Source organism: Chenopodium quinoa, unplaced genomic scaffold (genome assembly GCF_001683475.1).
Source record: "Chenopodium quinoa cultivar QQ74 unplaced genomic scaffold, ASM168347v1, whole genome shotgun sequence".
NCBI lineage: Eukaryota > Viridiplantae > Streptophyta > Magnoliopsida > Caryophyllales > Amaranthaceae > Chenopodium > Chenopodium quinoa.
In genome coordinates this window covers 4337073-4481035 of record NW_018744092.1, presented here as the reverse complement: position 1 = coordinate 4481035, position 143963 = coordinate 4337073, and the positions used below count along the sequence as shown (strand labels likewise).

The 143963-nt window shown below is 37.8% G+C and overlaps 9 protein-coding genes and 2 long non-coding RNA genes across 15 annotated transcripts; 6 read left to right on the top strand and 5 right to left on the bottom strand.

Moving 5' to 3' along the window:
* Positions 1–28262: 28262 nt before the first annotated feature.
* Positions 28263–36556, top strand: LOC110691963. The gene is made up of 3 exons (XR_002505364.1): positions 28263–28607; positions 31499–31702; positions 35339–36556. It is a non-coding gene; the product is annotated as an uncharacterized LOC110691963 (long non-coding RNA).
* A 12623-nt stretch (positions 36557–49179) lies between these two features.
* LOC110691961 lies at positions 49180–58950 on the top strand. Its single transcript, XM_021868945.1, has 9 exons — positions 49180–50576; positions 51973–52434; positions 52579–52753; positions 54536–54833; positions 55687–55759; positions 56202–56292; positions 56379–56458; positions 56555–56900; positions 58214–58950. Exons 1-8 carry the CDS (start codon positions 50520–50522, stop codon positions 56840–56842), a joined length of 1524 nt encoding a protein of 507 aa, XP_021724637.1. The 5' UTR covers positions 49180–50519; the 3' UTR covers positions 56843–56900; positions 58214–58950.
* A 705-nt stretch (positions 58951–59655) lies between these two features.
* LOC110691962 (endoplasmic reticulum-Golgi intermediate compartment protein 3-like) lies at positions 59656–75980 on the bottom strand. The gene is made up of 12 exons (XM_021868946.1): positions 75694–75980; positions 75373–75509; positions 67634–67716; positions 67474–67549; positions 67260–67327; positions 64915–65032; positions 63863–64044; positions 63674–63757; positions 62796–62942; positions 61581–61689; positions 61360–61479; positions 59656–60130 (listed from the first exon to the last, which is right to left on the bottom strand). Exons 2-12 carry the CDS (start codon positions 75458–75460, stop codon positions 60060–60062), a joined length of 1146 nt encoding a protein of 381 aa, XP_021724638.1. The 5' UTR covers positions 75461–75509; positions 75694–75980; the 3' UTR covers positions 59656–60059.
* A 2070-nt stretch (positions 75981–78050) lies between these two features.
* On the top strand, positions 78051–84306 carry LOC110691960 (membrane-associated progesterone-binding protein 4-like). Its single transcript, XM_021868944.1, has 8 exons — positions 78051–78369; positions 78470–78546; positions 79278–79349; positions 79974–80011; positions 80782–80825; positions 81401–81447; positions 82979–83153; positions 83842–84306. Exons 1-8 carry the CDS (start codon positions 78271–78273, stop codon positions 84007–84009), a joined length of 720 nt encoding a protein of 239 aa, XP_021724636.1. The 5' UTR covers positions 78051–78270; the 3' UTR covers positions 84010–84306.
* Positions 84307–94090: 9784 nt separating this feature from the next.
* On the bottom strand, positions 94091–108194 carry LOC110692039 (protein ACCELERATED CELL DEATH 6-like). Its single transcript, XM_021869032.1, has 3 exons — positions 108095–108194; positions 106811–107271; positions 94091–94678 (listed from the first exon to the last, which is right to left on the bottom strand). The coding sequence occupies exons 1-3, from the start codon at positions 108192–108194 to the stop codon at positions 94091–94093; spliced, it is 1149 nt and encodes a 382-aa protein (XP_021724724.1).
* A 113-nt stretch (positions 108195–108307) lies between these two features.
* Positions 108308–113034, bottom strand: LOC110692038 (protein ACCELERATED CELL DEATH 6-like). Its single transcript, XM_021869031.1, has 4 exons — positions 112982–113034; positions 111408–111808; positions 108811–109391; positions 108308–108670 (listed from the first exon to the last, which is right to left on the bottom strand). The coding sequence occupies exons 1-4, from the start codon at positions 113032–113034 to the stop codon at positions 108308–108310; spliced, it is 1398 nt and encodes a 465-aa protein (XP_021724723.1).
* Positions 113035–113110: 76 nt separating this feature from the next.
* On the top strand, positions 113111–117676 carry LOC110691958 (cytochrome P450 97B2, chloroplastic-like). 3 transcript variants are annotated; one of them, XM_021868942.1, is made up of 9 exons: positions 113111–113303; positions 115349–115396; positions 115525–115576; positions 115873–115959; positions 116077–116165; positions 116321–116412; positions 116750–116811; positions 117255–117402; positions 117488–117676. In XM_021868942.1, the coding sequence occupies exons 1-8, from the start codon at positions 113299–113301 to the stop codon at positions 117336–117338; spliced, it is 519 nt and encodes a 172-aa protein (XP_021724634.1). In that variant the 5' UTR covers positions 113111–113298; the 3' UTR covers positions 117339–117402; positions 117488–117676. The 3 variants fall into 3 exon arrangements, with proteins under 3 accessions (XP_021724634.1, XP_021724633.1, XP_021724635.1); XM_021868941.1 differs by lacking the exon at positions 113111–113303 and having other exon boundaries at positions 115062–115396; XM_021868943.1 differs by lacking the exon at positions 113111–113303 and having other exon boundaries at positions 115064–115396; positions 115517–115576.
* On the top strand, positions 113435–115434 carry LOC110691957 (pentatricopeptide repeat-containing protein At4g26680, mitochondrial-like). Its single transcript, XM_021868940.1, has 2 exons — positions 113435–115043; positions 115336–115434. The coding sequence occupies exon 1, from the start codon at positions 113450–113452 to the stop codon at positions 114950–114952; it is 1503 nt and encodes a 500-aa protein (XP_021724632.1). The 5' UTR covers positions 113435–113449; the 3' UTR covers positions 114953–115043; positions 115336–115434.
* A 167-nt stretch (positions 117677–117843) lies between the features above and the next one.
* On the bottom strand, positions 117844–119144 carry LOC110691959. Its single transcript, XR_002505363.1, has 3 exons — positions 118933–119144; positions 118741–118824; positions 117844–118159 (listed from the first exon to the last, which is right to left on the bottom strand). It is a non-coding gene; the product is annotated as an uncharacterized LOC110691959 (long non-coding RNA).
* Positions 119145–123448: 4304 nt separating this feature from the next.
* Positions 123449–129044, top strand: LOC110691955 (DNA-directed RNA polymerases IV and V subunit 4-like). Of its 3 annotated transcripts, none has more exons than XM_021868939.1 (10): positions 123449–123677; positions 123959–124012; positions 124979–125050; positions 125463–125573; positions 127871–127982; positions 128119–128196; positions 128281–128314; positions 128387–128455; positions 128534–128630; positions 128789–129044. In XM_021868939.1, exons 2-9 carry the CDS (start codon positions 123967–123969, stop codon positions 128612–128614), a joined length of 603 nt encoding a protein of 200 aa, XP_021724631.1. In that variant the 5' UTR covers positions 123449–123677; positions 123959–123966; the 3' UTR covers positions 128615–128630; positions 128789–129044. The 3 variants fall into 3 exon arrangements, with proteins under 3 accessions (XP_021724631.1, XP_021724630.1, XP_021724629.1); XM_021868938.1 differs by having other exon boundaries at positions 123943–124012; XM_021868937.1 differs by having other exon boundaries at positions 123450–123677; positions 123897–124012.
* A 570-nt stretch (positions 129045–129614) lies between these two features.
* On the bottom strand, positions 129615–132980 carry LOC110692075 (DNA-binding protein HEXBP-like). The gene is made up of 4 exons (XM_021869064.1): positions 132387–132980; positions 131217–131283; positions 131071–131135; positions 129615–130291 (listed from the first exon to the last, which is right to left on the bottom strand). The coding sequence occupies exons 1-4, from the start codon at positions 132921–132923 to the stop codon at positions 129845–129847; spliced, it is 1116 nt and encodes a 371-aa protein (XP_021724756.1). The 5' UTR covers positions 132924–132980; the 3' UTR covers positions 129615–129844.
* Positions 132981–143963: the final 10983 nt, after the last annotated feature.

Below are 143963 nucleotides of genomic sequence, written 5' to 3'. Positions count from 1 at the left end.
GGCCATCCTGTGAAACCCGCCAAAACCCACAAAATCGATGTAATGTAGCACACGCGGGTCGACGACCCAATCTTCCACGACCCTTCCAACGTGGTGCCTGCAAAGCAAGCACCGAGCTGGATCAACCTGTACAACAACAAAAAATACATTGTTGGATCAGTCAACATAAAAATCGCCGAAAACATTAAAGATTTGGTAAATGAAAACTTACTAACTGCTCCCATATGTCACGGCTCCGATGGGTGCTCTGAAGTGTCAGGAGAGAAGGGTCAGCTGGTCTTGGGTCAGCTCGTGGTGGTCCCTGAGCGTGTCCCTCCATGATCTCTGTTCATTGCACAAGATTTGTTTTTGTACCACGTAACGACCAACCACACTCCCTCTTGCATTTAAGACGAAGGACATTCTCATTCGACATCACCGTGGTGTAGAACTGATTCCGTTCTATGGAATACAATTTTACCATTTCCTGGAGCACTTTCTTAATGTCGAAAATCATGCGCTTCTCAAATTCTCCCCTGACAACAAACAAAGTTTGACTCCCCGAATCAGCCCAATACATGTCCACCTCATAGTTCTCGTTTATTTGAGTGAACCAAGGCAATGGAGTTCTAGCCACAACATCATCACAGACAATTCGTTGTTTATAACATCTTCCTCATATCCGCCTTCACCTTCGTTGTTTGTATCATCATACATATCAAGATTAGACAATTCGTTGTTTACAATAGGCTCGGCATTCACCAAAGTTTGAGACGGTGTTGCTTGAACATGTTCTTGCGTAGGAGAGTAACTGTGCAATTGCATCGGTGATGAAATGTCATTGTTTGAGGTAGATGGACCAGGTTGCTGCAACATTGACACCAACGCGCCTTCATGTACAGGTGCAGTAAAATGTGAACTGAATGGAATGTCAAATTGATCGTCGTGTAACATTCTACTGAAAGATCCCATTCCATATTCAAATGACGGAATGTTGTATGAGGGCATTTGTAACGATCTTGTAGCGTATGAGGGAAGATATATAGGTTGTTTCTCTGTCAAGCAAATAGTCTGTTGAGTACATATAGGCACCATTTCCACATACAAATCAGTGGGAAGAGACCTCATTGCAACGACACCCTCAAAACCTCCAAATGGTCGTCATTCAAAATAGGTAAGATTTGAACCCTATTGACACTCTCAAACCTCATTTTAATGTTCAGTTCAACATTCGTTGGGTTTGAAGCAGTTATAGTATGAACCTTCTTCAACAAATCATTGTAAGTCATCCAAAGTTTCAATGCCAGCGGTTTCATTTTTCCTCCTCTATACTTGACGTTCGATTTGACACACAAAATTTCACCCTCCCCCAACGGCACAACAAAACAATCAATTGCGAAGCCATGTTCTACATAACAATCGGAACACATATTAGATGACACAAATACACAACACAACTAAAACCACAATGATTTCATTAAATCCTTAAGCTAAGCGTATATACAACTTAGTGTTCAACAATGTACTTATTTACCTAGTTAATCAACAATGTAGTATATATTTAAATGTACCTAATTCAACAATGTAGTTTGTAAACATACTTGAAATTTACACACTAATTTAAGTATGAAGAATAATGTATGCTTCATATACATGGTTTGCAATTAAACAACATACATATAAATATACTTAATTTCAATAATTAAACAGCAATGTATTATGTAGTTATACTTATTTCGCATACTTGAACAACAATATAGTACATACATTGTAAATTACAAACATCAATTCCCAAAAAACATCATAAACAAGTAAAATAGTTCAATTCAATACATACCTCAAGTTCGATCAATGTACTGCGTAAAAGTGTTGAACAAAGAAGGAGGAATAATTTTTAGCGAGTATGATGAAGATCTAAGCAATGGGATGTGATGAATTTGCTGTAAATATGGAGGATTGGGTGAGCAATGTGGCTCGGGTTAGGGCTTGCAAATTGGGAGTTTTCGTTTTTTTTGAAGAACAATGGAAATAATAACTCTGCTTTGCCTGAAATACTCGATACAAAAACGCCAGCCTGGTTGGCGTTTTTGGTACAACGGTAAAACGCCAACCTGGCTGGCGTTTTTACCTTGCCCAATTTTTTTTAGAAATTTCGGTCAGGGTAAAAACGCCACCCTGGATGGCGCTTTTGCCTTGACTGAAATTTTTAAAAAATAAATGCCCAGGATAAAAACGCCAGCCTGGTTGACGTTTTACCCTGGAAGCTCAGTTTGGTAAATAGTTTTGCCACACGTCTACTTTAGGAAATTGTTTCTATTAAAAGCTCACTTTGGCAATTTTTCCTTAATTGGCACTACACTAAAACTCAATAGATAGTCAAATAGTCAATACTCAATACACCTAAAGTTGTCAATACAAGTGGGGGTGAGCATACCAGGGTACCCTGTTAAATTTATTGGAACCGGAACCTGTTGCAATAAGTTCCTAAAAATGAGAACCGGATCCTGTTGAACAGGTTCCTGAAAATTGGGAATCGGAACCGGAACCTACAGGTTCCGGTTTCGATTCAGGGTACCCTATCTTTTACTATATTTTGTAATTTTTCTTAAAAAAATTGTAAGGTCATAAATCTACTTTGCAAATATAACAAACCAAAAATAGTTGTTTACTAAATTTAATACATATAGTTATAATAATTATTTTATATATGTTAAGTTAAAATTGGGCTTAAATTGATATGTGATTTGGGGTTAAGTAACACTTTTATTAGGTTACAGGGTACCCTACAGGTTCTAGTTCCAAAAAATCGAGAACCTAAATCGGAACCTGTTGCAACAGGTTCTCAATTTTACTACCCGGAACCGGAACCTCCTGTATAGGTTCCGGTTCTGGAACCTGCGGTTCCTAACAGGTTCCGGTTCCGATTCAGGGTATCCTGAATTTTTGCTCACCCCTAAATACAGGTATTCAGGTCCGGGGTCATGTCAAGCTTTGACCTTTGGGTCTTCTTCGGATAGAGCAACGTGAAAGGAGGAGAAGGGAGCTTTGGCCTTTGGGTCTTATTCGGATTGAGTCTTGTTGTAGGTTGGGTAGTCATGTCAAGTCTTGTTTCTTAGGCGGGTTAGGTCTTAGTTGGATTGAGTTTTGCCGTGCTAATATAACAACTTAGGCCTTATTTAGTTCACCTTATTTTTACTTAAAAAATAAGTTCGGATTAGATCATATCAGAAAAAATAAGTTCATATCATATCATCGTTTTATGTGCAGTTTTTTATCGCTAAATATCTTTAATTTCGTGATGAAAAAAATTATGAAAATCACATATTAATAAAATAAACATTATTACGAATTTAACAAGACCCCACTTGGTATATTTTTTCCGTATAGATTATCGTATATATAAGGTCAAAGTTTGGTCAAATCTGACATTTAGACCAGATCAGATCAAACCAGACCAGATCAGATAAGTTCAGATAAGCAAAAATAAGATGAACTAAGTAAGCCCTTAGTTTGAGTTCAATTCAAGTCAAGTAATTAAATAGATAAAGTTTGATTCTGATTAGATTCTGATTATAATGAGTCTGGTTGTCCTTTTAAGTGCAACTCAGTTGGGTCATTTACCCTTATAAATTGGGTCATTTACCCTTATAAGTGTAAGTTGGGTTTGTTTTAAGTCATATGTAAATTGGGATTAACCCCCATCGCATAGCTCCCATGGGTTTAGAAAAATATAGGATGGCAAACTTGTGAATAAGTGGAACTTGGTAAGTGAAAGTGGGGCCAGAAGTTGCTAAGGTGGATAATGAAGTAGGGTATGCATAACGGGAAGTGAAATTGTGAGCGGGAAAAAGAGAAAGTAAGTGCACAGTATACTTTCCTGATTTTACCCCAAAATCGATAATACAACCCAAAAAAAAAAAGAAAAAAAAAAAGCTAAAACCTGATTTTTGAGAGGGGAGGAAGGAGGTTACTGTACGAAGATGGTGAACTCAAGAAATTGAGAAACGCCATATTCGTAAATGGTAAAGGTGGAGTGAGAATTGAAGAAGTGTAGCTGAAAAAATTTGGTACAATTCATAAGATGCGAAATCGATTAGTCCACATATTAAGGGTGGATTTAGCTGAAGCAGTGGTTGAAGATGGGGAAGTTGGTCATGGTTGCGCTAGGGAGATGAGGTTCGATAGTGAGAATGTAAGTGTTCACACTTGATTTTAATAAAAATTCGAATTATTGTTGGTTAATTTTGAATAGATTGTAGAGTAATTTGGGTTAGGGTTTGTAGAATGTTGATAATAGTATATGTTTGTTGTTGAATGTATTATGAAGTGGTTATTGTTGCATTGTGCGTCACTGGGCAGCTTATTATTGGAAATTTTGGTTTATGATGGTGTAGCAGTATGTTTATGTAATTGGGCTCTAAATGTAATATAAAAATGGGTTATCCTCAGAAGTTGAATTGGTTAATTCACAATAGTATATGTTTTTTGTTGAATGTATTTGAAATTAGCATTGTTATTGTTGGTTGTGAATGATTTACTTGGTTTACAAATTATTACAGTTGTATGCAATGCTATGGGTTGTTGATATTATTAAGTAGATGTATTTTTATGAATAAATGTAGTTGAATGTATTGTAAAAGGTTATGTTGTTTATATTATGATTTATGATATATGGTAGGGTGGTAGTGTTGGTCTTGATTCTGAAGAAAATGATAATGAATATGATGATGGAAATGGAGAAGAGGATGAGTTGAGTAGTAGTGAAGAGGGAGGTGGTGTAGGTGGTGGATATGGTGAAGGAGAATTTGAAAATGTAGCAGAAGATGAGGTAGAAATAGAGGGAGAAAATGAGGGTGGAGAATCTGAGGAATTAGAAGAAGAGGATGGGGCTGGAGGTGTAGGGGCAGGGGGGACATCTTTTACTACCCCTAAGAAGAACAGGGTGATGGTTGAGACTGTGTTTGGGGAGGAGGAGGAAGTACCACCCCCTGCGGTGGGTATGGTTTTTGCAACTTAGGAAGAAGTCGACACATATTTTGGAGTTATGGTAGACAGAGGGGTTTTGGTATTGTCAGGGCAATGCTGGGTGGAGGAAGGTGAAGAAGGAATTGGGGGAAGGAAGGTGTTGTAGGCAGAAAAAGAATGCAAAGTGGACATGTGAGTGCTACGGAAAACCTACTAGGAAGCGTAAAGCAAATCCTTTAAAGGAAGGTTTGGTGGAAGAGGATGACACAGTTATGAAGCGGAATTCAAAAAAGTGTGGTTATCCAGTAGAGATGTATGCTAGTGTGAATGAGGAAGGGAACTGGGTAATTCGGAAGCTGACCTTGAAGCGTGATGGACACATTGTGACACCAAGAAAGTCGAAGGATGTATCGATGTTCCGAAAACATGAGTTTCTAGTAAACAACAACCACTTGGTGAAGCAGATGCGTAATGCGAAGAAGTCAAGGGTGAAGGTGTCACAGATGTATAGTTGCTTTGCACGTGAGCGCAATGGAGTTGATGAGATGGAATTTACGCAGAAGGACTTAGAGAATGCAGTGGCCGAGAAGAAGAAACTTGACCTTACAGAGGGTGATGCAAATGGGATGATTGAGTACTTTAACAAAATGAGTGCGGACAATCAAAACTTTTTTCATCTTTATAGGTTTAGGAAGGATGGTGCGTTACAGGATGTTGTTTGGGTAGATGCGCGTAGTAGAGCAGCGTATGAGGAGTTTAGTGATGTAGTGTGTTTTGATAGTACTAACTTGACAAAACAAATTTCACCTTCCTTTTGCGATATTCATCGAGGTGAACCACCATGGCCAAAGTATATTGTTTGGTTGTGCGTTAGTCTCTCGGGAGATTACGGAGACATATGAGTGGGTAATGAGGACATGGTTGCACTGCATGGGGGGTAAAGCTCCTATCTCAATCCTTATTGATCAAGATCCTGCTATTCGGAAAGCTGTAAACCTGATAATGACTGAAACGTGCCACAGGTGGTGCATATGACACATTCTTCAGAAGTGTGGGAAGTACCTTGGTAAGCTTGAGAATTATTACGAGGCAGTAAAGGATGAGTTGGAAAATATCATATATGGTAGTTTAGATGTAGATGAATTTGTTGATCGTTGAGAGGAAGCTATTGAGCATTACGAGTTGCAAGACAATAGTTGGCTTGAAGGTTCGTGTTTATCACTTTATTGTTTGGTTGCTATTATGTTATATATGAATTAATTAATTGTTATATATGATGTTTTTAGCTCAACATTACCACCTAGTTCAGTGTATGACAGTTAATTTTGGAGAACTTGAAGAATCATTGTATGTTAATTGTTTTGGTATGCTGTTTTGAGAGAGTGCAGGTGGCCTCCCCTCTCCCCCCCTGTTCCCTTATACAGAAACATCCATACAAAAAAAATACAGGTTTCTTCCCTGAACCCCCCTCCTCCCCTTAAATAGACATAGAATGGATGTACTGGTTTGATACTCTATTGGTTCCCCTATACTAGAGGACAGAGTAAGAGGTTTTATGTGTTGGTTTTATGAATTAGGGCAGTGTGCATATGTGTGTTAAATCTGGTGCACATAAAGGAACTGTAAATTATTGCTAGCTTTGTTGTAATTGATTTGTCATTTGCATTTACAAGTTGTTGCTTTTAAATGACACATGAAGAATTTGTTACGTTGTTAAATAAGGTTGTTCTAGGAAAGACACATGTTGATCCCTGCGTATTTGAAGCATTTTTTTTGGGCCGGAATGAAAACAACGCAACGTTCGAAGAGTTTCAACCATTTCTTCAAAGGATATGTGGACAAGAACACCACATTGTCTGAGTTTGTTGTGCGTTACTGTGATGCTATGCAGATAAGAGAAGAATCTAAAAGAATAGCGGATTCTAACACACTTCGGTATGTGAGGGGCTTAGCCACTGATTTTCCAGCAGAGGCATTGTTCCATTGTTCCAGAAGTGCTATACAAATGCTAAATTCAAAGAAGTTCGGCGTGAGTGCAAAAAGTTGTTATATTTGCGATGCCTAGATCAATTCGAAGTAGGTAAAAATGTGATTGAGTTTGTCATTGAATACCGTGTTTGGATCAAGCCTAAATATGCAAAGAAAGAGTCCGTGACTAAGGTTCGGAGATGCTACAGGGTGTGGTATGACATAAATACATATGAAGCCACGTGTGATTGTAAACACTTTGAGTGTCATGGGATCATATGTCGACATATGATCCTCGTCTATGACCTTAGAGGTGTTAGAATTGCTCCAGAGAAATATGTTCTTCGTCGGTGGTGGAAGGACATTCAATGGAAGCATACATGAGTTAAAGTAGCTTACCATGATCCAGTCAAGACTGATGAAGTGAGGCAGTATCACAAACTTATGGGCGCATATGAACCAATTTGCTGTAAGGCGTACGTCCTCTTGTAAGGAGGGTACGTGTGGATGCTGTGACAGAGTTGTTGTAGCTCATGGACATCTGAGTTGATGAAGTTTTAGCAATGGTAGCCAAAGCGCGTGAAGAGGCTGCGAAGGCGGTTGAAAAAACAAGAGATGACGAGGACGTTGAGGTTGTTGGCGGTGTTGCTCGGACACCTTCTTCAGTGGCACGGAACAAGGATCCTGATAGAAATACACCTGTGACAGATGCTTCAAAGTTGCCTTAGAAACCACACCAATAAGTGGTTGCCAAGCCAGTTGTGAAGGTTCTGCCCCCGGGAGGATTAAAGATCCCCCATTATCCAAGAAGAAGGCGCATCGCACTACAAATGAACGGTATCCATCTTGCATAGAAAAAAATGGTAAAGAAAAAGTTGATACAAGGGTTAAGAATGCTTCTAGGGCTAGGGCCAAGAACTTCATACCAACATACCAATTATGTAAGTGGAAAAAAATTACTTACATCAAAGCTCGCATCCAACATAATACGCTTGCTACGGTTCTCAAACTCCGTGGTTGTCCAAAGCTTTGTGTAAAGCTTACTGGCCATCCTTACATACTGATCTCCAACCCTGGCTCTTGGGTGAACAACAGTAAAACAATCCATCTGATTTGTTGTGTTATCTCCACAAGATATTAAAACGTTTCAGGACTGCACAATATATCAAATAAACTTAATAAAAAAACGGTATTTACAATAAAAATGAAATTCCTAAAAATAATTACCTCAAACCTACTTCAAGTCTCACACAAATGGTAAAAGCACATATCATATTCATAAAATTAATAAATACTGAGGAAGAAATGTACCACAAAGGGTCATTAAGCTCCTTCCACCGACGCACATACTGCAGCATACGACTCTCAAATGTAGTATGCCTTCGGGTGTCAGAAGCCTTCATGTACAACTCGGAGCAAGCAGCTTTAGTAGGTTTAACAACCCGCTTCTCTGTAGTACCAACCCCATCTCCAGCTGCCTGCATGCCTCTCGTTCACCGTCAGAAGAAGACTCATTTGTCTCCCTATCCACGAAAACGGTCGTGCCCCTTATACCTAACAACCCAAGCACATAATCCTTACCCCCTTCAGTTTCCTCCTCTTCCTCCAAATCATCACCACTCCAACTACCTCTCTCATCCACTTCATCATCCAACAGACCAAAATCTTTCCCAACATTCACATCTACCATCACTTTGTCAGACCCCAAATCTCCCAATCCCTCTACTTCACCACCTACATCCAAACCAATAACATTTCCAGTATATTTAACTATGTCCAACATGGGTTGCTTACCTAATTCATCATTAACTGCACCTTCCTGCAAACCATCAACTGCATTCAACACAACCGGCTATCAACGGTGTTCCCGGACACAACCCTGATTCTCACACTCACACTCACTTTCACTTGCAACAGTCACAGCTACATTCTGCTCAGAAGTCCAACCGGTTCTCTATTTTTTTTTCGCTGAAGCGATGGTCTGTGACAACAAATCAGTCACTGATATAAATAGACAAGACACTTTCATGTCCATAGCAGACATTAACTGCGGAGTCAGCCGACCCATCACGTTACCCACCACCTACAAACAACAATATTAAATATATATCACAAATGCCTTGATAAGAAACACAACATTAAACAATTCATGAGAAAACTATAACACATAAGGTTACTACCTTATTCATCATTCCTTTAACATCCACCACAGGTTCATACCTCAACTGCGGAGTCACCCGATCCATCACCTTCTCCACTACCTACAACCAACAATATTGAAATAAAGCACATAACCCTTGACAAACTTACACAAGATTAACCAATTAATAAGAATACTTTAACACATAAGGTTACTACCTTATCCGTAATTCCTTCCACATCCACTACAGGTTTAGACCTTGAAACAACCACTTCTGATACACCACTATCTGAAACAGCACATCTTGAAACACCAGTTTTGGAACGATCATGAGGTCCCAACGAATGCTCCTCACCATAAGCAATATTTAGCGACTAACAAAGATAGACAAAAATATCAGAACAAGCAACCGAAAAATATAAATACATTTAACCCTCCTCAAAATGTCAACTAAACTCACCGGAATACGCCTATAGTCACACGTATCAAATTTGTCATCGACAACAACTTTGTTAATTTCTTCCTGGGACCATGCCCTCAGCCTTGGTGACATACCCCATGACATAGGCACGCAATTAAGATGATCAAGATAAAAGATCTAAAAAAAAAATATTACACGTCACAAACAAATTCAAACAAGCCTCCCAAAACTACAACACATACTTAGCACAAGCACTTACCAAAACAAACATAATACAACCACCAAATCCCTTCTCCGCAAACTTCTTTTGGAACCTCCTTGCTGCAGTGCACAACCACTTATGCACCAATGTGCACCAGTCATAGTTGGCCGCATCATCGTACACCAATAGAGCAGGTGCCAAAGCTACTGCCAGATTACATGCGTTCGTTGTTGCACACAATAAGTACCCCAAAGCAACAACCAAAAACCCTACCTTGAAGTCAGACTTCTCCATCTCTGTCGATAGAGGCAACACTTTGCCTCTTGAATCAGCACGGACCAAGGCAGCAGCTGCATTTGCCAAATTTATGCTATCACCCTTTGCAAACAATGCTTTATTCTTCTAGACTCAGCTTGCTTCTCCTCATCGTCTTCTTGAATTGATGATGACACTGCTTTGACCCCCTTGGTATACCGAGAACATAATCCACCTAGACAACAGTCAATGGTAGCACAGTACATACCGATCACTAAACACCATGGACCCATCTGCTTCAACCCTTGATAGAAGCCAGTAAGCAAATTTGCGGGGTAAATAAGACAGTGGTATACTCAGTAGCCCTCCAAACCCCATTTCTTCAACCAAATTTTTCCTTCCGTCATCAAACTTATTAACCAAACTACTAAACGCCTTCACACCATTCAAGTTTGGTGCCTACACAAAACATTACCAAAAGAAAACAACATTAAACATCTCCTACACATAAGCAACCTCATAAATACCAACAAGCAATTCAAATACCAACAAGCAACACATCTATTCCATTCATGCATCATTCCTCATTCAAATACCAACAAGCAACACATCGCAAATATCGTATTTCCAGGCCAGTTCATAAGTCCAAATTAGGCCTATATTTGTTAATCAGAAATTTCACAAATCAAAACATACACATGCAACTCTCAGCATACTTTTGTGGACTGTGTCAAGGGCCCAATTTAACCACCCGTGGTGGTCTATACGAGGCGCAAAAGGGGGACCAAGCAAGATCAGCAACTAGGAGCAACAACAGTAGGAACAACAAAGAACAACAATGGGCAATAGGACAAATTTCATTAAGAAGAAGAGAAGGAAAGAAGACAACCAAGCTTTTATTATGTTATTTATTGTTTTTCCATATTATCTAAGTGTCACATGTATTAGCCTTAAGGTCTTCTTTGACCATTAGCAATCTTAGTATAAGTAAGTAGTAGTAGTAACAAGTTAAGGCATCCAGAAATTTGAGAGTAAACTTGTGAGATTGGTGACCTCAAGTCACTAGGGTGATAGCCTAAAGTTCTTGAATTATCCTTCAACCATTCACAATTAATCAATACAAGTACTCAGCTTTGCCTTCCATTCTATTTATTGTTTTTCATTCAAACCCGTAGTACATAACACATAACAAATTTAGGTGTATTTCTTTTTTGATTTTCAAGACATCAAAACCACGGGCAAGCTGTTATATGAATTATAATAACTTATCATCAATAACATACACAACAAAAATGATAAATTTACCTTCTACGTACTTCCGGACTGGGTTTTAACAACAACTCCTCTCTCCTTAACCTTTTCACCCTGCGTCTTCTTGACATCAACCTGGGAAGTAAAAACCTTGTTAACCAGCTAATCAATAATCAATACATTAGTAACTCACAAACAACAACCATTCCAACCAATTACCTTAGCCTTTGTAGCTTTACGTTTCCCTGATTTACCTCCCTTCCTCTTTCTAGAATTAATACGATCCTGCATCAACTTCAAACACAGTTCCTTCCACCCTTCAGATTCCTCAGCACCATCATCTTCTTCCTCACCTTGTGATTCCTGCTCCTCCTCACCATCACTTGCCTCTGATGCTACATACTCTGAAAACTATTCAGCTGAACCATCAAAGGGATTACCACTCTCCTCCATAGAATCCTCCAACTCCTCTTCCTCAAACACTAGATCAGGTATGGATTTCTTCTTCCCTTTATTTTTACCCACGTCAGTCAACACATCCCTCTTTACACCACCACTGCCAGAACCTTCAAAGGACTTCCTCTTCTTCATTACTCTGTGGTGCCATTTAAAATAAATGTCTAACACTTCACAAACTAGAAATTGACACACCATTTTTAATCACTTCACTGCTCAATCCTTTTACTAACAATTAATCGAACACTGCTTTCAAATATTATTGCAGAATACTACAATTGCTTGAAACCTACTTTCCAAATATTACACAACAACAAAGCAAACTCAATTTTAACAAAGTACAGAACTACACAACAACCAAACCAGACCGCATTTTCTCAAATATACGATTTACTACCACAATAATTTTTTTTTAATTTAACCCAACAATAATAACCCCTAAAATCACGACAGCAAACCTAATTCAATTATTAGGTTTCCTAATTGCCGGCACACAAACAAACCCTAATTTACCCTTTTTAACCATTTAACAAAATTCACAACAAATAAAGCGACAACACATCAAAATCGCAAAAACAACCCATAATTCCATGCGCGAATAACCTAATTCAATTATTAGGTTTTTTAATTGCCTCCAAAGAAACAAACCCAAATTTCCCCTTTTTTAACCAATTACCAATATTCAACAAAAATAATACGACAACACATCAACAATGCAACATCAATCGAAAATTCCATACACTTAATCACAAAACACAATTCAAAAAACAAAGAATTAAAACCTTACCTTCAAAGTCAGCGAAAAACAAACCAGCAACGACGACCCACCGAGCATGACGAACCATGACTGACGCCGGCACACGAACCACTAACAACCGAGAATGAAAGACCACCAAGGAAGACGGAAGGAGAGAAACTTCTAACTAAAGAGAGAGAATCTACTGAGTCAAATGGAGAGAGAGAATGGAACAAATTTAACCTCAAAATAAATGAAATATTTTCATTTCACTCCAAAAGACTACTCCGTTACAATTCAAATTCAAACGGGGTCAATGACATGTCATTAAGTAAAAAAAAAAAATAATCAATTACCTGACTCAGCCACCCGAAATTACCTGACTGCCCTCCTATATACAAACTTTGCACATAGGAGCTATGCGCTGAGGAGGACTCGTGAATTGGATCATTAACCCTTTTGAGTATAAGGATAATGATAACATTTTTTATTTTATGGGAAATTCTACATGGTGGCCTCATGGTTTTCAGTTTTCTACGTGGAAGATGAAGTTTTTTTCAGCTCTCTTTAGTGGCACTCTGGTTTCACTAATTTAACTTCAGTGGCCTAATTATCATTAAATGAGCTAACCAACTTCAAAATGGCTCATTTTTTTTACTACATTACGCAAAAAGACTAACCTTACCCTGAATTAATTGATTCCCTCCTCTTTTCATTAATGGCCACTACAATTGTACTGTTTGCTCAACATTGATCAAGGAAAAAATCCCAAACCCTTTCCTCTTCCTTCAACCTCCACCAAATCATACACTGAAACAAATTGATTAAAAAATTTGTAAGGATCAAACACATTTGCGTGATGATTTTTTGGCAAAATTGTTGAGCAATTGTTATCGATTAACGGCTTGGAATAGTTTGATTTTTGGTGAATTTTTTTGGGACGAAATTTAGGGTTTGTTGTTGAAATTCTGACGGAATTCGCACAATCGTGGACCTTCTAGCGGTTGCTGAAGTGGCATACAGACCTTAAGCAGGTATGTCCTTTAACCCTAAGTTTGTTCATGTTGTTCTTATACTTGCAGAAGTTACATGCTCTGTTTTTGTTTGTCTGAGTACATGTTGAACAAAGATGAAATATTTATGCTTGCTAGTACGTGTTTGATGTTAAAATATACGCGTGTGGTTGTTATGTTGCAGAATGGATCAGTCTATGCTAAAGTTTGCCTATATGGGTAATGTAATTGAAGTATTTGTTGAAGATATTGACAAGGTCATGTGGATAGATTTGATCATTGAGTGTGAGGAAGGGTTTAGGAAAAAGAACTATGACTTCCCTAAATTCCCTAGCTTTCACTACTGCTATAACATGAAAGATGTTAAGATTACTTCTGATAATGATTTAATGTCAATGCTGGATAGATTGAGGGATAGGGAAGAGATTACTATATGGATTGGTTGTGTTGAAAAACCTATCGACTGTGTAATTGCTGCTAGAAAACTTGTCGAATCACTTATAAATAATCCTAGCCCACCTAAGAAAAATGCACCGGTTGATGAACAAGGTGGGAATGAAGAGTGTCCTGATGGTGAGGAGTAGTGGAATGATATTAGGATAGAGATGGAATTAGAGCACAATGCAGCAGTTGATAATATAGAGGAGTATGAACATGAGAGTCAACAAAAGAGTAAAAAAAAAAAGAGTGCACCTAAAACTGTGAAACCTAAGAAACTACCTCTCAAGAGAAAGCTTCAACTAGCAAGTGATAAAGAAACCATGGCCCTAGAACAAACTTTCTCAAATGCACCTGTATTACATCAAAAATCAGATTCTCAGGCAATACCCTCAATGTTGAAATGTAACTCTGCTCTTGCCCTTCACAAAATACCAAGGAGTACAGCTGCTAGGAAGAAGAATGTTCAGACCAATAAAACTATGGTTGAAGCCATGGTGTTGAGTGAAAGTGAGTTCAATGAAGCAGTTAGGGATAGGCAGGTTAAGGATGCTCAGGTTGTGGGAACATATGGTGATTAGGGGATTTTGCTCCCACCAATCGGAATGCGCCACGTGGGCCAATCAGGTCCTGCCAAGTGTCCCCCAGTTGGACCTCTCAGGGCTTGCCACGTGGCACACTCTTATTCGTCCACCCTGGACCTATTATGTCATGAAACGTGGCATACTCCATGCCTAATGGAGAAGTCGGCCACCTAGGCCCAACTTCCGAGGGAAGCCCAATCAGCCTAAGGTTAACCTAAACCTAGGATTGACACGTTTCCCGAGGTTATAAATACCTCCCTTAATCCTCATTAAGGGGGATTACGCAGATTACACACATAAAACACTCTCACTTAGAGAGACCCAATCACTTTAATTTCCGCATTAATTACTCCTTAATCAAGTACTAACTTGACCGTCGGAGGCGGATCTCCAATCGTCCGGAGCGTCCGTTTGTTTTGCAGGTACAGGCGTCCGGTTCCAGTCTCGGAATTGTAACTCTCCCGCAGGACATCAGAAAACCCCGAAACATTTTGGCGCCGTCTGTGGGGAGAGTAGTTCGGAGATGGCATCCACGTTTGTACCGGCTCCTGAAGAGAGACGTCCCCTAGACGACCCTCTAGTTCAGTCGGACCACGATACTGAGAATGAATTTGAAGTTGAAGCTCACACAGCTTCAGACGGGACCCTAAGGGCCCGACGTACCCTTCATACTGAAAGGAGGGAACGGGAACATCTTCAAACTGGAAGTGAGCCAGCAGGCGCACCACCTGTTCGGCAGCAGCCGACTGATGGGTCTGCTCCCATCACAAGGAACGAGCTCATGACCTTCATGAGGGACTTCAAGGGAAAAATTCAAGAGTTGATCAACAAGAAGCCGCCTGCTCTGGACAAGGAGCAGTCGGCTAAGAAACCCGCCACTTCACGGAAGAGGAAGCCAGTTCAAGGGCGAGAGGCGACCCCTCATCCTAAATCTAGGAAGTGGGAGCCGCCTGCCCTTGATTTCACAAAATACCGTTTTCCTACTCCAGGAAAGAGGAAACCTGTTCGTCATATTCAGGCGGACGGGTCAAGGAAAACATACACAAATGCTCGGCTACTGCTAGAGCAGAAGAAGAGTGACCGATTGTCAGAGTCGGCCTCTACTTCAAACTTCCAAGACAGTCTGCGCAATACCTCGATGAGGCATACTCAGTCGTATCGTATCATGAGAGTCAGTCAGGCGCACCTCCCGTCAGTCCGGCTTTCATAGCGACCAGGTGGTACCAAACTTACCGTTTGTACCGCAACAACAATATTTTTTGCAGCCACCTCCGTTTGGTGGGCATGCAACAAAAAATGTCCAACCTATGGACTGGCAGCTACGGTTGCTTAGACTTGGCGAACAGCCGTCGGCCTTCTCCAAGGAAATTATTGAAGCCGCTCAGCCGACCAAAGTGAAAAATGTATTAGTAGGCGCCTATGACGGCACTACTAACCCAGAAGACCATCTGATGGCATTCACCAACCTGATGTACCTTCAAGGGTTGGATGATCCTACTTGGTGTAAGTGTTTCCCAGCGACTCTCAAAGGAATCGCACAACAATGGTTCGGCAACCTGCCGACTGGTTGTGTAAATAACTTTAGGACGCTTTCTTACTTATTCACCTCCAACTTCGCCATGAACATCCCTGCGAAGAAGACGACCCTTGATTTAGGAACGATTCAGCAGGGCGAGAAGGAGGGGCTTCGTTCTTACATCAGGCGGTTTAACCTGATGAGAATACAGATTCAAGGGTTACCGGATGAAGTAGCCTATACTGACTTTTTCAGAGGTCTCAAAGACGGGTCGACCTTCAAATTTGATTTGGTCCGAAAGAGGGTGGCGACTCTTCAAGAGGCCTTGATTGAAGCGAAAGCCTATATACAGGCGACTGATCTTTGTAGTACGGTAAAACAGTCAGACGGGAAAAGGTCCGACAAAAGAGAAGGACGACAGAACCAGTCGTCAAACAAAGATGAGAAGAGAAAAGAGGTCTGGGCGGCTGATTCCTCTAAACAGCCGGCCTAGAAGAAGAAAAAAGAATTCAAACCATACTCCCCAAAGTATGCGTTTAACAAGGATAACCAATTTATCCTAAAGGAAATCAAGGGACGGATCTCAATTGAGAAGCCGGTCCCCATGAAGGGTTCTGCAAACAACCGGAACCAAGAAAAATTCTGTGATTATCATGAAGATGTTGGTCATCACACCAATGAATGCATCAGTCTCATGCGGTATCTGGACCACCTGGATGAGCAAGGTGATCTTGACACTTATGTCAAGAAATCTACGGGGAACACTTCCTCGAAAAAGCAGTCGGCCAAAAAGAATCAACAGGCCGACAGCTTCGATACAGATGATGCAGTCGTCTACACCATTGCAGGCGGCTTCTCAGGAGGCGGCCCCACTATTAGGGGCAACAAAGACAATATCAGACGGCTAGATGTAAATTCCGTTCACCAAGAACAACCCTCCAAATATTCATTTCCTGAGATTGTCATCACTGAAGAAGATCTAGGAGGGGTAAGAGGGCCGCATGACGACCCTATCGTTATTGAATGTAAAGTGGCCAACCAGAGAGTTGGCCGAATTCTCATAGATACCGGAAGCTCCTCAGATCTCATCAGTAGCAAATGTCTTTCGAAACTAAAATATCAGACTGATTGCATACATCCGGCATCCCACCCTTTAGTAGGGTTTGGAGGAGGAGTCGTCCACCCAGTGGGACGAGTGGATTTACCCATCCGCCTGGGTGAAAAAGGGGAAGGACGACACATGGTAGTCCGGTTCCTGGTAGTAGAAGAACTCTCGGCCTACAACATGATTCTGGGACGAACAACCCTGAATAATTCCAAGGCTGTTATAATCCCATCTCTTATGTTGCTCAAGTTTGAGAGGGATAATGGAACAGTCGGGTCCCTAAGGGGAGATCAGAGGATGGCCCGAGAGTGCTATCTCTCGGATGTCAAGCCCACTGTTATGGCCGCTGGGTCGAGTGGGGGAAAAATAGACCTTGACAATGTCAAGGAGAGTGCGCCTGTTCAAGAAGCAGGCGACAAGAAGAGAAAGGTATCCCAGACGGGGGCCGCAAGAAAAGACAGAAAATAGCAATCATTGGCAGAGGAGCGGTCGAATGAATTCCGCCCTCAGCCGGCTGGTGAGCATACGGACCTGATCTTAGAGGACTCGCGTCCTGACAGAACAGTTAAAGTTGGGACGACTGCTCTAAGGGTCCTGGGTGACGACTTTCACAAACTATTGAAAGAATACAAGGATATCTTTGCATTCGAAGTCCAGGAAATGCCAAGCATCAGTCCTGATCTGGCGGTACATAAACTGGCCGTGGATCCGAAAAAGAAGCCGGAAAGGCAGAAGAAGCGGAACCATGGCGAAGAAAGAAGTCAGGCGGCAGCCGCCGAAGTTAAAAAATTACTTGATGCAGGGTTCATCCGGCAATGTTACTTCCCAGACTGGGTTGCAAATGTGGTGCTTGTTAAAAAGCCGAATGGCACCTGGCGAATGTGTGTAGACTACACAGACTTAAACAAGGCGTGCCCCAAAGACAGTTACCCTCTGCCTAAAATTGATAACCTGGTCGACTCAACAGCCGACCATGCTTTGATGAGCTTTATGGACGCCTACTCTGGTTTCCATAAAATTCCTTTATGGAAGAAAGATCAGGAGAAGACGACCTTCGTCACTGATCAAGGGTTATACTGTTACACGGTCATGCCGTTTGGTCTTAAGAATGCCCCGGCCACTTTCCAGCGAATGATAAACACTGTGTTCTTTGATCAGATTGGGAGAAATGTCGAGGCATATATTGATGATATGATTGTCAAGTCTAAACTTCAGAAAGATCATCTGTCGGACCTCCGAGAAACTTTCGCCACACTCAGGCGGCACCATGTCATGCTCAATCCCAAGAAATGTGTCTTTGGAGTTGAGTCTAGGAAATTTCTCGGATTCCTTATCAATCAGAGAGGAATAGAGGCGAACCCTGAGAAGGTGCAGGCGGACATCGACATGCAGTCGCTCGTACCATCCGAGAGGTTCAGAAGTTAACAGGTTGTCTGGCGGCCTTGGGAAGATTTCTAAGCCGATCAGGCGACAAATGCCTATACTTTTTCCAGGCAATTAAGAAGAAGGCAAGGTTTGAATGGGGGCCGGATGCTGAGGCGGCCTTCTAGAAATTGAAAGTTCACTTACATTCCTTGCCGAGGCTAGTCAACCCTTTACCTAAAGAAGTACTTTACATGTACCTGGCCGTCTCTGATCATGCGTTAAGCGCTGTTCTTCTTTTTGAAAGAGACGGTTGTCAGCTCCCGGTCTACTTTGTCAGTCATGTATTGAAAAATGCCGAGTTGAGGTATCCCTTAGTGGAGAAATTTGGTCTTGCACTCTTCATGGCTGTTAAAAAATTGAAGCCCTACTTTTTGGCACATGCAGTCGTCGTGTATACAGATCAACCTATCAAGTGGCCACTGACCACCATGGAGTCGTCAGGCCGAATGATCAAATGGGCCATAGAAATACAGATCCTCGAAGTTACTTTCGAGCCTAGAAAAGCAGTGAAGGGGCAAGCCTTTGCTGACTTTATTGTTGAGATGACTCGTCCCCCTGATTCTCGAGATCCAGACCAAGTCTGGAAGGTATATGTGGATGGAAGCTCTACATCAAATGGTTGTGGAGCAGGCGTCATATGTCAGTCGCCAAAGGGCGACAGGTACGAGTATGCTCTACGCTTCAGTTTTCAGGCCTCAAACAATGAGGCAGAATATGAAGCTTTACTAGCTGGAATCCGCATGTGCAAGGCGGCAGGGGCACGAAAGATAGACGCCTGTTCCGATTCACAATTGATAGTGAGTCAGTATAATGGCGAATACGAAGCAACCCATCCGACCATGATCAAGTATTTACAGGCGGTACGACAGGTGGTCGGATCCCTTGAAGATTTTCGTCTGACTCAAGTGCCGAGATCAGAAAACAACCAGGCGGATGCACTTTCAAAATTAGCATCATCCGCTTCTTGTGATACTCCTCGAACTGTTTTTTGGGAAGTAATGGAGAAGAGAAGCATCGAGGAAGACCCTATTGGAATCTTAGACAGAAGCTCAACCTGGATGGATCCAATCAGGGCATATCTGACAAACGGTACCCTGCCTGATGATCATCAACTGGCGGCAGCACTGAAAAAACGAGCAACCAGTTTTGAAATGATAAAGGGAGAACTTCACAAAAGGGGGTACCTTCAACCCTTCTTGAAGTGTGTTACTCCAGAAAAGGGGCGAGAGATACTAGACGATCTTCACTCTAGTTACTGTGCTTCCCATATAGGCGGTAGGACGCTTGCTCAACGGGCAAGGCGGCAAGGCTACTTTTGGCCTACTTTAGAAACAAATGCAATGGAGATGGTGAAAAAATGTGACAAGTGCCAAAGGTTTGGCAAACTAATTCACCGTCTGGCTACTGACCTCACTACCATTCATAGCCCACTACCGTTTGCTAAGTGGGGCATGGATATTTTGGGTCCCTATACGCCTGCTACAGGCGGAAGGAGATACATACTTGTTGCAGACGACTACTTCACTAAATGGGTAGAGGCGGAGGCTGTAAAGGGAATCAAGACGAAGGATGTAATTTCATTCATTTGGAAAAATGTCATCACTCGGTTCGGGGTTCCCATGTCTATGGTCTTTGATAATGGTCCCCAATTTGAGACGTCTGTTCTCAAAAGCTGGTTGGGTGACCAAGGAATTGCACACTACTTTGCATCTGTCGGCCGTCCACAAGCAAACGGCCAGGTAGAAGCCTTTAATAAAATCATCTCAGACGGTCTCAAGAAAAAGATTGAACGAGAAGGCGGCCTATGGGCGGATGAATTACCACATGTTCTCTGGGCCATTAGGACGACTGAAAAAGGGGCGACTGGAGAAACTCCATTCCTCCTAACTTATGGTGCGGAAGCTGTTCTTCCAATAGAATACTACGAGCCGACTCTTCGAGTAATGCTATATGACGAAGAGGCAAAATGGGAAGCCATGCGCCTGGCATTAGACTCACTCCCCGAAAGGAGGGGCAACGCTGTCTTGCGCCATGAAATTTACCGCCTGAGAATGACTAGATCATACAACAAAGTACACAGGCGTCCACTTAAAGTGGGGGACTTTGTACTTAGAAAAATGGAAGCAGTTGGTAGGGCTAATGAGTCTGGCAAACTAACTCCCAACTGGGAAGGACCCTACCGAATATGTGAAGAGGTCAGGGACGGTACCTACCGTCTGGAAACACCAGACGGCCAACCGTTGCCTCGAACTTGGAATGTAGATAATGTTAAGAAATATTTCTTTTGAATGATGTAAATAGTCAAGGGCTACTTAATAAAAGTTTGCTGTTTCATTCAATTTTGTACTAAGAGGGGCACGCCTACTAACAAACAGTCGGCTACTCTCCATATTTAGTTTTTATTTTTACCTAAGAGGGGCATGCCTACTGACAAACAGTCGGCTACTCTCCATGTTTAATTTTTATTCTTACTTAAGAGGGGCACGCCGCTTGTTTCACTCAACCGGCTACTCTCCCATAATACAGTTCACCAAGAACTATCAAAGGCTCATGGCTAAAATGATCAGACCAGGCGTCAAGCCAACTGATCAAAATATAAAAATTCAATTCGACCTGTCCCAACGTTATAGCAGGCGTCCGACGGCATCCGTCCGGATGAAATTCGTCGCAGAGAGCAGCTCCCTTTTGGGTGGAACATTGTTCTATAAAATCATTACACGGCACCTATACGACTGTCTAACCAAGACAACCACGTAGCCGTTTCACGGACAAGGATACCTCTCACTTAACTGACTAATCAGGTCAAACAAGTGTTCGCAGTAACCATCCGTGTCAACCGACCGACTGAACTACTTGGGATAAAAACAGTTGGTATCTTATGAGTTAATAGCCAACAAACATTGGCGAATAAAGGGGAACAACCGGTACCCACTGCTTGATACCTCTACTACTCAGTCACTTGGCGACTAGGTAACAATTATGTTTCCATGGTCACTCTTTAAAAAAAAAAAAAAAAAAAAAAATTAGTATGAAGCTAAAAAGGTGTTCATATAGCACCTGTTCACACTAGATTAAATGTGGCGGGGAACAGTTGGCCTAGACTGCCTAAAGTCTCTAGCCTAAAAACATGACAAGTAGGAAACCACTTTCCTACTTGGTTAATTTTACAAATGACAGGACCGCCTGCCTAAAGGGGATCCAGTCTTTAAAATGGGTCGAATACCGATTGGATAAATGGCCGATTGATCGTCTAGCCTGGAAACAGACAACCAGTCGTCTAGGGGCATAGGCGGCGTGACTAACTATCCGTACCTGTCTGCAACTATCGGCCATGTAAAACAGTCGGTATAGTGTGCAATTGGATATCAGAATATTCAATACTTAAACAAATTTGAAGCAAAACAAAAATATTCATTAAAAGGAAACCGACCATTAAAGACCGGCCAAAAATTCAGAGCCCCGGCCCCCTGGCCGGGTAAATACAAACAAACGGCACGCAGGCCGTGGAAAGAAGACATAAAGCTTAAGAAGGGGGCAGATCTTCAATATTAGCAGCTGCCGCCTGGTCAACACTCTTCTTGCTGGACTCGGCTTCAGCTGCATCCTTCTTCGATGCATTACCCCCAAGCGGCACAAGCGCCACTACCGGCTGCTCCTCCTCCTCCAACGCCTCTTCCTCAGCAGCCGCCAGGATCTCTTGATTATATCTATCAGAACACTGGTGGTACGTTTTTTCCCATGAGGCAAAGTCGGCATTGGGGAAGAGGCGGCCCCAGGTCATGCGCTGGATTTGAGCAGAGTCTTCCATCATCTCCCGGACCAGCTCTTTCTTTTCTTGCTCGGCCTTTTCCGAGAGCTCCTGAGTAAGACTCTTCTCCTGGGTCACCAGGCGTTCCTTTACGTTCGCCAAGGATTTCTCCAAGGTTTCGTATGAGGACATCTTTTGGCGAAGAGGTCTCAGCTCGGCCTTGAGGTTGTTGATGGTCGCCTCCAGCTCGCTATTCCTCTTCTGGGCCGCCTCTAACTGAGCCCGGATAGCGGCGGTAGCCTGCGCCTGATAATAAAGAATATCAATCGTTAGAACTTCATTTTGGGAAATTTGAAACATTGCCTTATCACAGTCAGAGGCGGCCATAGCTTTTGCAGCCTTTACCTCTTTGTTCTTCCGGTCAAGCGGCTTGCGAAGGCCGTTCACTCGGAGCAGGGCCTAAGTAAAAAGGGAACAGGCGTCAGTTTCCAAAAAAAAAAAAAAAAAAAAACAGGTGTCTTGGAATTCAAATACTCAAAAATATGCTAAGTATACCTCAGCAAGGACCCCTGCAATCCCGTCTAGGTCAAGGGTGCTGACACCCCTGACCGCCTCCCTTTCAGCTGGAGGAATGACCTTGATCATAGACTTGGCCACCTCGACCAAGTCAGGCTCATGAGGGCCGACTGCATCAAGCATAAACAAACGGATTAGACCTAGTAAAGAAGGGAGCAAGTCTAAAATTTACAAGGACAATTTCATACTTCTAGGTGGCCCAGCTGGAGTTTTAGAAGGAGTGGCCGGCTGTTTCTCAACCGCCACATGTTTCCTGGAAGAACCATGAGAGCTCGCAACAGTCGTCCTCCGGGCCTTGGAGTCCGGCTGTTGGGAAGAAGAAGCTCTTGGAGCGCCCGTCTAAAAAAAGAAGAAAAAAGTCAGCATATGCATAAACACAACTCCAAAAGAGGGTGAAAGGTTCGAAGCCCACCAAGGGTGCCCCCTTGTTGGGGGAGTCGGTTGAAGACTGTTGCATGATGGAGGCCCGCAACATGGCCGCCGCAGTCTTGGAGGCGGTAATTTTGCTCATGGCGTCCGCTGCAAAAACAAATAGCAAAGTTAATAAAAATCATAAAAAGAAATGCACGGAACAACAGAGTATTCGACAGGCCGGCTACCTCTTGAGCACCGACTGCTGAGGCCACAGGCGGCCAAAAAGTACTCGTCGTAGAGCCATTTGAAGCTCGGGACGCAGTGCAAGGGTACTTGCTCTCGTACCCCTGAAGTAGAGTTCACCTTCTACTCTACTTTGAAGAGTCCTTTATTTAGGATCTCTTTCTTAGCCTTAGGGGGAACAGGCGGCATGCTGCGGCCGCCTGCAAGAAGGGGCGGATTCTTGTTCCACCTGTTGAAGCGCTTGTTCAGCTCTGTGTCTGAACTCTCAATGATAAGGAAGGTGCTCCGCCAGTCCTTCCATTTGTTTGCTTTACCTCTTGTCATGAGGTAGCCCCTGTGGCTCGTCAATTGATACCAGCCGGTACCGCCTGCCTTAGGGGTCCGGCTGATGTAGTTCATGTGGGCGAAAGCCTCGAAGTTCGGCTCCACCCCGTGCAGTTCTCACCCGGCCACATAGCCGAGTACGTTGACCCAGGAGTTCGGGGCTAACTGCCATAACCCCAACTCATACCCATCCAAGATCCGCTGAACAGCCGGATGTAGTGGGAAGCGCAACCCAGCCTTGATGGCCGCCTCGTAGCAGCCAAAGTAGGCGCCATCATAACTAGTACCAGCCGGCCAGACGACTGTGTCTTCTGGATCCGGCACGAACACTAAAAAGCTGGGGCCCATTGTGTGGTTGCGATAAAGCTCCCCACTTTCTCTTGCATGGCCGTGATCCGGCCCTGAGGTACCGTGCAGTAGTAGGGGGTATTTTGCTCTCGGTGAGAGGCGGATGGCTCCGCCCAATTGTCCCCCTTCTCAACTGCGTGAGAAAGCCTTGCCTCTTGGAGGCGACTGTTTTTCTCTTCTGTGTCCAGAGAAGCATGGCCAGAAGAGCTAGACTCAGATTTTTCCTCTGACGAGTCCGAAGAGGACGACTCCTCCCCTCTCCCAGAGGGGCCCGCCTCCTCTCCTTTAAAAGGAGCAGGAGAGAATGTAGAATTGTCAACTGTAAAATGGGAAGGGGTCACTTTGACTCCTCCCTCAGAACTGCCGGCTTTCAAGCCGCTTTGTTTCACTTCCACATCTGGCGCCTGGTCAGATGTTTCACTAATCGGCACCCTGTGGGAGGAGCCGTCTGAGTTTGAGATCCTGGCAGTCTTTTTTGTTCTGGCCATCATGTTCTGCATAGACACAGATACAGTCGGACTTTGTATAAAGGGCAAAGATGGGTCCAGAAAAGGGCAGGCGGCACTCCTAGTCCTAGATTCAGTCGTCCCCGGTGACCGGCTGATCACAAACCTAGGTCGTGTCGTGTGCTTCCGTGGTGCCATTTCAAAAAAGAATAAAGTAAAGAGAAAATTAAGAGTAAGAGAACCGACGGTTACCTGAACGAGTGACGATTGATGAAGTTCTGAAAATCCTTTGCAGTCGGCTTGTCAGAGCAGGCGGTAGGCAGAAAGGGTCCAAAATGTCAGAGCAAGTTCAGGGGTCCGAATGTTCTCTCACAAAGTTCTCAAGTGTGAAAATGACCGAAGACAGCACCCCCTTATATAGGCGAAGTGAGAAGGCGAAGGGTCACTTCCGGAATTCAAAATTTGGGCGGGAGAATCTCTCGGCCTTTCGCCGAGTGACACCTGTAGCAGGCCGTCGCCTGTTACAGGGCGACACCTATCACAGGTAACACGTGACCAGTCACGTGTCACCTGTGAGGGGCAAATGATTAGGGGATTTTGCTCCCACCAATCGAAATGCGCCACGTGGGCCAATCAGGTCCTGCTAAGTGTCCCCCAGTTGGACCTCTTAGGGCTTGCCACGTGGCACACTCTTATTCGTCCACCCTGGACCTATTATGTCATGAAACGTGGCATACTCCATGCCTAATGGAGAAGTCGGCCACCTAGGCCCAACTTCCGAGGGAAGCCCAATCAGCCTAAGGTTAACCTAAACCTAGGATTGGCACGTTTCCCGAGGTTATAAATACCTCCCTTAATCCTCATTAAGGGGGATTACGCAGATTACACACATAAAACACTCTCACCTAGAGAGACCCAATCACTTTAATTTCCGCATTAATTACTCCTTAATCAAGTACTAACTTGACCGTCGGAGGCGGATCTCCAATCGTCCTGAGCGTCTGTTTGTTTTGCAGGTACAGGCGTCCGGTTCCAGTCTCGGAATTGTAACTCTCCCGCAGGACATCAGAAAACCCCGAAACATATGGGATTGGTGAAAGTAGTAGAGCTAAGGCTGCACAGGTTGTGCTGGAAGATGAAATGGATGAAGGGGATGAGCTGGAAGATGAAATGGATGAGGATGCTATGCTGGAAGATGAAATGGATGAGGGTGCTAATAAGGAAGATGAAATGGATGAGGGTTCTAATAAGGAAGATGATATTGATGATGAATATGAAGAGGATAAAGAAATTGGCAGTATTACTGACACATATGACCCATACATATCAGATTGCTGGAATAGGGGTCTGTATGCAGATGACACTTATTTTAGTAGGATGTATAAAAATGGTGAATTTGTGTCTGATGTTGAGTTTGGCAGTATAGTGTTGAAACCCTGGATGATCTTCAGTGATAAAGAGCATTTCATGTCTGTCTTCAGAGATTATTGTATACAATGTGGTTTTGCAGTAGTGGTTGATATGAGCAATCCAAGGAGGTTCACTGCTGCTTGTCTTGCTTTAAATTGTGGTTGGAGAATTCATTCAAATAGGCTACCAGATGGAGTTACTTGGGCTATAAAGAGTATAAAGAACTCTGAGCACACTTGTGGAAGGCTAGATGAAAGGAATCCCCTAGTGACTGTTACATGGGCTGTAGAAAAACTAATGGAAGATATAAGGGCTAATAATGACATCTTTGGAAAGACACTGAATGATCTCTTATTCAGTAGATATGGAGTGCACATGGCAACCAGTACCCTTTACAAGATGAGAGCAATAGCATTGAAGGAGATAAATGGTGGGCATGATACTTCCTATGGACATTTGCCAAAGTATTGTGAGATGGTTAAAGAAACCAACCCAGGATCTACAGCTAACTGTGCATGGAAGCAACTTAATCCACCTGATCCATCCCTCACTTTCTCAATTATATTCATTTCATTCAAGGCTGCCATTGATGGTGTTGTCGCAGGATGTAGGAGTTTAGTGGGGTTTGATGGAGCTCACTTGAAAGGACATTTTGGTGGGGTCCTTTTGTCTGTTGTGGCTATAGATGGGAACAATGAATTGTTTCCTTTTGCATGGGCTATAGTTCCCAAGGAAGATGGTGACAATTGGAAGTATTTTTTCTGGCACTTGAAGCATATTCTGTCAGGTTCTGGGCGGGGTAATGGTTGGTGTATTATTTCACACAGACAAAAAGTAAGTTAGCTCTTTCACTCACACTTTAATTTCTAAAATTGCAAGTAACAACTAAACTCACTTTTGTGTATTTGTGTGCAGGGAATAGATGTGGCACTAACTGAGATATGGCCTGAAGTGGACAAGAGATATTGTTGTAAACACTTAGCCAAGAATTGGAAAGGATCATTTCCTGGCCCTTTGATGCATTCACTCTTCTGGTTGGCCTGTAGTGCAACATCTCCTTTCACCTTTAAAAAGGCTATGGACAGGATTAAGGCTGTGAATCCAATGGCTTGTGAATGGTTGGCTGATTTGGGGAACCAATCAAGGTGGACAAGGCACAAATTTGATCCCTAAATTTGCAGTGATGAAAACAAGACCAACTTTGTAGAGAGTTTCAATGCAACTTTGGGTGTGGACATATGCAGGCCTGTCTTAACACTTTTGGAAGGTATAAGTTTTCTTTTTCTAACATCTTTAATGGTATTTGACATCATTTCATTTTGATGCTAACCTATCCTAACATGAATACATAGGTATAAGAAGAATGTACATGGTGAGACTATCATCAAGAAGCTAGAAAAAAGTGTAACAACTGGAATGAGGATGAACCATGTCCTAATATAGTAAAGAGAATAAAGATGTTGACCTTTGATCAAGAAATTGCAAAGCTTATCAGTTAAAGGAGGGTGAATATGAAGTGAAGGACTTCCTATGTCACTAAACAAAAACACATGTCTCTGTGGGGCATGACAAATTTCAGGTTTGCCTTGCAAACATGCAATTAGAGCAATCTTGGCTGCTGGATTGAACCCATACAATTTTTGCAGCACATAGTTCTCAGTCCAAACTTATAAGAAAGCTTATGCCAACTCAATACACTCTGTACCAGATTTTGAGCACTGGCCAGAGATTAATATGCCTACAATACTACCACCACAGATGAAAAGAGGCATTGGTAGACCATCTAGACAAAGAAGGAGGGCACCTGATGAACCCGACAAAGGAAAAAGGTCTACAACAGTCCAATGTCAGAGATGTATGTGTTATGGACACAACAAACAGACATGTAAGGGTGGACTCACAGCAGCAGAGCAAAGTGCAAGGGATGGACAGAGGATTGCAAAGAAAACTTCTAAGTCCACTAAACACAATGCACTAAAGAGTACCTCCACATTAAACCCACCAAACCCACCTAGAAGATTCACAAGAAGCTCATTGCAGTCTGTTTCTCAACCACAACCCTCCATTAACACAACTCAGCATTCATATCAAGCATTTGAAGGTCCAAGCAACCAACCTGTTACTAGGTTAAAGAAGTATGGGAAAGGAAAGAACAAAGTCTAATCTGTCCTGTAGGCCGCACCCACAACCAAGAGAAAGTCCACTTCACAAGACCGGAGTTTCCACTTTAAAACCATATGGCCATGAGGGGAGTAGCCCCTTAGTCTTATATTGTGGTCTTAACTCTTAATTTCTGTCAATGTGGAACACTCAAGTGTTATTTGGTGGGATCTACTTCAACAATTTTCGTGCAAAATTTATCTGTGTCTCATTAATCTCCAAATTATGTCGATGCGCTCTCCTTCCTTTTCCCCATCTTGATCTGGAATTCACTTACCTCCTTGCATTCGTTATGACCGATTATCATCTGAATTGGTTTAATCTCGAAACCTGGAGGACCTTCTTTCATGTCTTTCCTTGGAATTTTGGGGATTGGGGTTTGTTGGCTGGTCCAGCTTGTATTGATTGTCAACTCCGCTCTTCGAATGATGCCCAAGGGGTTAATACAAACTCCGTAGAACACCACTTTGTTCCTCTGAAGGCAGATACCTTGGAGGAGATTGACAAAAATGGGAGTGCTCCGACCTGTTTTATCTCTCTAAAGGTAAGCAATCCAGTCGGTGATCCAATCGACGAATGGAATGGATCTGTCATTGTTAGTTCTAATACCCAGGCTGCTTCCAGCCCACACTCTCCTGATCGTTGGACAGTCCCTCAATAGATGAGTCGTACTTTCCTCCATAGCTGGGCCTCCCATAAGGCAAATTCCGTTGGTATTAACTCCTCGTTTCTTTAGGTTGTGCCCTGTAGGGAGGGCGTTCTTCAAAATCCTCCACAAAAATAATCGTTGATCCCTTCTTCCACTCAAACCCTCATTTCCGTATAAATTATTAAATTCTACTCAAATAAGCAAGTCTGTGAGCTACCCCATTCCCTTCCCTACCCACATGTGAGTAAGAAATACAGCAGCAGCTCCTTCAAATGTAGAATATCATCTACAATTTTTCTCAAGATGCTATTCTCACATACAACTTTTCTGCAGATGATTGCATTAAGCTTGAAACTGTCCATTTTTAGAACCACTCTTCGACATCCCCCCTTCACTTCAATCAGTAAAGCATGACACGCCGCAAGAGCCTCTGCAATATCCATGCCAACTGCCCCTCCTTAACACAAGTAGCTAAAATCACATCACCCACATGGTCACGCACGCTTCACCCCACTTAAACCAACCGAATTGTCCCCAAAAACGTCAGAATTGATTTTATAAGTATCCATGTCAGATGGCTTCCACCTTTTCAGGACAGCAAGCACCACGCAGCTCTTGTGCTTTCTCAACATCACCAACAATTCCCGCAGCTCTGCCAATAACCTCCTGCACGTATAACTTCTTTTGGTTGAAAAATCCACGCATTCCCCTTAAGCTACATGGCCCGTAAAAGACTCCAAAAAGAGCCCATCACAAAGCATCCGTTACTGAATTCTCAAGCATTATACACCAATGCTTAAAATTCATGGCTTTTGGATTAGTAACTTCAAGGTGCAACAGGGACCAGTAGTAGTTCAACTGAATTCTCACCGGGACTTCATCATGTAGTGCCTTCCACCTAAATTTTTTTTATTTTTGGTAAAGTCTTTGACTCTTTGCATTCCAGAGTTTGCTCCAAATTGTGTGTGTGTCAGCGTGTGTGTCCCGGAGCCTGAAGCTTGATCAACCCGACATGCCTACAACTCTGTATAATACGCGCTTTTAACTGAGAAGTCACCCTTCTTTGTATGAATCCATGACCAATAGTCTAAGCCAGAATACAGAGAGACAGGAATAATCACAATAGCCTCGACTTCCTAAGAAGAAATTGTAAATTAAGAAGCCCCAATTTCCAGCTCTCCCCAACCAAAAGATCTTCAACCCCTTGTGGATAGTTTCCAGGAGCATTAACTCTTGGCAGAGTTCGAAAAAATAAACTAGTCATAGAATTCACTTTAGCCTCCATAAAAGAAGACTTTAGATAATATTTATTCTTTAAAGTTTTAGCCATCAAGGAGGTTGTATTTGTCATCACACGCCAAACTTGTTTTGCAAGGAGAGCCTTATTGAAAGCTCTGAAATTCTGCAGACCCATGCCCCCTTCTTTGATAAAAACAGTTTTTCCCAAACTACCCACATAGTCCTCCTTTCACTCTTCTTTTGTCCCCAAAAGAAGCTACGACACAATCTTTGGATATCATCAAGAATACCTACCGAAATAGGGAAGCATTGCATAGCATAAATGGGAAATGCTTTTGCAATGGCTTTGATTTGTACTTCCCAACCAGCATGAGAAAGAAACCCTTCTTTTCACCCCTTCAACTTCTTAAAAATCCTTTCTTGAATTATTTGTAAAGCTGTCTTCTATAAACCACCAATAAAATTTGGTAATCCAAGACATTTATCATACTTGTGTACAACCTTAAATGACAACTTCATCTGAAGCATATCCTTCTTCTCAGGCTCTAAATTTCGGCTAAACAACACTTTCGATTTTTTTTTTATTGAATTTCTGATCTAAAGCATCTTCATAAGTGGAAAATAGTTCAAGTATCTTATCAATCTCCTCCTCATTTGCACAGGTAAATAATAAACTATCATCCACGAAGAAAAGGTAAGTAATAGGAGCAACTCTTTTACTAATTTTTACCCCATAAGCACTAAGGACAAAGAGGAATGGTGACAATGGATCTCCTTGTCGCAGCCAGCGAAGGTACAAATCTCTTGGACTGTTGGCCATGAAGCAAAATTGAAAGTGAGGCAGAGGACACATATCTCATGGCTATTTTGACAAAACCATCCAGGAAACCAACTTAGACATCATCTTCTCCGAAAACAACCATTTTACCCTGTCATATGCCTAACTGCAAGGAATCAGCCTAAACCTGATATTCGCTTTACTTATGCTAGAAGGCCCAAGAATTAGCTGGAAGAATACTGAGTTGTAAGGTTGTTAAATACAGTTTGGGGAGAAGGGTAAAATAGTAATCTCTAGATAAGTTTGTTATTTTCTGGCTGGCATGCTTAAGGTGTGGTTAAGTCTGTTTTAGGGATTAATTTTGGGGTATTAATAGGTGATTGGTGAAAGGGGAAGGTATCAAGAAATTAATTAAGAGGTTGTTCTGGGAGAGCTCTTTCCTCTCGAAAGAAGGTTTGTATTGTTGGATACTCTGTTCAATAATACTCCTATCATTCCCTTGTTTGCCATTGATTCTATCTCTCTAGCTTGCTATCTTACTGTTTCTCATACTAATCTCTAGCACTAACTCATATTGAGTTTCAAGCCAAGTTATCCATCTTTACCTTTCTTCTTTTTTCACAAGTAATGGAAACATTCATAGGCCACTTAAATATTATTAGTAATCAACTTACTTGGCATCAGAATATTATATTGTTATTGTTATTATCGTTAGCATTATTTTTCTTATTGTTGTTATTATTATAACTGATTCCGGTGATTTTTGCAGCCTGATCTTTGCGCTCCAGGGGAGCATATTGTTGCATCTTGGCCAGACGACATGCCTATAGGAGACGGGGATTCATATTTGTTCCATATAATGTCTTGTCCGGCACTTCTTTTGCAACACCCCTCGTTGCTGCTGGACTTGCTATGATCAAAGCGGAGAAAAACTTTTCTGTTTCTGCAACAATTTCTGCAGCCATAACTACTGGTAAGCTTGCATAGTAACTTTTTTTTTTGTAATGTAATAATTGCAAATGTTATATTTTCACATGATACATGCGTAGTAGTTGATCGATTGGAGACATCAGTACATGATGGGCAATAATTTAATGCCTAATTAGTTCGTGTTGCACCCACTAGTTTTTAAAACATAGTGTTATTAGGCATTCACTTCCATAGTTTCATTTAGGTGCTAACATTGTTAATTGCTTTGGTTCTTACAGTCTAAATAGTACATACAACTATGTTTTGTGCTAATGAATTTTTTGTCTAACCCACTTTAGCTCCAAAGCTTGTATACTCCAGAGACAATTTTATTTTGCACATGAACCCAATTGAGAAAGGGAAATAAATCAATCATTGAGATGAGGTCCAACCCCTACGGAGACCAGCAAGCAATCTAAGTTAACGAGAATTGATCAATGACCCGAGCATCCAGAAGTCTAGAACCGGCCAAATTATCTACATAAGGGCACCTATCTCTACCCAATTATCGTACCAAAAAGAAATTACATTCCCATCACCCAAGTCCCAAGAGACATTATGTGAGAGATGGGGCCACCCCTTTATGCCAAATAACCGAACCTTTCTTGAAGTGAATTTTTTGCCATTAAACAATCTTTTGCAAGGTTATTGGTGTTTGGACTCATTTTCCAACCTAGTTTCATCATAAAGACTTGGTTTATACTTTATAGTCTCCAAATTACGTATCCCTAACCAACACTAGTCTTTGGTTGGTATAACCTCTCTTTGCTTACTAAATGAAGTTTTTTACTCTCATTGCTCCCTCCCAAAATGAAATAAATCAAGGGCTATTTTCTCTAGTTTATGAATACTTGCTTTCAGTTTGCATATTTTTGTAAAAAAAACCACTGGAAGCATCAATTAATTAAAATGAAAAGAGAACGAGTGCAAGATGGCTCTTGCCTCGTTGAATTCAGACTACGAAACACAACATGAAAGAAAATACAAATAGCAGCATACTGCCTATACTACAAAGATATAAAAGAAACAGTGGACCGAACAAGGCAGGTTTTTCTAGCTCTGGGTAAATATCTAGTTTTCCAAGTGATTTTCCTCATTTTTTCTCCTCTCACTTCCTCCATTATTTTTTCCATTCTCTTTCTAATCTTTCTCCACATTGTACGCACCACCAAATTCTCTCTCCTCTTCTTTCCCCATAAATTGCAAAACTACCCCTTGCCCCATATGAACAACAACGATGAATCTCCCACAACCGGATAACGATGAAACACAAAAATCAATGGGGAGCATGTGTCTTTTGGGTATGTGGATTTAAGTAGTAGCTAGTTTTTTTTTTTTTTTCCTTTTCTTTTTTGAATTATGTGGATTAAGATGATTGTGTTATATCACTTAGTTTTATAAGTATTTAGAGGTAGTATTACTTTGTATTTTTGGTGTATGTGTTACTAATTTAAAATTAATTTTTATGTGAATTTTGTATTAAATTCATGTGGCCACACAATTAGTTAATGGTGTGACCAGCCTCACAGAAAATTCATTTTATTTACATTATTGTTGAGACTACATCTCTTGTTAAGGATCAGAGCACCTACGTCAAGCCTACAGAGCCACTCAAGCTCCTAGTGCATAGTAAAGTTTTGTTATTATGATAGAATTCTGTCATAACAAAATTCCACATCAGCAAGTCAACTGATGCTTTGTATGGCTTGGTTAGCCTCTTTCAGTCCTTGTATATAAGGCTGATCTGTTTAATTCTTTCCTAACACTACTAGAAAACAGGCCATTTCCGACAAAAATTTCGTCGGTACGGGTTGTCGGAAAACCTTTTGTAGGGAAAACGGCCTTTTCCGTCGGAAAACACTGTTCCGACGGAATTTCCGACGAACTTCTGTCGTCGAAAGAGGAATTCCGGTCACCAGAAAGTCCGACGGAATACAAATCCGCCGGAAACTTCCGACGGAAACTTCCGACGGAAACTTCCGACGGAAACTTCCGACGAAAATTCCGTCGGAAATAACATTAAAAAAAAAAACCTCGCACCACCCCAGCCACCACCCCTACCACCAGCCCCCACCCCCTGCCCCCCACCCACCACCACCACCCCTAGCCTAAACCCACCCACCCACCTTACCCACCAGCCCACCCCTACCCCCCTACGGCCCTACCCACCCAGACCCACCACAATCCCAGCCCACCGACACCACCCCACCACAATCCCAGCCCACCGACACCACCCCACCACAATCCCAACCCACCGCCGAACCACCCACACCCACCACCACACCCACGAACCAACAACATTGAAACAACAACCAAAAATCGAAAAAATTACCAAAATCGAATAACATTACAATTTTCTTCTAAAATTAATCAGCCAAAAACAACAAAAAATCGAAATATAAACCAAAAATCGAAAATAAAAAATGAAATCAAACAAATTAAATAAATATACAATCATCTTCTAAAATTAATCAAATAACATTACAATTATAACAAAAACTAATTATAATCTAGATCTAACATTACAACAATCAAAAGTCGGAAAAAAAAAAACCTAGATCTGAAGGAGGAACGAGAAGTCGATGTCATAGTTGCTTGGGCTCAAACCACAAGCAGACGTTGCTTGGACAGGAGGAGAAATGCCGAGAAACCGAGAAACGCAAGAGGAGGAACGAGGAACAAGAGGAGCTTGATATATGTCAATTATTGTTTTGATATATGTCAAAAATGGAGGAGTATAATGCAGCTAGAGAAGAAGAGAGGAGAGAGAAAGCTAGAGAAGAAGAGAGGAGAGAGAAAGTTAGAGAAGAAGAAGAGAGGCGGGGTGAGGAAAGAGAAATGAAAGATAATGGGGGTTTTAGGTAGTGGTCCGTGTATTTAGGTTTTAGGTTTTGTTTTTTAAAAAAAAAAATATAAATCCTTTTTTTTTAATTAGGTAAACGTTCCGACGGAATTAATTCCCTCGGAAGAATTACTTTCCTACGGAATATTCCGTCGGTAGGTAATTTCCAAGGGAATATTCCGTTAGAATGTAAGGTTTGTTTTTTTTTATTATTTAATTATGTTCCGACGGAAAATTCCGTCGGAAAAGGTAATTTCCGAGGGAATTTTCCGTCGGTAATTTCCAACGGATTTTATTTCCGTCGGAATATTAGGTTTCCGACGGAAAAGTCCCTCGGAAATTTCCGACGGATTTTATTTCCGTCGAAAAATCAAGTTTCCGACGAAATATTCCGTCGGAAAACCCATAAATTCCAACGGATTTGTGTTTCGTAGGAAATCCGTCGTAAATTTCCGACACAATTTAATTCCGTCAAAAATTTCCGACGAATTTCTAGTCCGTCGGAACTGGTCCGTCGTAAATTGGCCTATTTCTAGTAGTGTAACTTAATGAAAATAATTCCTCTTTTTCTCTCTATTTTCTGCTCTCATTTACTTTTCTTCTACAGCATTGTTTTGCTACTGAAATATTGATCACAATCTCAGTTTGATCATTAGTGCTATTCTTTTATACTTGATTACAAATTGTTTCTGATGCTTTGCTAGTTGTTAGTGGTATCTGATTGATCATTACTGCATGATTTAACAATTATATAACTTGATGCTGTTTTCAATTATGTGTCATTGTTTTATTATGCAGCTAACAAAATGCATGGAAAAGATCTTGCTTTTGAGTTTGCATATGGAGCAGGAGAGTTTAATTTGAAAAAGGCAAGACAACCCGATATTAGGGTTGGTGAGTGCACAGCGGAAACGAAGATGTGTTTGATTGAGAAGTATAAATTGAATTGATAATTGGCAAGATAATTAATATAAATGAACACACGATTTTATGTAACAACGAGCACTTTTATTCCACTATTTGAAAGTAGGAGAGTACAAGAACCCTTGAGGGTGATTATTACAAGAGAACTCTCACTATAAGAAACTCACAAGGAGTATTATGATAGTAGTGGAATATTACAAGGAGGGAGGATATTTTGTAGAAAGGCTTGTGTTTGGTATGACTTCTTGTGTTGTGTTGTTGTTTGATTGAATGCCCTTGACCTATATTTATAGGTGTAGATGGAGCTTGGAAGATTTGTGTGGAAAATTCCACATATGTAGATATTTTTGAACTCTCTACATAAATCTAGAATTTTAATTGGCATTTAATAATTCTAGATTTTTCCTCAATTCTCCATCCTTCTTGTGTCCATAATATTCTAGAAAATTCAAGTAGGATATTATTTCGAAAGCCTCTAGAATATGGATAATACTTCGACCAAAATAATGGGCTTATAAAATTTGGGCCATACCCAACACCCGGTCTGGTGTATGAGGAGAAAAATTGTATTTTTCAAAGATTCCATTTGTCTGATGGAGAAGATCCACCTTAATTTCACCTTAATCTACCTTATTTCTCAGCTACATTTCCTCCACATTGTGAAGAAAAATGGCTTATTCAATTCAGTATAAAATTAAGAAGTGTTGAGAAGGGGCGAAGTACATATACTGCTAAGATTGAAATTCATTCTTCTAAGATGCGCATGCCTACAGAGTCAATCAGCATCAGCGTTGTTCCAAAAATATTGGAATTTGATGATATGGACTGTGAACAACAATTTACTTTGAATGTGAGTTTGCCTAACACCAAATATTATGAATGGTCTATTGGTGTGATTTCTGGTTCTTTAATATGGACCAAAAATGCTGATAAAGAAGATTAGAGAACTGTAGTTGATTCTCCCATTCTACTTTCATCCAGACATGTACCGTCTAGGCCAGTTGGAGTTTATCCTTCCTCATGTTAGTACTTCATGACTTTTATGTTTGATGGTGAACTCATTCGATATGTACATATCATTTTTGTATGAAATTTTATATCATGTACTTTTACTACGATTTACAATTTTATAGTAGTGTTTCACCAAATATATTAATTTACACTAATATAATACTTATTTGCAAGGGTGAATAATTTGCATGGGTGATATTATACTATGACAATGTTATTTGACATTATATAATATTTTGTAATATTACTTGCATCAAATAATACACAACCGGTGCTAGGCCGACACAAGGTGAGCGATGCAACAGGGCCCCAAACAAAACATACTAATATTAGTTGTTGCAATAATAAATTATTTAAAATAGTTTGGATTCATGGTAAATGCTTTATAGGAGTGCACACAGGTCCGGGGACCAGACTGAGACCTGTTGGACCGGAGACAAAAATCTGTTGAAATCATGGACCGGAGACCGGACATGAAAAAACCGGTCCGATCTGGAGGGGTACGGCGCGGAATCCCAATACCTTAGGGGTATAGTGTAGAAAATCCCAACAAAATTAATGAAATTTGAATTAAATTGGTATGGGAAAATTAAGGAAATTTGTTTCTAAAATTGAAGATATTTATTGATACACATATTTATTTATTTATTTTCAAATATTTTATTTCATCTTATAAAAAAAAACATTTTTGTTTATGATAATATATAATCAATTAACAGTTTTACCCGTAAAAAAAAAAAAAATAACAATTTTAAGATCATAGCTTTCTCATTATTAGTGTAGAATAATCTTCCCTGATCCGTCGTGACCATATCTATCAGATTTTTTTGGACGAAAATTGTAATATTACAGCCTTTTTTAATGAAAATATGTAACTTTATATATATGTTAGTGTTTCTATATCAATTTAAGTGAAAAAAATGCAAAAAAAAGTTTTTTTTTTATAATTTTTTTGGGCCATTATTCGCACCGGTTCACAACAAGAACCGGTGCGAAATCTTTTGGTTTTTGGCATCCCTCAAATAACAACCGGTTCAAAACCGGTGCTAAATGGGGGTTTTGAACCGGTGCCCATTTGTATTTTTCGCCTAGTGTGGGCGGTTGGCTGCGGAGAGAAGATGGTTGATCTACTAGGGTGCTTTAGGTCTCTTAAAGGTGGAAATCCTACGGGTTGACGTAGGCATTTTCATTGCGAAACTTTGTAACAACTTGTTGTGTCTTGTCTCATTTAATTATGCTTTCTCATGCTTATTTTACTTTAGTTTAACTCGCAATATTACATTCTGTGCAAAAGTCAAAAGCATGTTTATAAGTTTTGAACTAAATCTCAAAGCCTTTGACGTTGAAAGGTGAATTAGTTTATTCTGCCTTGAAACTGATCTCAAGATCTTGAGATTTATATCTGCGAAAATTTGCCATACAACCCTATTGATCCTTCACAAGTAATTTCTACTACAAATAAAAAGGCCAATGTACTTGCTTTTTTTTTTTTCAATAACACATTTTTTTTTATTAATACAGCAAACAATTGGAATATTAATCCGAATAATATTTCGTCAATTGACAAACTGAAAATTGAGTATTCAACAAACTGAAAATAGAAATATCCAAATCCTGTAAGATTAGATTATCCAACAATAACAATTAAATAAGAAAATCGATTATTCCAGAACCCTTATTACACATTCCAAACTGAGAATTGCCTCATTGATCTTTTAGCTCAGGCATTCGGCCCCTCCTTTGCCTAGCCTTGAAGTTAACCCCATGGTAAATCACGCATCTGCATCCACACAACACACCTAGCCTTCAGATTCAGATTCAAAGTACACGGGTGAAACAACTACTTTAAGATCAAACCTCACATTATTCACTCCAGCTTGTAGGGGTCCAACACTATCCCTTGCATCCCTTGGGTGTTGTTCATCGTAAGCAACATCCAATAGCTTGAACCACACAAAGGAATATAAATGGAAAAAGGTTATTTACTCTAAACCATATTTGATTGAAGCAGAACACTATGCAATATAATAAAACAAATACAAAAGTGCTTACCCCTAGTTTCCCGTAGTCGCCGGACAGCAATTTGTCTGATTTTGCTGCCTTCCCAATCTGCTACATAGTCCACACTTTAATTCTTGGAAAAACATCCCACTGAATAGGATCCCTATCCAACCGATCCAAGTAAAATATCTGCAAAATTGTAAAAGCAAAAACAAGCAATTACTAAAACAAAACGCACAAGAAAAAACAAAACAAGCAATAATACACTAAAACACTTACTACAACAAATATTGCACACCCGCCGCATCCACTGGCAAACCCATTAGCATAGAAACGTCGAGCAAAATTTTGTACGCTCTCCATCAACTTCGACAGCACTAAAGAACATCAATCGTACTCAATTGCCTCCATAGCACAACTTATTGCAGGTAGTAGTTCAGACACAAGCCGGGGTGACTGCGTAGGACACAACACCATCTCTAAAGAAATTATCAAGAACAACATCTTGAATTCCTCTTCCTCTCCAGAATCAAAGTACCCCTCCAACCGATTCATCATATCTGAACTTAATGGTATGCCTACAGACGTGTAGACCTGACCAGATTGTCTACCAGACTTGGACTCCCACAATTTACCATACTTCAAAATAATTCTCTGAACCTTTACACGATCATGTTGGGTCATAGTCTTAGTACAAGGAACAGTCCTAGAACCCATTGGTGTCCCTAGTACCCACCGAACCTGATTCCTTGAAAACCTAAACACAAGATCATTGGAACTTCTAAACATTTTACTAATGGATCCATCCGTGTCATGACCCAATATGCCAATTGTCTTGGTAAATGCATATGTAAAGCAAGATGTAAAAGACTTTCAAATCCCATCTCACAAACCCAACGTCTTCTCCTGTCATCAAATTTTTGACATATGCGCCCAAATGACTCGATGCGGAAATTTATGTTAGGAGGCTGCCAAATGAAATTACAGTAATTAAGTTAATGTTTCCTATCCCACACTTACTAACCATTGAATCAACAAGCAAACTTACCTGACTTCTGGCCTTTGAATGTTCAGCCATCACCTCCGCTCTACCTTTGACGATCCCTCCATAACTTAATCCGTCATCCTAAGCACACATAAAACCAGTAAGTTAATTCATGCATAAACCTTAATCATGCAAAAACACCAATTTCACACACATAGAATTCCATATTGTAGTACCTTAAACAATTCTGGATACAAATGCATGGTCTTCTGCTCACATACCTTACTCTTCTTACTGAGCCCATACCCCTCTTCTTCATCTTCGGCCCCAACCTTCATAACCACAACATACTAAAACATAAAACCATAATTCAAAACATAATCACATCTCGAGCCTAAGCTAAAGAATATATTTAAAAAATGGATTTTTCACCATATACCACTGAGTTATTTCGTAATTCACCATATACCACACAAAATTTTCTAATACACCAAATACCACTGAGTTTAACATAAATGTCACAACATGCCATTTCCGTTAACTCAGTTAGTCATTAACGTTAATTATGCCACATGGCATCTTGTAATTGGTTCTAATTAATATTATTTATTTAATTAATTAAATTTAGAAAAAAAAATTTTAAAAATAAAATAAAAATTAAACACCACCAACACAAGCCACCGCCGCCCCCAGCCCAACCCCAACCCCCACCCCCGGCTAGCTGGCCGGCGACCATCCCTCTCCCACTCCGCTTCCCCGAAAACCATCCCTCACCTATAACCCCTCCCTGCTTGAAGCTTCCCCGATTCCCCAATTCCCGATTTCCCCGCCGGCGATATTCTCGACCCCTTCCCCCAACGCCGGCGACCATCCCAGTCCTACTCCCCTTCCTCGAAAACCATCCCCCACATGTAACCCCTCCCATGCCCGCTCAGGCCACTCTTCTAGTTTTCCTTCCCCGAGTTTGTTGCTGCTCTTGAGAGCATAGACAACAATCCATGGAAATAACCCCTATCCTGTCCCTTTCCGGCCATCCCCCACCCACGAACCCTTGAAATCGGCTGAAGTCCCCACCACTGCACCCCTTATTCCCTCTCTATCACCCCAAACCCTTCGCCTGTGAATTTGCGATGCTGAAGAAATTGGTTGGGAAAGGAGGGGGAGGGGGTGGTCGGAAAAGGGAGGGGAAGAGGAAGAGGGGCTGCCGGCGAAGGGATTTCGGGGTGGTGGCTGGGCTTTAGGCTAGGAGTGGGGAATTGGGCTAAGGTGGTGGTTGGGGAATTTGGCTAAGGTGATGGTTCTGCTAAGGTGGTGGCTGGGTCGGGGTTGTCGCTGACGGGGGAGGAGGATGGTCGCCAGCCTGACGGGAAGCAGACCAGGCACCAACCAGCTGAGGGTGGGGGTCGGGGCTAGGCTGGGGGCGTTGGTGGTGTATTTTTTTTAAGTTAGTTAATATTAATAAGAGCCAATAAGTGACAACCACGTGGCACAATTAACCTTAATTACTAACGGCGTTAACGGCAGTTAACAAAAAAGGCATTATGTGTTAATATACATTAACTGAATGGTATTTGGTGTATTAGAAAATTTTGTGTGGTATACCCTCACCATTGTACGTTTATGCTTACCATTCCCCGCTGACATTTTCCTAATCCTGTCAAGAACGAATATATCAAATTCGGTGTATTAACTACATTACACACATTACTCAATCTAAGCTACCCACAAAAATGAATCATAACAAATCGAAACTCGATACGATTTCACACCATAACATAATATCACATAGGTAGAACGAATAATGAGCACCAATGAATGCATAATTCACCTCATTCCATCAAATGAACATTTCAACGGCATAATTCAACTCATTCAATCAACTGAACATGAGCAGCATAATTACATGCATTACATCTAATTAATATTACCCTAACAAACATAGTCGCAATAAATCCATTATTTAATTGCATATAATCGCAATAATTCCATTATTTAATTCCAGATAATATAACCATTTATATTACGCTAATTCCATAAATTAACAATTAAAGTTGAAGTAATACCATTTTTACCTTTGGTTTTGCATCTGCAACCCTAAAAAAATTCTGATCTGGAACTGCAACCCTTAACAATCCTCGCCGAAATAATTCTGTCAATTGAAACAATCGACGTATCGAACATCTCGACCCTCAACCCTAAAACATTCGAAAAAACAAGAAGCCAGTTCGAATTGAGAAAAAACAAGGAGCCAGTTTGAATTGAAATTGATTCAGAAAGAACCTGGATACTCCAAGAATTCGAGTTGGACCTCTTCGAGTTGAGTTTTGCCCAGAATTCGAGTTGGACCTCTTCGACTTGAGATTCAAAGAATTCGAGTTTGGTTTCTTCTTCGAATTCGTGCCCAGAAAATGAAAAATCCATAAACATTGAGGTTTAGAGGTATAACGGCGTCAACTGTGAGATAAATACAACTGGCAAAGCAAGTAAAACACGTAAAAATAATGACGCCACATCACACATCCAACAAATGACTTATAATAGGTGAAATGTCGGTTCTACCCCCATGAGGAACAAAACTTGTTCCTCACAATGAGGAACTGGGGCATTAGAGGTTAATCTGTACTTTCCTATCTGAATTCCTGGTGTTTTAAGTTACAAATGTTAAATGTTTGCAGCAAATGGATTTGCTAGCATTATTGGCAGTTCAGTTTTCTATATCAGTGTGACCGTGTGAGGCTATGGAAATTTGGAACTGCCTGTACAGTTTAAGTTTTGTCTAGATATATATTCCGTATGACTGCATTTAGCAGCTTGGGGAGTAGTAGGAGTATCAGTTTTACTTTCAAGTTATTGGTGCTCATTAATCTAAAGTCTGGGTTGGTGCTCACTCTTTGGTCTGTAGTACACTAATTAATCAGAATACTGATGATTGTGGTTTGGAATAGTTGTGCGTTTCTGGAACCGTAACTGTAGCATTATACAGCTTAGTGTCAGTATTCTCACCTTCATGGCTTCCTGTATCGCCTTCATCATTTGTAGCGACTAGCAAGTTTCATATCTATCGAACCACCATACTTGCTCAGTGTAGTTGATTAAGGATTTACTTTGTGTCCTTGGAGGTAACGAGCTAATTGCACGTGCATTGGGGTGAGGAGCCTCTTACCTTGCTCTGCTAGTCCCTGGCTCTAACTGGGCCGGGAGCATCCTAGATACTGGATGGTAAGATCATGGCGATTGGCGAGGCTTGCTTGATTATCTGCCTAAGCAAGTTTTGAAAATTAGAGAGCTACAAAATACTCTGTAGTTGTAATCGACACATTTTTCTTATTCTACTAGGTTCTTTTGCAAATTGTTGGCGCTTGGTGGATAGTAAAATCATATACTTGTATATTCTCTTGTCACTTGATATATTCCGAAGTTGTACTCAAATTCTCATGTCATTTGGTTGTGTTTTATAATCGTTATACTCGTTCTCTTTTGTCATTTGGATATAATTCTGAAATCATTACAGTATTTTGAATCTGAATCAGGAACCTATCATTATTTTTATTGATGATTGATTTAGAACACTATACCATGCCTTACGTGTGCCTTAATCAAGACGGCTTCTAGTTGCTTCATAAATATGGTTGCAAATTATTTAAGATATGCATACAAATGTATGCATACAACGAAATTAGCCACCTTGAAACATTTAATAGTCACCTTATTTAATTTTATTTATTTATTTATTTATTTATTTTCACAAAGAGAACTTCATAAATAAAGAACAAATTACAACCTAAGAGAGCTACAAAAAGAATTTAAAAACAACCAAACATACCTAGCTAAACACAGAAATATCAAAAGAAAAACCTGGTAAACTGAGGCTGAGTTGATACACCCAAGCAAACCCGCATACGGTATGGGTAAATTGAATATTATAGCCTTATAGATGAAAACCAGTGTTCAATGGTCGATGGAGTATTTTTCCGACTTTAGGGGTTGAAGACCTTGAAGTGTTCGGAATGTTTTATCTTTTGAGGTAGATCTTGGTTTTCTACCAAATTAACAATAGCGTGTTTGAAATTTCTATGATTTCTTTCTTAATATCCATAAGATAGAATCCAGAAGACCACATGAGTATTTTCACTCAAACAACTAAGCATCAGTGAATTTCAAACCAAATCAGTGCTAACTCATACTATATATTGTATTGTTTCAGATGAAGTTTTTTTATTAAAACGAGTATTAATCGAATCTGCGATATATTTAGTTTTAAGATGTTATATATTTGTACTGAAATTCTTAGATTTCTTAGGTTTTATAGGTATGGTTTGCCTATATTTTATTAATGAAATTTCTTTTCTTCTTGTCAAAAAAAATAAAAAATAAAAAAAAAATAAAAAGATTTTTATAAAAACGGACATGCAAAATGGAGCATGATATTTACACATTTCTACATACTGCAAAATCTTAATTAGTGCAAAATTACATGCACAACATGGAAGGAAATAAAATAGAAAGAAAAACAAAATCTAAAAAATATATACTTCGTACTATTCCTTATGAATTGAGATTCTAATTATAAATGGAATTTAACAGCAAATATTTTGCATCCTTCAATGATCTACTTTTTGTAATGAGCCTAGCCATGTTAATGAGCCTTCTTGACGTTCTTGTAAGAGCTTTTGTGTGCGGGCTTAAATTTGGGGTCGGGTACATGAGTAGGTTCGTCGATGCATACCTTCATGCAATCTTTCTTACATTTTTCTTCATCTTCAAAAGATTAATCATGGTTAAGAAGCACCAAAAAAAAAAATTGTTAGGAAGGGAATAACCCGATTTGAGTATAAATACTTTATTTTCTCCGTTCCAAACTAGTTAACCTGATTTGACTTTTAACAAACATTATTCAACAAACTCAATTTTGACTAGCTTTTGTGATATACAGATAAGAAAAAACATAACCACATGTAGGATTTTGTCAGATGCCTTTTAATGTGCACTCCGTATTTTAAAATATCACCTTTTTATAAATTTCTTATTTAATTATAATTAGAGGTATTTTCGATTGAATTTTTATACTTGAAAAATTAGTAATATAAAGAAAAAACACATGTCAGCTAATTTGAAACAAAGAAAATAGATGTCATTATTAAATAAAGTTGGTCATAGTAAATTAAAAATAAACGTACCCTTTTTCTCGCATATTTGAGACATAGTTTGATGACAGCCATACATACAAAATAAGCTTTTATAAGCTGCTAGCATTTCATATTTGGTCTCATTCTTCTTAAATTTGCTAGCTCCATTTAATGATTTTTTGATGCATTCTACACGACATGCATCGTCTCCATTAGTTTTGCATTTGTTTGCGCATTTATCTAGCTTCTTGATTTCATGGATGGTTTCAGCCTCCAACTTCTTATCTGTTCCTAAAATTGTATCTATATTTGCTATAGCATTGTTGATGTGTGTGGCAATTACAAGAACAAAAACGAAAATCGTCGCGATTTTAAGTCCTTCCATTTATTTATACTTAGTATTAAATAAAGAACTAAAATTTTGTTGAAAAATTTAATTGTATTACTTAAATCTAAATGGTTGAGAAATGAGATTATATGTAATAGTAGTATTTCATAGTCTTATATATAGAGTTTTGCATTGTTTATTTATGGCATTTAAATTGTGAGCTAGCATAAGTTTCTCCTTCATTATGGTCTCAATTAGCACTTGCTAACAATTGGTGCAATTATTTTTTAGGCTAAATGGATGGAAGGAATAAATTGGTTTGATTTTATGTTTATTAGGTAGCATAATAAAAATCATACAAGTATATCTCACATTTCTCAACCAAGATTTTTCTCGTAATAGTTTGGATTAAGGAGAAAATTCAAGTTTATCACTTTGATAAACAAATTTATTTAAAGCTATAAATTAATCAATAATTATATATTAGATATGGGCCCCAAAGTTGAAAATATAATTAGGAAAATAAATGTTATGTTGACCGGACATTATAGTTTATTTATTCACGATTTCGCCACTTGATAAACGAATTTTGTTTATCAACATGATAAATTGGGGATCCCTATGAATTAAGTATGCATCGGCTTACAACAATGGTTTGGATTTCTGACTGACTCTTACAATTTGGTCCTGATTTAGGAAGGAAATTGATACAAACATTGATTTTGATTGAGAACATATTCAAATACTACTTTGATTAACAATACTGTATTTGAAATAGAGAGGAAGAGGAAGATGGACAATGTTTTACAATTAACTCCTATCTGATACCCGTGATTTATATTCAAATTGTTCATTTTGATTAATTATTTGTGGATTTCTGTATAATAAACGGCATACTCTAATATGGGTATCTGGCTCTCATATACGAAGTACGGTACGTAGTATATTGATAACAAGTACATTTACGAGAATACCTGAGTACCCACTAACCGTCTAACATTATGGTAAAAAAAGCACTAACATGATGAAAACAAATCTTAGGGCAAAATTAAAGTAAGATTCACAATCCTTAATCAAAAGTTTTTGTGTGCCCCAGGTGTACAGTAATATTACTGTAAATCTAAATTTCACACGTGTCATGAGCAATCAACTCATTCATGAAAGCAACAATAACAATCCCCAATATTTTTCTCTCTCATATTTCTTCAACTAAGCAAAAGAATATTGCACCCACATTCAACCTCAAAAACCACAAGAAGATTGTTATTGTGATCTATATAGAATTTCAATTCCACTGATCTAAATATTTCGACCTGCAATTGATTGACCTGTTGTTGATCAAATTACAAACCCTAAATTACTCAATCGCGATACTTGCTTTCAAATTTTACCATTAAGAATTCCAATTGATTTTTCCGGTCATATTTCCAAAGCTTCATTGCAAATCACGGTATGAAATTCAAATATTTAACTCTCAAATCATGATTAAAGCTACATGAAAACGACTACTTTGTATTGGTAATGTCAAATTAATCTTAGTTACTAGTCGTTATTGTATTATTTTTCATTTATCCCATTTCTTGCTGATATTTATATTGATTCTTCTTATTATTTTGTTGTGTTGTCTTCACTTTTAGCTTCAATGTAGTACTGGTGTATCACAATTTATCAAGGTACTATGCAATTTTATTGATACGGAGTATACCCGTATATAGCCCTCTGTAAATTGTTGTTGGTGCTTATGTATAATTAAGGTACTATGCAATTTTATTGAATATAAGAGTATATTCATAGCCCTCTGTAAATATGCCAGTAGTTAATTGGAGAGAGAAAACCTTTATATACATAAAACAATTTTTTATTGTGTTGTTTACAAGCCTATTAGTTTAATTGGACGAGTACTCTATGCTTCTACGCACAGAGAATGTAGGTTCGAATCCTACATAGGCTATTTTGTTGTATGTACGAAGTATTAACTTAACAAATAGTGATTCTAACTAGAGAAAAAAGTGACCCTAACCAAAGGCAAAAGTGATCCTAATTGAGGACAAAAGTGACCCTAATTGGGACAAAAGTAACCCTAACTGGGGGTAAAAGTGACCCTAACCGATTGAGGGCAAATAAAAGTGACCCTTGTTAAGGGCAGAAATTACCCTACCTGGCACAAAAGTGACCCTAACCGAGGGCAAAAGTGACCTTAATTGGGGACAAAAGTGATTCTAACCGAGGGTAAAAGTGACTCTAGTCGAGGGCAAAAGTGACCCTAATTTGAGACAAAAGTGACCTTAATTTGGGACAAAAGTAACCCTAAGCAAGGAGACAAAAGTAAAGTGACTCTCACCGAGGATAAAAATGACCCTAATCGAGTCAAAAATGACCCTACTCTAGTGAAAAAGTACCCCTAACCATAGACAAAAGTAATTGTATTTAAGAGTGAAAGTGACCATAACCAAGGCAAAAATAAGCCTAATCGAAAGCACTTAATTAATTAAATGATCCTAACTAAGAGTGATAAACTTGTTATATATAAAAATGGCCAAGGTAGTTACACCAACAATAGGAATACACCAATACGAAAGTGTTATATATGTATAGGCTATGCGGGGCTTGAACCCTCACCATGTACACTATAGTACATTGCTCTACCATTTGAGCTAATAGCCTTGAAAGTAGATGTACACTTTTCATTCTATTATAACCCTAGCAACATAATCACATATAGGACTAGGATGCTAAATTGCTAATGATTGTGGAATTTGCTGAAGGGATGAACACACACTAATGTTCGCCGACGTCCCTGCCATATCCATTGGTGGTGGGTTGCATCCCTGTCATTGCATTTACATTAGCAACACAGTAATTGCAGTACAAAACAAGCTCCATGATGAATCATATTTATATAGAGTTTATTGGCACGTTTATGCTAAGTTTATAGTTGTTTTTTAGGTCTTTTTGTCTCTTTTTAGGTCGCAAATGCTAAGTTTATATTTGTTTTGTACTCTATTACGCTCTTTTTTCTTAATGTTTCAGGTGATTTCATAGTCATTTGACGCTTTCAAAGTGTTTGGAGTTGATTCGGATGATATTTGGATGGAAGCCGATGAATCGAGTTTATTAATCGAAGATCCCATGCTTGTAAACGTCGATTTTGATTAGTGTGTACATGAGGAATGAAAAGCATCCACAAGGATTGTTATGCACTTTTCGGAGTTGAATTTGAGTTTAAAACGAAGTTAAACGATGATGAACGATATGTCAAAATAGACCTTTTCTCACTCTTTTTATCATAACTTGAGTTCTACATATTGGATTGCAATGATTCAAATTGTTTTGGAAACTAGACTTGAAGAGCTTTCCAAATATAGGTCACACGCCCCAATACAATCCCTACAACAGGAGTTACAGCCCCTGAAAGATGACCCTGCAACCAGCAAACCACCAGCGCCCGAAGCTCGGCAATCCCAGCCACGAGTGAGCTTCTGCTTGGCCCGCTGGATATCCAGCGGCCACTGGTTTGGGAGTCCACAGCAGCAGCTCGTGATGGGCCTAATCTCACCTTCGCAAGCTTCGTCGACTACGATTTTACATGTCGCTTTAGTCGACCAATCATAATATGACTTATGTAATTGCTATTTTTCTGATTTTATTTTATTTATTTATCTTTAGATTAGTTTTAGGATAATATAAATACTCCAAGGGAGTTTATTTTTCCCTCATGCCGTTTTATACCTTTTATTATTTTACGTTCGTTGGTTTTCTCTTGAACCCTAGTTTCTCATGGCATCTCCATGGATTCTTCCATGGAAGATTCTTGGGTTTATTATTTCAATTCATTGAAGTATTTTATTTCTAGTTGTTGCTTTTAATTATGTTTTATTCCTTAAATCTAGTTTTTAATATTTATTTCATGTTTGAGTAGTTTAATTTCTAGGGTTTGGGAATCCATGTTTATATAATGAATCTTGATTGATGTTATTAATATTTTGATTATTGATTTATCTAATTGATAGTGTTTTATTGTTAATCTTGCAACCTGATCAATTGTTTGATTAATTATTGTTAATAAGAGTTTGAATCGAAAGATCTTACTTTTAGAGGCTTATCTACAATAGCAATTCTGAGTATGTTAGCGACCGAACTACATATGTTGAATTGAGAGCGTTAAGACTCGGCCGTAGGCTTAGCAATTGCTCTAGATGATTGATTGATTGAATTGTTATTGATATTTGCTGGATTTAGAACTATAAACATGGTGAACCATACCCCTAGGTCTTTTTATTAATTGTTTTATTCTTATTTTAATTTAGACTTTATTTTTATCCAAATTTCGTGACATAATTTAGTTTTTCCGTACCTTGAAAGCTAGATTGAATATCATCTCCCTGTGGATTCGACCCTACTTACCTTACTACATTGTTAGTTGGTTTTGTTAGGAATTTATTTTTGACAGGTGTACGACAACCTATCACTCCATCAAAATTACATTACTTTGCCGCATTTCAAATGGTCAATTTCAGGTGAAATACCAAATATTTAATGAAATCAACTACGAGTATTACCCAGAAAACAATTGTATATCAAAACTGCCATGATTTGCACAAAATGAACACATAAAGCGTATATGATCCAATAATCACAAAAAAAAAAAAAAAAAAAAAATATTGTACATCAAAACTGCCATGATTTGCACAAAATGAACACATAAAGCGTATATGATCCAATAATCACAAATAAAAAACAAAAAAACACAAGCAAATAATTAGGTTACAAAATCCTAAATTATAAGAGAGAAAATTATCATGGTACCTCTATTTAGAACTATTGAAAGCACCATAATAGTTTATTCAGCAAAAACAAAACTATATCTAATTGAATGTAACATTTAAATAACGAATATCAATAAAAATGAAATAAACTGAGAGCAATCCCTTAAAACACTCGATCAACAAAGAGAAAGCAGTGAAGATAGCTAGGAAGGTAAGAGTAGAGAGAGAAACTGAAAGAAGAAAATAAAGAATGGATTTGAAAACTGTAAAAAAAAAATAAAAAAAATAAAGGCAAACAGGATTCACAGATGCAAGTCCATATTGAAGTGCTTAACTTGCTTTATATGTACCGATTTACAACATCCTTATTCCGAGTCTAAATAATACAGAAAAAAACATTCATAGTTGGAGAAATAGTGACAATTCTAGTATATTGGGTTTTTTTAAATATTTGTCATCCTTAATACTACTACAAACAAACAATGAACATTAAAATTAATTTAATTTTTGATATTGGATTGTGGGGTTCCATATACTCGAATCAATCAAACCTACTTGGCGCGTAATTTCCAATTAAAAATTAGAAAAAAATTAAAAACAAAATTATGGAAGAAATAAGTAATGAATTACCCAGATCCAAATCCTCTAAAAGATACCCTTTTCTTTTGTACTGTTCTTGTAAATTACAATCATCATCATCATTTCCCCCACTTTTTTTTTTCTTTTTGTTTTTTTTTCCTCTCCTTTGTCAGCTGCTGTGTTTTTGTCTAATTTGCTGAAGAAATTTGAGGAAAGTTTGAATCTTTTTATTTTTTTAGAATTTTTTTGAGAAGGGGTGATGGAAACTTCTGGAATTGAGCTCATAGAATCTGATGCTGTTCTTGTTAATCATCAGGTAATTTTGTTATGTTCCTTTTGTTTATTTCTGTTTAAACTATGAAAATTTGATAGTAGTAGTAATACTACGTGTGAAGTATATGTTATCTCAATTGTAGAACAAATTCATGTATAAATTTCGGGTTTTTCGTTGTTGTTTCGAGTTAGCGGTAATATGGTTCATGTGTGTGGGATTGATGATAAGTATTTATTTTTTGGGGGGATCAGCTAGTTTTGAATTTTTGATCATCTCTCAATATTGCATAAAATTACTACCTTTTCAGGCCTATGTTTTTTGGGGTTTTCAGGAAAATGCAGTAACTAAAATCTAGCTGCCAATCACTCTTTTACACGAATAGTTATAATTCGGATCATACAGTGAACCTAGTTCCAAAAGCTCAATCTTCTGGGGGTAATAGCCCACGTAATGGTTTTACAGTCTGGGTTTCAATTAAGCACAATCCATCTCCATCCTCGTGCTTGTCTGGGAGTGGTGTTTGTTAGGCATTAAAATGGCAACTTTGGACTTGTTAGGTTACCTTGCTATGCTACTTGGTGGAACTTACTGTATAGAGAGTATAAGATTGAGGATGGTATTGGAAACTTGTATAGCTACGGGGTAATCCCAAGCAACACATGTGAATGTCGCACACTGATTAAAGAAGAAAGAATTAATTACTTAGCCATATGGTTTTAAGGTGGAACCTCCTTTGACTGTATGAAGTGGATTCTCACTCTTGATGAGCCCCATACTTAACAGACGGAGGTTCTGTTGTAAAAATGCACTTGTATGGCCAGTCTGATGTGGTGATGAAGTCATGGAGATGGATGATGGAATTACTGAATGAGGTAATAGGAATGGAATATGCCAATTGATCAGGGTGACATTAATTTAAGGATAATGTTTAAGCACTCAGAACTTAACACCTTGAGGGAGTGTTCCTCATTGGTACAAATGGTCAATAGGACATCTCAAAGGACAAGAGGTTTCTGTAAGTGTAACTAATTTATTGATGAATTAAGTGATACCTGCAGGAGTTATTGGGGGAGGCTGGTTGTACTAGTCTCAATGACAATGACCTCTATGTGGCGTGATTAATCCTCATACTCCTTAATTTGGGACTTGGGAGTGGTTAGCTGCAGCTTATGATAATACCTGATGACTTGCGTGTTTAATTCTCTTCTTCTGGTAACTCTTGGCCTATCCAGCATTATATAATTAAGCATTTGGAGTCTACTGCAAAATTCTAACCTTTCAATTTCTGCCATCATCAACTAAGTTAATAGAGTTTGCTTGCTACTTCAGCATTAGCTCTGTTAACAATTTTTAGGACTACTGTATGCTCTTATAAGCTATAGCTGTCAGTTTCTGCATTGCTGAATTGTGTTACGATATGTTTCTGTCATCTGCTCAGGGTGAACACATTGATGAGAGCTCTTTAGCTCGTCAATCAAGACGTCCAAACCTATCTCGTCTGCAAATTCCAGCTAGGTCTCTAGAGAATGTGCTCTCTAATATGAAAAACACAGATATTCTTACCTTTTCAAGTCCGTCTTCCACCAGAGCGGGGTTGCCACCAAGACCTTGCTCAACCGGGATCAAATCATCTGTGAGAAACATGCTTCCACAGAGAAGCCTCTGCTCAAAGACTTGCTCTCAGGATGGTGAAAAGACATTCCTAATTTTCTCAAACATACCAAAGTCTGACACTACTATGGACAAGCCTTCTACTTCAAGGTCATTCTCTCTAAACAAGGTTTTTTCTTCTCCTTCAACCAAGAGAGCATGTTCATTACCAGTTACACCCATTGCAAATTCAGGTCCCCAGTCTGGGCAGGAAAGGGATGTGTATCCTGTCAACCATCTTATTGACTCAGTGAGTGCTATATTCTTGGTTTTTATTTACTTATTTTTAATTAATTTTAAGCTTGGACCATATTGTTTCAGTTACTGTGTTGTATTCATATGAGAACTAGTCTGTCGACCTATGTTGTTGAGTATATGATTTATTTTCATCCAGAACCAAGAAGCACAGCTGCCAATGAAACGCTCATTTTCTGTTCCAGTTAATGTAAAAAATGCAAGCTTAAAAAGAGTGGGTTCTACAGGAGGTGTAATCCGTGTTGTTCCAGTGACACCTCATCAAGTGGAAGTTGATACTTCTTTGCCAAATGATGCTGCAACTGGAGAAAGTGGTATGTGCATGGTAGTTTAAGCTTTAAAACTTTTCACTTATCATGCTACTTTGACACAATATGAGTGAAAACTATTTTTCCTTCTACCTTTCCTTGCTATGAAAATCAGAACTGTAGAAGGATTATATTGGGTTAAAAATTGTTTAATAAATGATGGATATACTGCTTATGAATCTGAACTGTAGTCTAGTTTAAAGAGGTATGTTCTGCTGTTCAATCTTTTACTGTTATTTTCGATAAACCATTACTGTTATTTTCGATAAGCCATTCTAGTTTAGTCCATACAGTTCTACCACTTTTCCAAGTAATGACTGTGACAACAGTCAAGGGTCAATTAATTGGACCTAAAATGGCTTAAAAAGTGCATTTTTCCAATTCGCTTCCATTTCCTTGTCATTTCATTCTGTTTCTTTGTTCATAATGTATATTTTATAACCAAACAATGTGATGTAGAATTTATGTGTCACAGCACTTGTCGACTCAGTGATCATGAGGCTAAAAGTTGCTATTTTGACACATAGTTCTAACACTTTTTTACTTAAGAGGCGTACAAAGAGTACAAGGACCATAAAAATAACAGTTTTAGCAATTCAATATGCTAATAATTGTTTTGCCAGACTCTTTCCTCACGTTTGACTGTGTGTCCGGGGATTTGGGTTGTGGAATTGATGCTTGCCAAGGAATTCCTGATGAAATGTCATGTTAACATTTTGTCCAGGTAACTAGTATATGAAAATGTTTTAGTTCGCCTCCTGTACAAAATTGCATTTTTAGACTTAGAACTGTGTTCGCGTTACCTATATATATACAAAATCAGTGTATGCATTGCTTTGATTAGCATTGATACACTTCTTTGGTCTCCAGTGCTTCACAAACAAAATGAACAATGCCAACTTCCCAAAGTAGTTCACTTTTGATTCTCAGTTATTTTCACTACCCAATAGTTTTTATACCTGATCTGTCCAATATCAACCGTCAGATAAATTCGCTCTGTTCTTTTATAGTTGCAAGTCTTGTTACGTATCTTTTTGCTGGTCAAACTTTGCAAACTTTGAACAAATGTTTTGTTTTTCTTACTAATGTAATAAAATCTATGTAGAACTTTGTTTGATTTGTTTCAATGTGTATTTCCAAATTATTATCTTTTGATAATTTTCAGTTTTTCACTTATTCGTAATTAAGATTTTAATGGTCTAAAGTTTGCTTTGAAGACCTTAAAAACTGTGTGTTGCAATAATAAAAGAATAATGGAAATTGTTTGGAAAAAGTAGGCACCTTTCATTCATTAGTACTCCCTCTGCCATAGAGGATTAGGTACCTTTTCAAAGAATATAAATGAACGCTTCTTCGAGTTAAAATCTAATTTACATTATCAATATATATAAATGATCGGAACTCTAACAAAATTCTTTTATTTAATGCATTTACTTTTCTATTTATATGGGGAGAAAACAAATAGGATGGTAGGTTATTAATCTTTTTATTCTGTAGGGCTTCTCTCTTCTGTGATATTAATTAGGGATATTAGTCCACTGAAACTTTGATAACAACCTACCATTTATATGAGAACGGAGGGTGTAGTAGATTATGATTAAATTTCTTAAAATACCTCCATTTGATAAAAGCAATGAAGACGTTACTTTTTTGTGTTGGGTTGAAGGTTCATTTACCTTATTAAATAGATGTATTTCTAGCCTTTATTTTGTTATTTTCAGCAGTTATGCGATGGTGAAAATAATATACATACAACTTCATCTATTGTTTGCTTATCTGGAACTATAGGTAATAAAGATGCCAGTGAAGACATCCCTGAAGAAGAAGCTGTATGTAGAATATGTTTGGTTGAGTTAGGGGAAGAAGGCGTTACATTTAAGTTGGAGTGCAGCTGCAAAGGTGAGCTTGCACTTGCTCACAAGGAATGTGCTGTAAAGTGGTTTACTATCAAAGGAAATAAAATATGTGATGTCTGCAAGCAAGATGTGAGAAATCTACCAGTGACTTTGTTGAGGCTACCAACTCCTCGTCCTGTCCAGACCAGGCCACCGATCATCAGAGAGAATACACAAGTCCCGCATACCAGGCAAGTTAATGGGGACAACTTGCTTCAATATTGTGACTTTGTTTAAGCTACCTTTAGTGTGAACTTGCTAAAGTACAGGGAAAACAAGAAAAATTCTATCTCAGAATCAATTAGAATTGGCTGATCTGTCACTGTGATCTAATCTGTGTTGTCCCAATTGAAGTGAAACTCTTGACTCTGCGTACCTCTAAAACATGTCTTTTAAGGACATGAACAAAATTCAGAAGCTGTCAGCTATTGCTTTGGTTTTCAGATCTGGCAAAATATTGATTTGGTATTATAAAATGAATTGCTAGATAATATGAAGAAAGGCTAATTTAATGGAAGTTAGAAAATTAGAAATATAATGTGAAAACAGAAGTTTATTTTATATTCTGTAAAATACTACATAATATTAATTTGGTTGTCTGAAAATGCTGGATAATTTGGAAAGTATTTCATGGAGAAAATGGAAAATCTTCAAATTTTTCCGTATGCTAGCATCCAGATTTTCTTGTAAGGGAATGATATCATCTTAATTTTCTTCTCATAGATGCTACTGCTTTGTATGCTAAGCTGCTACAGAGTAACATGGAGGTTTTTGCATAACTGTAACTTTTTACTGTCTTGTGATAATGTAACTGCCAACTGTACTGGTCGATTTAGTACATATTGAAAAAACTTAATAAGTATGATGTATGTGGAAATGTGTAGTATGCTATATAAGACTAAAAAAGTAGACAATTTATTCTTTGCTGATGATACACTGATACTGACCAGTACTTGTTTTGATGAACGATTATCTGTATAGTGCATTATAGGTGAAATTGTTTACTGAATCTGATTGATTTTTTCCCCTTCATTTTGTTTGCAGGATCTGGCATGATATTCCAGTTCTTGTGTTAGTGAGCATGCTAGCGTATTTTTGCTTTTTGGAGCAACTTCTGGTAGAAGTTCCTTCCTTTTTTATATCTGAAAAATTGATTTGATTTTGGCTGTTGTATTTGATTATTAGACTAAAACTTTTGGTTGTTTTATCTTTTATTTATCAATAAGCTTTGTTGTTTATTTGAATTGCCGAAGGCCAAATGATGCCATAAGCTTGACCTGGATTCTTAGCTTTATTGGGCAATGAAAGTACTTTGTAATTATTATTTGCACCATGCAGATGCACTCATAGGAAAAATAAATTATATTATTAACAATATTTTATTGTAGACGATTAGACTATTTTGTTCAGTAGGGAAAACTTACTATAGTTACTGTACCAATTGAAGATATTCCAATCCTTTCTTTTCATCTTAATTCCCCAGTCCTGACTGCTATTGGCCATTGCGTTCTTGTCATTGTGTTCCAAATGGAGTGATAATAAGTTCTGTACATACATAGGTGTCAGATCTTGGCGCACGTGCTCTAGCCATATCATTACCTTTTGCGTGTGTTCTTGGTCTTCTATCTGCCATGATAGCATCTACCATAGGTAAGCTTTTCTGCACAAATCTGCTGAGTTCACATCAATTTATATAGATTCTCATCTTTCAAAAGTTTTTGCTTCTATGGATGCAGTTAACAAGGGATACATTTGGGCATATGCTTCGTTCCAGTTTGCAATTGTGCTCCTTTTTGCTCATATCTTCTATACTGTAGTAAGAGAAACTCCCACATCAGACAATACAGTCTATGCGTTTTTTGATTTAATGACAAGCTCTAATATGCTTACTTTTTCATGCGTCTTAATACAGCTTAATGTTGCTCCACTTCTGTCTGTTCTTCTTTCCTCATTTACTGGATTTGGAATTGCAATAAGCACAAATGCGCTAATTGTGGAATGCCTTAGATGGAGAGCAAGTTCTTCTGAGCCATTTTTTCATCCTACAAACAGAAGCAGGCAGCCAAGGCAACACCTTCGAGATCATCATCATCATCATCATCATAATCAACATATCCACCAGCATCAACACCGCATGCATCATCAACCTGTGCATGTTCAAGAAGTCTCGTTGGGGCCCATGGATAATATAAGATCATAAGAAACTGTGATAATGCATCCACTGTCCTGAGACAGATGTGAAATGATGTTTATCGAAGGTATTATAAACTTCAAGTCCTATATTCCCTTCCAAAGTTCATTAATTGCCTTCATAAAAGTGATAAAACTATGTTCTCTTAGTTAGCTTGCTCTATTTTGGGTGTTTTAGTTTTCTTGTGTTGTTTCTTTACTTTTTTAAGTTCTCCACAGAGCTCTATTTCCTGACTACCCCTATTAAATAATTTTTGCAGAACCAACTGCAGTTTACTTCCTCTTTTCTGAAAATATCTACAATGCATAGTTCTGTTGGTCTGAACTATCCCTTGACCAAATCTATTAACTTAATGACCATTATCGTGACTGTAGTTTCATCTGTCTTTCTGTTTTGGCCTGAGATCCTTGATGAAAATATCCTCTATTTTACATGGGTTAGACAAATTCCATCTGTTGACTGTCAGCCTAATGATAACATAGTCCCAATGTTGTGCAGGAAAATGTGGAGAAGAAAAATACTGGTAAAAGCAAAGGCTTTCTGTGAAAAGTGTATGATATTAGACTATTAAGGTGTTTATTGGTCTTTAGCTAAATGGCTCTATTCACTTCCTAAATTGACACATTTACTAGCATTAGATTTAAATTTAAGAGGATCGGTTGAATAAATACTTAGTCCCAAAATGATTTGTTAGTCGACCCCAAATCATACTGGGACTAAGGCTTTGTTGTTGTTGTTGTAGATTTTAATTTAAGAAAATCAGTTGAAAGTATGGAAAAATTCACATGTATTTGAACTGTGACATGAACTACACATAACTCATTGCACTTGGTTAAAGCTAAGGACCATAGGTGATAGGCCCTAGTTCAATATTATCCTACCTCCATGCAGTCTATCCCAGAAAGAGTTAGAATTGGTTAAGTATTGTATATCGAGAAATGAATGCCGCTGCAAGCTAGACAGAACTTATTAAAGAAGAGAGTGTGGTTACAAGTACAATGACTTAAATTTGTGTTCGGGCAACCATGCATCACTTATCACCTTCAGTATCTTTTCTTTGACTTTTATCACTCCCCTAATGTGTTACCTTCAATCCAAGCATGCCTTTAAACTGTTACTTGTCTATCTAATACTCCCGCAAAAGTGTTTTCTCTGCAGGTCTTTATAATCTTGTCTCTGATTCTCTATTAGTCTTGACTAATTAGGGGCATGTTAACATGTATATGAATCTTCCGAAACTTTCAGGGCAGGACCTGGATGAGTATGTTCTTGCTATATAATTAGAAAAACGTTGTAATTTGCTAATCAACAGTAAACATTTTATCTTTTGAAGTTTGTGTTATGACTTGACAACAACATTTTATCTTTCCATGCTTACAGTGGTCTCCTATGTACCGAACATGAATACCAAAGATAGAATGACAGCTGCTCGGTTCTTATAGAGATTGTACCTTAAAGTGACGTCTGCACCATCAATGCAACACTAACTGCTTAAATTCTACAAGATGACGGAGTTCTTGAAAGAAAGACTGTTACCTACCAAGACCAGTCGTGCCTAGAGGTACAGTGTACACCAAAATTCTTGCTAGCTGCTTCGTTCTCCAATGTCCTCATTCCTCACCACGTTGTACAAAAAGGGATTTCAAAACCTTGTAATCTTGAGCTCTAGCCTATGTTTCGGGGGGAAAATGCTTCAGGATGCCTGCTGCCTTTTCCTCTCCCTTCGTCTCCCTCCAGTTTTTTTTTTTTTTTTTTTTTTTTTTTTTTTTTTTTTTCTTTTGTAATGAGGGAGATGGGGTGGGATACTCTCCAAAACCTGGACAGTCCAGTAACTAGATTTTTGTTTGACGGAGAGAAGCCTTTGATGGGAGTATTATGGATGCATACATGGAGCATTGTACAGTGTTGTGTGCTTACTTTTTAGGCCTTATAAACTCACCACTTTGTCTTCTATTGCTCTTTATAAGTTGCTTTCATCTCCGCTTTGGTCATATTGTGTAACAAGAACCACAAAGAGTATTATGTAGACGAAATTCAATCTAAGGGTATTACCCCCAAGATTTTAATATACTAAATTAGTCGGCATTCACTTTGATAAATGAAGCTTTTACAACACATGTTTGTCTTGTGATTTCAACCTTACTTTATTTATGCACAACCATAATGTTCTTACTACTAGTTGTTACAGAAGTCATTCAAAGTTCAGGGAAAATGAAAATGCAACCTATGTGTCTTTCCTCACGATTGTATGAAGATGGCATGGTTAAGGCTACACTTTAAATAAATTACACACCCTCTTATTTGGCTTCATGACCCTATGCAGCCAGTAACATAGCATTTCTGTGGGAATATAGTCAATAATTGAGGCATTGATATACGTGCCATGTTTCAGAAATATAGCTTTAGCTGCAGCTCCATCATCCACAAAACAGATTTTGGGAACGAAATTTCAGAGGCTCTGCCTCAGAGCCATCCAGGGGCTTGGAATTCTTCTCCCAGAGCTTGTACATGATCCTGAGTTAAGGCCGACATACGCTCATCGGCTCATACCATCAACAAGGCACCCATTTTTCACCTGAGACAGGAAGTCAATGATCTTGCTCAAAGTTTACAGCATTTTTTTTGCAGAAAAACTTCTATTTCAATATGCAAAGTGTATGACAGAGCTACAAAAGAAAAAGATTTAGACAAGATTTGATCCATGTCAAGTACCAACCCAAAGACTTATTGCATGTTTGATATAAGTCATGCTCTAAGAAGGAATTTTTTTTTTTTTTTTTTTTTGGAGAGGGGCGGGGGGGGGGGTGAAATTCATTCTGTTATGACAATGAAAAGGCTTACCTGTTGACAAGTAAACAAATACCAAAATACAACAAAATGATCATTTATAAAAGAATTAGATTTTTTTTTTCCAGATAAACAATCATACAATAATAACAAACTTAACATAGAAACCCTATTCTGACCTTGCTCTGCTTACACTGACAATTCATACCAAAAAGTTTCATTACAAATGCTATGATATGAGCCTAAAACTCGTATTTCCTGAAAACTCTAAGGAGAAGTTGTGGATATGGCACATTGGCATACCCTTCTGTATATAATGCCACATCTGATTGCCTACAGAAATCATTCAAAGATGAAGGAATTCTGTCTCCATTTCGTTCCTCATAATTGTATGAAGATGTCACAATAAAGGCTCCACTCCGTTAACATATCCATTATATTAAATTACACCCCTCTTATTTGGCTTCATCACCATCTCAACAAGTCTGTACATCCAGCGATCAAGCAATCCTACAAAATGACAGCAATGGAAGCACCAGATCAGATATTGAATACAGTCACACAGATGTTATAGGGAGTCTAGATGCAAATGCCAGTATATGCACGAAACCTCCCACCCCCAGGATACTGGATCCCCATACACCCCATGTTCAAAGTTTCTCCTATCAATCTGAACAAGATGTCATGATCAGTGTCCAATATGAAGAGCCAGAGTTCTTTCTAAGCAATTTCAGATGCAAAATTTAATAGAGCCCCCTTTTTTCTTTTTGGTTTTTCAATCTGCAGATTCCAATAGTCAATTTCAACTATGGAAGTGGACACAAGACAAATGTGAATGCTAATAGTCACTGTTTGGAAATTAGTGACTTTGTGGCTCTTCTTGGACCTGCTAATCATATAAGTAAACGAAGGAGCAGCCAAATTTTGAATATAAACTCTGTAAAAATCTATTACAAAGTCCCCCAAAAAACAATTGGATTACAGTTGCTCAAAATTAATGCTAGCTCAACAATGATCTGAGATAATTGTGGATGACTCAAATCACAATAAAGATATTTTAGATCCATTAGAAACCTTAGCATATAAGACAAAAAAAAAGATGAAAATTTCTCATCTTTGCTGCTTTTGTGAAGCACCTAATGTTCTTCACAAGACCTTCAATCCTCCATGTAGAAAAAGCTAATACTTCCCCGTTTCTCAATTGATGCATCTCTTTCCTTTTTGGGATGTTTCACTATATATGCATCCCTTTTCTTTTTAGTAAAATTTTATATGCAAAGTTACTATGTTGCCCTCAACTTAAGTGGGGACCAACTCCACTTTTACTTTACATGCTATGGTTGAAGGTTAGCAGCCTATGGCCAATTATGATAATTTCTATACTCTCTCTTCTCTTTTTTGGTGTGTGCTGACTCTCAAAAATGCATCAATTGAGAATCAGAGGAAGTACTACTTTCATGCTTGCCAATGCATAATTTCAATCATTAATATCTCTTATAATCAATAATTATAAATAAAAAAAATTATAAAAAATTATAAAAAAAAAAAAAAGGAACTTTTTAAAATTTTATATGATGACACATCTAACAAGGTCTCACATGACCGTTTTTCACAAGTATAGATCACCAAAGACGGTCCAAGTAGAGTATGTGAATAGTGTAAAAGTTAGAATGTTGCAAATAATTCTAATTGGGAGAAGTATAAGATTAACCAGCAAGGACATAGGCAATCAAGCATACCTGTCAAAGCAAAGGTACCCCCTAATACTGCACAAAGCCTAGTGAGGAAATGAAGAAAACTGCGGCGTTCTTCTCTGATTGTTACAGTGATAGGCGATAGATCATACAAGAAGTAAACAGCTGCCAAAGATGATACAAAATGTTTAGAAAAATAGGCAGCAGGGAAGAACAAATAGCACCTTTAAAACATAGTTTTTTACTTTACTTGCTTCATTACCAACCTGGCCATGTTCTATCAAAGTCTTTCATAGGTGAAAAGTATTCTGTGACAGAAAATTGGTTGGTAGGCAACACATCTTTCGAGGTATATCTGTACTCTGTAGGAACAATCTAAAAAAATAACAGATGTAGTTTAGTCATGAAACCAGTGGGTGCTTGTCTGACAAAATAATAAAGATGGTCGCTGCAAGGAAAGCTGCTCAAAGAAAAATCATCTCACGTTGACATTAGGCAAGCATCAACTCAGACAAAATTTTGATGGTACATGATGCTCAGTAATGGGTAAACATTTTATTTAAGTTCCTAAGTTATGTATACTCGAGAGTTTTTTAATCCTTAATTTATGCCATAAACATTGTTTACATTATGTGAAATACAGCTCCCTGATCAGGGACTTAATCATATTCTAGCATGGAATCAAAGCCTAAGCTCCTATACCTAAATTTCTTCTCTCTCTCTTCTACTGCCAGCCTTCCCCAGTTACACCACCTCCGGTTACTTCCATATAAAACTACCTACAAGGACATTATCATATTCTGGCAGATTTATAAACTTTATTACCCAGTAGACTATGAACATGTTGTGTGTCACAATCGGAATATTATTGCCACATTCAGTCCTAACGAGAATTCTATGTGTCTAGCACTCAAACTCAATAACAGCCTTAATGCAAGCACCAAGCAGCACAACTGAAGAGCCATGATTTGACACTCACAAAATACTAATCCACCAGTTCACAAATTGTAAGAAAGATAAAAGTGAGAAAAAATGACACTCAATGAAATGATAATGGATGAGAGTTCAACTGCGGCATTGCTGTAAATACACAGGTCGATCATTGATTATATAAGTAGCGGTAGTAGGCAACTTAATGTTATGAGGTAAAGTCTAAATTTAACTGAAGAAAATCACCATAGGATGCTCCAAAAGATTTACGATGTCCTTTAAATAAAAGACAAACAATCATAGATGAGCCATAAGCATAATACATGATGAAGCACCAAAAACCCTGTAAATCAAGGCCCGCTTGAAATTAAAAGCAAAAGCTTAGACAGTGATTAGCATGTCACATTAAAATTTTACTGTCCATTAAAATATTAAAGAGCTGAGATGCAGGTAATCGAAAGGCAACATATGGAATAGATATTTATTACACGTGTTTATTGAGCTCACAGAATGACTAGGGCATAAGTGGCATTAAATGACACCCAACATACCTTGATATAGTATTTGAAAGTACCACTTGTACCACGCAAGATGCGAACTGTCCCATCAAGGGGGTTATGAATTCCAGGATAAGTTGGGCCAAATGATAGCTCATGAATCATGTGGCTTACATTAACGCGATTAGATCCTTCAAAAATCTGTCAAAAGACGAGAACTTTTGATTACTACTTCACTCATCATGCTAAGAATGAACATTACAGCAGTCAAATGTTTTACAGCATCCAACATTCAGAAACTCATATCTACAGTTTTCCATTCTTCTAATTTACATTTTCTTGTTTAAATTCTCTCTCTCTCTTTTTCCTTCTTTTTTAAGAGGGAGGGGGGGGGGGGTGGTTCCTGCCTTATCCATGCATCAGCTGCCCCACCTCAGATTACCAAACATCAATCCACTATTTAGCTGCATATATTTCGTGCAGGTGTAGACGCGTAGTTATATTCTCCTTGAACTACAAGCCAAAAATATTCCCATATTTACATAATCTTTACATGTCAAGTTATTTCAACCACCCTTCCACAGAAATTCTTCCTTCACTTGCAGAATAATTTGCTGCATATTTTAACAATGGGCATGGGTGCAGAGCCTGACATTCTTCCTAACAAGATAAACTAATAATATGGCATAAAATCCTCACATATTGAGTGTACATAATAGCATTTCAGAAGAAAAAGGACACAATTTCCACTTCCATAACTTACATAAGCAACCTAATGTGGAAGTTGTAATGGATTATTCAATTACCAATCATGACCAACTTCATCAGTACAAAGAAAACTATCCAAGAAAAAACTTGTGACTTAAGCAGCTACAACTGCAAAAAATGTAAATTACAAGTGCATCAATTGTTCTAATTTCACAAGATCTCACCATCTGAGCAACAAAAATGTTCAGTCCATGAACTGATACATGAAAATTCCCAGCAACCCTTTGCACATCTAAAACGCCATAAACCTGTGAAATATATAAGTTCATTCACTCATTAGTTGCTTTACCACAGTTAAAACACTGTCATAGATAAATGCATTTGAAAAAAAAAAAAAAAAAAAAGACAAATACCCGACAGCCTTCTCCATTTGCCATTGCCTGCTTAACTTTTTTTACAATGTTTTCAGTCTCTTCATCAAAGCTTTGCAGATGACTTTTCTGTTTTGAATCTTCGTGCTTATCTTTATCATCACCATGCTCATCTTTGTGGTCATGCTGATCTTTAGAATCCTCGGGCTGATGTTTAACATGACCTGCCAAGAAATGTTCTTTAGCTATAATTAGTGTGTCTATGCTAACAGTCAAACCATTTCTAAGGAGGGAGCATCAAGCATGTCATCATAACTTCTAAAATGGGAATTTGATAATTTAATAACCCATTGCAATTGATGAAAAGAGAAAAGAAACTCCTGAAATGCTTTGGTCCAGGTAAACAAAAGGTGGAAGAAGTCTGAGCCTCTCTAGTCTCTATTGTACACATGATACATACAAGAAACTACAATCACAGAGGCAAAATTTATAGGGTATATATGTAATATTGTTTACCTATATAAAAAAACTTCTTCTAGTTTTCTTTTCAAATAACTTACGTTTATGTGTATTGTACTTCAATATTAATATTCTGAATACAACTATTTACATCTACATCAATGTCACTTAGGGAGTATAATAACTCTTCAAGCCAAAATAATTTCTAGTTATTACTCATTTATATTTGTTATACATTCATTTGCTGTAAAGACTAATAAGAGGAAAGAGGGACCACCCATGTGAGAAAACTCCTATGTTTTGGAGGAGAGAAAAAGACTAAGGTGTATTTGATGGATTTAAATAAGTCCCATTTGATGGGCCAAGGGAGGGAAAAAGAAATAGCAGATTTACCTTACAGGAAGAAAGTAAAGGTGGGTAGAACAAAAGGAAATAAATGGAAATAAAAACTGGAAGTAAAATAACGAAATTCCTAACTATAGGGAGAACCTTTTTGAAATTTGAAGCTAAACACTATTCAGCAATTTATTTTTTCCTTAAGGAAAATATTGCTTAGTACATATGAAATAAGTAAGAGAAGTTAAAATCATAAATTCCTAACAGAACAAAGAAAATGTAATGCACCGAATGTATACCATGGTCATGAGAATGGCCATGAGAATGGCTATGAGAATGATCATGGGACTGGCCCTTCTCCACCAAGTCAGTCAAAAATTCAGTTCCAATAATATGGCCATCGCTACTCAAACGAAGCTGCAAAATATCAAAGGGGATGTGTTAGTAAATAACGTCTATTTCCAACAAAATCATATTGTACTAAATTACTATTGCAGTGTTTGCACAATTTCACGTGCTGGATAAACGAGTTTGGCTTTTATTTATTCATTTGATGATTGTCTTAAAAGCCTTTATTTATTTTATCTTAGCTTGTATATGGTGACCATGGTTTTGAGGCTTGGATGCGGTCGTGATTGCGGTAATGGTCGTGTAACCACTTTCATAGGCAATGCAGGTGGAATGTGGTTGTTGTGGCCTAATATTTCGGTGGCAGTAAGCTCAGAGTCCTTTACAATCTAGTGATGTGGCCGAGAATTAATACCATGTATATGATACTTTTTCATTAATATTAGTCTTTGTCCTATTGGGTTTTTCTACTTGGAGAATCACATGATGTCTGATGTGTATGTCTATATGATCATCCAAAGATGCTCAATAACTATGGATTATTGAAGGGGATAATATGTTATTTTGTAATCTATGACATATGGAAAACTAATACATAATTTTTTGTAACTACAAAGTTGCTATACTTGTTAAGTAACGAAATTTGAATTGGCTTATAGCTACTACCTAGTGCAAAAAATAATAATAATAAATCTTTTGATCCAAGGTAAATAAAGGTGGGTAGAATACAAAAGCAAAGTGAATAGATAGCTAAGATAGAAAGACTTCTAAACCCATTCTTGTTGGCTTCAAATTCACAGCCTACTTATAACTTATAAGCACCTTTTCTTGTCATTGCTAGTACATGTCCTTTAGTAAAAAGATGACATAGCATGATTCTTGGGCATGAGAAGGGTTCCATGTGGTGGCACATACACTTAACTAGAACACTTTTTAATACTCGCTATATTAGTATAGGTTTATCTTTTACACACAACTGGCAAGAATTATTAATTTGAATTTACAAGTTTAGCAAGATATATTGGTAAGATTTTGCTTCTTATTTTATACGGATAATTTTGAAAGGCCACACCTAATGAGACTTGTAATTGATTTAGTCTTTCAGTGTAGTTCGAAGTCTAGTTATTTTGGTTTTTACACAGCTAAGTGTATAGACGTTTTTAGACCAATTAAAAGGCATGTCATTGTATGTTAATTTGAACTTTTGACTGATTGATAGAATCAAGGAATTGCCTAAAAAAGTTGTGCAACATTTTCATCGCTTGAGTGTTAATTTAGTCATTTGGAGTCAGAATCTCAACACCAAGTTTGACTACATTCTCAAATAAGAAAAGCTCAATAAACAAAAACCAATTTTATATTGTAATTTGTACGTGAATGGGACTTCAATATGGTTTATATGTTTAATTACCCTTGTGTCTAATTACTCATCAAACATCATCCTCAAGTGAAAAGCTAAAATCTGGATATCAGCCCTTTTATCCACCACCCCCCCCCCCCCACCTCTCCCCCAAAATACCCTTTTTACCTAGCTCTCTGGTTGTCCTTGCCCCCTCAGGCACTAGACAAACCAATAAAGAAGCCAATTTTAATAAAAACAAATGTTCATGATTGACTGGGGGTGGTGGATTCATTTATCATCCTTAGACCTTAGGAAAGGAGAATAAGTCTTCTTGGGAGGGGGGGTTGGTTGTCCAAGATACAATATTTACATCAAATGTTGCAGGTGGGCCAGGCATACATATTCCCAAGACAAACATATTTAAATCTATACTAACTCATCCATTATCAAACAATCAATCAATCAAAGCCTTAATCCCATATATACTTACTCGCCCAATAACTTTTTTTTGAAACATGTCTCATGACACTTGACAAAGTTTTCCATAATTTATAGAGCAATGTAAAGTGATTTTATTTAGGCTCTGTATTTGTCTATAAACCTAGTACTGAAATGAGATGTTCCTGAGGTATAAAGTTCCTGCAAAGTCAGCGTGATATTGAGCGTCGCTCCATGAGATCTAATCCACTAATTATTCCATGCAACTACTGATGCTCAATTAGCTTTGTATCCCATAAGATGTATTCAGCAATGAAATCTTATCTCACAGGACAAGAAATAAAAAACAAGAACAACCATTTTTTGTATTGTGAGGGATAAGGTGTACAAATCTCATTATTACACACTAAACCACAACGAAGATATTCATGGATTTATAACAATCAAAACAATTAGTGACAAGGATTGGAAAATCAGGCCATCAAAAATCATAAACCTGGATGAAGCATAACATACTTTCCATATATTTGTATCAAGATCCACTTCATGCTTTCCTGACATATCTATAGCATCCACGCTGAGAACTGCGCAAAACAAAGGTTACATCATGAAGAAATTGAAAACAGATAAGAATGCCAAGTTCACCATTTACACAAAAAAACAAGTGGTGGCAGGGCAGATGGAGTGATTACAAAACAAGAATGATCAGAATAACAACATCCATACTAACCATCACATGGCAAGGAAGGGAATGTCATGTTTATGTGTATAGGAAGTGTTTCACTGCGCTTCAAATCCACAGACATCTACAAACAAAAAGATGTAATTAATTGCACAGAATAATCAAACGGCCATAATAAAGCGACAAGTAAATGTAGGTAACAACTAACCTGATTAACTGTATAGGTACTCAAATAATATCTAAGCTCATGTATGAACAGAGTGGCCATTATGACCAGGCCAATGATAGAAACTGTAAAGCCAAAAAGACAGGTTAGCCATCCATACATACAACAGTTTCTGTGTGACAAATGAGATAATAAGCGAAGGTTTGAATATGAGAGAGTTAAATGATGCGTTAGTTTTAGCTTATAATAAGCAAAGAAAACCATTAGTTTTTGCTTGGTTGGCCAGAAAATGCTCTACCCATTAGCTGACCTAATAAACTACCTTCAACAGTGGTGTTCTAATGACAGATTAATCACAGGAAAAATTGTAGAGAAACTACCTTTCCTATGGAGTACCACAACCTTTTTACAAACTTTTTTATTCAATCATGAACCTTATAAAACACGTTATTCAGTCAACACTATCATTTGACGAAGATCATGAGTTTTGAACGTCAAGTATGACCCACAAAACCATAGCATATAACTAGAAGTAAGGCACGGAAATTATTTTAAGAATTATACTGATTGTTTTGTTTTTTTTTTTTTTTTAAACATTAAACTCGTCGCTTAAACCTCACAAAATCCATGAAATGACTGTTAAAATTGAAACTAAATTTTACAAGGTCATTAATAAAAAGAACTGGAAAATGCGATACTATATATATATATATATATATATATATATATATATATATATATATATATATATATATATATTTTTGGTGAAAGAGAGGGGCAAGCCCCGAAACAAAGAAGCAAACTAAAACATAAATAAAAACAAAACAAAAGCAACTAAAACAAAGCAACACAGCCTAAGGCACTCTACTAGCCAGAACCATCCTTGCCTGTGTCACCCCACTCAAGTCCTCCAATAAAACGGCAAGAAGATCCTTCGGGACCGCCTCAAAGAGAACAAACTTCTCATTCGACTTCACGCCATAGTTAGCTAACCAATCCGCCACTCAATTAGCTTCCCTATAACAATGAGAGATGGTAACCTCCCATTCCCTTTCGAAAACAATAGCTTTGCACCTCCGAATGATGTGAATAAATGGAGAATTGGCGGGAATTTTCTCCACCAACATACGCATAACCTTAAAGTCCACCATGAGCTGCACTTTCCTCTGGCCCCCATCCCACACAACACTCAAGCCTTCTAACACAGCTGCCATCTCTGCTGTGGTACAAGTGCAACGACCACAGTTTAAGGCAAACACTTCATGTACTTCGCCACTATGCCCCCTAATAATTCCGCCATCCGCGTTAAGACGAACCCAGCCCTCCTTTTGGAAATTGCCATTTGATAAGCTTCTCAATCCTAGACTATTTTAAATTCCCATCAAAGAGCTCAGCTTTGTCCATAGCCCTCTTGATTTCCCCCACCCTTGCAAGAATGAAACCAACTTGCTCAAAGGGGATGTTAGGAGTAGGCTGGAAGGATCTGGGATTACGCCACCTCCAAAGCCACCAGCACACTACACAAAAAACACGAGGCCACTCACTCCCCATGTTGGCCTTTTGAGCATCCAAATTAAATAAGATCCATTCCTCCAAGCTCAAATCTTCACTCATATTTGCCCTTCGCGCCCCCAGCTTATGCCACAACAGTTTAGCCATAGGACAAAAACGCAGCACATGGTAAGCGTTCTCCTCACTCACCTTCACCACAGATTATACATCGAGGATCGTCTATCAAAGTGCGCACAAATCTTGTGGTGTTTGTCATCAATCTATCTTGAATAGCTAACCACTTAAAGAAGCGAATTCTTTGAGGAACCGGGGCTTTCCAAATCGCAGCGCACTCTTCTTTCGAAGTATCAATTACACCCTCCAAATCTCGCACAATATATATAGCAGAACTCAAGGTAAAGCCACCCGACGGTGAACCATACCAATAGACCTCATCTTCCCCTTCTTCATCTTCAATTAAGTCATGCGCAGCAATTTCTTCAAGAATATTAGCAATTTCTGCAAAAATATCAAATTTCCAACCCGTCTCCTTATCCCACAACTCACGCACAGTGAAGTCTTGGATGTCAATAGGAGGCTCGACCGGAGCATACTCAATACAGGTTCCTTACACACCCAACGATGGTGCCAAAAGAATGTGCGGTGGCCATCTCCCACTGCCATATTCAAACCCTTTTGAACTGCATCAATACTACTCATAATTCCTCGCCACGCATTCGATGCATTCGCTTTCTCTTTGAACATGTCAATATCACAATGATTATCGCAATATTTAGCACACATGACTCTCGACCAAAGGGCATTTGGCTCAGCTAATAACCTCCAACCCAATTTAGCAAGGAAAGCTTTATTGGGTTGTCTCATAGACCTCAAACCCAACCCACCAGCTTGCTTAGGCTTAGTAATTGTATCCCACGACACATTGTGCACCTTACGGACTCCATCATCCTCTTTCCAAAGGAATTTTCTAACCTTTTGATCAATCTCATCACAAGTCGATCTAGGCAACTTGGTTGATTGCATAGTATAAAAAGGGATAGCTGTGAAGGGTGATTGGATGAGAGTCATCCTCCCTGCCATGGACATAGTCCTAGTCTTCCACCGCCAATTTGCCATTGATTTTCTCCACCAAGTATTGATAATCTCTCTTTGATGTTCTACCATTAATGGTAGGAACTCCAAGATATTTACCAAAATCTGCAGTTTCTTCCATGCCTAGAGTATTACAAATAGCTTCCCAAATCTCCAAATTTGTATTTTGCGAGAAATACACCCTAGACTTATCAATACTAACCTTGCTACCCGAGGCTTGACAAAACTGAGTTAGGCAGTGCACCATGATTTCTGCTTGTTCCACGGAGGCTTGAGAAAATAAAATGAAATCATCCGCAAATGCCAAATTAGAGATAGAGGGCCGTTACGACAAGCTCTCACTGGAATCCACGATCCTAACTTCACTTCCCTCTCAATTAGATGAGCTAACCTTTCCATACAAATCACATATAGGTATGGAGAAAGCGGATCACCTTGTCTAATGCCCCTAGTTGGAAAGAAAGCATCCGTGGGCTCGCCATTCCATAAGATTTGTAGCTTAGTCGATGAGATACATTTCATAACCATTTCAACAATATGTTGCGAAAGATGAAGTTCCATTAATGACTCTCGGATAGAGGACCACCTCAAGCGATCGTATGCCTTTTCAAATTCAATCTTGATTGCCATGAGACCCACTCTTCCCTATTAATTTCTCATAGTATGCAACATTTCCTGACATAGTCTGTGATTTGACGTTTGGGAACAAATGAGCATTGAGTCGGAGAAATTAATTGTGGTAGCACTGGTTTTCAACCTGTTAACAATAACTTTGGTGACTAATTTGTACACAATGTTGCACAAACCGATTGGCCGAAACTGGTTAGTACGATGTGGAACATCAACCTTGGGGATTAACACCAAATACGCATCATTAAAGCCATCTGGAAAATCTTTTTTATCAAGAATTCCTCAAACTAGGTTGACAACATTAGGCTCCACCAAATTCCAAAATGACTTGTAGGCCTTATACGATTTCATAGACTTAAGAGCAGCAACCACTTCGCAGGGGCTAAAAGGGCGGGTTAAGGTCTCATACCACTCTATTAATTTCTGGAAGAGGAGCTGAAAGAGTTCGCCAGTTAAGTTCTCAAGTTCTCCTCCTGGAATAAAGTCTTCCAATATTGCAGCACCAAACTTTTCACCTCGGCATCCTCTTGCTCATCTGGGAGAGTTTCAATTCTATTTCTACGACGCCTAATCACAGTTGAGAGATGGAAATAACGAGTCTTCCTATCCCCATCACAAATTGCGTCCATTCGAGATTTCTAAAACCAAAGCATCTCTTTGTCATTCAAAACTTCTTCCAATTCCCTTCTCACCTTTGCTTCAAGCTTAGCTAAGTGCCTCCGTCTACTGATTGCCAATTCGGATTGAATGCCTTCAAAGGCGAGCCCAAAGCTCAGATTTGCGTCTAATAATATTGTAAAATTCCTCTTTATTCCACCAATTCAGTTTATCCGCAAATCGCTTCAAAAATGGGACTAGGGGTCCACTGCAATCCCAGTTTTTATGCACAAAGTCAGAAAATTTTTGGTGGTTCAACCACGCTGCCTGGAATCGGAATGTTTTAATTGCCGAAGGAATGGGTGCAAAACCAGTAGTACTAATGATAATAGGACAATGGTCCGAATGAGGTTTGGGCAAATTTCTCATCTCAGCCTCTTCAAATTTCATCCTCCAAAGATCGTTCGCAAGCCCTCTATCCACTCGAGAGAGGTTTGAGGTGAGGTACCTCGAAACCAAGTATGGCGAGGACCCGAGCATCCAAGATCAATAAGCCCATTATTTTCAATCCAATTTGTAAAATTCTTTACAGCGCCTCTGCATTTCAGAATTATCAACACCATTTCTCTCTTCCATGGGCATAGTCTCATTAAAAGTCACCACCAAGCAACCAAGCCAGAGAAATTATCCTTGATTTTATTCAATTCCTCCCATAAGTCTCTTCGAAGGTACTATCCGGGCTTGCATAGACGGCTGAAAATAACCGTGGATCATCACCTTTTTTCTTAATACTAATTGTTAGGTGTTGAGAGTGTTCTCCATAAGGAGTAACATCCACTTGTTCCGCTCTCCGAAACATCCATATCCCACCTGGAAACCCTTGAGCCTCAACTCTACGTTGACCAGAGAAGGCAATCCTGATACAAATATTATCTGCTTGCTCTCCACTTATGTGTGTTCCAACTAACACAAGTACAAAAGGATCATTAATCCTAACCAATTCTCGAATAATCGTAAATTTATTACTCACCCCTTGAATGTTTCATATCATAATCTTCATAGACATATTAAATGAAGGGAAGTTCGGGTATCGATCATACACATTAAATGGAACATTAGGCAACAGGTCGAGGTCGAGGTTCAGATACATTAAGTGCCTTCATTAGGCCGTCCGTCACATACGGAATCTTGAACAACGCCATCATCTCTAAAACACTGTGTGCGGGGCAAGTAAGTGCTCACATTGATGTCTATCTTGTTCACCAACGGATGTACCGTTACCATAAAAGGCCCCTCCATCTGATAATCAATGAATGTCTCGTACTCGGGGGGGACTTTTGTTTCTAGAGTTATTGGGACTTGAGAGGGATTCATGGTGTTGTTGTCTCCGCTCACTCTCACTGTCACAATTTCCTCTTAGAGCTGAAGGGGTTTGGGAAGCAATTTCGAAGTAATTTTCTTAATTACCACTACTACCCAACTTCAAACTTAGAGAATAATTTCTCAGATCTCCTTTCTTCCCTATTGGTTTGCTTTGCTTAAAAGATCCATTCTGGGAAGCCAAAGGGATTCTCAAATTATTTTTTGAAGATTTTTACACCCCCTTTTTCTGGTTAATATCCTTAGATAAAAAAATTATCTTCTTCCATAATTATCTTATTGGTAGAGGTGATCATTGGGCGGGCCGGGCCGAAGCAAAAAAAAATAAGCCCACTTCTCGGGTCGGACTGAGTTGGGCCGGAATTTTTGTGCCCAAACCCGTCCAAAATGGTCGGGCCGAGCCTAAAAAATCAACTAAATATGCATAAAAACGCATTCTCAAACCCGTCCAAAAAAATAAATTTTCGGGCCGAAAAATTCTGCCCAAAATCGGCCCGGGTCGGGCAGGCCAACGGGTCGGGCTAACTTTGATCACCTCTACTTATTAGTACCCGAATCATCTTCAATTGCCATATCATTAAGATTTTCTCCCATAACAATATCTTTTTCCAAACTGGGATCACCCAAATTCACTGCAGAATATTTACCTTCCAAAATTTCTTGTGGCTGGACACTTTCCTTATTTTGAAAACTGGAGTCACCAAGATTGACCACATTATGCAACTGTAAGTCTTCTAGGTTTGAACCATCTTCCAAGTCAACCCTTGTGACATTCGGATTCTCAGCAATGCAATCCTCTTCTTCATGGGTCAACTAAAGCCGCAAACCTAGAGCCATTTTGAGCTACTGATTTTTCCTTCAACTCTTGAAAATTTGTGCCTTCTTTTCGAACCCTGCACACTTGGGTGGCTTGTTTGTTTACTCCCTTATCTACATTCTTTCTATGCTGCTCATCCTGCTGCTTAGTTTGGTCTACCTCTTTTTGCTTAGGAACAGGCTTCCTATTACCTTTCTGAACCAACATCCAAGCACCATATTTGGATTGTACTTCAGAAGTTGACTTCTATCAAAAATTCCTTGCTCATTGATAACCTTTGCAGGTTCCTTCCCCTGAACATCTTTAGCCTCTTGGAATACACCACAACTATCTTCTTTATGACCTAATCTTCCACACTTGAAGCAAATCATACGTAATCCTTCGTATTGGATCTTCCAAACTCTTCCATTCAGGCAGAAGTTCATCAGCAATGGCTTAGTTAGGTCAACTTCAATGAAGAAGCGAACATATTGTCCTCTGTCCATGGACTCTGTATTCTTATCAATTTTGACAACTTTTCCGATTTTCGATCCTATTTTGAATAAAAAGGCTTTGTCAAAATATTCCACTGACAATTTAGGAATTTGCACCCATGTCGTAAGAGATTTGATTGGTTCCTCAACCGACACAAAATTAGGTATCCATTTTTGGATTGTGAGATAGCTATCTCCTATCATCCAAGGTCCATTAGTCAAAACATAATCGTAATCCTCCATGTTGCTGAACCTCACCACATAGAAAGCATGTCCGACATATGTCAATGCTATTTCACCCTTTAATACCCATTTAGCCTTCAACCTCTTCATCAGAATTTCATAACTCGATCTCCTATCAAATAACTTGATGATTAGGGCATTCAACCAAGGGCTTCGAAGCCTTTTCTTCTCCCCTTTTGTCAGCCTAATTGTACGGCAACTCACATCATCATCCGGTTATTCTTGCACCGAGTCATCATCAGAGATTTCATCTTCCATGTCTAAATCCTCATAGAGAGGATTTTCTCTTTGAATTCCACCTCTAATAGCCTCACTGTATGACACTCCATTAGGGTTTCGATTCCTCATTTCTGGAGTTCCCTCCACAAATGTACCCATTTCAACATCTTCGTTATTCCTCTTAAGAGAAGGAATTATCACTCATCGAGCCATCTGAATTTCTTTTAAATTTCTTATTCGACCTTTTATGCAGGTCATTCTCCTCGCTCGACAAACTTTTCGCTCTCTCTTGCGAACTCTCCATTTGAAATATAGCTTTCCCTATCTCAAATCAGATTAACATATATTAAATGTACTACATATATTAACATATACTACATTTATTAAATGTACTTTTTCACAATTTTCCTTAATGATAAAGTTTCACAATTTGAAGCAGAATCATTCATCCTCCCCCGCATAACGATTCATATTTGGGGTATAGACACTATTGCTCACTTCAACTCTACTACCATAGCATTCTACCATAGATATCATCTTAATTTTTCTGCGGGAATCGTTACACTACTCACATGAGTGTCTACAATGACATAACACCAACAAAATAACCCCAAAAACCAGAAAATTAGTTGATAAAAACAACTTTGCAAGCTAAAATATAAGAACTCCATTTCAAATCAGAGCTAACATAACCTCACCCAACTAAAAACCCATCTTCAAAATAGGGTTTTCGACACAATTTATAACCCGGAAACCGAAAACAATAAATCTAAAAATCAAAGGGCAATCTCTTTAAAAGCAAAATTAAGGAAATATACCAATAGCGCCAGATTGTGTCTTCTGCAACAAGTGTTCTTCAGCACGAGGAAATGCATCAAGCCTCTTTATAGCTTGCTTAACCCCCATAATTCCACTCCAATAACAATATAATTAACACCCTTTAGGATGAAATTACCTGTTCAACATTAAAATTACAGAATTATTGAATGATTTGCAATGCAGAAAAAAACGAAATTACTGGGAAAAATTGAGAGTATGATGTCAAATTATACAGAAAAAATTGCATAACATATGAGAATTTATAAAAACGAAGATGATCTAATCAAATAGGTATGGAAGAAGAGAGAGAAGAGAGTTACCGGAGTGACGACGGAGTTAACGGCGGCGGAGAAGAGATGAGAAGGGAGATCGTAACGGAGCAAGTGGGGATCTGTTGAAATTTAGATACAACTTTGGATTGTTTCTGTTTTTGCCGGTAAATTATTTTTTTTCCACAATATTCAAGCTCATTTTTTTAAGGCATTTTTTTTTTTACAAAAATAAAAAATGGGAAATTTTTATTTTGATTAAATTTGTTTTGGTTAATTGATGGCCTAAACAATTTCTAGTGTGTTCAGGGCGATGTACTAAATTGTAATTTTAGTAACTTTTGTCAAATGTTGAAGTATTGAAGTTTTAATAAATAAAATAATTGCTTATATTATTATGCTCTCTACCATGAATTGAGGTAAGTGAATTGTCTATTATACTTATTTTACAATAAATGTGTTGGAGATAAACTTTCCTATATAAAAAAGTGGGATAAAAATTAGGAAAAAATTGGTTTTAATAATCCCAAATTTGCCCGATTTTCTTTATATTATTCAAATTTTGGATTATTCTAATCCCAATTTTGGGATGTGTTTTTCTTTTAACAATCCCATATCGATCAATAAAAGTCAACAACCTGCTATATCAGGTTACTTCACACGTGTTAAGCCGTAATTGGTTCAAAATTTTTAAAAAAAGAAATTGAAAAAAACCCTAGCCCCTCCCCTTCCCCACCAGACCACCCTAACCCCACCCCAACTCCCAGCCGAGCCCCTCCCTCGCTGACTCGCTGCCCCTCCCCACCCCTGCAAACAGTCAACACAAGTTTTTTTGCCATAATTTCTAAGACGATTGAACTTCAAATTGCAATAATCAAATCCAAATTCAGTCCTGAGCTCAATTCCGACGCCATGCTACAAATTCGAAACAAATTACAAGCAATTCAATTTCAATTTCAATTTCAATTAGTATTATGAAAGTTGACATTTTTTTTAATCAAAGAGGAGAAAGAGAGAGAGGGGTACCTAAGAAGAGAAAGAGTGGAATCAGAGGGAGTGCAAAAATACCATTTTTGGTAGGGGAGAAGCCAAAACATACACGAACAAGATTGAAAATTTGGAATTAAGTTGTGAAGGAAGGAGGGTGGTGGGAGGGGTGGGTTGTCGCTGGGCACCGGTGCAGGGGGTGGAGATGTGGTCGGCGCGTGGGCTTAAGGGAGGTGGTGGGTATTTTGGGTATTTTATTTTTATTTTTGATTATTTGTTTATTTTTTAACCAACTAATTTGCAATGCGTGGCTTTTTTTTCTGAATAAAAATTGACTTTCTCAATCTGTTACCAGTCATTGGATTATTAGAAGAAAATACACCCAAAGTTGGGATTATTCCAGATGACACCCCAAAATTAGGATTATTCTAGAATAATTCAAAGTTGAAATTTTTTAAAATTAAATCGGCGGACAATTTGTAATTATTAAAACCAATTTTTTCTAAAAACTAAATACTATTTGTCTATCTCTTTTAATGAAATACTTTTGTAAGACTCCTTTAAAAAAAAAAATACTTTTGTAAGACTTTATTATTTTTCATTTTAAGACTGTAAACTTGATTTCATATTGAAATGATGGTTAAGTTCTCATTTTACATTTGATTTGTCACAAATTCAATTCCTTGCAACAATAATGTTTTACATAAACGAAGAGTGTCACATAAACTTTTTTTTAGGAATGACGACTTTTAATATATTATAATAACAATATATAGGTTTTTTTTAATATAATTTTAAAGTAAATGTGGAGTATTCGATTTTTTTTTCTACTTCAAAATATAGTCATGTGAGGTCTTGTTAGGTTTTCAAATTTATAATATTTATTTTTTAATAAATAAAATATTTACAAAAATACATTTTGAGTTTTGCTCAACCCGGTGACAAAGGGGCATGCCAATCATATGCGTCTGAGGGTTTCTAAAATATTGGTATATACTTTATATTAGATTATTGGATCTAGTAGATGAATAAAGTTGATTGTAATATTTGAAAATTTAGTAACTTAGGACTTGTTTAGTTCACTTTATTTTTTGCTTATTTGATATGATTTATAATCGTTTGATTTATTAAAAAAATCAAATTGAATCTTGTTTGATTCATAATTTTGTGTACTATATTAATATCTAATTTTTATCATTATGAAATTAAAGATATATAGCGATTAAAAAACCATACATTAAACGATAAAAAAAAATCTATTTTTCTAATGTTAATTCTGATATGAACTTATTTTTTCTGATTTGATATGAAATAAATAAAAATAAGTTGTACTATAGTAAACACACGTGATTTTTTTTTTTTATTACATTTTTTTTACCGAGGTTAAAAATTTGTATTTTTTCGTTTTTCATCCTAAACTTTCTGGACAAAAAATTCCAAAAAATTAAAATTCTTCATCAAATACTCAAAACTTTTACTCCTCCGTACTTCGCATTAACGTATTAAACTCCTCCGCACTTCAAAAAAATGATGCTTTGAACATTTTCCTCCTACTATGGTGATTTTTTCAAACTAATTCGCTTAATTTTCTTAGAGTAAGAGAAGCTTCTGGTGAGAGTGTGGGATCAGATTATCAAGAATATGGGTAGATCCACTTACATAGGAATTGCTGCAGCATTTGCATTTTCTAGTTTTGCCTTCAGATTCTTCCTCAAACCCCATCAACATCATCAACCTTCGGTAATTATTTTGTTTAATTTCTTATTTATTTTGTAAATTTTATGTGAAAATACAACAATTATAGAGTACTAATTTATGGTTTTGTATTGATGTAGCACAGAGATTATTCACTGTTCAAGAATTGTCCCTTTATAATGGAACTGACGAACAATTGCCTATCTTCTTGGGAATACTGGGGTACTTTACAGTATATTTAACTTGTATACTCTCTTTTCAAATTTGATTTGCTACAAAAAGCTATTAAATTTACAACTGAGTTGTGATTCTCAACACCCCATTAAATGAAAGATATGATTTTTGATTTTGATGGGATTTTTATGCTGTATTCTTGGTTTTATTTTTTGTGAAATTTGACTGGAAGAATCCCTTTTCAATAATTTGACTGGAAGAATCCCTTTTCAATAATTTGTGTTATTTTTATTCGTTGATGATTGGTGGGTTTAATTTGGAGTATAATGAATTGTGTTAGTTTAAGAATTGGAATTGGAATTGGAATTGAGATGGGGTAGGGTAATTTTGGTCCGCTATGATTGGGAGGGCATCAAAGGCTGTGAATTTGATGATAGTTGAAAGTTGTATAGCGGTCGGTGGGTTAGTAGACCTTGGTCAGACCCCCATTTCATTGAAACTAGTAGTGATGGACTGACGGTAGTATTAATCATCAAACCCTTTCGTGTCTCATTTCTGGATATATCTCGAATACGGACCTTGCACTATATTAGAAGCTGAGAAGAATGGTTATTGGTCTATAGAATTGATTTTGTGTGTTAAGAAGCAAGTGAGGCAACAATGACCACATATATTCGTTGCTAGATACTTTTTTTTGTAAGGCATTGCTGTATTGCTGGTGTACCTTTTTCTGTAGAGCTACTAACTTTATTTTACTATCTTTTCATTTCATGTATCAGTTCGGTATTTGATGTGACAAAAGGGAAATCACATTATGGTGTTGGAGGAGCTTACAATCATTTTGCTGGAAGGTTGTTACTCTTTAAATGCTCTTCATTTTATTCTTTTAATATGAATTGGAGGCATGGAGACTTTTTAGATGATGCATCAATCATAAGTCTGAATGTCCACTAATACTTGTTACGATGTGACTATTTTAATGTGCATTCATTTTCACACTAGGAGCCGTGAAATGCCTTGTATTTATAGTTTTTTATTTCTTGCATATGGGGTCTTGCAAGGTTGGGCATTTTGAACTGCTTGCACTTTGTACTGGAAATAGTTGTATTTAGAAAACTCTGGTGATCAATCGATCATGTTACAGATTGATTTTCTGGCTTTCAACCCGCTCTGATTGCAGGATGAATCTTATGATTGTTGCTGGTTTGGAAACTACTTTTTGGGTAGCATTTACACAATTCAATAAGTTCTGTAATGGTGTCTTATACTTAGACTTACAAGTTTATTCATCTTACACAATTCATGGAAGTGGAAGTGCTTCATAGCCAATTATAGAGAGAACTTTTCTTACATCATGTGGGGGGCTGAAACCAAGAGCTTTTCCTGTGCTTATGTTTTCAATTATTTTTTTTTCTTTATGTTAGAAAAAACATGTAGGCCTGAATCTGATTCAAGCATACTCCTTTTTATCGCAGAGATGCTTCACGTGCGTTTGTTTCCGGAAATTTTACAGGTTAGATTATGCCTTATTTGTTTTCCCCAAAAAGTTTTTTGTTTGCTTTTGAAAAGATTTCTCTTTACTGAGATCGTTAAGCATTCTTTTCATAAGCATTTTCTTCAAATTCAAGTCTGTTGGAGGAGTGACTGAGTAACCACAGAAGGAGTTGTTAAAAGCCGAAGAGAAATACTAAGTAAATTGGATCATGGTTTTTAGTTGATGCACATGTAGAATTGTATGGGGCTCCGAGTTCTTTTATTTTTGTAGTTAAATAAGGTGTACAGAAAATTATGTTTGTTGAATTGTGGTGAAGAACAAGAGATTTACTAGCCCTAAATATCTGTCATAAGTTACAATTTGGTCATTTTTTTTTTTTTTTACATATGAACTGGAAAGTCATTTTGATGGGCTGCGTACATTCCAATTCTAAGTACTTTAACTTTCAAATATATAGCTGGAGTAATTGAGTTAGGTAGCCAATTGAAGTTATGACAGCCAAAGTAACTTCCAATTCAATGTGTCATTATTTAAGAAGCGGGTTTGTCCCTGACAATTTGGTTCTTTCATGAGCAAAGCTAATGCCTTGAATCACATCGACGCTGAAAGCCATGAAATCGCATAGCTAAATGCTGCTTTGTTAATATGGAATATGCATCTATAGTTTTGTTTGCAGTTCTATTGATAAGTTGTGCTTTAGTACTGGCAGAAACTGTTATGACATTTTGGTTTAATATGGACAAATTCTTGCATCCTGATTAAGTTTTTGCAGTTACTCCTGAATGCAGGTGATGGACTTACTGACACACTACGTGGACTATCTAGCAGTGAGGTTCTTAAAAATCATGCTTCCTCTGTTTATTTTTAGTTGCGATGCTATAACTTTCACACTAATCACACCCTATGCTTTGAGTCTTTGACTATCTTTAGTGATTAATATTTAATAAAAATATAGTCATGTGGGATCTTGTATTAGATTCGTCTTAATTTATACTTTTAAAATGATTTTCTTTATAATTTATTTATTGGTAATTAAAGCTATCAAAAATAAGCATTGACAAGCGTTAAAATAGAAATGTTGCAAATAAAATAATCGGAGGAAGTATTTTCTTTGGGTTCTTTCACTTCTTTGCTGGCCAGAGTATTTTCTTTGGGTTCTTTCACTTCTTTGCTGGCCAGACTTGTCTGATTTATCACTAGATTTCAATATTCCTGTATTCCTTTCCCTTTCCCTCTTTCTAATGATTGCAAAGTCAACAACAGTCTCTCTCTCTGTCTCTCTGTAAGTTCTGATATTGCAAAGTCATAGCAGTCAATCTCTCTCTTTCACTAATCTTTTCTTGCCCCTTCTCTTTCACTCTATATTGCAATGCTGAATATGTTGAATTGTTTCCTATGTATTTGCAGGTAAAAAGTGTTGTAGAATGGCGGGATTTCTTTATCAAAACATACACGTGAGTTGCATAAACTGAAGTCTAGCTTTCTTTAGTACTACTGTACTAGTATATTACACCTGAACGATGATCAGACAAATCTTTATTTCAAAAGAAGAATTGAATTAAACAGAGACATACATCTGCTCATAGAGTCATAGAAAACTAAGAAGCAATGTATAAAAAGGCTTAAGGCGCTTTAGTGTTCCCTGCATCTAAGGCGCACCTCTATGCGCACCTGCTCCTCATTGAAGTCGGGCGCATATGTGCCTTAAGCTGAAAAATCTGAAAAATATGTGCGCCTCTGGGGGTGTGCCTTAAGCTGCGCCTTATCAAGATCGCCTCTCCTAGACCACAAAAGGCGCATGACCCCTTATGCCTTGAGCCTCAGCGCCTTTTCAAGCACCTTTACAAACACTGCTAAGAAGTTCTTGAAGTTTGTTTGTGAAATAAAGTACTATCATCTACGTTTGCCTCCATAAGCTCGGTTTTAGGCTGTTCAACTCTATCTAGGTCATGAAAGTGTTTATGGGGTTTTTCTCACTAAGCACAAATACACAATAGTCAGAGGCCCTATTTCCTTAAATGTTCAAAAAAAAAAAAAAAAAAAAAAAAAAAAAAAAAAAAAATTGAAAATCAGTTTGAATACCAATTTCAAAAAAAATCTTTTCGCTATAAGAATAAGGTCTGTTTAGTTAGGTGTAATGAGAGAAGGGAAAGGAATGGACAAGGCTTCCCTTTGTTGTTTGTAATTTAAATCATTCCCTTTACCCTCTTCATTCCCCTAAAGTTCTATTCTTTGATTCCCCACACCCCCAATGGTATTTTCATTCCCTTTGTGCAACCCATGCGCTTCCACATCCACTAACACCAATGCACCTTCACCAAATTGTCACCACCTCACCACCACCACCACCATCAACACTCAAAACCAACCCAAACCACCGAAAACTTGCTCGGAACCATCTTGTCTAGCAAAAAAAACCCTAGCCACACAAAACCACCAATACTACCAAAAAGCCAAGAATAAACAATTTGAACAATAAATTAAGAGAAACAAAAAAGATATATCTTTGGTCAACAGTGATATTCTGGCCACAAAAGGCGCATGACCCTTAATGCCTTGAGCCTCAGCGCCTTTTCAGGTGGGGGCGGTGGTGTTCCGGCAAAGAGGGGTGGTGGTCATGATGGCAATAACCATGAGAGTGAGAGATGGAGGAGAGATGAGAGGAGAGTTTAAGACCAAACAATATACTATTTAATGGAAGTTGCTTTCCATTATATCCTTTTCCTTCCTCAAACTCATTCATTCCCTTTCTCTTTAACGAACCAAACGACCCCTTAGTATACAACATAAATGAGTTCTCTAGAGATAACGCAAACATCAGTTTTTAATCAGCAAAATCATTAATTCAAGGTGATTAAAAAAATAGTTGTTATTGTAAACTTAACTTCACTTGAGTAAAATTGTCAATTCAGATTTTGATATATTTATTTCTTTTATTTCTTGTAATCGAGGTGGACTATTTACAAACAAACAATTTGTTTATAGATTTGTTGGTAGATTGGTGGGTCGTTACTATGACTTTCGCGGGATACCTACCAAGTATTTGAAGAATGCAGAAGCGAAGGCAGCTAGGGGTGCCCAGTTGCTGGAAAAGCAGAAAAAAGAAGAAAAAAAGATTCCAAATTGCAACTCAAAGTGGAGTCAACATGAGGGTGGGGAGGTAAGACATTTTAAATACTCCCTTCATATTTTTTTAAGTGAAACGTTTTGACTTTTTTGCACTATTTATCTAATCCACTTTGACTAATTTTAGTGGTTTACAATATAAGAAAGATATAGTCTTGTACGTACTTTTTGAAATTGTCTCAATAAATAGATTATTACTTTATAATATTCAATTGTTATAGTTTGTCTTTATTGATAATCAAAGATATTGTTAGTCAAAGTTTTGGTGTCATATTTTCAAGTTTCAATATATGATCGTTGCTCTCAAGACCTTGATTACTCACTCCTGTTATAATTGGATTATGTTTTGGGGGGTATTATGAAAACTTATACCGAGACGAATTTAATAAGACTCCACATAACTATGTTTATCATAACTATAAATAAGAAAAGCTAGTTAAAGTAGAGTTTGTGAATAGTGTGACAAGTCAAAATGAATAAACTATAAAAGAACGAAGGAAGTATGTTGGAGAGCTTGCTTGTCATGTCCTTAGTTGACATTTTAGAGTTAGTGGCTGTATAAAGTCAAATGTGTTAGTCTCATCTAGCTTAAGAATAACCAAGGATTAAGCTTTTGGAGTACGTCTAAGTGAGATAGTTGTGTGCCTAAGAATAACCATTTTGTGATTACTGCTCAAAATCATTTGAATTACCGAGTTGTTATTTTGGGACTGTCTTGTCAGGTTTGGTGTGACGATGGCTATCCAAGACTGATGCAGAGACCCTTAGAGATCGCATTGACAGGGAAAATGAGCAAGCGTTGTGTATGTTTGAAAGAAGAAGAGTTTCAACAACCAGGCTTGGAAGTCTATGAAGGATGTGACTATCATGCCAAAGCATGCAAAGTGTAGATGGAACATTTTTTTCAACGTTCTTCACTAGTAGTATTAGAAGTAACAGGTTTATAAAAGCTATGTATGGAGCATAAACCAGCATTCATGACGTGAAGATCGCTTGTGGTAAAGTCTTCAATCGACACTAATACTACCATGGTTATTAAAGTCCTGATGTATGATTCTCAATCCTAAAACACATCATTAGTCCGACTTTTATCTAACTAAATCACATTGGTATAAAAGTTAGCACTATTATTACACATTAGTATTATACGAAGTATAAAAGTTACCATCAATGACATTGGTATAAAATTTAGCAAAGTGATAATATTTGACTTTTTTTCTTGCTAGAGCCTATGTAATCTGTATTGTACAAGTGCTTAGTTATTTTCATGTTTTAAACTTTTTCGGTCTTTTATTGTCTTTTTTATTGTTAACTAGCCTTTGGCCCGTTTAATGCACGGGTTACTGCTTAGGTTATTTTTATATGAAGGTACGTTTTTCAATAGTTGGAACTTTGCTATGAAGTATAAAATATGAAATAATTGTTTTATGACCATTGAGGGGAATGAAGTTCACTACTAAAACTAAAAAGAAAAAAGGGAATTTCTCGATGGTAGCCATAAAGAATTGCACATTCTCAATGGTAACAATTTTTTTTTTTTTTATAAATTCTCTTAAATAGCATTACTTTTTATAAAGTTCCCAAATATAACAGTACCAGATGGAAGCCCATGCAATGCACGGTTTTTTCATTTAAGATTTTTATTTATTTGATTTATTGTATTTAATAATTTCAGACAAAATTACAAAAGTTTAATAATTTTTTTTTTACTATAATTTATAATGAATTTATTAAATATAAATAAATTGTAAATATGATTTTTTTCCGTTATATAAAATCTTTAATGTGAAATGATAGATTTTTAATAATTTAAATCCTAAATCATTATTCATTGTTTTACCATATCTTTTATTTCGATAGAATCACCAACCTCGTCCACAACCAACCTACTACATTAATGGATAAATTGAACCGTGAAATGTTAGCCAAATTGAAATTGATATAAATTAAATCTTTACATTTATATTAAATAAATTAATATATTTACCAATAAATGAAAAATTGTTGCGATATAAAATCAAATCTATGCATTGGAATTTTTTCATCATCTGCAAAAATAACTAAAGCCATCAATATATATTAAGTATACAACATCTAATCGTATGCCATTACATAAACAAATAATTGTTAAGTATCTTAAATAACTACAATGTAACTAATAATTACAAATATAAATTTAAATATAAGATTTTAAAAATTACCTGGACATTAATGACCTAAAACTAATACAAAATTCGCTTGATGGGGTTTTGTACTGATACGAAATTTTATTTGTGTCGTATGATGTGTTAGATCTGCATGTAAAAAAACATTTAGTAAACAAAACATAAACATATAATCGTTGAGTATCCCAAATTAATAAATTTAAATAATAATTAGAAATACTAATTTAAACATAGGATTTTAAAAATTAAGCTAAAAATTACTCAGTCATTGATGACCAAAAATTAATACAAAATTACTATATTTATCTTTATTTTTACTTTTTTTTTCTTCATTAAAATAATTTAATTCGTGGATTATAATCTACGTGGCATTAAAATATTAGATATAAAATCTAATTCGTTACTTTTATCTAGGTGGCAACATAATTTTTTAATTCAAAAATAAAATACAAATTTTTCTTCTTATTGGTCGAAATAAGTATATTTCTCACGTGGCGCTCCGAATGCTCTCAAAAAATGTCTACTTTGTTTATATATATTAGATTTTTACAATTAACAACTAATTATCTTAATTGAAAAAGAATTAGCCTATTAATTAAAGAAAAAAACAAAAATAACCGAGCCACCTTTTCCCTACCCCTGCCACTTTGCTCCCACCTTAGCCACCGTGCACAGGCGTATACTACCCTTGAAATCGCGCCTGGCGTTAGTGACACCTCACCTCGACCCCCGACCCTTGAACTACCACTGTGCTTGCTCTTCATTCATCCCTAATTTGTAAACCCTCCCTAATCTCCCCTCTCTCTCCTCCAAATTAATTGCCACGCATTCAATTTCATCGTAAAAATCCTCCAAGATCTTCGTCTATCTTCCAATTCTCTCGTTGATGGCTCTAAAATGCAATTTTCAAGCCTTCAATCAGAAAATTCCTCATTTTATGAAGTTTGAAGTACTATCAGTGGAAAATCGAAACCCTAGAATTTTTAGGGGTTGGTTTAAGGGTTTCAAGTGGTGGTTTAAGGGGAGGAACGGAGTGAAGACGGCAGGGGGTGGGGCGAATCGTGTTCGCCGGAACCGAGGAGGGGGTTTTGGCATCGACCGGTGTGAACAATGGTTGCGAGCTTGTGTTGTTGGTGATTGAAAAAGCAGGGGAGGCGAGTAAAAGCTACTAGTATCGGGCTGTTGTTCACGGAATTGGTGGTTGTAGCGATGGAATGGTGCTGTCGCGCGATTTCAGGGGTAATATGCGCCGACGGGGGGTGGTCGAGGTGGGGAGCAGGGTGGCGAGGCTGGGGCAGGGTGGTGGCGGCTTTGGAGGGGTGGCTGTTTTTTTTGGTTAATTATTGTTTAATTAAGTTAATTAGTCTTTAAATACAAAAATATTGCCATGTTAGAGAAACTTAACAAAAGTAATGCTATTTTGGAGAATTTGTAAAAAAATTTGTTACCATTGAGAATGTGCAATTCTTTATGGCTACCAATGAGAAATTCTCGAGAAAAAAAGAGTGAGGGTGGAACTATGGAAGAAGATGAAGGAATTTAGTTAGGTATACATAAATTTTTGGGATATGAAATGACATATTAATTTAAGTTTTTTTTTTTTTTTTTTTTTTTTTTTTTTTTTTTTAAGTTTAAAGATGAAAAGACTATACGGCAATTTCATGAAATGCCACTGAGTACTTAAAAAATTCACCAAATGCCATCGCGTTTTTCAAAATTCACCAAATGTCACTGAGGTTTAGTACAATATCACCATATGTCATTTCCGTTAGTTGGCCGTTAGTGCCCGTTAGTTGACCGTTATTGACCCCACCACTTGCCACGTGTCACCTTCTAATTGGTCCGTCTTTTAAAAAAAACAAAAAATAACAAAAAATAAAAAAATAATTAAAAAAACAATCAAAACTTGCTGCCACCGGCCCACCACCAGCCAGCCGATTTCGGCCACCCCATCGCCAGACCCCCGTGTCGCTGAGGCCAACACCGGCAGCGCGCCGGCGGCCAGCACCCACCCAAAACCCCATTCCCCTCTCCTTTTCGATTCCGGCCATCCCACCCAAAACCCCCTTCCCCTCCCCTTTTCGTTTCCGGCCATCCACCCACACAACCCTCACCCTCGAAATCCGACAACCCCCTTCCCCTCCTTTTCCTCACACCCCCTTCGATCCGGCAGCCCCCTTCCCCTCCCTTTCCTCGCACCTAAACCTGGGCACGGGCCAGGATGGCCCGCGTGCCGCCCGGCACGGCCCAGTCTTCGACGGAGCACGACACTGCCCGACACCCAGCCCGGCACAATACAACTGTCGATTTCGTGCCACAGGCGTGCCATTGACAACCTTCTGGGTTTTCAGGCACGACCCGGCACGAGCACGGCCAGGGCCCGCCGTGCTGGCACGTTGGCACGGCCCGCCAAGCACGACGTTCGTGCCAGCCCAGCACGGCCCGTGTGCCCACCCAGAAAAACGGTAATATTACCGTTTTTTGCAACAGCTAATTGCATAATTAGCCAAAAAAAGGCTAGTTAACGGCTAGTTTTTGGCCAATTTGCTCCCCAAAAATTCTATAAATACCTACCTCAATTCACTTCCCAAATAACAAAATCACAATCTCTTCTTCTTATCTCTTAATCTCTTATATTCTCTAAAGCTCTAATAATCCTTATTTTCTTAAATTCTCTAATTATTCTCTTAAATTCTCTTATTATTTTCCTAATATCGAAAAAATTAAAAAGTTCGTATTCGTAATTGGTGGAGCGTTGAAGCACGGTTGTAAGATCTAAACTAATCTTTAATTTATTATTGTTTTATTGTTATTATTAAAGTAATCTTGTTTAATTATTATTGTTGTTAATTGTTATTGTTGTTGTTATAATTGTTGTTATTAATTATTATTATTGTTACAATTATTGTTATTATTTATTATTGTTGTTATTGTTTTTGTTATAATTGTTGTTATTAATTATTATTATTGTTATTTTTATTGTTGAAATTGTTGTTATTAATTATTGTTATTGTTAATCACTTTTTAATAAAAATCTAATTGTTAATTATGGCATCGAACAACCCATCATCTAGGGGGGGGGGGGGGGGGAAGGCCGACTTGGCCGTAGTAGTAGTTCTAGGGAACCACCTAATACAACGAGCCCCCAAATTCCGAGTCCAACCAATGACCCCGGTAACTTCCCCCTAGGCTATGAGCCATTTAGGCACGATGGTACTTCAGGTTTTTAACCCTATAATATGTCGGGATTTCCACCACCACCACCAAACCAATTTCCACCACAAAACCAATTTTCACCATCAAACCAATTTCAAAATCCACAACAATTCCCACAATTCGGTCAATTCCCACCTAATTATTTTGGTGATCAACAAAACTATTATTCTAGCCAAAATAGCCAAGAAAGTACCCAAATTCCCTCCGGTTCTACCCCTTCTACTACTACTACTAACCCAAACACACATTATGAATGGTTAACCGAAAGTGAGATGGTACTTTTGAAAAACCGAAGGAGTGAGGTATGGCGTCATTTCCTCCTAAATAAACCCCACCAAACACATGCAAAATGTAAAACATGTAATGGTGTATTCTCGGCAATATCCAAATCCGGGACGGGACACTTACTAGACACATGAAAGCTTGTGCACAACCAGCTAGTGATCAAACCCAGCCAAAAATTTCTCAGTTCCATCCATACGGCTTTACCTACAACTATGAGAGGGATAGGGATGAACTAGGAAAAATGATAGTACACGCCGAACAACCTTTTCTTTTCTTAGAAAGTGACCCATTTAACACTTACATTAACAAAGCACTACAACCCCAACATAAAATAATCTCTAGGAAAACTGTTCGTTCCGCCGCCATGAAAAACTTCCTAGAGTACAAATTGCAGTTACAAGCCGAATTGAGGGACCTTAACTGTAGAGTGTCTTTGACAGCCGATTCTTGGGATAGTGGTTATAAATATCACTATTTATGTGTGACTTTCCATTGGGTAGATGATCAATGGTTGTTACAAAAAAGAATAATACATTTCAAGATGCTTGAATACCCACACACCGGCATTAACATTGCTCACCATTTAATGCAAGCAATAGAAGAATACAACCTTCGAGATAAAATGATGTCTATGACTTTTGACAATGCAACCTCTATGACATACACAACTAATCTTGTCAAACAAAACTTAACCAATGTAATATTAGACGGTGATGCTCTTCATACTAGATGTTTTTGCCATGTACTTAACCTATGTGTACAGGATGGAGTTCGGGCAATTGGCCCATACTACAACAAAATCAGAGATGCTATTATGTCTATTAATAGCTCAAACATGAGGTACCAAGAATGGAAGAGTTTTCTAAGACAACAAAAGATAAGGGTAATAAAAATCAAAACCGATTGCCCAACTAGGTGGAATTCAACCTATGACATATTAACCAAGGCAATTGAGTACAAGGGCTCGTTAACACTATTTTACAACCAAAAATTTCCACAAACTGCTTTATATGATGATGATTGGTATAACTGTGAAAGATATATGCAATTTTTACAGTTATTATATAACATAACGTATTGTTTTTCTTCTGTTTACAATCCTTGTGCTAAAAACTTTCTTTCTAATGCATGTTTACTCGCCCAATTTTTCGCTGATCATCGCAACCAAAGTGATTATGATCAGTATCTTCCAGCAATGGAAACAAAGTGGCGTAAATATTATAGTGAAATTCCTTTGATTTATATTTTTGCATCCATATTAGATCCTAGGCAAAAGTATGAAACCACCTTTATGTTAGTTGACATTTATTTTCAATGCATGAATCTTGACGATGATGTAGAAACCTATAAGGCTCATGTGAAGGATCAGTTTTTTTCTTTATATAGAGTCTATGAAATCAAATATGGCACCGTTCCTCGCACAGACCCTTCCCAACCATCCAAAATCGTAAGTAAGAAGGCCAAACATTTATTTTCACAAGCTACTAACTTGATTTCAAGGTTTTCAGGTGATTCATCAATCAGGAGAATGCAAAGCGACGTCTCGGAGTTGCAGATGTACCTGAGTTACGACTTCACCAAAGGCATGGACGACGATGAGATAAACAGCCTCGACCTCCTTGCATGGTGGAAACAACAAAGCACGAAGCATCCAACTTTGGCGGCAATGGCACAAGACATTCTTGGTATCCAAGTCTCCTCTGTTGCCTCCGAACGAGCTTTCAGCGCATCCGGAAGGGTTCTGGACGATAGAAGAACAAGTCTAAAACCCGAAACACTAGAAATGTGCGTGTGTTTCAAAGATTGGTTGGATGCGGAAAATCGCTCACAAGACCGTTCTTACGAGGACAACGACAACGATGAAGGAACCTCCGCTTCCGACCGTTCGGGTTCGGCTAGTTCCCAATTTATCCAACTAGCCGATGAAGTCGAAGCCGACGACGAAGACGAAGACGAGCAACAAGAAGAATAGACAATTTTGGAATATTGTACGATTTTAATCATTATCAATATTATCATTTTCCAATTTTTGTTTAATACCATCATTGTACGATTTTTATCATTGTTATCATTGTACAATTTTCTCAACTCAAGTAATAATAATATGAAGTACGCATTATTCACATCCAAAGTCCAATTTGCCTTTTTTCTCCGTTTTGTTATAATTTGTAAATTCATATTAAAAAAATAAAATAAAATTATACCAATTAGGCAATTACTAATACAAAATTATATTTAATAAATCATAAACATTAAATTTTAAAGTAATAGTATAAAGTAAATATATAAATATAAATATTGAATATACAAAATTATAAAACATAAATATTCAACTTAAATATACCTTATAATTTTATAACTTATAACTTATAAAACTTATAATTATAATTTTATAACTTATAAGTTATAAATTTTTATAACTTATAACTTATAATTATAATTTTATATTTTTATAAATTATATACATTATAATATAAGTTATAATTTTATAACTTATTAAAAAAAAAAAAATTAATCTGGAAACTGCCCAGCCCGCAGCCAGCTTGCCAGGCCAGCACGCAGGCCGGCACGTGGCAAGCACGACACGAGCCCGCCAGGCACGAGGGCCGTGCCAAGCCGTGGGCTGGCCTATGAAAATGGTCGGCACGTCACGACACGAAGTTTGAGCACAGCGGCACGACCGGCACGGCACACCGTTGAACGTGGCCCGCGGCGGCACGGCACGATGCCCACCTTACTCGCACCCCCTTTGACTCTCAAAAACCCGACCCTAGGGTCGAAAATTGGTGGTTCCCTGTACCCGATTCCCCCTTGGTTCGAATCATCACCGCACCTTCTAGAATCCGGCGAAGAGCTTCTCTGAGGTTCCGGCAGCCGCAATTCCATTAGAGTTTGGGTGGTTTAGGATTTTCGGGTGAGGATTTTGGGGTTGAGGGTTGCGTTTTGGGGTGGGGAAGAAGAGGGGATCAAGTCGATGCAAGGAAAGGGGAGGAGGGTGGTGAGGCTTGGGGTATCGGGATAGACCTCGCCGGCGTGGGGAAGAGTCGGCGACCAACAGGAAAACGTGGGAAAAGGGGATGGGGGTTGCAGGCTGGGGGGAGGGAGGCTGCCGGCAGTAGCTAGTGGCAGCCTGACATGGGAGTTGGGGTTTTTTTTTTTTAAAACGGACTAATCAGGTGACACTTGGCAAGTGACGGGGTCAACTAACGGTCAACTAACGGGCACTGACGGTCAAGTAACGAAAATGGCATATGGTCATATTATACTAAACCTCAGTGGCATTTGGTGAATTTTGAAAAACGCGATGGTTTTTGGTGAATTTTTTAAGTACTTAGTGGCATTTCATGAAATTGCCAAAGACTATATTATACCTTCATATGTTTATGTAATTGTACTAATTAAGCTAATTAGTTCATCTCTATTTTATTATGGTGGAAATGAAACACTTCATTTTCTTACTTAAATTTGCAAGTTACGGAATGTATAGACTTTAACATTTTGTAATATATTTATTTTAATTTTTATTATAAAAAGGGAATACGAAAAATTAAGGAAAGATTAAGGGAGGTGACATGTGGCTAGGGATGTCAGTGGGGCGGGGATAGGTCTTGGTTTGGTGGGTGGTTGGGCAGGGATGGGGATAAAAATCATACCTGGCATGGGCAGGGGTGGATTTTACGTTATACCCACCCCATCCTTTACCTGCTCCACCCGCCCTACTTTGTACCCGCCTCATCCCCACCTCACACCCACATCTATTATCTTCGTTTCATATTATTTGCAATGATTAGACATTTTTTCTCTCTACTTTATGTCAAATCGTTGCAAATAATATGAAACAGAGGTAGTATATATTTTTAAAAACAAAATTATATACTTTTAAACTATTTTATATAAAAAAAATTATGTAAAATAAAATAGCAAATATAATCATTTGTAATACACTAATATTATAACTAAAAAAGTGTGTAATATTAACAATATTTTTTTTTTGTAATCTTCATTAACTATGTTGGATTGTGTATTGGGAGGTGGGGATTAGGTGGGTCTTAGGTGGGGATTAAGTGGGGATGAATATCCAAGTGGGGGGTGGGGCGGAGATGGTTATGGAATTGTACCCGTCAGGGCGGGGATGGGGATGAAAATTTTAGGCGGGGATAGGGATGGGAAGGCCAACATCCGCCCCGCCCCTCCCAATTGACATCCCTATATGTGGCATATAATTGATTTGTGATGACATGCGGCATATGAATGATTTATACTCTGTGTTTTTTAATACTATTTGTGTTTTTTAATACTAAGTACAGATAGATATAGATATAGATATGGATATTCAGTAAATGCAGATACTTCTCCGCACCTTGTGTCCTTACCCACCTAATATTATTGGCAAGTAATTGCAACATACATTAATTTGTATGAGCAAAAAGATGAAAATTAAAGATTGGGAAGGAGGGTGTGTGAAAAGAGTAATTCTAAGCATTCGACCTCCTCTCTTGAACACAACCCCATTAGATTTATCTACCCACTCGAACATGCTGCAAATGTTGCACTTATGGTACAATCTTCCTGGATTGCTTATTGTGTCAGAAACCTTAACATCAGCGAACTTGAAGTGGCAATGGCAGACCTTCATTTTCACCCACTTATCCACCATCGCAAATCTCCTGAACTCGCTCGCAAATGTGTTACAGATAAGATAAGGGAAAAAGAAATACAAAGGAAGAAGAAGATGAGCAATCGAAAAAATTGGGGAAGTAAGAGTTTTATAAGAAAACCTAATTTTTGGGGGGAGGGAAATTGTTTTAATTGTTTTGGAGGGAATTTATTTAACCCTAGTTAGTCATTTTAGGTTAATTTAGTCAGTTTAAGTAAAATAATGTTAGATTAGAGAACAATTAGATTACTAATGCTATTTTAGAAATTTGAAAAAAAAATTGTTACCTAGAGAATGTGCAATTCTTTATGGCTACCAATTAATGAGAATTTCACTTAATTAAATGACAAATGTAAAACATGAAAGCAATACCAAAGTGGCATCAAATGTAAATCAACATCACAAGTTCACAACGTACATGACACACAACGTACTAGAGTGGTCTCAAAATGAGAGATGCCACTTTGATGATTACAAGTATACATACTAACACAACAACTGAATAGGTCAAAAGTATGTAGCATATTTGTATTAATTAGTATGATCAGGTGATGAAATGGACTGTCTTGCAGGATATATATGCTATTGTTGATCCCATAACCGGCCGCACAACATAACTCCGTGTGGCTGACGAAAAGATTGGTTTTCCTAGCGGAACCATTTTATAATGTCCGGTAAATGAAAACACAATGAGGGGTGTCTTGGCAGTTCCCTCAATATGAAACTGATAATCTTGATATGACGTCTTCTCATCAACAAGATAAGTAAGGAGCAGAGGACGCAAGTGAAGATAGCTAACCATAGAGTGTCGGAGATTGTGGTTACATAAACTCCTGTCATGAAAGCTACTAGAGTTGCGTAAAATGATAACAGCAGCAATTTGATGATCATATCTACAAGCTCAAATTGTACTTCATCCCGTTCAACATCCTTAGACAATAACCAAAGGAGGCAGAAAAGAACCATCATAGAGCTGCACATCCCTACTACATCTGAAACCATAAACACTTGGAATGCTGCCTTCTTCCCTAAATTCGGAATTCCAGTGTCACCTTTGTACCCACCGGGAACAGTAAATGCTGCTGTAAATGTTATTGTTGCTAGCAGTGCCTCCACCACTCCCATTGTATTCATAAATTCCTTTATATCTTCTTTACTCACATCATAAGCACTTCTATATAAACCCATCGAAATAGTGTTTTTGACTATATCTCGTGATTGAAGGAATTTTTGAAACTGAAAATGTATATTAAAACACAGAAGTATAATGAATTCATGATACATACTTCTAATTTCTTGGAGACTTTCTTTAAAAAAAAATTTAATTAATTTTATTCATTAAAACCATAAAATCTATTTAGTTATGATAAGAGCGAGTATAAAATATATTATTAATTAGGCCTCAGCCATCAACTTTAACTTTTGGTTGAATTGATCCACTAATATGGTATTGGAGCCAGCGTGACATAAAGGTCACGGGTTCACCCCCACTGTCAAGTGAAATATTTCGTGCAGGTTAAAATAATTTGAGTGGAGTTTAACTTAAGTAAGAGAGAACAATAATAAAATATAATATAATATTGATGAATTAAAAAAACATCCATAAAAGGAAAGTAATGCATTAAAAAAAACAACTTAATATTTGGTTGAGTTAATCCTTTAAAAAATATAAAACATATTCCTGGGCCTCAATTATCAGCTTAATCTTTTGGTTGAGTAGTTAATCCTCTAACAAGTTTATTGAAAATAGGATAGTACACCCGGGTGCACCATGCACCGGAAGGCGGAAAGAACATACGATTGTTTGATAAAGAATATACTGTGTTTGACAAAGAACAACCCATATATGTTTGATTATATGTTTTTTAATACTTATGTGCTTTAACATATGTTGATTAAACATGTTTTTTGGGTTTCAATAATATAAAGTATGTTCTTTGAATTTGGCTTGTATGTTCTTTCAGGTAATGAGTGGCGCACAATTTTTTTTTTTTATTATCATATATCATTTTTTTTATCGTATGTTCTTTGAGTTTGATCAATGTACTCTTCGGGTATGAATTATATGTTTTTTACATTATTACTTATGTTCTTTTAACCTATGTTATTTGAATTTTGAAATTTAATTTGAAAATGAAATCTTGAATTTTTTTTTAGTTAGAAATATTTTAGAGAGAGAAAACATACTAAAAGTATTATCAAAAGTTGAATTTTTGGAGAGAGAGAAAACTATTTTTAGGGAAATGATATCTTTGGTTAAGATTTTTTCCCATTAATGTGTAATTTTTCATATAGTTTGATAAATTTTTTATCACGTTCTTTTTAGAAATGTCTTTATGTTCTTTAATAATGCATGTTCATTGTTAAACACAAACATGTTATTTTTCGAAAACCTACATGTTATTTTTCGAACATCTAAATGTTCTTTCAGCCCATTATTTATTTAACCGGGTGCACCATGAGCATGGTGCACCCGGGTGCACAGATCATAAAATAATGCAAGTAAATAACTACCTAATATGATATGGAGTATATAAGTACTTGTATATGTTAGCTAGTAATAAGATAAAATACTTAATACAAACTAGTTGGCTAAGATAATACTACCTACATATTTTTAGCAATTTTGAAATATTTTATATCTCACAAATAATATCCCAAAATGGCAAAAAATATAAAGCGGAGGTAGTATAAGACTTTTAAATTTGGCTCTTGTTGAGTATAGTATGTGTAAACTCTTATAAATAGTGTTGCGACAGTCATGCCCCTAAAAATGTTTATTTACGTATTTACCCCTTTTAAAAGCATATGACCACACTTTTATGAATATTATTGTTGAAACAATTATGTCCCTAAAATGTATATTATATTTGTCCTCATTATTAATGTTAATTTTTTTTAACTCTTAAAAATAACGTGTGGACATTTATATTCCTAAAAATATTTGTTTATATATTTTCACCAATTAACGCCACTAACAACTAAAACAATAATTTAACATAATGCAAAACCGAGAGCACTTCTCGGACATGACTAGCTATGACCGTTAGCCGCCCGAGTAATATTAAATTTTTCGTTTCCCCAATTTCCCATTTTCTCATTTCCGTTTTCGTTTTCCATTTTCGAGCAACCTAGAATCATACCAATAGTATTTATCGTAAAGAACTTATGAATAAATTTGGTACTTACCTTGTGAGATTTTGGGTCTGTATAAACTGTTGTACAATAATACTCGTACTGTTTTTGTGTTGATTAAGCCAAACTCTAAAACGTTTCCCTTTAATATCTACAGAACATTCAACTAAAATTGAGCCTTCTCAAAGTAACTCTTGTCAACAGCTAAATCAAGTGGAATGTAACCCTGGTCATCTTTATATGTAATTAGAGGGAGTATTGTACAAGATGTTCAAGTAATGAAATATGGAGGGAGTATTGTACAAGATGTTCAAGTAATGAAATACGGAGGGAGTATTATACTAAATGTTCATTTTAAATGTTCTTTGGTCATTGTTTATAATTTTAATCAATTAATTTCAACATATTTGAATATATGAAAATTATATTCATTTTTAGTATACTTATTTTCATTTTTTTTTATGTGCTCATTTTTAAATAATAAATGTTTTTTTTATTTTTTTTATTGTGGTCATATATTTGTATGAAATATTTTATTAGATAAAGTAAGCTATTATATAATTGTATGATAAATGTTTCGGGGTTTTCTGATGTCCTGCGGGAGAGTTACAATTCCGAGACTGGAACCGGACGCCTGTACCTGCAAAACAAACGGATGCTCCGGATGATTGGAGATCCGCCTCCGACGGTCAAGTTAGTACATGATTAAGGAGTAATTAATGCGGAAATTAAAGTGATTGGGTCTCTCTAGGTGAGAGTGTTTAATGTGTGTAATCTGCGTAATCTCCCTTAATGAGGATTAAGGGAGGTATTTATAACCTCGGGAAACGTGCCAATCTAGGTTTAGGTTAACCTTGGGCTGATTGGGCTTCCCTCGGAAGTTGGGCCTAGGTGACCGGCTTCTCCATTAGGCATGGAGTATGCCACGTGTCATGACATAATAAGTCCAGGGTGGACGAATAAGCGTGTGCCACGTGGCAAGCCCTAAGAGGTCCAACTGGGGGACACTTGGCAGGACCTGATTGGCCCACGTGGCGCATTCCGATTGGTGGGAGAAAAATCCCCTAATCATTTGCCCCTCACAGGTGGCACGTGACTGGTCACGTGTTACCTGTGACAGGTGTTGCCCTGTAACAGGCGACGGCCTGCTACAGGTGTCACTCGGCGAGAGGCCGAGAGATTCTCCCGCCAAAATTTTGAATTCTGGAAGTGACCCTTCGCCTTCTCACTTCGCCTATATAAAGGAGTGTTGACTTCGGTCATTTTCACACTTGAAAACTTTGTGAGAGAACATTCGGACCCCAGAACTTGCTCTGACATTTTGGACCCTTTCTGCCTACCTCCTGCTCTGACAAGCCGACTGCAAAGGATTTTTAGAACTTCATCAATCATCACTCGTTCAGGTAACCGTCGGTTCTCTTACTCTTAATTTTCTCTTTACTTTATTCTTTTTTGAAATGGCACCACGGAAGCACACGACACGACCTAGGTTAGTGATCAGCCAGTCACCGAGGACGGCTGAATCTAGGACTAGGAGTGCCGCCTGCCCTTTTCTGGACCCATCTTTGCCCTTTATACAAAGTTCGACTGTATCTGTGTCTATGCAGAGCATGATGGCCAGAACAAAAAAGACTGCCAGGATCTCAGACTCAGACGACTCCTCCCACAGGGTGCCGATTAGTGAAACATCTGACCAGGCGCCAGATGTGGAAGTGAAACAAAGCGGCTTGAAAGCCGACAGTTCTGAGGGAGGAGTCAAAGTGACCCCTTCCCATTTTACAGTTGACAATTCTACATTCTCTCCTGCTCCTTTGAAATGAGAGGAGGCGGGCCCCTCTGGGAGAGGGGAGGAGTCGTCCTCTTCGGACTCGTCAGAGGACGAATCCGAATCTAGCTCTTCTGGCCATGCTTCTCTGGACACAGAAGAGAAAAACAGTCGCCTACAAGAGGCGAGGCTTTCTCACGCAGTTGAGAAGGGGGACGATTGGGCGGAGCCATCCACCTCTCACCGAGAGCAAAATACCCCCTACTACTGCACGGTACCTCGGGGCCGGATTACGGCCATGCAAGAGAAAGTGGGGAGCTTTATCGCAAACCACATAATGGGCCCCGGCTTCTTAGTGTTTGTGCCGGATCCAAAAGACACAGTCGTCTGGCCGGCTGGTACCAGTTATGATGGCGCCTGCTTTGGCTGCTACGAGGCGGCCATCAAGGCTGGGCTGCGCTTCCCACTACATCCGGCTGTTCAACGGATCTTGGATGGGTATGAGTTGGGGTTATGGCAGTTAGCCCCGAACTCCTGGGTCAACGTACTCGGCTATATGGCCGGGTGCGAACTGCACGGGGTGGAGCCGAACTTCGAGGCTTTCGCCCACATGAACTACCTCAGCCGGACCCCTAAGGCAAGCGGTACCGGCTGGTATCAATTGACGAGCCACAGGGGCTACCTCATGACGAGAGGTAAAGCAAACAAATGGAAGGACTGGCGGAGCACCTTCCTTATCATTGAGAGTTCAGACACAGAGCTGAACAAGCGCTTCAACAGGTGGAACAGGAATCCGCCCCTTCTTGCAGGCGGCCGCAACATGCCGCCTGTTCCCCCCAAGGCTAAGAAAGAGATCCTAGATAAAGGACTCTTCAAAGTAGAGTCGAAGGTGAACTCTACTTCAGGGGTACGAGAGCAAGTACCCCTGCACTGCGTCCCGAGCTTCAAATGGCTCTACGACGAGTACTTTTTGGCCGCCTGTGGCCTCAGCAGTCTGTGCTCAAGAGGTAGCCGGCCTGTCGAATACTCTGTTGTTCCGTGCATTTCTTGTTATGACTTTTATTAACTTTGCTATTTGTTTTTGCAGCGGACGCCATGAGCAAAATTACCGCCTCCAAGACTGCGGCGGCCATGCTGCGGGCCTCCATCATGCAACAGTCTTCAACCGACTCCCCTAACAAGGGGGCACCCTTGGTGGGCTTCGAACCTTTCACCCTCCTTTTGGAGTTGTGTTTATGCATATACTGACTCTTTTCTTCTTTTTTAGACGGGCGCTCCAAGAGCTTCTTCTTCCCAACAGCCGGACCTCAAGGCCGGGAGGACGACTGTTGTGAGCTCTCTTGGTTCTTCCAGGAAACATGCGGCGGCTGAGAAACAGCCGACCACTTCTTCTAAAACTCCAGCTGGGCCACCTAGAAGTATGAAATTGTCCTTGTAAATTTTAGACTTGCTCCCTCCTTTACTAGGTCTAATCCGTTTGTTTATGCTTGATGCAGCCGACCCTCAGAAGCCTGACTTGGTCGAAGTGGCCAAGTCTATGATCAAGGCCGTACCTCCAGCTGAAAGGGAGGCGGTCAGGGGTGTCGGCACCCTTGACCTAGACGGGATTGCAGGGGTCCTTGCTGAGGTATACTTAGCATATTTTTGAGTATTTGAATTCCAGGACGGCTGTTTTCTTTTTTTGTTTGGAAACTGACGCATGTTCCCCTTTTTACTTAGGCCCTGCTCCGAGTGAACGACTTTCGCAAGCCGCTTGACCGAAAGAACAAAGAGGTAAAGGCTGCAAAAGCTATGGCCGCCTCTGACTGTGATAAGGCAATGTTTCAAATTGCCCAAAATGAAGTTCTGACAATTGATATTCTTTATTATCAGGCGCAGGCTACTGCCGCTATCCGGGCTCAGTTAGAGGCGGCCCAGAAGAGGAATAGCGAGCTGGAGGTGACCATCAACAACCTCAAGACCGAGCTGAGACCTCTTCGCCAAAAGATGTCCTCATACGAAACCTTGGAGAAATCCTTGGCGAGCGTAAAGGAGCGCCTGGTGACCTAGGAGAAGAGTCTTACTCAGGAGCTCTCGGAAAAGGCCGAGCAAGAAAAGAAAGAGCTGGTCCGGGAGATGATGGAAGACTGCTAAAATCCAGCGCATGACTCGGGGCCGCCTCTTCCCCAATGCCGACTTTGCCTCCTGGGAAAAAACGTACCGCCAGTGTTCTGATAGATATAATCAAGAGATCCTGGCGGCTGCTGAGGAAGAGGCGTTGGAGGAGGAGGAGCAGCCGGTAGTGGCGCTTGTGCCGCTTGGGGGTAATGCATCGAAGAAGGATGCAGCTGAAGCCGAGTCCAGCAAAAAGAGTGCTGACCAGGCGGCAGCTGCTAATATTGAAGATCTGCCCCCTTCATAAGCTTTATGTCTTCTTTCCCCGGCCTACGTGCCGTTTGTTTGTATTTACCCGGCCAGGGGGCCGGGGCTCTGAATATTTTGCCGGTCTTTAATGACCGGCTTCCTTTTAATGAATATTTTTGTTTTGCTTCAAATTTGTTTAAGTATTGAATATTCTGATATCCAATTGTACACTATACCGACTGTTTTACATGGCCGATAGTTGCAGACAGGTACGGATTGTTAGCCACGCCGCCTATGCCCCTGGGCGACTGGTTGTCTGTTTCCAGGCTAGACGATCAGTCGGTCATTTATCCAATCGGTCATTTGTAAAATTAACCAAGTAGGAAAGTGGTTTCCTACTTGTCATGTTTTTAGGCTAGAGACTTTAGGCCGTCTAGGCCGACTGTTCCCCGCCATATTTAATCTAGTGTGAACAGGTGCTGTATGAACACCTTTTTAGTTTCATACTAAATTTTTAAGGAGTGACCAAGTAAACATGATTGTTACCTAGTCTCCAAGTAACTGAGTAGTAGAGGTATCAAGCGGTGGGTACCGGTTGTTCCCCTTTATTCGCCAATGTTTGTTGGCTTTTAACTCATAGGTTGTTAACCTAGCAGGAGTAGTGGTTGAGAGCCCCTGTTTGCTAAAAACAGGCGGACGACTCATACCTTTTAGGCTCCATACTAAGTTTGAGAGAGTGACTATGAGTTAACTTTGGTGTTACTCAGTCGTCGTCACTCCTGCTTGAGTAGTAAAGGTACCAGTCGGCGAAGGCCGGCTGAACCTTTTGATTCGCCAATGTTTGTTGGCTATTAACTCAAGAGGTACCCCCTGCATTTATCCCAAGTAATACAGGCGGTCATCTGACTCAGATGTCAACTGCTACCACTGGTTTGGTTAGTGATAGAGTTATCCTTGTCTCAAAAACGGCTACGTGGTTGCCCTTGGGGACAGTCGTATAGGTGCCGTGTAATTAGTTTATAGAGCAATGTTCCACCCAAAAGGGAGCTTCTCTCTGCGACGAATTTCATCCGGAGGGATGCCGCCGGACGCCTGCTATGATGTTGGGACAGGTCGTATTAGTTTTGAAGATTGGATCAGTTGGCTTGGCGCCTGGTCTAATCATTCGGCCTGTGGCCTTGGTTAGTCCTTTGGTGGACGCAGATGCTAAGTAAGAGGAGGGCAGCTGCCTATTTAGGCACAGGGTCGGCCAGGCCACCATCATTTTTTAGCTAAGTATAGGAGGGTGGTCGTCTGTCTTAGAATCGACTGTATGTCCAGACGGCATGCCCCTATGGTGATAGAGTAAAATATTCAATGGAGAGTAGCCGACTGTAAAGGTACATGCGGCATGCCCCTCTGAAGATAGAGTAAAATACTCAATGGAGAGTAGCCGACTGTAAAGGTAGAGACGGCATGCCCCTCTGAAGATAGAGTAAAATACTCAATGGAGAGTAGCCGACTGTAAAGGTACAGACGACATGCCCCTCTGATGATAAAGTGAAATACTCAATGGAGAGTAGGCGACTGTAAATGTATAGGCGGCCTGCCCCTCTGAATCAGTATCAAGTATTGAAATCATTCCAAGTGTTAGAGCAGATGGATCACCTAGTTCCCTTCCATAAAGGATGGATGGTGTTATTAATGAGAGTCGGCTTCTTTCATAGCCACGAGACTTCATTGTATAGGGGGCTGGCTACTATTCATGCCGCCTCTCTTACTGCCACACAAATAAGTGGAGGTAATCCCTGAAGGGAGACGGTCTTCAATTGGTTACTGACTATGCTGCCGGGTTTAATAACCTTAGGCAATTTTTTTTTTTTTTTCGAGGGAAAATCATAATAATGATAAGGACCAATGTAGTGTTATTTATCAATGCCAAACATTGAAGTGCCGGCCACTAAATTTCAAGCGTCTACGAGGTGGTACTTGATTTCATTGAGTCATCCGACCACTAAATGCCGACTGTTCTTGTGACCATAGAACTCTTGTTGCCATAAGAATTCCTAAAATTTATCATGCTTGGTTATAGGCCGGCTGTTACCATGATGTGCCGGTTGGAGTTTGAGCTGCCGCCTGCTAGCCTATTTGTGAGGACCAATGAAGGTGCCATCGAAGTGCCGGCTACCCAAGCTGAAGCGTCCACGAGAAGTTGCTAGATTTTATTGCGCATCCGTTCACTAAAATAAGAGCAATAAAGGTTCTGACTTAGCAAGAAATTGCCGGTTGTTCTCATGATGATTTGCTTGATGATCTCGGCCATCCATGCTTATTATGGCTTGTCTAACAAAATACGAAGGTTGCTCTGTTTTTCTCATATCCAACCAATAAGGGCTGCCCACTTTAGTTAACCACTGACTTTTAAGTGAGCATGTGCCACTTGCTTTGTAACATTGCTAGCTCCATTGCCGGTTAGTGGCTTTCTTGCTTTCCTTGCTTAGCCAAGTTCTAAGGTTAACCACCTTACCGCCTGTTTACATGTGAACAAAGGTGTCGTTTAATCATGGCTTTGTTCATTGCATCACAATACAATAAGCCATAATGTAAATGCCGGCTGAAGCTAGGTGACTAGCGCATGATGCCGGTTGCATGCTATTTACGTGCTTGGCATTATTTAGACAAAAATGATCATAAGACTCGGCCCCTATTTAAAAAGTATGAAGACCCACTTTTGCTCATGCCCTTTCAACCAAGTGCCGGTTGTTTAAGGTGAGTCTAGCTGGGACTGGGCTTGAGTCTTGAAGAGCACTTGTGGCCGCCTGTTTTCATTAACAAGGGTGGCCGACTATTTGATTTTATTGAGCGTCTGAGCACTGAATGCCGGCTGAAATAAGAGCAATGAGGATTCCCTAACTTAGCAAGTTGAGTTATATACTCTTGGGCTCATAAATTTGGCTTGGATGATCACTTCATGCGGCTCTTCAAACACATGGATACACACTTGGTTGGACGAATGGATAGCTTAGCATCTACTTGGCATGTACTCGTACCCAGCATCAACGTCAAATCTTAGCATGATATTTGAACTTAGCACGATAATTGTGTTTCATGTGCCGCATGTTTTACTATGGCTAGCTTCTTTGGTTGCAAGTGCCCCCTGCTAGCTTGAGCTACGACACCTAGATGACGCCTGCTCTCGAATGCTTCGACCATCTGAACTCAGCCAAGCCGGATGTGTTTTAGAGCCGCCTCCTTGCTGTGTTGCTAGGACTAGGCCGGCTGTCTATAGACATACAAGGGACTTGCTGTTGCGTGCATACACATGGTGGCTGTTTCTTTACAAACAATAGAAATGTGTCGTTTGATTCTTGATGTTTACCCATGATACTATGAAATTTCAAAAGGCACTCATTTTGAGCTTACATGGTGCTTTGGTAAGGATGCCGAGCTACTCTTCTCAATGGAGCTAACTTTCAAAATTTTATTCGGCCACATGATGCCGTATGATCAGCTTGCCGCTTGTTTTAATTATGTTTTGATCGTGTTGGGCATTATTTAGACCAAAGTGATTCAAGACTCGGCCCTCATTACAAAACATGAAGACCCATATCACCTCACGCATTGCTTGATGCGTTCGCTGTGGATGCCGCCTGCTTTCATGAAAGACAAGTGGTTTTTTGGATTTACTTGATGGCTAAACAGCCGGTTTCAATGCTTCCCATACATAAATACAGCTGCCTAGCTGCCTATTTTTTACATACACACGAACTCATTCGTCTCGGCCTTTTGAGTTGCTTGTTCTTGAAGTGATCAATCCGGCTGTTTGGTGGCTCGGATTGGGGTGGCTGTTTAGGTGTCGCCTACATTAGCATGGCTAGCTGATTTGTCATGCTTCGTGGCTAGGACTAGGCCGGCTGTCATCTGGCCGCCTGCTTCCTTGGGCGAGACGCCAATGCCCAGCTTTCACAATAAGAGACTAGCACATGAACAAGTTAAAGCATTCACTCTCATGGCTAATTATATTACTACGAGCCAAGCGCTACTCCTCTCGGCAGGCCGAGAGATTTTTATATGTGCGAGTATTTTGGCTGTTTGCTTTTGGAAGAACAAGTTGGAACCAAACTCATTTGTATCAAGTATACTTGGCATTATATTTTGAGCAAAAACCTTGCGACTGTACCTTGATAAAACATCATATAGAGCCGGCTGTTTATGCGAGAATGAGGGCTGCTCTTATGGTTGCCGCCTAAAAGCTCAAAGGCTCGACGTTGGCATGCCACTACTGCACTCACAGTCGGGCCTTTATCGAAGGAAAAACAGCAGGCTTCCTAGACATGTAGAACAACCGACCGAGGAAGCTGTTCGTGACAAGCATCATGGGAGCCGGCTATGTATATAGCGATGTGGGCTGGTAGTTATGATACTACTTATGCCACTTGATAATATCAAATGCTAAGATTAACTTTGTAGTAGGTTGCCACCTAAGGCTCTTAGGTGGAGAAGCTTGACCGTCTGACTCTTTGCATTCGGCCGTATGACGCCTGCAGTAGTTGGCCGCCTGGCCGGATGCTCGGAGGCTGGTATATTGCCGGTTGTACCCAGTAGTTTCATGCGAGGCGCAGGTAACTTCAACTGGGAGTTGTTTGATCTGGCCGACTGTTCCTTTGGTGGAGCAGTCGCCTTTTTATTGACAAGCTCTTGGATCTTTCCCTTAAAAGTACTCATGAGAGTCATGAGTTCTGTCCTAGTAATAGGAGCAGATCTATTCGGCCGCCTGCTGAGTCTCAGGCGGTGGGCCGGCTGGCCGACTGGGACCAGCCTCTCGTTCCCTCCTTTCGGTAGGACGGGTGCGCCGGGCCCTTAGGGTCCCGTCTGAAGCTGTGTGAGCTTCAACTTTAAATTCTTCCTCAGTATCATGGTCCGACTGAACTTGAGGGTCGTCTAGGGGACGCCTCTCTTCAGGAGTCGGTACAGACGTGGATACCATCTCAGAAGTACTCTCCCCACAGACGGCGCCAAAATGTTTCGGGGTTTTCTGATGTCCTGCGGGAGAGTTACAATTCCGAGACTGGAACCGGACGCCTGTACCTGCAAAACAGACGGATGCTCCGGATGATTGGAGAGTAATTAATGCGGAAATTAAAGTGATTGGGTCTCTCTAGGTGAGAGTGTTTAATGTGTGTAATCTGCGTAATCTCCCTTAATGAGGATTAAGGGAGGTATTTATAACCTCGGGAAACGTGCCAATCTAGGTTTAGGTTAACCTTGGGCTGATTGGGCTTCCCTCGGAAGTTGGGCCTAGGTGACCGGCTTCTCCATTAGGCATGGAGTATGCCACGTGTCATGACATAATAAGTCCAGGGTGGACGAATAAGCGTGTGCCACGTGGCAAACCATGAGAGGTCCAATTGGGGGGCACTTGGCAGGACCTGATTGGCCCACGTGGCGCATTCCGATTGGTGGGAGCAAAATCCCCTAATCAATAAATGTTCTTTTTTTTTTTTTGATGTGTTCGCTTTTTATTACTAGATTGAATTTTTTTACCTGTACATTTCTTTATTACTAAATATTCTCTCTCTCTCTCTTTTTATTTTACGTGCTCATAATTTTTACTAGATGTTCATTTTTAAGGGCGTGGTTCAGCAATCCTATGATTTTATGATAATCATTTTTAATGTACTAAATGGTTATTTTTTAAACATATTCACTATTTAGTATTAAATGTATATTTTTTATTACTAAAATATTTATTTTATTTACGTGTTCATATTTTTGTACTAAATGTTCATTTTATAAAGGAAATCATCATTAGATTTATTGTTGAGGTGTTCCTTGGACTGATGGAGATTTAGGGCCATTTAATTGCTAATTAGTCATTTAATTTGGTTCTGTTGAAGTATATCCTACCAAATAACACATGTAAGTGTCCCACATCGAAAAAAGAAGAGAGAGTTGAACACTTCATAAGGCTAAGGAGATACTCCTCATATTGCCATATGGTTTTGGGATGGAACCTCCTTTGATCTTGTGAAGTGGACACTCTCTCTTTGTTTGCGGATGCGGCCCAGACCCGTATTTAACAGGTTCTTATTGGTCTTAAATTAAATAATAACAACAATAAAAATAACATTAAATTTGGTACTTACTTCTTTAGGAATTGGGTCATGACAAATTTTGCGAACAGTTGTTATCTTGTGTTGACGAAGCCAACCCGTTAATTGGTACCCTTGTAAATCGCCGGAACATTCAATTAAAAACTGAGCTTTCAGAAAGTCATCCTCTTCAACAGCCAAATCAAGAGGAGTGTTACCCTGGTCATCTTTCAGTGTAATAAGAATCTCCCTTTCCTTTTGTGGTACCATTTCACACAACTTGTTTTTACTATGCTCATTCATATCAGTTAAGTGATGAAAAAAATTCCGACCTTGAGGACCATTCTGTCTTATTAACTGTGGATGCCGCTTTAGTATTTCTGATGCGGCTATGTATGTAAAAGTTTGCGCTGCTCTTAACAAAGGAGTGAAACCCTCAACATCCTGAGAATACACTGCTGACACATCTTTTGCAACTAACAACTTGGCCACCTTCTTTTGTTTGGGATAATAACCTGCATGCAAGTTTATATAAAAATGTAATTAATTAAACATTAGAGGGATGGAAAATAATATACAGAGTACTTTCTTTATTTTAGATTAATTATTATTGCAATATATATTTTTTTATTCTCTTAATGATAAAGTTAGCTAAGTGATGAGAAAAATTCCGAGCATGAGGATCAGTGGCGGATCTTGAAGATAATTATTCTAAGGGCAGTATGTAACTTTAATCTTGTTCCAAATGATTGCGGTGGTCATGCTTTGCCATGGATCGTTGCGCCGGTGTTGAATGAAGGAGCTCAGGATGAAGAGAATGGTTGTTACGGATGAAGAAAGGGAGTGGGATTTTTCGGGTATGTTTACAGTGATTTGGGTGCAGTGGGCGGTGATGGCGGCTAGGTTGATGGGTGGTGGTGTCGGCGGCTGAGAGGGTTGGCTAGGCTGTGGTTGTGGTGGCTTTGAGGAGAGAAAAAGGGGGGGTAATCTTAGCACATGACCCTCACGTGAGGGGGTCAATGCCGGTAAACCAAGTCAATTGCCTGAAACCGGGGTAAGGTGTGTTCTCCGAAAAAAAAAATCTGGTTTTTAGATGTGTTTAACAAAAAAAATATAATTATAAGGTGGTTTTTCACAACAAAAGGGTTATAAAAGGTGTTATTTTACAAATTTTCCTTATTAAAATACTATGGTTCTCTCCCCAAACACTGATATCTTGGCTTTCTCTCCTAAAAGTCCTTATTCTAATCTTTGCATGGAAGCATTAAAATTGAGCAAACAAACTCAAATAAAAATGACATTTAACATCGGATTATATGTAAGGAGTATTAAACTTACAGTGGTGTTGCTGACATAGCAAGTGCAAAGGAGTTTGTTTGGAATGGTTGAGCTCTCCAGCTAAGTTTGCATCTATCTCAATCAAGTACTCTGCCAACATATAGTTATTATGTATGATTGCAGTGTGAAGGATGGTGTTGCCCTGTATGTCTTTTAACCTCCACGGCGGTAGTGGTAGTTCTCCACGCCCTTTTAATTTCATCAATTCTTCTATTATCTTCTCAGACATTTGAACTCATACCTGTGAAACGACTCAAGATGAAGAGGTGTTTCGCCAAGGTGGTTTGTTTGACAGAAAAGGATCGGGTACTTTTTCAATGCATCCACAATCAACTCTTCTTCTGGATAAGGTTCAGATCGAGACTCAAATATGGAAAAATCTTTAGCGAACTTATATGTTTTGAGACCCTGAATTGCTAAATGGATGATGTTGCTTCCGTCGAGTAGTCGAGAAAGAAATTGTTTTTCATCGTTTAGCATTTCTCTTAAGGTTTGCCACTCCCGATTACAAACTGCTTTATACAAATCATTACTCATAAGCTCATCTTTTACTACCTCTTTCTCGTTTGCCTTCTCCTGCAACAACAATATTGTACATTTAAGGTAGTTATTCGAAAACTATACGTAGTACGGAGTACAATTTACAAGGTTATTGAATTTCCAAAAAAGATTGTGTCAAATAAAATAGAACGGAAGAGGTATAAATTTTTACATACCACTAAGGCACGAAACTCGTTCGATTTTGACTGAAATTGAATTTCGGCTGAAACATCCAGCTTGTTGGTGGCAAATTGATCAAGAAGAGTTTGTACAGAAACACCCTCCTTATTTTGTAGGAAAAAGTTAGCATTATGTCGAACCATGGCTTTGACCGTTCCAAAATCATGGTTCATGACAGCTATATGCATAGGTGTGTTCCCGTCATGATCCTGTTTATTAATCAGCAACACTGGAATTTCTGCCTTTTCCAAAAATTCCTTTGCTTGTAAGGTAGTCGGAAATCTTATGTAATGCAACACATTTTTTCCTTTGGGATCACATACCACTATTGACTCGGGACAATTGTTAATTATGACATCAACAACCGATAAATTAGAGCTGAATGCTGCTCTAAGTAGAGGGGTCATCCCATCTGCATCACATAAACAACCGATCTCGCTGTGATTCTCTAATAAAGACCTTACCAAAGAGATTGAGTCGTCTTCATTTTCATCAACAAAATGACTATTCGTGCTGGACAGTGCTCCCCTTTGGCAGTTAAGCGTGTTTATCATTTTTATGGTTAACATGTCAGTACCTATAATAAATACCAAGTTCATTAACAGCAAAGAAAGACAGTACAATAAGAAAACTTAATTCACTTTTATTTGTCTCTCATAGTCTCATGCACAAACTCCTTAATTATTTGTATTCGTTGCGGTTCTATACAAATATTAAATGATAATATGACAAATACATGCAAGATATAATAAGCTATAGCCTTTTTCTACGTGTTTAGTGTTATAATAGGGAAATTCCTTGTTTCTCATATTGAGAAACGAAATTTGTTTCTCATGGGGGCATTTTCGTGAATAAATCAACAAATTTTTTATTATTGTGAGCTCTACAATTGAATAAAGTTGAACAAATTTGTTAGTTTATTTACAAAAATGCCATGTGATACACTACAAGAAAACAACTCATTTCCGACGAACTGATTTTGACGGACATGTAATTCCGTCGGAAAATTCGAAATGTCCGATCGATTTTTTTTCCATCGTATATTTCCAACGAATTCAAGCAATCCGACGGAATATAAATCTGCCGGAATATTTGTACTTTCCGACGGAATATTCCGTCGAAAAAGGTTATTTCAGACGGAGAAATATTTCGTCGGATTACTGACGGAAAGTGTTCCGTCGGAAACTTGCGACGGACTTCCAATTAAGTCAAACTTGACTCCGACAGAACCTATTCCGTCGGAATGGACCTTTCCGATGGAAATTCCCTCGGAATATAGCGAAATTCCTACAAAATGTAATGCGACGGTGCCTTTCGACGGAATTCTGTCGGAAATCGGCATTTTCGACGGAATTACAGGATATTGCGAGGGATTATTTCCGTCTTTGATTAGCTGTTTTCTAGTAGTGAATTGCACAACCACCGTCACCAACATCAACGGATCTTTATCAATTGCTAGATTTAGGTTTATTTTGTAATTGTAATTATATATTTAGTGTATTAAATATATGATAATTCTATATTTAATTTGTTGTTTTGTTCAATATAATGTCCTTTTTTTGCTTTTTTCAATTTGTATAGATTCTTTTTTTCGATTTTTTTTAAAATTTTATTTCCGCTTTTGGGGTGGCTGGTGGGTGTATAGTGGGTGGTATGTGGTCAATGGTGTTGGGGTGGTCAGTGGTTGGGGTGGTTTTGGGATGGTCGGTGGTGTTGGGGTGATTTCGGTTTGGTGTGGGTGGGGTTTTAGGATGGTCGGTGGTTTTGGGGTGGCTGCTTTTGGGGTGGTTTTGGTTGGTGGTAGGGGTTGTTTTGGGTGGCTGCTTTTGGGGTGGTTTTGGGTGGTGGTAGGGGCTGTTTTGGGTCAGTACTTTAAGGATGGTTTTGGGTGGGGTTTTGGGATGGTCGGTGGTTGGGGTGGTTTCGATTTGGTGTGGATGGGGCTTAGGTACGGTGTTGGTGGATCATAGGTGGTGGTAGGGGCTTTTTTTTTTGTTTTTTTATTAACTTTTCGATGAAAATTCGGTTGGAATTTTTCGGCGGAACAGTAATTGTCGGAAATTTTCGACAAACTTTTACTGGCCGGGAAATCTCTTTAGACACCTGAATTCCGTCGGAAAAGTGTTTCAGACAAAATTTCCGTCGAAAATTGTCGTTTTTCCTACAAAATGTTTTCTGACAACAAGTTCGGACGGAAATTCCGACGGAAACGGATTTTCCGACGAAAAGCAGGGTGTTTCCGACGGAATTTTTCCGTCAAAAATATCCTATTTTCTAATAGTGTGAGAAACTAAGTTTGTTTCTCACTATGAGAAACTGGGACATTCTCGTTATAATATCGATGAAAGCTCAATGTTTAGTGTTATAATATCAAGTTTATATAGTTGCTGTTATTGCAAAACGTACTAAAGATATACATAATAGTAAAATCATGCAAATGGACATATACAGATTACAGACACTATATTACTCAAAAATCGTGCAAATGGAAGTATGTGACTGAGATTATAAGATAATACAAGCTTAAATAAGATATATTCATGTCGTCTAATAATAAAATATACAACCATTGAAATTCAGAGAAATTGCATACCTTGGTGAACATATGTAACAGCGAGATGGAGTGGAGCTTCGTTGCGGTTGTTAGTAAAGGCAGCCAATCCATGATCAATCTCTAGCAAGTACGCAGCAACCCGAACACTCCACCCTCCATTCAGTAAGGCTACATGGAGAGGGGTGTTCCCATCCTTATTCCGAATCCTCCAAGGGGCCTTGTCATCCTCAGGAAAACTCAATTTCCGGTACAAGTCGATCAATTGTTTAGCGATCACTGGCGTACGCTGTGTCGCTGCAATGTGAAGAGGGGTATCCCCGTCAGAGTTGGTGCCACAAATGAGATTTCGTCGATCAGCTGCTTGAAGGCTTCGCAAAGCCGCCTCGATGAAATCATGGTGACCATGTTGGGCGGCAACATGGATAATGTTGTAGCCATGGCTAGTCAACCCAAGAAAAAGTGATAGAATGTGCTTGTTAGATATTGTGAAGTTAAGTAGGTCCAACAAACAGACATGTTTTATGAATAAGACACGGGCCTTTTGTAGTTTAGAAATTTGTAAATTAAACTAGTTTAGATCTCGTGTCATGTACGATTATTGTTAAAGCTATTATATCATTAATCATTTTGATTTAACAAAACATCTTATATCAATCACTAATTATAGTTTTATAAAAATTATTATATACACTCTGATTCAAAAGTATTTCTTTCTCATTTGATAATTAAATGAACAATATTTATCAATATACGCAAATGATAATCTTGAATACACATTACAGTCAGGTAAATATAAGAATCTCTGTCACTTTTCTTAATTTGACTTTTGCAAAATTTACATACATCACATTGACCAGCGTTTGTTATAATCGTATCAATGTATAGTTTTCGAACATTTATAAAAAATAGAGGGAGTATAATCTTCATATTTCAAAGGTTATTTAACACAGTAAATAAATGAAGTTGACTCAGACAAAATAAATGAAGTAATATCCTGAATTCCTGATACATTAGCGATATTATCGACGACAATAATTCTATTGTAATGTACTCCGTAGCTCAGGTTGGATTATTTAAAGAATAACCAAAAAGTTTGATTATTGATCTAACCGACTAAAACTTTGCTTATTTTCGACAATTGTTTAATACAAATTTTATTTATATCCATAAGCAAACTCATGAAAAGGATTAATATTACTGTAAAGACAATATTAATCTAAATGTACCTTAATAAATAAAATATGTATAATTTCCATACTTTGATTAATATAAGATGTACTATTTTCCCAATCTATGTGATCTTTTTCTAATATAGATCTACTATATTATTTCTTATAGTATAACATGTCATGAAATATGTCTAAAATCTTATCACAAAGTACCTTTTTATTTATAATTGTCATTATTTTATGTTAAAAGATACTGAGTACATTAAATCTTTTATTTTAAGTAATTATTGTATTAATGAATTGAAGATAGTTATTATGTGAGTAAAAAAAATAGTTTTTTTTAAATAATTATATTAAGGACACACCAAAAAATGACACGTGTCATTATTGGTGTGTCTTTTAGTATATAGTTATTGATTGATTATCTTAATCTTTGTGATATACTGATATACTTGCTTCAGCTGTGTAAATTGTCTTCTAAGGCAAGCTTCATTCATTTTATTGCACAAACTTTTTTGATTGTCTTTTGTGATTTATATATTAGATGTAGTTTAATTATATGAGATATTATTATGTTTAAAAAAAAAAGAGGTATTAATAGATTCGCCATATGTTCAAAATGACACTGTAGGAGAAGTGGCCCCTGTGATAAAGAAGAAATTTAGTCTTAAAGAGAGAGTAAGAAGACCCCGGGATTGAATAGCCGAGCTTGCTAAGTGTGAAATAGTACTAATTATCCTCTCTAAAGAAATTCATCATCAATGAGGTCTGCTGCTCTCTTTTACACATGTTTGGTTTCTCACCTGTCTTTGTTTCCCTATTATTCTGCCTGAAAGTCTGAAACCGAGGTTTGAGCAATGAAATGAAAGTTTTAGAATCAGTCTTAAATTTGCTTGACTCTAAAACTTTGCAATGAAAGTTTCTGGTTTGAGCAATTCCTCAATTCTGGGTAAATTAGCAAGAAATAAATTGAATGTAATTCCAATTCCACATGGAGCAATTCCTGAACCAAAAGGTCAAGACCTTGATTTTGTGAATGTAGCACATAGCCATCTTATACACTCTGATCGGGAAAAATTGGAGAAATTATCAAGTGGTTTTACCCCATTTAGATTTAAGCATGTATTGTTGAAGATTAAGAAGGATTATGTTCTTTCTTATGAGTTTTATAAATGGGTTCAGCTCAAATACCCTAAGTTTCACAACCTTGAAACTCATGCCATGATTCTCCATGTTTTGACCAAACACCGGAAATTTAAGTCTTCTCAATCGATTATGAAGGATATACTGAGTTCGCGGCGGTCTATTTATTTGCCAAGTCAGTTGTTTCAGGCTATATTGAACTCGTATCGATTGTGTGATTCGTCTCCTCTTGTGTTTGACTCGCTTTTTAAGACGCATGCCCATATGAAGAAGTTTAGGGATGCTACCGCGACCTTTTGCCACATGAAGGATTATGGGTTTCTTCCTACAATAGAGTCTTGTAATGCTTACATGAGTTCATTGCATAGTTTGAATCAGGAAAAAGTTGCATTGGCTTTTTATAAGGAGATTCGGAAAAATGGAATTTTGCCAAATGTTTATACTATGAACATGGTTATTTATGCTCATTGTAAGCTTGGTAGTTTGGAAAAGGCCTTGGAGGTGTTTCAGGATATGGCAAGTATGGGTATCTTTCCTACTGTAGCATCACATAATATACTTATTTCTGGGTATTGCAATAAGGGCCTCTTCACCTCTGCCGTGAAGCTAAAAGCCTTGATGGAAAAGAACGGATTGAAGCCGGATAGTGTCACTTTTAACACCCTCATCAATGGATTTTGCAAGCAAGGGAAATTGCATGACGCGAACAAGGTTTTTAGTGAGATGAAAGCGGCACGTGTGCCTCCAAATACTGTAACTTACAATACGTTAATAAATGGGTATAGCCAGTGGGGTAATAGTGAGATGGGATATGAACTTTATGAAGAGATGCTGAAAGATGGGGTGAAGGTTGATATGGTGACGTATAATGCTTTGATATTGGGATTCTGCAAGGAGGGCAAGACTAAGAAAGCAGCCATTATGGTTAAAGAAATTGACAAGCAGAATTTAGCCCCAAATTCCTCAACCTATTCTGCTCTTATTTTAGGGCAGTGCACGAGAAAGAATTCTGAACGTGCATTTCAATTGTACAAGAGTATGATAAGAGATGGTTGTTATGCAACGAGTAATACATACGAGATTTTGATCTCTTCTTTCTGTCAGAATCGTGATTTTGATGGAGCAATTCAGGTTCTGAGGGAAATGCTAGGGAGAAGTATGGTTCCTGGTCCTGAAATTCTCTCTGAGTTGTGCAATGGGCTTTGCCAAAATGGAAATGAAGATTTGGCTGTAAGCTTGCGCAATGAGGTGGAAGCTAGATGTCGTAGCTGAGGCTGAGGGGTTCTGGAGTTACCTCAAGGTTTTATTTGAAGTCTGAAACAAATGGCTTTACAGCCTTCACCTGATGAGTTCCACTTTTGAGGTTTGCCACAACATGTAAACAAATACCTCTCTTCTGTTACCTTTGCTCTTATATTTTTTTCTGTTTTTTTTTTTCAATTTTTTTTTTAATTACTTTGATATAGAAGTTGAAATTTAATAATCCATCTAAAATTCTGCAAGAGAATGAAACACTTCTGCAGTTCTGCTTTGTGATGTAGGCTGTTTGGGATAAATGCTTCTGCCGTTTGCCTGCTTTAATGTAACCTGCAGTCAGGCATTATATATGATATCTGTGAGTAAATTAAACATACTCACCCATGACATTGGGATAGTTTGGTGTGGCAGGAGACGGATGTTGAGAAACTGCAGCAAAGGGATTATTCAAATCTTAAGGTGGGTCGAATGGTGTAAGTTAGATTACACAAATTCTGTTTTCTTGTTGATTTAATGTGCTTTGAATTGTGAACTATATTTGTTCTCTACAAGATTTAAAATGAAAACTAAAATTGGCAGGATGCTAGTCTTTTGCGCTTTTTTGTTGACATGCGAGGTGCTGATGTTGATGACCGCCAGGTAATTTTAAAGCTTGATTATTTTTTGTTTCTTAATTTCTCAATTTTTAAAATTTGAATCAATCCAAGGCCCATGCATTTAAGCAACCCAAGTTCATTTAGGTGGTTCATATTTCAAACTGGCATGTGACATGTATGTCTGTGCATTGAATGAGCTTTTTTTTTTTTTTTTTTTTAACTGCTGATAGCTTAGATTTAATATCATCATCTGTTATTCTTAGGATCCTACAAATATTTAGTTTTGGAAAGTAGGTTTGAGGAATCCTTCAGCATATGTTTGCTTTATCTGTTTGACAGCTTAGGGATGACCTGATGACAATGCTAATCGCTGGACATGAAACTACAGCTGCTGTTCTTACTTGGTCTATTTTCCTTCTTTCTCAGGTATGATTGACCTATATAATCTTCCATAGGCAAAAAATATTTGACACTGGATCCTAGTCTTGTTTTTGTCCCTTTTCTTTGCCATTGGTGCTGGGCTTAATTTTGCTTTTGGTGCAGAATCCTTCCAAAATGAAGAAGGCTCAAGCTGAAATAGATGCAGTATTAGGCAAGGGAAGAGTAACCTTTGACTCACTTAAAAAATTGGTGTATGTACCAAGTCACCCTCTTATACACTTATGTCAATGATATTGCTATGGGATAAATAAGTGCTGAAGAAAAATAGGTTTCAATTGTGACATTAAAGTTGTCCCACCGGGGTAATTGGAAACTTGATACAATTTACTGTATTCTATGATATCAGGTACATTAGACTTATTGTCGTAGAATCTCTTCGGTTGTATCCTCAACCTCCTTTGCTCATCAGACGATCTCTCAAACCAGATACATTACCAGGTACTTCTGTTAAGTGCTCATATAAAAGTGAAGTAGCTAGCTCCCAAAATTTTACTTTCCCCAATTCTTGTCACTAATGAGATATAGGTTGTAGTGTCCAGAACATATTATGTATTATTAAATAGATACTAGTGAAGTATTATCTTCTAGCCACTACTCGTAACATTACCTGCTACTGATAATCACACTTAGTAAAAGCATGTAATTTACCCTGCTTTGGGAATGTGGCTTAGATGATTATCGCCCCAGGACCTAGAGTATCTCTTTGAAAAGAAGCTAAGAAAGGCCTCATAATTATCGAATTTGGCTGTACTGAAATCAATTTCTGATTGTGCAGGAGGCTACAAGGGTCAAAAAGATGGATACAAGATTCCCACTGGGACTGATATCTTTATTTCTGTAAGTGGGTCAACTTATCCTCATAATATATGTGAATTACGAAATGTCTTTACATGGAAGTTTCCGTAGCTTAAAACCTTTTGAAAGTCTCCATAGCTGGTATCAAGTTAATCGTTACTAGTCAATCATATGCTATAATTGCTAGTCCTCTACAAATGTAGGTTAGGCTTTACCCACGTCAATACTTCTTTACCTGATCATGTTAGTGGCTGCCCGTCTTTAGCACAGCAGACTTTTACTCCCTTCGTCAAGGGTTACGTAACTTACATATAATACTTAGATGTCTCACAAAGTACCTGCCCAAATTATCTCAGTACCTTTCACTCTCTATCTCTACTCCGTTTCTCAATGAAACTTAACTAGTAAAATATATGAAGGGACCTGATGAATTTAAACTTAACCTAAAGATATTAACCATATATGCATAAAAACTTTCCGTGTAGGTATATAATCTTCATAGATCTCCATATTTCTGGGATAAACCTGATGAATTTGAACCAGAGATTTTTAGTCCAGAGAAAAAGTGAAGATATAGAAGGATGGAATGGCTTTGATCCATCTCGGAGTCCTGGAGCTCTGTATCCTAATGAGGTAACTTGATGTTGCTGGATCGTCAAATCCATTCATTTTTCTCTAGAGCATTCACTAATTAATCGTTTGCACTTGCAAATATCAGATTTTGCTTTCTTGCCTTTTGGTGGTGGACCGAGAAAGTGTGTGGGAGACCAGTTTGCTCTAATGGAATCTACAATTGCTTTGGTCATGTTGCTTCAGAAGTTTGATGTTGAATTGAAAGGTTCGCTAGATGCAGTGGAACTTGTGACAGGGGCAACAATTCACACCAAGAATGGACTTTGGTGCAAACTGAGAAACAGAGCTAATGTACAATAAATTTCGAGTAACAGCTCATATAATGCAACTTGCACCTTCTAGTGAGATATTTTGTAAAAATAGTGTACATCATAATCTAGTTTATTTGGAATACTATCTGTTGACTTAAAAAATGTTGACATTCAGCCTAGCCAAAACCTATAAATAAAATATAAGTATGGAGTATTGATTATTTAGAGCCACAAACAAAAAACATCTTTATTTTTACAATTCTTCTCAGAAACAGCACAACTGGATTAATATCTAAAATCAAACAGAGGATGACAGTAGGTTTGAGGATGCCAGAAAGAGCATATCACACAGTACAAACAATGTGGCATATTATGTTGGCTCAATTGAGGAGCGTCTTCACGATGGACTTGACGTTCAATTTCATCAAGTCAGTGTAAGACTGCCCACAGCCAACAAACATCACAGGAGCTCCAGAGATGTAAACCATGGACAAAGCAGCTCCAACCTAAATAATTCCATCAATTAACCATGTCAGGAAATGGAATCAAGAGTTTCTATTGATCAAGTGAAATAATATACGAAGTATAACTTATACTTCGTAATACATACAAAATACGAGAGTACAAAATAAAATGAAACAAAATCATATCATGCCACATACTCCCCCACAATCTCACAAAAAGTCTTATACTGAGTTCTTTTTTATTCTTAAGGGGTAGTTTAAAGCTTTGGCAGGGAGGCAGGATATAATATTGATACCCCCAAAACACTGGAATGGAATCAATCCAATTCAATTCATTCTGTTCCGAATTAGCCCAATGCCCCGACCAAACGCTATATGACATGCTTTGACAAAAGATCCTTTATTAGTCAAGTCATTTCTATCCTCTTTGGCTCTTCTCATAACTTAGTTTTAGTAGTGGCATATTATTAATTCCAATATATATCCGTTCTTATTATACAGGGTGACTATTTTTTCTGCAATCCTACAGAAATGTGACTCTACATTCAGCCGGAGGAGTGTGCACAAGTATATATGCAGTATGATTGGCACAGTGAGATGTCAGAGGATGATAAAGGGCCTACCTTGTCATCGATGGTGTCAAACTTGGTAAGGAGGATGCCATCAATCAATCTTGGATTTGGTGAGTTTCAAAGATCAGCAAGTTTCTGCATCAAAGTAACAGATGATGATCAACTTTCAAGGAAAATCCAAACAAAAAAGTAAAGGATATAGAAGGCAAAATAATGGCCTCACAATTAAATCCCAGTACAAACCTGATTGATTTTTGAGAGCTGATCCACAGCTTCATTACCAACAAGCGCTTCACCGACAAAAAGGACAAGATTCGGATTGTTAAGGTTGATAAGCTTTGAGAGTGCACGCATCAAAGGTTCATTGTCCTGCAAGACAACCCCCAAACGTTAAAGATAGAACACAAGAGAGTAAACAAAACAAGAGAATTGTCAAACATGATACACAAAAAAGATTGATGGCATCCTTTATTTTTATATATATATATATAGAAATAGGATCATGTGAGAACACATTCCTTATGTGAGAACACTTTATATGTGAAAACACTTTATAACCATTGGATCAAACAAGATCCAACGCTCCACATCTATCCCTGTCAAAATAATGGCATTACTGTAAATTTTAGATTGTATATAAGAAAAATTAAAAAAAAAAATTGTCCAGCCTTTTCTCTCTCTAGATATTGATCTAGGTCTTGCCTTTCTCTCTCTTCTTTCCCCAAAAATTTCTGAACGAACACTGCTTCGATCATAATGTTGAGATATCTTTGAATTTCGACTTGAATCTACAACTATAGTTAGGTATTTGCTGCTTTAATTTATTTTTTTTTTTGATATTTGGCTTCAATTGTTCAAATTTTGGTATTGAATAAGGTTTTTGTAATTTTGTTGAAACCCTAGAAATCGCGAATCCTTCATCAAATGGATTCAACCGAAGCTATTGTTACATATGAACGAATGATGTAAGTACCAATTTATTGATTTACTAGCATTAAGTTTTCTTTAGTGACCTTGATTTGTTTTCTCCATGATGTTGTATGGTAAATTTTTATTAATTCTTTCTTTTTGCTTTTGATAATCAGGTATATAGACTATGGATAAATATCATGTCTCATGTTGCATCTCAAATTCTGGCTAGATTGATGTTTAATTGGAAACGTTATTTTCATTCTCTATTTTATACTCCTGTTTTGGATATATGATGCACCAAATTTTTTTTTTAAAAAAATAGGACACTTGATTAAATTTATAGAAGTGCTCCTGCCCAAAAAAAAAAAAAAAAAAAAAAAGAAATACATCACTTTTATGTGATTTTTAGTAGTTTGTATCATGTGATGATTGTACGAAGCAATTTTATGAGATTCTGATTTAATATTGTTCATTTTCTGGTTAGCTGACAAAATCTTCTTAAGATGTAATCGTTGTCTGGTGGCTCACATCACATTGGCTGTTGCAATGCAAATGTTCAGGTATAAAAGCTGGAGATTGTGAATAAAGACGCATCGGCTTCTAGCGTTGCAGATTCTATTCATAATATTTGGTGTTTCCTTGGCTTGCAGTCTCAGACGCGTCCTAGTCCTGTAGGGCCACCAAATCGACTGCTCAGCCTGCTGGACCTGGCCCTGCTAAAGGATGGTGTGTGCCTAACAGGCCACTAATGCACAACTGCAGTCCAACATCAATTACGTCTGCAGCCAAGGAGTTGATTGCAAACCCATTCAACCAGGTGGTGCTTGTTACAACTCAAACAATGCTAGGGCTCACGCGACCTATGCCATGAACACATTTTACCAGACAAATGAGCAACTGATTTTTTGCTCATTTGTCAAATGAGCAATTATTTTTTGCTCATTTGTCAAATGAACAAAAAAATTCAATGCTCCTTTGTCAAATGAGCAAACTATTTAATGCTCATTTTTCAAATGAGCAATTAATTTTTTGCTCGGTTGTCAAATGAGCAATTATTTTTTCCTCATTTGTCAAATGAGCAAAAAAATTCAATGCTCCTTTGTTTCATGAGCAAACTGTTTAATGCTCATTTTTCAAATGAGCAAATGATTCTTGCTCATTTTGTCAAATTAATGCTCATTTGTGAGTGTGTTTGAATGTTTTAAATACGTTAGCCTACTAGCTCAAGGGTAGAGCATTGTGCAACTGCACAAAAGATGTGGGTTCGAATCCCACGTAGGTTCATTTATGTAATGTGGAGACATAAGTTTGTATGAGAGTTTAATTGTAACAAAGTTTATATAGTTATAAATCATTTCAAACCATTTTTTTGCTCATATAATTAGTACGAATTTGATTTTTTTTTTTATAATTAATTTTGTTTATAAAGATAACCTATGTAGGAATTGAACATACATCCCCTATGCATTTGCATAATGCTCTACCAATTGAGCTAATAGGTTCACATTTGACATGTTGCAAATTTAAAATCCAACTACACTACAAATAGGAAATCTCAAGGTTTTAGCTTTAACAAAAGTGATTGCTCGTATAGTCGTACTATGTTAACTGCTATATAGGAAAGCACAGCCATATGGATTTCCTGTAATTTACCGCGTGTACATCAACAGAAACCACGTTCCAAAACACATACCCCTTATGCCATTCGCACTAGAATCACTATTACACTGTTCGTTGTTGCTAATCATTTCTGCAGAATATTACAAAAAACAAGTTAAGAACATAATAAATTAGAAATTATAGCTTTAGTTATATTTGCTCATTTTTATTATATTTTCTCATTTTAATTCTATTTTGCTCAATAACAAGTCAATAACACAATAAAAGATAAAACATAATAAGAGAAGAGGGGGAGTAGTAGAAGGGTGGCAGTAGTAGCAGGGGGGCAGAATATGGGGTTGAATAGCAGAAGGTACACTATGTTCTACACTACAAAGTATGATATGTAAGAACTCCCAATTCAAACCATGTGAGATAATTTTACTACTAATCATAAAAAACACTATATTTGTGCAACAAAAAGTGAACAAATAATCAACTTTGCTGCCTATAACAGATCATATATGATATATTTGCTGACTATGATATATTTGATTTTTATTTCTCACCATCTTCCTTACACCATACCATCACCACCACCACTACCACCACCAAACTCTCTCTCCTTCCTCTGCCCCTGCACCCTACCACCACCACCAGCATCACCACAACCTGTCTCACTGTCACTCCCTGCCACCGTCGCTGTCCCCTGCACCCTACCATCACTAGCTTATTTTCCTCATTTGCTCATTTTTATATTTGCTTATTTTTTTTTTTTTTGTATTTGCTCATTTTAATTATGTTTGCTCATTATACATATTTAGGAAATGAGCAAATAATTGAATGCTCATTTATCAAATGAGCAAATAACCCAGTGCTCATTTGTGAAATGAGCAAATTTTTGTATTTGCTCATTTTAATTATGTTTGCTCATTATATTTTTTCTATATTATTTCACATATTTAGGAAATGAGCAAATAATTGAATGCTCATTTATCAAATGAGCAAATAACCCAGTGCTCATTTGTGAAATGAGCAAATAAGTATTTAGGAAGCACAACCCCAACAAAACAAACTATCCTAGCAACATCAACAAGATGAAACAATTATACTCAAATTTAAAATAAAAACACAACAATATGGTCAAGAAGTCATAACTTAAAGAAAGTGAACATGTACAATTTCACCATAGACCAAATCATCAAAAACTTATCCCATCTAAATATGCTCACACAATGTCACCAATTTCACATTTTTTTTTTCATTTTTATTTATAACCACAGTTTAAATTTGCTCATTTTTATATTTGCTCTTTTTTTTTTTTTTTTTTTGCTCATTTTAATTATGTTTGCTCATTATATTTTATCTATATTATTACACATATTTAGCTTTGCTCATTTTCAATTTATTTGCTCATTTTAAATTTGATTGCAAATAAGAACTTAATAACATAGGAGCATAATAACATCATTCGTAAATAAGAACATAATAAGAACATTGTACTGAATATGCTGACCATAAATATAGTACTAAATTTGATTCAGAATAAAAATTAAGCCATTGTCAATGATTGTACAACTCATTTTTTTGAATAACTCAAATAATGCTTCAATTTCATTCACCATAAGCTCAAAATCAAATTCGAAAACTAGATCCACAAAAAATTAAAATTAAATGAAAATTCATCAAATTCCGGAAACTTACATTGAGATTCACAAGCAAGGCGAGTGAGGTCGGTGTGAACTTGCTTATGATTCCGGAAACAATCGTCGATCTTCAATTTTTAATCTCCATTGTAATCCCACCTTCAAGTTGTTTTGAACTTATCAAAAATGGAAGAAGATGATTTGAAATTATCAAAATTACAAAAATCAGAACAAGAAGTTTGGGAATTCAATTGAAATTATCAAATTAAAATCAAATTAAGAGAAATTCGAATAAGAGAAATCAATTCGGAACTTGAAATTATGCAGGAGTGAAGAAGAGGAGAGAGAAATCCCACCTTCAAGCTTTAAAGAGAGAGAAAGAGGAGTATATAAATTGTACATAATTTGGGTTTTGGGGGTTGATTTGTTTGTTTTAAGAATTACATTATTGTCATTATTAGTTGAACAATCTCAGCTGTTGGATTAATACAATCTAATGGCTGAGATTTGTTCTCACATGTAGGATGAGTTTTCACATGGAGGTGGTTCTTACCGGATCCCGACCCTATATATATATATATAATTTCAACCACCAGACTGAAACAAATTGGACAGTTGTGATTAAATCTGGAAATTAAATTCATTGAACCCAAAAAACAAAAAAAACTTTCGTTTCTCTCTCCTCTTTCTCACTGATAATTTCTTCTTTGTCCTCAAACATTTTTCAGGTTTCCTCACCTCAATCATCTACTCAAAAGTCAGGAATTTGCTACAATCTACACCATTCTTGAACAATATTCTAATTTGTTGCAAAATTTCTTAATTATAGAGGTAAGCATTGTAAATTTGGTGTATTTCGATTTTTAGGGTTTAATTTTTTTTTTCTTACTATAATCGGATCTTATATCCTATCAATTTAGAGCATACATTTACAACTTCGTCAATAATTTGCTATGTTTCTGATTCGTTAGGATCATATATCCTATCGATTCTGATAATTTTGGCGAATTCACTTATATTCAATTCCTGAAATTTGGTATTTGTTTTTAGCTGTTTTTTTTTTTTAAAAAAAAAGAAAAAAAGAAAGTGTTTTTAGTTCGTCTCTTCAGCAGCAGCACTAATGGCGGAGAAAGGTGCAAAAGGGTTTTCTCTTGGCAAAGGAGCAGGTTATTCCTCTTTATTCACTCCCTCTGTGTCTTTCCTATTTTCTCTTCTTCTTATAAATTTGACGATTCCAATTTAGGGTTTTTCATTTCTTTGAATTAGGATTCAATTTTTCAACTTTTTTCCCCTAAATGGGAAATAAATGCAAAATTGCCGTTAATTTTAAGCAATTCTTTATGCTGCAGATTTTCGGAATTCAGAACCGTCAAAATATTTGCTATGATTTATATAAAAATGCCAACTTTATTTAGGGTTATAATTTTTCATCAGTGTAATTTGTATTTCTAATTTAATTTGGGATGTTTGTTTCCAAAGTATACCATCAGTGATAGCTGGGATTAGGGAAGTTGAGGCAACTTAGTGATTGGAACTTAAATTTTATATCTTTGTTTTGTTGGAGTACAAATTTGAGTGATTGGGTTTTATTAATCTGAAATAATGGGTATGGTTTGATTTGTAACTTGATAGAAGTAGGATAAAATGAATTGACACATGTAGGCTGATTGCCTTCATACCTTAAGAGTCTCGGCATGTAAAGGCATGTAGTAATCTAAGATGATAGATGATATATGTATAGCACTACGAGCACGCCGTGAAGTATAGCTTTTGTTGAATGATAGATGTATTTATTTTCATGCAACAACCTAATGTAGTGATGATCATGCCTACATTGCAACATGTCAATTGGATTTGTCTCAAACTTTTACCCCTTTTAGCTCGAGAGCCTACAGCAAGATTAATGGTTGTGCTTGTGCCCACCTCTATGGCTCTACCAAGGCCCATGCACACTGAGATCATTGATCATAGTATGCATATGTGTGTTATGCCTTTAAGTTGCATGTTTGATTGTTTCGTGCTCGTAATATAATGTTATGCATATTTTAAATTTAATTCATATCAAAACATTTTGTGGATGCTATTCCATGTTGTGGATAGAAAAGATGCCATTAACATGTTCTTTCTTGCAGTGCCCTTAAAAGGAAAGGATGATGACTCCACAAAATTAAAGAAGGGAAGGAAAGTGCAGTTCGAAGATGAAGGTACTATCCTCTTCTCTTGCTAATCTACACTATGAATAATTTCCTTACTTTCAACCTCAATGTCAGTTCTTTTTAGGTTCTGTTGTCGACTTATGATGATATGTGTACCTTTTGTAGCCATCTGCTTTTATATGTTAGTAGTCATAGTTTATCCTTTATAGCATTAGCTGGCTATGTTAAAGAGTGTTTGAATCTTTTTGCCTTGTGTGTAATGTGGTTCTTTCTTGATAGATGGAAATATCTGAGACTCTGAGTCATCTTCTATTTTTGGCTTTTATTTTTCTTTGATGAAGCTGATACTGCCTAATTGTTGTATTAAGTGTTATATGTGCATGCTTAGTAGTAAGTTTATTTGTTGAACATTTTTTGTAATTACTTGTTTTTTTGGTGGCAACTTCTTGGCATTATCAAGAGTCCCCTGCAAACTTTTCATCAAAATCTGGTGGAAAGGGTGAACCTTTGAAAGGAGGGAAGGGCTCTACTCGAAAAGAACCGGCTAAGTATGAACTTAATGTTCAGTCAGGTTTGTAATTTCTGTTTGACACTTTTAATATGGTGTTCAACCAATTATTAAATTATTTACCCTTTGCTCTTTAAGAGTTTAAGTGCATACTATTCCTAGACTTCCTGGTCTAGAAGTTAGAAGTAATCTTTAATGTGCAGTCAGATGACAGAATTGGGCTGCTTGTCCGGAGTAAATTAAGCAACCTTTTATGCATACCTAGATTAATTTATGGTCCTCTGCAAAAGGAAGCTATCTCTGATCAGGTGTTTGATGCTATATGCTCCTTTTATAGTTGTTCATCTTTAGCTAGTAATTGAAGAGCTTGAAGAAAGGTCGAGAAGAAGGGGTTGAAATATGGAAAGAGCACATAAGTTTATTGAGAGGCAGAGAAGCGATAGGAGGAAATAGATAGGAGACTAGGAACTATATTACTTGTACTCTTTATTTCACCTCTAGTACTTGTGTCGGCTCCTCGACACTTAGACTTGGATTATTGGGTAGGATACTTTGTAACATATTTATCTTGCTCCTAACCCGAATTCATTTAAAATGTATAGATATCTTGCTATCTGATTGGGTCTCTCACAAAATTAGGTGTTTCTAGGTTGCTTTGTTATTCCAATCTTCCATGTTCAACACCAAATAGTCAGAGGGAGTACCTAGTACATATCTGCTACCCGCTTTTTCTTATACCTGTAGCTGAATGTCTTTCACTTTGTTGGCTCAGACCCTCTTAAAATATGATAAAGTGAGGGGCCTTGGAAATTTGGCCAACAATGTAAAAGCAGTCACAGAATCTTAAATTAAATTTGCTGTGTCTACATGTGTTGGAAATGCTAATATCTTCTGCTTGAGTTCATCTGCTGTAAAGATCATCCCCTGGCTGGCTTACAGGAAAAGAATAATGCTTTATTGCTTTGGGAGGAGCCTTGGACCTTCAGCTATTCTCATAAGATAATTTAGGGTTAGGATCTCTGTAGAGTATGTTGCAGAATTTATTGAGAGCAAGTACACCACCATTTTATTGAATTATATTCTTAGACAATGAATTAAGAAGGCATTGTCACCTTGTCCTAGACTCCTAGTCATTGAGAGGTCTAGAAAAGGATATTATACATTAATCTGCAACAATTCCGTGATACCACTTTATGTACCATCACTGTGATGGAGGTTACCCTGTTAACAGCTGCAAACAAATTTTTAAAAATTGGCTCACCACACCATTCTTCATGCTAAAATGGTATTCTTAAGTAACTTTTATTAAGTGTACCATAAAATTAAAACACTCTAAATTTGATAGCATCTTTCTAGACTAACACTCCTGGATCTTGATATGTTCCAACTAATTTAAATACTAATGGTGATGGTGAATGAAGGCATTAAGTAAATGGGTAGAGTGTATAGATTGGAAAGAAACTTAGATTTTAATCTTATCATCCTTTTTCTGGAACTTTTTAATAATAGGAGCTCCAGGTTGAAGTTTTAAATACATAGTAGAGTCAATCTCGCTTCTGAAAGTGAAATGTCCCACTGTTGGGACCTTATCTGTTGCCTATTAAAATCATCTACTCAGGCTTTATTATAAGGCTAATTGTTGCTTTGAAAGAGTGATGTGAACAGTGGAAATTTCTCTTGGGCTTTCAAAGGATTGAAATATCATATGCAAGCTCCAAACTTTGATTTGGGGGAACACAAAACCCTTGGAGGGTGAGCTCAGTTCGAGGGAAGTGAAAGGAAAAGTTATTAGAGGGGGAAGGAGGCAAAGAAAATAAACATAGAACCATATATTACAGTAAAAAATTATTCGAGGGAAGGAGGGAAAGAAAAAAAAAACACAGAACCATATATTACAGTAAAAATTATTTGAGGGAAGGAGGCAAAAAAAAGAAAATAAACACTCGAAGTGAAAGGACATTATCAATTCCCTTTCCCTTCTAGAAATCCTTTAACCAAACAGCGCCTAATTAATATTGTAGGATTTTTTTTTTTGGTTGTATGATTTGTCAGATTGTTGGTGTATGCTTTAGAAGATTTCTTTGCAGCTACTTCATTGATACTTCATGCTAATTAATTTGTTGCTGCTCTCTTCCACTTATCCCATGAAACTTAATGTAGTAAGTGAGATATGGTTCCTTGGTTTTAGGGGGGATTGCTTGTTTAAAGTTTCTGTGATCAGAAGAATTGTATCCATTTGGTTTAGGGGAACTTTTTTCTTCTTCTTATTATTATTAGTATTAAACATGCTACTTATTTGTATGTCCATTTGCATTATTGTTAATGATTTTTATATATTTCTCCTATTTGTTTGCCTGTAGAGCTTCCAAAGAACTCCCAATGTGTGATGGATTGTGAGGCAGCTGACATCTTGCAAGGAATCCAGGAGCAAATGATTTTTCTCTCTCGTGATCCAACTGTCAAACTTCCTGTGTAAGAATTCACTTTCATATATGGTCTTAGAGTTACATAGAGTGGAGAGGGGTGGGTGAGGGGCTATATTTGGCTCCTCAAATGTTGCTGTCAAGATTAGTGGATATTACATAACCTCTAACAAGTCTTTCATCAGTTCATTTGACAAGGGATTACTATATGCCAAAGCTGGAGGACGATATTCGAATCCCAAGGCTGTCAGAAAGGCTCTCGGGTATCCTTTTACAAGTCTTTCATCAGTTTATTGTATTGTAATGTAATGACTCTCAATTGTTAAGCCCTTTAACTCATCAAGCAGGACTCTCAAGAAGTATGGAGTTTCTGATGGAGAGGTTAGTCACAAACTTGGTGAATTGGTAATTGAAAATGTATTATTTCACTAAAGATAATTCCTCCTATTGCAGATATGTGTCATTGCCAATACTTGCCCTGAGAATGCTGAAGAGGCTTTTGCCTTGGTCCCTTCCCTGAAGGTATGTTGCATGCAAGTTATTTGATTGGAGATTCGCATTTGTGTTAGGGTTACTCACTTACCTTCTTCGACCCTAAAGGCCAAGAAAAACAAGATCAATGAACTACTTGAAGAGGTCATATCTCAGCTGGTTACATTGAAATTGCCAACAGAACCATAGAGAGTAGAAAGGGGAGGTATGTTTGTTTTGCTTTCTGCAGTAGAATTTGTTCCACCATACCACCGATAATGCTCTAGCTTAGTGCTCGACTCAAACTTAGTGGAGCATTGTGACTGGTGAAACTGGGATGTCTTGTGATTACTATCTTATAAATTATTGTATCTACTTTTGCAGATGCCAAGCCCTTGCAGCATGTCGAAACTACATGATATGCATCAACTTACATCACTACCCTTACTTGGCCTTTGTTAGTTGGTTTTGTATAGGTCTTAATTTTGTAAGAACGTTTTTCAGTGTAGTCTGTTAATTGATGTCAAACTGTAACATGTAAATCCTAACTGTATGAACCTATCTACTTTTGAGTTTCAATGCTCTCCTTAACTGCTGATCTTTAGTCAATATCCATCTGTGTGCCAATTACTTGCTACTATTCTGTTACTACTCTTTGACCCTTTATTACTTCTGCGACCTTGCTCAGGGACGAGGTACCCTCAGGTCAATCGCTTAGTGTGTATACATTGCTGATAATTAATACAACCTCCGCTTTTATTTAGTTGGCACCTTATTTTTATCACGCTTGTCAATGCGCTATTCTAAAGATTAATATCTCTAATTCTCTAACATTGTAAAATAATAAAAAGTAGATATTAATAAAATAGACATTGAGACAATTTAAACAAGTAATCACTTAACTATGTTTTATCGTAGCTATAAATCACAAAATCTAGTCAAGGTGTAGTTTATGAATAGTGTAAAAGTCAAATGGTGTAAACTTAAAAAAAACAGAGGTAGTAGTCATTAGAATATCTTATTCAAACTCTGAAACGGCAGTAATAAAAGAAGCAAACATGACATAAGCCACTAGGCAAGTGTGGCTTTCCCCGACTGCCATAACTTGTAAGAGATGATATGCTTGGCTTTGTGTTTAAGACAACGACTGAATTTTACTTCCATTATGCTGTCAGGAGCATGAATGAGTGGCGAAGATTTTATAGCATATACGAGTATCAAATTTCATTACTACTGTTAGAATTATAAACAGCCAAAGGTAGGCATCACAATCCACGGATAAGAGTTTACAACACATCAACTCCAGTAGTAATATAGTCGCATGTATATCAGCATTGGCAAATGGCAACAAACACCATAACAAGCCCTATACACAGTCGAACTATCAGAAACAGATGTTGGGAAGGGAGAACAAAAAAAAGGTTGAAACATGACAAGATTTCACCAACTGCGGAGCTTAGTAGACTGGCCCTGGGACTGGGAGCAATCCCTTGCCCAATGTCCAGCCTGGCCACACTTGTAACAAGTACCAGATGATTGGTTTCCTATCACACCAGCAGCTACATTTGATGTAGTTGTAGGGCAATCTTTTGCCCAGTGCCCTTCCTGGCTGCATTTGAAGCAGGATGAACCACTTTTCATGCCATAGCTTCTGTTGTCAGTGGCTTCGAACTTCTGGTTTCCTATCGCACCAGCAGCTACGTTGGATGTAGTAGTAGGGCAATCTTTTGCCCAGTGCCCTTCCTGGCCACATTTAAAGCAGGACGAACCACTTTTCATGCCATAGCTTTTGTTGTCAGTGGCTTCAAACTTCTGACCATAGCTGGCGTTTGGTGCAGTAGTTCCTTTATCAAAGTCGTTCCATGATCTTGTAAACCCAGAAGCTGCCTGTGAAAATATTTTTGACTGACCACATTAATAAACTTGAAAAGCAAGTCAGAAGTTTTATTTTACACACAACATATTTTTCGGTGACAGCAAAATATAGTAGAATTTAAGTACTAATACTCAAATATATTGCCAGAAGATGATATTCCTTGGATGGCACCAAACAAAATCAGCAACCACCCCCCCCCCCCCTCCTCTTCCCTACCGTAGTCTAGAGGACAACAGGACATCCATCAAACCCAAAATATGCAGCTTTAAAACCAAGCAGAACGACAAAATTACAAACTGTATTTCACGCAAATCCAAATCCTGAAATGAAGTTTTTACAGAATCCAATTGGAAATCCTCAAATAATGACCAGCACAACAAAGTTCATGACGGCTATATAAATAATCTAGTTTCCTGAGCAGAATCCATAGATATTTAGCATTCACATGCTAGAATGATACACTTTAATACTCCATACAAGTATCTAATAAACATTTTGTTTATGGATGTAGAGGATCCATTGTTATTGTCAACTTATAAATGATCAAATAGAGATTTTTAACTACTACATTACCTCAAAAGAAAGAATTAATTCTAGAAAATGAAAAGGAATACAAGGTAGGTAGTTAACCAGAGAAGGGAAGGCAAGGCAAGTACATCTGAGCAACCAAACCAAGATTGCAAAGGCACTAGGAAGCTATCATACGAATAAAAAAAAAGGTAAAAGACATAGCTACATGCCTGAAGTCATTAATCTAACGCATACAGACATTAGCATAGCCCAAAAGTACCTGGTTAGGCTGGTTAGTAGGGCGCTGGTAGAATTGCTGCTGCCCTCCATTCTTCCAAGCCTTATCTGCTGATGCAAAAACAGTAAAATTACTGTAAGGATATATGAAGTTCAAGAGCAACAACGGCCACAAAATGTAAATCCTACCTTCAGGAGAAGTAATTTTTTCAGATGATTCATCACACCACTCAAAAAACCCACAGCCACCATTCTCCTGCAAAAAAGAACCTAAATGTTAGCATCCCAACATTATTATAGTCACATCTAGGAAAAAAGAACCAATAATTATTAGAAGGTGTAAAGCAGTAAACTCAAAATATTCACCCACTGATGTAGGTTCATTCCACAATGCACCCTGTGTAATGGTTAAATAGCTATCTCTACTGCTCAACACGACAAGTTTGCATCAGAAAGTCTATAAAAGGGTTAGGAAGGGAACCGATACTCAGTAGCATACAAGAAAAAGAAAGCTCCCTACTACAAAGACAATGTATGGACTATATTCCACATAATTATGCATAGTAATCAAGACAGTTCCACATAATCAAGACAAGATTGATGTAAAGCAATCTTTCAAAGAGATTTGCAGCTAGCAAAACAACCAAAGCCCAAATTTCTCAAAAAAAATCCTAGTTACATAAGTTAGTCTTAGAGTCTCTTCTTTCCCTGGAGGTTGGATCATACAGACATACAGGACCTTGTAGCAATAGCAAATTCACAGTTGACTTTACCTGTCAAATGCATGACAATATAAAAGCTGCAAGCTCCTAATATGCTTGTTGGCTATGCCGTGAATCACATCAAGTTGGCATTTATACAATCAATCATAAGTACAGCTTTAAAATCCGGTTTTTCTTCTCTAAAAACACAGAATAAATTGCTGCCAAAGTTACCACATATATAAGCAATACAAACAATCACATAATGAGCTAGCTAAAGATAAAGGTCCGAGTAACAACCACTAGCATTAAAACATCATCTTTCTTCATTTGCAAACAATTCAATGCTTTCACCATCCACATTTTAAGAATTATTAGTCTTATTATTAACACACTGATTCATCCAAGCAACCAATACATCAACTCAAATACGGAATTAAACTTACTAAATTTCTAAAGTGGTCTATTGCAATTCACATCCAAAAACTAAAAATGATCAAATGAAATAACTTTTAAATAGTCTTAAACAAATCAATTCTCACTACAACCCCAATTTCACATCAAATCAAACTTGATAAAAACACAAATCACAAAATAACATAGAACAACAACTCCAATTCCAAAATCAAAATCCCTAATTAGAAATAAACTCACAAACCTGACGATTAGGGCAACGAAAGAACTTCCGACCGCGATTACGCTCCGTATTAGCAGTAAGAACCAAACAACTCCCCAATCCACAAGGACACGCCTTCTCAACCCCCACCACCGCCATCGACGGCGTCGCAACAAACCCAAAATTCACCCCAAACGACGTCGTTTGAGGACAATCCCTAGCCCAGTGACCTTCATTTCCACACTTAAAACAAGCACCGCCACCTCCGCCGCCTCCACCGCCGCCTACGGAGGATGTAACAGTCGACTGAGTGGCTCGGCTAATCTGCTGGTGTTTCTGCCATGTGAGACTCTTGCTTCCTTTGAGAGCAGCAGTGTAAGCTCCTTCTTCTTCAACTTCTTCGGCGAATAATGGTTTCTGTTTGTCCGATTTTGGTGTTGTATCAATGGCGATGCGCCGACGTTTGGTGGAGGAGGAGAAAGAGAGGGCTTGAGCTTCTGCTGCATCGAGTTGACATAGGAATTCCACGTCTTCTTCGTCTTCTGGGATTTGGATTATCGGTGTTTTGGAGTTCGCCATTGTTGTTCTTGGTAGCACTTTCTCTCTCTTCTTTTTTCCCGCCTTTCTGTAATTATCAATTATTAAATGTGATTAGTGTTCTCGTTTTCAATTTATTTTACCCGCGTTTTAATATGAGTCTAATGACGTATTCGACACTATCCGAAAATGTTTTATAACTGTACGTGAAACGAAGTGTTACGGAGTACCTGTGTTTTAAATAAACTACGGAGTAATGGAGTGATTAAACATACTTTTTTACAATATCAGTTTTTTGAGTTGATATGTTTCTAAATTTTATGATGAAATATTAATATTTATAGAATTATATTGAAATGATTCAAACAAAAACACACATGAATATGTTTTATCATTATTATAAATCACAAAAGGTAGTTAAAGTGAAGTATATGAAAAGTGACAAAAGTCAAAATGTATCCACTAAAAAAATGGAGGAAATATTAAACTTATTTTTACCTAAAGTAAAAGAGAAGTAGAGAACAATGGAAAAACTTTAAATCTTGAAAAAAATTGAGAAAATCTATAACTAAGGTCCCGTTCACTTCACCTTATTTTTTGCTTTTTTGTTGAACTGAAATTATTTTTACTGAACTGAAATTAATTAACTGAAATTATTTTTGCTAAACTGAAATTATTTTTACAGATTTTCTATTATATTTCTTCTTTAAAGATACTGAATTTTACTAAACTGAACTTATTTTTACTGAACTGAAATTATTTTTACTTAATATTATTTTTTTAAGGTGAAGTGAACAAGGCCTAATATTGAAGTAAAAACCGCTGACATCATTCCCTTCCTAAATTGTACACATTTCATACTCTCATAAAAAATTTCCCGCCTAAATGTATTGATGACATCATTTTATTAATTTTTTTTACTTTTTGTTCTAAATCCATCCATCTATTATGCCTAGAAAATAGTACAAAGTATTAGATATTTACTAATCTCAAATTAAGGACTATTCCCTTTCCCCCCAATTATTGAAACCTTACTACTTTTCTTCTTCCTCAATTGTGTTGTTTTGTGACCTCTTTCTTAATTTTTTATGCTTCCATCATTATTTCAATATTTAAATTTTCGCTAATTTTTTAATGTGTGCAATTATTGATTCTTTTATTTTATAATTTTGATTAATATTCAATGTAATACAATTGTTTTATTTCTAAAAGTTATTCAATTAATTGTAAGAAATTGTGATGCTTTTAAATTTGTAATTATTAATCAATTTGTGTTCTATTTGTTAAATCGTACATTGTACGGAAGCTAAACTAGTAATAGACTAAATTAATCCATTGCATCATTATATTTTTGTAATTCCAAAAAAAAAAAAAAAAAAAAAAAAAAAAAAGATGTATCCTTTCTAAAAAGAAATAACATGGGGTGATTAAGTAATTTGACAAAACTTACTACTCCGTATGTATTATGTACAAATTGCAAAATACTTTTATTCTGTAATGTTTTAGTGTATTAAAAGTCCATTGCATCAAATCATCAATAACAAGAAGGAAAAAGAAGTCAACCCATTCTAGATTAATCTTAATACTAATATAGATAATAAATCAATGGACAGTTTTGCAATCTATCTATAACTAATACTAAAATAACAACAATTGACATCATTCATTTATCCAAATTATACACGTGTTAGCTTCTCTTTCAATTTTTTCCCGCCTAAACTTTTTTTCTCTTTCTCATTTTTTTTCTCATTTTTTTATGGAAAAAACTAAATATTGACTATAAAATACAATACAGAATACTATACATTAAACTCTTCACAATTTTTGTAAATAAACCTTTTGACAACCCTTTAACCAATGAAACATTATTTTATGCTTTTTTACGAAGTATTGTTTTATATAACTCTCTTTTTTTCTTTATATCCGTGCATCGCAACCACTGACATCATATTTGTTCACATGGCAGCTTTACAAGAAAAGTTTTGCCGCCTAAATAAAATATAATGTCATTATACTTTTCTTTGGTTTCAAATTTCAAATTTAATTTCACCGCCTCTCAATTTATCTAGACTCTTTAATTTATTTATTTTCCTTCTACCACCAACTATCTATATCTAATGCATTTTTCCCTTATGCTTCATTAAATATATAAAGTACATTAAGTAATATGAATACATAAAAACATATACTCTATATTTCAAAGAAATTTTTAATGTTGTGCATCGCACAGGCTAATCTAGTGGCTACAATAAAATTGTAGCCACTACAAAAACAAAATCTACACCCTTAATTATCATTATGTAAATTAGAATCATTGATTTAAGTTGACCATTAAAATTCCAAAAAAAAATCTTTTAACTGTTTTTCCTTAATCCTCTACACAATAAACTACTCCATTGATGATTTTCTGCAAAGTATGAATCACAAAACAATCCACATAACATGAAATCCATCAATTAGTACAAGAATTATGAAGAGCAATAACTAAATAATTATGAACTGTATAATCATCCTATCCAATTATCCATGTAATTCGTATAAAACTATCCCATGTATAAAATCGTAATCCTTTTTTCAAGGTTAGTTGGCAGTTTTCCATTGAATGTTTGGTCATATTTTAAGCCTATCCAAGTTAATTGTTCCTCCATACCTATTTAATGGAGATTTAGGTTACGTTGAAGGTTGAATACTGTTAGAAAATTTAGAGTGTATGTGGAGAGCCCCCTTCGAGGGAGGCCGCGCCCGCGGTGGATGTGGGTCACGCCCGCAGTGGGTGGGCCTCGCCCGCTTCAAGCCCGCGGCTGGGCATCTCCAGAATCACAGGGTGAAACTCATTTCACCCTGTCCGTGCCCGCGGTATGGGCCGCCACGCCCGCGGCCCTGGCAGTTGCGGTTTTCAGTCGTTCTTTTAATTGTGAAATTAAAAGAAGTGGGGATATTCCGTTTTCTCTCTTCTGGATATTCATTCTTCTCCACAATTTCTTTGAAGAAACTTGCAATCTCTTCTAGAAATCCTCTATCAATTAAATTTGTTTTGAGAATTTGATCATCTTACTACAATTATTCTTAGTGCAAAGATTGTGGTGTTCGTCTATTGTATCTCAAAGTGACTTTCCGGTTTCAACCCAAGCACCGTGGTGGGGAAAATAATCACTGAAAGTGTTTACACGCCTTAGATGAGTATCAAGTATTGAAGACTCACGTGGTCATTCCTATTCTCATTGTTCTTGTTGTTTTTCGTTGGCTTGGAGTGAGGCAAGTGTTCATCTTTCATACTTGTAGTTTAGTTTGTGTTTTTCTGTAATTAACTTTCTAAACTTGTTAGTGCTTGGTTTGCGTGTGGAATTGGTTATTATTATTTTCATTGTACTTTCTTACAATTCCCTCTTTTCTTAGTACTAGAATTTGTACTATTAGGAATACTTCCTAACATTCTAAAGTGATTATTAAAAATCATGTCTAGTGTGAAAGAATTTACCACTAATTTTGTCAAACTTAAGAAGTTTGATGGTATGGAGTTTCGACGTAGGAAGAAGATGTATTTTCTTCTTACTTCGTTGAAGGTTGCCTATGTTATTAGTACTCCTAGGCCGGTAGAACATGAGAATGAGACCATGGAAGATGTTCGTGAGAAATCAAAGTGGGATAATGATGACTTTATTTGTCGGGGTCATATTCTCAATGGGATGGAGGATGATTTATTTGATGTTTATCAACATATGGAATCTGCTAAGAAGTTATGGGAGTCTTTAGAGAGTAAATATATGGCGGAGGATGCTTCTAGCAAGAAGTTCCTTGTAAGTAATTTCAATAATTTCAAATTTGTTGATAATAGGTCCATCATGGATCAATTTCATGAGATACAACGTATATATGGTAACTTGAAACAACATGGTATTAGTGTTGATGAACTATTTGTTGTTTCAAGTATCATTGATAAGGTGCCTTGCTACTAGTTGGAAAGATGTGAAACATGAATTAAAACACAAAAAGGAGGACATATCTTTGTCTGATTTGGTTAGCTACCCATCTTCAAGTTGAAGATGGGATTAGGGCCATGGAAAATGCTAAGGATGGGAATCCTAGCACTTCCACCATCAATATGGTGGAGGAAGGTAAATCTACTGCTTCAACTAGTGGAAAGAGGAAGAATAATAATTCTTCCAAAGGAAAGTCCAAGAAAAAGAAGGACAACAACAAGTTTTCTTGTTGGGAATGCGGTAAAACATGACACCGCAAGAAGGACTGCTTCATTTTCAAGAAGAAAATGGAGAAATCCAAGGAGGGCCAAGCTTCTAAGAGCAAGGACCCACCCATGAAAGGTAATCTTTTACATGAGGTTGAATTTAATTCCGGTATGGATTTAAATGCAACGGATCCTAACATTCTTATGGTGCAGGATGATAACTCATGGTGGATTGATTCAGGGGCTTCAAGGCATGTATGCAAGATGAAGAATTGGTTCAAAACCTTTCACAAGGTTGTTGATGGAGAAGAACTCTATATGGGGAACAACTCTACCATCAAGGTCCAAGGAAGAGGACAAGTTGAGCTAATGTTTAGTTCGGGCAATGGTATCATTCTTAGGGATGTATTATATGCTCTGGAGATCAATAGGAATCTTGTATCTGGCCCTACCCTGAATCGACTTGGATATAAACTAGTGTTTGAAGCAGATAGATGTATAATTACTAGAGGTAGCACTTTTATTGGAAGTTGTTATTTAACTCATGGATTGTTTAAACTCTCTTTAAGAGAGAAGTTTGTAATGATGGATGATGTTTGCTTGAATGTTGATAATGACAATGGTATGAGTTTGTTTTATTTATGGCATTCTAGATTAGTCATGTTAATTTCAATAAATTGAATTTCATGTCAAAACTAGAGTTAATTCCACCATGTGATATTTCTTCTAATAAATGTTCTACTTGCATGTTGAATAAGATCACTAGAACTCCTTTTAAAAGGGTTGAGAGAAGTTCTAATATTTTAGAATTGATTCATAGTGACTTATGTGACTTTTATAGTACAGCTTCTTTGGGAAATAAAAGATACATAGTTACTTTTATTGATGATTTTTCAAGGTTTTGCTATGTGTATCTTTTATATTCCAAAGATGAAGCCTTGGTAAAATTTGATATTTATAAGAAAGAGGTAGAAGTACAAGTAGAATCATTTATTAAAAGAATTAGAACTGATAAGGGAGGGTATTATGATCCAGCTTATTTTCAATCTTTGGGTATAATTCATGAGACTACAGCGGGTTTTGCACCACAATCAAATGGTGTAGCTGAAAGGAAAAACAGAACTCTTCAAGAAATGGTTAATTCCATGCACTACTAGAAAACACCTCATTTACGACGGAAAAAATCCGTCGGAACACCTTCTAAATCCGTCGGAAAAGGCAGTTTCCGACGGAATTCCGTCGGAAACCGTTGTCGGAATTCACTTCGTAGGAATTTTGGCCAATACCGAGGGATTTTCCGTCGGAAATGACCATGCCGACGGATTTCAATTTGTCGGAGCCTATGTTTGACCTGAATGGGAAGTCCGTCGCAAGCTTCCGACGGACGTTATTCCGTCAAAGTTTCTCAGTTTCCGACGAAATATTCCGTCGGAAGTATAAACGGTTCCGACGGAATATTCCGTCGGAATCTGAGAAACTTTCCAACGGATATTTCCGTAGGAAGCAGGCAACGTTCCTACGGAATTTTCCGTCGCAAACTTCCTACGAAAATATTTCCGTCGCAACATACCGACAGAAAAGTTCGTCGGAAACTTATACCCATTGCGACGGATTTTATTTCCGTAGGAACTTTGCGACGGAAATAACGACGGAACTATTTCGAGTTTGATTATTTTTCCTACGGCACATTGCTACCCTTTGATACCTGCACTTCCTGCTTCTTATATTGGTTTTTGTGCAAAAATAATTTTATATATATATATATATATATATATATATATATACTAATTCTAATATGTACAGCCAAGTAATGTAATCTAAAATTAGTACTAATAAACACTACGTTAATTACAGCTAAGCAACTGCGGGAGTGCCCTGGCCTGCTCCACCACTACCCGGGTCGTCGTCCATGGGATCTCGAAATGGAGGTCGCTCGGTGGAACAAGGGTCGTTGGGGAAACGACTAATCATCCTCTCTTCCCACCTCCTCTCCATTTCTTCCATTTGGGCTTTTACTGAGGCTTGAACTCGGACTTCCATCTCGAGTTTCATTTCTTCCCGAAGAGCCCGCACTCTGTTTTCCATCTGATCCTACATCTGAGAAACAAGGGAGGGTGTGTACTGGAGGGAAGATGTGGAAAGTCGACCCATCTGGCTGCCATAGTAAATGTCAGCACTTCCGCCAAGTCCCTTCACACGTCCTTTTTTGTTTCGACCACCCACGGTCTCCCAGTGCAACTCATTCGGACTCTTCTGAGTCCTTTGAGTGCTAGCCTCCTCAACCCTCTTTCGTTAGGCCTCCTACAAGATAAACATATGAAAAGAAACAAACGAGTTAGTAAGTTATATAAATAAGCTTTGGGTACCATATTCATGAAAAATAAACCAAGTAACATGACATAGGTGACTTCTACTTAGCCCAATTACTTCATTTCTTAGGAAATGAGCTCTTTTTTTCTCATTCCATATCAATTAAACATAGTTTTAGGTCTAAAGTTCTTGAATTGAAAAAAAATAAACAAAGTAACAAAGTTTTACATACAATATTGATGAAAAACGCACCAAGTATGGCCTAAGTGACTTCTATGTTGCCCATTTTCTCTATTTCTTAGATAATGTTCTCATTTCTCATCCAAACATGTCAAATGTACATAGTTTTAGGTGTCTAGGGCTTGAAATGCCAAACAAAAACAACACATTAAGTTTTGGGAGCCATATTGATGAAAAACGCACCAAGTATGGCCTAAGTGACTTCTGTGTTGCCCATTTTCTCTATTTCTTAGCTAATGTTCTCAATTATCATCCAAACATGTCAAATGTACATAGTTTAAGGGTTACATGCCTTGAAATCACAAAAAATAACAAGTCCCTAAGGTTTGGGACGCATTTGGAGCGAAATTGAACCAACTGTGGCCTAGATGACCTATTCTTTGCCCATTTTCGTCATTTTTGACCAAATGAACTATTTCTTTCTCTAAACATGTCAATTATGGGTATTCTCAGGGGTACATGCCTTGAAATCACAAAAAACAACAAGTCCCTAAGGTTTGGGACGCATTTGGAGAGAAATTAAACCAACTATGGCCTAGATGACCTATTCTTTGCCCATTTTCGTCATTTTCGACCAAATGAACTATTTATTTCTCTAAACATGTCAATTATGGGTATTCTCAGGGGTACATGCCTTGAAATCACAAAAAAAAAACAAGTCCCTAAGGTTTGGGACGCATTTGGAGCCAAATTGAACCAACTATGGCCTAGATGACCTATTCTTTGCCCATTTTCGTCATTTTCGACCAAATGAACTATTTCTTTCTCTATACATGTCAATTATGGGTATTATTAGGGGTACATGCCTTGAAACCACAAAAAACAACAAGTCCCTAAGGTTTGGGACGCATTTGGAGCGAAACTGAACCAACTATGGCCTATATGACCTATTCTTTGCCCATTTTCGTCATTTTCGACCAAATGAACTATTTCTTTCTCTAAACATGTCAATTATGGGTATTCTCAGGGGTACATGCCTTGAAATCACAAAAAACAACAAGTCCCTAAGTTTTCAGTACCATATTCATGAATAATGAACCAATGAACTAAGTTTAGGGAATTTGTTACCGCAATTTCCCGAGCTGTGGGGTGGTTTACTGCCACTATGCCTTTCCCAGGCAGCTCCTTGAAGTGTGTCTTCAGAAACAGCTCAGGAGCTGTTAGCAGCTGGCCCTTGTTCTTCGCCGCCTTTGATACAAAAAAATAAACAAGTCACACCCTTGTTACATTGAAATACACAAAAATGCCTTCGAAATATCATAAGTTGCCGCGCCAACTTCCCACAACAGTTTCAACTCCTCTATCAACGGTTGCATGTAAACATCCAAGTTGCCCTTAGGGTTTTTAGGACCAAAAATGAGTAACGAAAGGAACATGAATTGTCTTTTCATGCACATTGAGGGAGGCAAGTTATAAGGGGTCAAAATGACAGGCCAACAAGAATATTGTCCCCCAAACTTACCATGAGGAGCAAAACCATATGTACACAAGCCAAGTCTCACATTACGAGGCTCGGAAGCAAACTCAGGAAACCGACAATCGAGGTGTTTCCAAGCTGCACTGTCACTAGGGTGTGCCATTGTGCCTTGAACTCGGGGATTTTTCGAATGCCATGTCATTTCCTCCGAAATGTTCTTCGTTGCGAAAAGGCTTTGCAACCTGGGTGTGATCAGGAAATAAAAAAGAACATTCAAAGGAATTAGGCTACCTTTGGAAGTTTGCTTGTATCGGTCGCTGCCACACACCCTGCATGCAGACAACTGAACATCATCCTTCCAAAACAACATACACCCTTTCGGGCATGCATGAATCTTTTGATGGGACAGTTCAAACCCCTTCACAATCTTCTTCACCTCGTAGAAAGTGTCGGCCATATGGCTATTGTTTGGAATCGCCTCACTTAGCAAAGTAGCAAACCCATCGACACATCTGTGAGGCAAATTATACTCACATTTTAGACTAGTGATTCTAGCGGCCATCTCTAACACAGACAAAGAACTCCCTTCGTATAATGGCCTTTCAGAAGCCTTCAACAAATCTAGAAAATGCTTAGTAGTTGCATTAGGCTCCTCCTCTGATGAAACGGAGTGCCCCTGATCTTGACTATGACCAAAAGCATCAAAAACCATGTCACGATATTCATTGGACCGTCGTTCGGGAACTCCCGGATACCCTTCCCCATGACACATCCACTCATAGTAGTTAGGTGTGAAACCCTTGCGATACAGATGAATTTTAACCGTATTCGCATCCCAAAGGCGTTTGTTATTACATTTAACACATGGACACCTAACTTCATTCGGGTTACTACTCTCGGGATGATCTGTGACGTACTAAATGAATTCATCAACCCCTTTCACGAACTCAGGATTAATACTTTGCCCAACCATCCTTTCATACATCCACCTACGTTCTCTTCGTTTCATGATTACAGCTTCTACACAGCTCACGCATATGTACAATCACATTAGTCATAAATCGTATGTCGCAGTCATTATCCACCAAAGCGTTATGGAAATGCAAATGAGATTTGAAATGCTTCCAAAGGATCCTTATCACTCCAACCTAACCCATCCTTGTACGTTTATTCTCACTAGCGAATGTAACCCAGGTTTTCAATTCTATGGAAAATCCGCCAGCATTTTCCTACAGTTCTCCAAGTACACGATGTAGACGATTAAACACACCTACATATGTACCCAGAGAACACGGTAGAGAAATGCATGAAAAGGCAGGATTTTCCCTAAAATCAAAAACAAGGCTTACATTCACCACCTAAGTGAGAATAAGCGTACAAGGACAGTCTCAACTGGGGACTACTCAAGACATACTCCTAATGTGTATGCCTTGAACGGGTATCTAGGCATATGGTTATGCAAATGATTAATTTATTATATATATATATATAAAGTGAAGGACACATGCATTTTACTAAACAGAGATATATCATAATTAAACTAAACTAAGCAAATAAATAAGAACGCTTATTAAATATTATATTAAACATTATATCAAACAAAAATATTAAACTAAATACACTAGCATACACTTTATTAAACAAAACTAAATCAAGTTTAACTAAACTAAACTAAACTAAATTAAAATAAACTAAACTAAACTAAAATAGACTAAACTAACATATTAAATTACCCTAAACTAAACCAAACTAAACTAACATGTTATAATACAATAATTAAAAACTAAACTTAAATAAACTAAACTAATCTAACATATCATAACATTAACACATTCGTTTCAAATATTTCAACAAATTAAAATATAAATACAACAAATTGTAAATACAAAAACTAAAAACAATAATAAACTAACATATATCTACACACCATTAGGATCTAACATGCCAAGTATAAACTAAATTTATAAATTTAGCTTTAAAATACTCTCTAACCTGTAGATTTGAAGATGTTATTGCCAAAGAACCAATTCAATCTACAAATCCTACAAATATTCAAATTACAAACAAAAAATAAAAGTATAAACTATATTTATAATTTTAGCTTTAAATTTATGCTTGCATTTTTTATAAAAAATGAATATTGATAGATGTAAACTTTTATTAAAAAATAAACAAAAAAAAAAAAAAGGAAAACCGGACACTACCTGCTGGCGGCGGCGGCTGGTGGCCGTTGTGGTTGCAGACCGGCCAGCGAGTGAGGCTTTGGGGTTGGTGGTTGTTAGTAACAACTCCGGTAAGCCCTAGGTGACATGGTGGTGGTTAGGGTTTTCCGGAAAAAAAGAAAAAAAAACATTAAACCACTTACCGGCGGCGGTGCAGCAGCAGAGGGGCGGTAGGCGGCGGTCTGCGTGGCCCTCTTTCTTCCTCTTTCTCCTTCCCCTTTCTCTCTCTTTCTCTTCCTCTTCCTCTGTCTCGCTCTCCCTTTCTCTCTCTGTGTTTTTTTTTTGTCGTTGTGTTTGGTAAAAATCGTCGGTTTTTTTTAATTGTTCTAAGCTTCCGACGGAAATTATTCCCTCGGAAAATTCAGGTTCCGACGATAATTTTCCGAGGGAATAATTTCCGTCGGAAGGGTTTCCGAGGGAATATTCCGTCGGAACCAGAATATTCCGAGGGAAATACAATCCGTCGGAACGTTTCCGAGGGAATATTCCGTCGGTATGGAACATTTCCGATGGAAAATGCAATTTTCGCCGGAATTTTTGAATTTTCCGAGGGAATTAAATTCCGTCGGAACAATTCCCTCGGAAATAAGCCTATTTCTAGTAGTGATGTTATCTTACTCTGGTTTGAGTGAAGGGTTTTGGGGTGAAGCAATGTTGACAGCTTGTCACATTCTTAACCGTGTTCCCACTAAGGGAAAAGATTCCAC

Coding starts and splice junctions, on each gene's coding strand:
- LOC110691962 (XM_021868946.1), bottom strand. CDS start 75,460: ATGGGGGTTAAGCAAGCTATAAAGAGGCTTGATGCATTTCCTCGTGCT. Junction 65,033..67,259: donor TTGATACAAATATATGGAAA/GTATGTTATGCT, acceptor GATATTTTGCAG/CTTCGTTTGAGTAGCGATGG. Junction 63,758..63,862: donor CAAATGGAGAAGGCTGTCGG/GTATTTGTCTTT, acceptor TATATTTCACAG/GTTTATGGCGTTTTAGATGT.
- LOC110691955 (XM_021868939.1), top strand. CDS start 123,967: ATGGCGGAGAAAGGTGCAAAAGGGTTTTCTCTTGGCAAAGGAGCAG. Junction 125,051..125,462: donor AGTGCAGTTCGAAGATGAAG/GTACTATCCTCT, acceptor GGCATTATCAAG/AGTCCCCTGCAAACTTTTCA. Junction 128,197..128,280: donor GCTGTCAGAAAGGCTCTCGG/GTATCCTTTTAC, acceptor CTCATCAAGCAG/GACTCTCAAGAAGTATGGAG.
- LOC110692039 (XM_021869032.1), bottom strand. CDS start 108,194: ATGTTGGCAGAGTACTTGATTGAGATAGATGCAAACTTAGCTGGAGAG. Junction 107,272..108,094: donor GCTATGTCAGCAACACCACT/GTAAGTTTAATA, acceptor ACTTGCATGCAG/GTTATTATCCCAAACAAAAG. Junction 94,679..106,810: donor ATGACCCAATTCCTAAAGAA/GTAAGTACCAAA, acceptor ATACATTTTCAG/TTTCAAAAATTCCTTCAATC.
- LOC110691961 (XM_021868945.1), top strand. CDS start 50,520: ATGGAAACTTCTGGAATTGAGCTCATAGAATCTGATGCTGTTCTTGTT. Junction 52,435..52,578: donor TCAACCATCTTATTGACTCA/GTGAGTGCTATA, acceptor ATTTTCATCCAG/AACCAAGAAGCACAGCTGCC. Junction 56,459..56,554: donor CTCATATCTTCTATACTGTA/GTAAGAGAAACT, acceptor GTCTTAATACAG/CTTAATGTTGCTCCACTTCT.
- LOC110692038 (XM_021869031.1), bottom strand. CDS start 113,034: ATGAATGAAGCTTGCCTTAGAAGACAATTTACACAGCTGAAGCAAGTA. Junction 111,809..112,981: donor CAGCTGAAGCAAGTATATCA/GTATATCACAAA, acceptor TGGGTTGACTAG/CCATGGCTACAACATTATCC. Junction 108,671..108,810: donor ACGAGTTTCGTGCCTTAGTG/GTATGTAAAAAT, acceptor TTGTTGTTGCAG/GAGAAGGCAAACGAGAAAGA.
- LOC110691957 (XM_021868940.1), top strand. CDS start 113,450: ATGAAAGTTTCTGGTTTGAGCAATTCCTCAATTCTGGGTAAATTAGCA.
- LOC110691960 (XM_021868944.1), top strand. CDS start 78,271: ATGGGTAGATCCACTTACATAGGAATTGCTGCAGCATTTGCATTTTCT. Junction 78,370..78,469: donor ATCAACATCATCAACCTTCG/GTAATTATTTTG, acceptor GATGTAGCACAG/AGATTATTCACTGTTCAAGA. Junction 83,154..83,841: donor GTCAACATGAGGGTGGGGAG/GTAAGACATTTT, acceptor CTGTCTTGTCAG/GTTTGGTGTGACGATGGCTA.
- LOC110692075 (XM_021869064.1), bottom strand. CDS start 132,923: ATGGCGAACTCCAAAACACCGATAATCCAAATCCCAGAAGACGAAGAA. Junction 131,136..131,216: donor AAAAATTACTTCTCCTGAAG/GTAGGATTTACA, acceptor TTGCATCAGCAG/ATAAGGCTTGGAAGAATGGA. Junction 130,292..131,070: donor CTACTAACCAGCCTAACCAG/GTACTTTTGGGC, acceptor ATATTTTCACAG/GCAGCTTCTGGGTTTACAAG.
- LOC110691958 (XM_021868941.1), top strand. CDS start 115,236: ATGCTTCTGCCGTTTGCCTGCTTTAATGTAACCTGCAGTCAGGCATTA. Junction 115,960..116,076: donor CTATTTTCCTTCTTTCTCAG/GTATGATTGACC, acceptor CTTTTGGTGCAG/AATCCTTCCAAAATGAAGAA. Junction 116,166..116,320: donor GACTCACTTAAAAAATTGGT/GTATGTACCAAG, acceptor CTATGATATCAG/GTACATTAGACTTATTGTCG.